This window comes from Neolamprologus multifasciatus, chromosome 20 (genome assembly GCF_963576455.1).
Source record: "Neolamprologus multifasciatus chromosome 20, fNeoMul1.2, whole genome shotgun sequence".
In the NCBI taxonomy this organism is placed as follows: domain Eukaryota; kingdom Metazoa; phylum Chordata; class Actinopteri; order Cichliformes; family Cichlidae; genus Neolamprologus; species Neolamprologus multifasciatus.
Genome location: NC_140458.1, coordinates 26,079,768 through 26,223,946, shown reverse-complemented (window position 1 = coordinate 26,223,946; position 144,179 = coordinate 26,079,768). Strand labels below are relative to the sequence as shown.

The following is a 144,179-nucleotide window of genomic DNA, read 5'->3' as shown; positions in this document are numbered from 1 at the left end:
TAAAAGTAGCAAGTAAGAGTGATTAATGATAACGTCTCCTATTCACTGACCTTCAAAGAAAATTTATGAATGTTCCAGTTCTACAGGAATAAATTAAAATACTGTGTTAGTCACTATATCATCACTTGGTGTTCATTTCTTGTCTTTTGTTAATATTTGTTGATTGGATGGTTTTGGCTAGGTACCATTATGTTGGCAACACATGGATCCTTTCACTTTTTGCATGATATTTCTGTCAATGAAACTCATAAAACACATTAATCAGGTTAAAAGAGCTCCTTATGGAACAGACTTTTGCAATTCAAAAGTAAATGCACACATTCAATCCAGAGTATGCTACCCTAAAGGGTTAGTTAGGGAGCAAGCACCATTAACTCCTGTGTGAGTGATGTTTGCTGGGAAATACTGTAGTTTATTTTAAAAAACGAAAGCTGTAGCTTTACTATCCTTTACTATGACATGGTGCACTGATTAGTTCCTGTTTGTGCTTTCTCCCCCTGTTTCTTCCTTGCAGCCATAATAGCAGTTGTTGAAGTTTCATAAAGTAAAGAATGAAGGCACAAATTAAGCTTAAAATAAAATGCTGTAGGTCAACTACTTTATTAGTCACATTACAATTACTGTTCCTGTGGTACAGTATTTGTCCAGCCACAGAAAAATACACATGCTGCCAAACACCTTCAGAGTTGTTTTTTTTTTTTTTAAAAAAAGTCTGATTCATATTCAGAGTGAAAAAAAGACTATTGATGTGATTCCTCATAACCCCACAAATCCTATCTGCAGTCTGTACCTCAGCACTGTGCTGTGAAGGCAGACCATTTTACTGACAGGATTTTGGAGCACAAGCCTAATCTGTGCTCCAGGAGCTGTCCAACAAACCACATATTGCATCTCAAAACAGAGGAGAGCAGCAACACAATTTGGCCTTCTTTCTCTACTTGTTTGGAAAGCTAAATTTTGGATCTTAGCCCATACTTAAAATAACAGTGTGCATACTGTACCTGCACCCTGTTGTCAGTATAAAGGAAAGCAGAGGTATGCAAGTCAACTAAAGTCATATGTCATACTGGTGAAAGCAGGTCAAGTCAGACGCCGCTATAGTTATCTGAAGCTGTTAAAATTGTATTAGAAAGTTCATTTAAAAAACATGTGCCATAAGTGTCCTCAATGGGATATTTAGTTCTGGGCCTGTAATATATGTGACTTATATATGACCAATTTCTGCTTCAAGATCATCTTCTTCTGCACCTCTGGACCATTTCAAGTACAGTTGTTACTTTGGATTCAAGTCATCAAAATGTGACTCTGTGATTTCTCCATGGACACACAGTAAACACCAACCCCAATGTCAAACTGACCTGTCTGATGATGAGGATCATTAGTAGAAATGACAACTGTCTCTACAGCTTGGATGAAGTTAAGCAGACGTTTTCAGATGACGAATCTAGTCATTGCAAAGAGTATACTATACAGTTACTATCACAAAAAAGGACAGCTGGGGAAACTGAATTAAAAATTAAATTTGTTTTCATATTTCCAAAGCAGTAGTTTATTAGTTAATGTCATGTTACAAAATTTAAAATTCTCTCTAATATTGTATCAAACACGTCTCTTCTAACATTTTTTTTTATTACTTGGTTTTTAATAAAGGTTTTACATATTTTTTACAACAGAAAAGGAAAACACAAACAACCAAAAACAACAATAACAAAACGAGCAGTCGACTGAAAAGCACAGCTTTTTCCCACAAAGCAATTCTGGCAGTGAGAACATGACTTTGTATTCATGAATTGACAGCACATCTACAGATGTAAGAGCAGCCTTGGAGAGGCATGCAGAAGTTTATATAGATGTGGGTAGGCACAAACAGGAGAAAGAAAAAAAAATTTAAAAAGAAAATTCTAATTTTGGATATATTTCAACCACTTGTCCCATCTTGTGGTATAAATATTAGCTTGCAACCTTAACAAAAAGGTAAGTTTTTCCATGTTATGAATCAAGAACGCTCAACCAGTCGTCCAGAACAAGGGGGTCAGTACAGAGCCACTTATGAGTAATTGCTTTTTTTGCTGCAGCAGTAAGAATTTTCAGGAGATATTTGTCATTGCTTGTTAATTCTTCGGGTAAGTCTCCAAAATAAAATGTTATGACAGGCCGTTGTTTTGATTTAAAGCCTATAGTCTGTTCTATCTTTGATATAACATCTTCCCAAAATTTAGAAAGTTTTCGACACGACCAGAATATGTGGTGTTGGTTTGCAACAGTTTCCCCACAGCTCCTCCAGCATGAAGAATTTCCCCGTGTTTGTTGTTTTGGTGTTATGAAAAATCGTACCAAGTTTTTCCAACAAAATTCTCGCCATTATGCAGTGGATGAGGTTGAAATAGCAGTCTCCCAATGAATTCTCATTTTAGCTGGGTATGGTGTCTGGAAACATATTTTTTGTTCTTTGAGGATCTTCTTAATGTCCTTGTATTCTTTGAGCTTGTTGTTAATCTCAGTCGGTAAATTGTGTGTAAATGTGATAGGTTTGCCCTCATAAGAAATTTTCTTAGCCCAAGCTGCTCTCAGGATTTTGTCTTTTATGTCTTACCTCTGGAAATTAACCACAATAGACCTTGCAATTGCTATGTCTTGCGGCTTTGGTCCCAGTGATCGGTGAGCGCGCTGAATCTGCAACTCCTCATCTTCGGGAAGGGCAAGTTCTTTCTTTATGAAGTTGTTAATGAATCCATCATATCATTCCCCTCAGCACCTTCTTTAATTCCGTATAAACGGAGGTTATTGCGGCGCGATCTTCCTTCCAGGTCTGTGACTTTGGTCTGGAGAGTTTTCTGCTGGTCCAGACAGTGAATTAGCGCATCTCTCAGGTCCACATTCACTGACTCAAGTTCGTTCACACGTTGTTCTGCTTCAGTTAGCCTTGTGGCGTGATTACGAATATCCACAATGGCATCTTGTAGCTTCTGGTTCATCTCAGCCTTTAGGTTATTCAGATCTTCTTTGATTTCTTTCCTCATCTCTCGGATGTTATCGCTCAAATTTTGTATTGCTTTAGCCATTGTTAGCTTGTTTTCCTCGCTTTGCTCCGTGCTCCTCTTCATGCTAGCTTCGTCACCGTCGTTGTCCTGTAAGGTGTCTTTTGCCTCTCCGTAACTTTTGGAACCCCCCTGTGTCTTTTTACATCTGCCTCCACGCATTGTATATCATTGTCAGTATGAATACGTTTATTGTATCAAGTTGTGGAGTTTTCCTCACTTATGATCAGGAGCAGTCAAAAAGTTAACCCGCCATCTTGGAGCGCTCACCGGAAGTCCAGCATGTTACTACATTTAAACTATTTTTAGATGTATGTTTACATCAGTATGGTTACTGAGCTTTATTATATTCTGCTTTTTACATGGTGTTCAGTTGTAGGCTGTTTTATTTAGTTTTTTAACATTTTTGTTCATTTTCTCATTGTTGAATTCTATATTTATTATATTTTAAGCTTTGTTACAGGGTGTATTTAATATTTTACCTGTTATGACAGAAATTTGCCTCTATGCAAAAGAGAGCTTTAAAAAAAATCTCTGAAGACGTTCAGACAGTGCGCTCTAGCATTTATAGTTATGGGAAAGAAAAATTGACATTTGTCAACATCAAAAGGTGTGCGCCTGTATCTCCTTAGCATGTAGCTAAGTGTGAATGCTTACATGCCTAAGTGAATTACAACTTCATATAACTACTAGCATGGCTGAAATTTCTGAGACAGCTGTAAAATGACCCCTCATAAGCTGTGCACGCTATAGATATCATTTAAGCTCACTGTTTACCAAAGGGACAACCACATAGTTTTACCCTTTTCTCAAAGATTAATCTTGATTAAGTCTGAAAGATTTATTACCAGGTGAAGTCTACTCTACAAGGGCTAGTACAAGTTTAATAAAATGATTTATCAGTTGATTAAACTAAGAATGTGAGAAACAGTCACTTATTTAAATGAGAATATTTTTCTTTCTAGCTTTCTGTGAGAATTAGTACACCCTGAAGGGATTACTGTGGCTAAAACTGACTTTGATGAACTTCTTAAAGGAAGTACTATTTTATGGATTAATATATAAAATTACCCCCAAGAAGTGTCATTTCTGATCATGAAGAAGAAAACAGTGAAATTGCTTTTTTTTTTCATTTAGTTTCAAAAGTCATCAATAGGGAAATAAAACTTTAATTGATGTCATTTCTTGCCTGGTGTGAAAATTAGAATTCATCCCAGGGGAGATGCATTTTGGGGCAAAACAAATTTTGTCAAAGCGCTGTGAAAGAGCTATTAGGCGCCAAGTGTTCAGCACGTGAAGTGTTGAAAGTTTTATTAACTATGTGTGTTGTTTGGGAGGTTGGACTTTTCTTAGTATGTGCCTGAATGGTCTCAGGAGAGGAATAAGAAAGCAAAGCAGCTGAGCATTAAAGCTGCAGGCGGTGAGAATGAACAGTACGCAGAGTAGGACGGCATCACGGCAGCCCTTTCAGGCCCACACAGTCTACACAGGAGGGATAGCACTTAAGCAAAAAGCCATTTATCTGTTAAACACACCCTCTGGATTATTTATCGCTGTCGTACAAGGCACCCATCCGCTGAAATCTCAATGTCCTCCCAGCTGCCGGCTCTGCTCAGGTAAATCAAAGTGACTGTTTCACTGAATGAGGTATGTAAAACCATTAGGACAAATTGCAGGAACCCATAGGACCTGCCGTTTTCCCCACATTCTGCTGAGAAGCAGTGGGCGTTGTGTATCACAAGAGACACATCAGCTTTGAAGGGGGAGTTCATGCTGTTGCGGTCGCTTGTCACATAGGCTGCTTTATATTTAAGTGAGAATTCTCAAGAGAGGCCTGACTAATGGCTCTATATCAATGCGCATCCACGTGCTTTGTCTCTCTGTGACCTTTCAGCATTATTGCTATATGCGTTGGCTGCTGGAGCATTATGCATACTTAACTGTGTTTTTTTTAAGAAGTGCCGGGGTTGTGGGTTTGACAGAAATGTTCATCATTGCCAGTGACTAAAGCTTTACCTGCCAACACGCTACTCAAGTTGATGTCCTTGAAGTTTTTTTTTTTTTTTCTGTACAGGCACAAAGATGCTGGGCAGATGCAAATCAGTAGGCTCTCTTAATTGACACAACATTACTCTAGGCTGGTACTGAGCGTGGGTCAGATGAATTAGAAAGAAGGAAGAGAGGTATACGAAGTGTGCACGTGTAGGAGCATATATGAATAGCAAAGGATAGCAAATTGATGTCTTCTGCTGTTTCTGTAAGAAAGTGAAACAAGAGTTTAATAAGAATATCCAAAAAACAATTGTTCAGCATGGGTACTTATTATTGAATGTAAAAGGTAGATGTCAGTTTGTGGACTGCTGTCTTGAAGACTCTAGTTGTGATATTAGCTACCAGCTAATGCTAGCACTGGCTAGCTTGTTTGGTTAGCAAGGGTCATCTGTGATTTACAATGATATTAGCTGTGTCCAAATTCAGGGGCCGTATCGTTCGGAAAACCTGGCATTCACGGTCTACGTGGGAGATTAATAAACTCAGCCATCTGCTCCTTGCTATCTAAAATATAAGACGACCATCTCACACTTCTGTTTAATCAGTTTTCTGTTTGACGTGTATTCAGCTGTGTGAAAACTATAACTTTAATCTCAGCCAAACAGAAAAAAGTCAAAGAATAAATTTTTTAAGTTATGTTAGTGACTTATATATCATGTTTAACTTGAGTAGCAAAAGACCACGGTAGGAGCACTTTTGCAAATATGTGATTTCATGATAAATCGAGCAGATATTTGAAGTTTACACAGCTACATTCTCGCCTGAAAATATCTTTGTGAAATGCACTACACACAGGCACACACAGGCACACACACGCCCAGGTCTTTGTTTTCAGACGCCAAGTTTATTTATTGTTGTTTGTGATGACCGACCACAGTCCGACAGCTGTCGGTCTCAGCTGATCTCCAGCACCCCTCCTCTCCCGTCTCACTATAAAGGGGAAGGAAAGCATCATCAGTCCAAAACGCCATCAGCTGTTCTCACCTGCGTTTCCAGCACCGCCCCGTTGAGCTCACCGCAACACTCCTCCCCTGCAGCCGCGCCCAGGACCACACCTCCGCCACAATCTTAAAACTTTATTTTGTGACCCAGAAAGAGTAATAAGAGTAATATTAAAACTACGTAGCTGCCGCCATTGTTGGAAACTGGAATTGGTTGGCCTGTGCTATGAATTCTGGGATAGGTTGGGCCACGAAGGATGCACCTGACCCATCCTTCAAATCTAGGGAGAAGGAGGATGCATTTGTCAGCCGCATTTGAAGGAGTCTACGAATTTGGACAGGCTTCGGCGCGTCGCTGTGACGTGATCGGCATATAAATGCAGCCTCCAAAGGATGGGGCCTGTGGATTTGGACACAGCTATTAACTGCGATACTGACTGACCAATTACTTTATAGTAGTCTACAACCTAATGCTGGAAAAGACCACTAGCACCTAGCTGTCACTCAAAAGGCCCACATCCCTGAGTATAATGTTAGGCCTTGGGTCAAATAAAAATTCCCTGTACTGAGCATCTTGGCCTTGGAAATTTGATGCTTCGGACGTGACAAGCGAGGAGCAGATCTGACTGAGGAATCAAGGTAACAAGGAAGGCCTGCCCCAAAGCATCCTCTTCTTTATCATCCTTTTTTGTTTTCATGTGGACCATCGTTTAGAAAATAAACATCATGTTTTATTCTAGCTGGTTGTCATTCCCAGGGTGTCAAATCTGCTTGGCTCATTATGCAAAAGGTATCCTTCAGCTGCTTATCTTGACTCACAGAGTTATGTTATTGGTGAGGCAACCCCCTAACAATTCCCACCTCGTTATTTTTCAATGAGTAGGGTTACTGTTGTGAAAGGATTTTTTTTATTTTATTTTTTTACACCACAATGTTTTCAACAGCGAGTGAAAATGCAGTGAACCAACACCAAACAACATATTGTATGTAACCAAACACACTTGCTTGCCATTAGAAATAAAGACATTGTCAAGCATTTCTGCATTTACTTTTATTTTCAAACTCAAAAGCCATGCCCATCTTTTATATACCGTCTACTTACAGAGCTAGCCTTCTGTGGCCATTTCAGGAACTTCAGTTTTTTGCATTTTTGCATATTAATGTGCTATTCCAATGCATTTTTTCTTTATTTCTTTTCTTTTCTTTATTGCTCTTCTATTTGGAAAAAAGGAGCTCTCCCAGTAGATACATACACTACATGCCCTGCTGATTCAGCCAAGCTACAATGCAAAATTATGCACCTTATTAAAATTAAATTTATGAAAGAAAGAATTCATGGCTTTATTCTGGAGCTGCATGTCTATAATAGTGCCCTATTCACCTCCATGGTTTTCAAGTCCTCAGAGCATAGAGTGTAGCTATTCCAAGGTCTGCTTGCTGAAAAACTACAGATGGATGGCAAATTAGAATAAAACATGAATTAATTAGTGGAGAAACACAGGCCTAATAAGTGCTACCATAGAGGAAACAAGGGTTCCCTGTAGAGTTTGATGAGTATGCAAGTGACGTGAATCATATCTGATGGCCTTCACAGTCACCAGATCTCAGCCAAACAGTCATGAACAAGTGGTTTAGAAGCATTTGTTAAAATAACCAAAGGATCTAATGTCAGAAATTTTTATTTCACCCTCCCCTTGATTTCTCTTTGTTTTCTTTGTACGTCTTGCTGCCTTTGTGTGCTCGTGGTCGACATGGCACTTCTTCTTCTCCTGCTCTATCAACGCTATTCCAACAAATGTGAGCATCTGTGGCTCATCAGCTCATCATCCTGCAGTGCATGTGGACTGGCCCTCCAGTTATCTCCGCCAGGTCATTCTGCTATCTATTGTCGTAGTTGAGCCAAGGCCTTGTGCTCAGCTTAGTTTTAATTTGCTCCTCGTGTCTATTGCTCTGAACTAATTTTTCTCTTTTCTGTTTAAACCGGCCAACTCATCACCTGCCTGCCCAGCCAAGCTTCTACTCTTCAGCACCTCTTCAGTAACATTTACCTGCCTGCCCCACCACACTCTCTCTGCCTCCACCATCAGCTGCATGCCAGCTCTGGTCATCCTGCTCTGGTTTTCCCTGACTTCTTATCCTGCATGCTCCATCTCAAAAGACTCGTCACATCCAAACCCAACTACTTGAGTGTTCACAATAACGCCCTTTCTGAATCATTGCCAGCCTGATTGTGCGTGCTCTGGCTTTGCCAGAAATTTTATTTATTTTCAACAGCCAACCCCAAATTGAGTGATTTTGTTTGTATCTTCTCAGTGAAATTACAGTTTGTTTTCTCTGGGAGCTGCTGTTATGTATTAATAACTTTCACTGGAAAGCCAATCAAAAACCACCACGCTGTCAGCGTCACAATGTTAGCAAGAAGCCAGAGCCAATCATTCACCTCACGGTTCATTAACGGACTGATGAGACTGGGAGCTATGACCTAGCGGGAAGTAAAGACTGAAAGTACAAAACAATGAGTGTAGCTGTGGCTGAGAGCAAGAAAGTGGGATCAGCCAATGGCCCAGTAGGAGCCTGCATGCTGTGACGTCATGGTGAGCAAATTGCTGGCAGTTAGTATTAAAGTGACAGAAAGAAAGAAAAGAATGTTTAAACTGAACCGAAATGCAGCGCTCCCTCTGTCAAGTGAACGATTACTACAAACAGAAAACCTGTATGAGATTTTTATATAAGTACTAGACTCTAAAAGCACCAGGGGGTTAGATTTTTTAGAAAACCATTATTCCATGTAGTATAAAAAAGTACAGAAGCTGATGATGACTAATGGCCAAGCCCTTACTACATGTTAACATTTTCCCCCAAAATGATATCTACAAAACAGCAACAACAGGAAATTGAGAAGGGAAAGATAAAGGAAGAAATGGCAGGCCTTAAAGAAGAAAAAATATCTACAATAGATGAACAGTATGTGAAGACATTTCCTTAAGAAATGGAAAAACAACTAGCGCAGATGTGACACAAGACCCAATTTGTACATGTGACCCATCTACTGTTCAAAGAAATCTCATCAGAAAAAGTCTCAGCATAAGGATGGCTGTCAAGAAGCCATTCTTAATAAAGGAATACAGGGAGAAAGGCTGAGATATTTACACAAGAACTGCACTTACATCAGTGGCAACGAGTCTCATGGAGCGATTAATCCAAATTTTACATTTTTGTATCAAATCATCTTCAGTATATACAGAGGACATTAAGACAGAAATACAGTAAGAGATACAGCCATCTGTAAAACACAGTGGAAGCCATGATTTGAGAGTGCATTTGAGCCAGTGGTGTTGGGAATATTGTCAAAACTGATGGAAGCATGAACGCAGATAACCATCATCAGATTTTGATCTGCCATCTGGAAAGCATTTCAGCAGTTTCACTTTTCAGCATGATGATTTCACAGACACTGCCAGTGCAGTAAAAGCATACCTGGATAGAAGAACATACAATGGGACACTATCAGTCATGGATTGGCCTGCCCAGAGCCCAGACCTCAACATTAATGAAGCAGCGTGGTATCATCTCGACAGAGAACAGAACAAAAGGCAGCCAACATCCAAAAAAGAGCTTTGAATGTCTTTCAAGAAGCTTGGAGAACTATTCCTGAAGACTACTGAAAGAAGTTAGAAGAAGAGAGTTCAGGCTGTATCAAAGAATAAAGGTGTTTGTACCTAATATCGACTTTCAAGCTTGTTAAAATTGTACAAACTCTGTGTATTTCCATGTATGCTTGAAAATGTTTCAGTTGCTTGCTATTCCACATTTTTCTAGCAAAATTTAAAGAACTGAAGTGCAGGTTTTGATGCATTAAAGGCCAGCCATTCTGGCGAGACTCCAGGAAGTCACAGGTCCTTGAGCAGAAATTAGGCACAGAATACCCTAATATGTCAAATTTTAACTCAGGTATGATCGATGTGCCCCGTTTTTTCCCCAGGTTTGTGCTAAGCTAAGCTAATTGGCTGCTCGCTTTAAGAGAGATAGATATGACAGTGCCGACAATGTTTTCATTTAAAGAAGTGAAAAATGGGGTCAGCATGAGTGTAAGAAACACTAATCATTTTTATCTTGTGAGTTCAGTCAAGAGTGATACATTCCCATTTCCAATATTTTTAAACATGGCCTGAAGGATGACACAATATGAAAGCAATCAATAGATACTGCACCAGGAAACCGGGTGAAAGGAGTCTCTAGGCACTTTGTGACATGCTATATTCTGGATCAATGTGTGATTACTGTCATTAAAAGACTTCAGTACAGGAAGCCTAACATGATTATAGTAGTTTATATTGATTCCAGATTCTATCAAAACACACCGTTGTGCCTTCATTCTGTCCTCCTTCGCTTTAGCCTCCATTCTGGCATCTTTGTGTCAGCTGACTCAATGTTCGATCTTAAAGAGATTCATTTTTGGCCTCTCTGTGACTCTGCATTCATCTTCTCAGTGTGCTCAGCGATGTAAATCTTGCCCTGAAAGACAGCGTGGCTCTGTCCTATAAATCACCCCTCTACTGAGAATTTCGTCGTCTTCTCGCAGTTGTACAAGTAAGAACCTGCCAGGCACGGCCACATTATTGTGTTATGTTGTAAACAGTATTATGTGATGTGGCGTCATATCAGTGACAGAGTTCATATTGTCTGTAATGCTATTGTTAGCCACCTGTCATAAGTAACGGATAAAATTTGAACACAATATGCTTATTTCAGTCGTGTCTCCAAGTGTCTGGCCCTAATTTCTTGCTTTATTCTTAGTTGTGGCTAATTTTGTCTAAACAGCAGAAGTAGGCTAATGACTAAATCGTCAATAATTTACCCCCAAGTTTCTTTCTGCTTCTTTGGAAAAAAAGCAGTGTCTATGATACTCTAAGGAAACATTATGCATTTTTCCAATATTTTGTTTTATGGATTGGCCACGTTTTATATAAATCGACTGCATATTTTCACTCTCACGTGGTTCTCCTGGTTGCTTGTGCTATAAATGCCTGGCATGTACATGTAATGCAGAGAGAGGCAGAGAGAAAAGCTAAGCTTTAAAACGCCAGGACAGTCAGAGGTTTTTATGTCAGTAATTTCATTGTTGTGTCTTTGTTGCAATCTTTTTGTTTTTTTCTTTTCATGACTACCTGTCACATCCACTTAGACGGAGGTGAGGTGGGGTGCTTTCTGAACCAAAGTGCCCTTCAGTCTGCTCGACCAAGTACTCCCTGGGAATAAAACCAAAACCACAGGCTTCCACTCCATGAAACAATTCTCGCTGCCACTCCTCAGAGATCTTCCACTACAATCTATTGAATTTCAAAACAGACTGGCAGAGAGACAAAAGCTGAGGCCCTGATGCAACGTGTTTATTCCGGGTAATGAAATCTAGATTGCGACGGGGTCTTTGGCCATTTAATCTATCCCCCTCCCCGTGTGATTGTCTGTGGGCTTGTCTGCACATTTAGGCTCACTTCAAAGGGGTTCATATCCTGAAAGACTGCTGACAGTTGAAGTTGCCTTTTGGGAATTTGGAGATTCCGGGCCTTCTCACACTGACCCGCCACTTGCATTGGCAAACTCAAAGCAAAGACTTACTGACAGGCTATTCTAATACCAGGACAACAGAATGGAATATGTAATGTAATCAGCACCGGTAGCAAAATTGAGTCTAATGATCTCTCATCTTGATTTCACTTGAAAGACCGGTGTGCAAGTGCTTTATCTTGTGACAAAGCACAAGTATGTAACACATGGCTGTCCGTGCAGCAGACATACAACTCCCATGTATCTCAGATCAGGCTAATGCACAAGTGCGAATGAGACGCGGAGCTCTCCAACGAACACGATGTGCGCCGACGGGCTGCAGAAGCCAAATCCAACAGGAGGAGATGATAGGGTAAATCCACACTGTGGTTCTTTTCTGCGCTGCAGTGTGTCTCCGACTGCCTAATGAGGCCTTATTAATTCAGATCAGGGTGAATGATTACCTCATCATTCCCATTCTCCAGAGAGCTTCCACTCCCTCTATACTCTGCCCAGTATTTACAGCATGGTAATACAAAAGGCCGTCTCTAACCACGAGACTTGCATTTGCCATTTTTGAGCCCGAGTCAAACAATATGGGCTACAACACACCTCTAATATGGTCAAGTTATACATGTTCCTGTGGGATGCTGCAATTACTTGGAACTATTTAAAGTCTTCATAAATCACCGGTATCTGCTTTATGTATTCTCTTTTGGAGAGGCTGAAACTCCCACTAGCAGCAGATCTCTGGCAGTAAACACAGAAAACCCTCCCCATCTCTGTGCAGAGACTAGTTGCCTAGCAATGAAGTCTCTGATTTTATGGTCTTTGAGGCTTACATACACAAGAAAATGGCAGGGGAAAAAAAGGATTAGGTTTAGAGTACTGTAACAGCCAGACTCTCACTCTGATTTGCAATGTTATGTGGACATTATCAGGCCAGTGGTCTTTAGATAATGACCAAAAAAAGGAGTACAGACAAAAATACTGCATGACCAAAATCATAATCCTCAGTGAGTGGCACGCTGTACATTGACACTGCTCTATGGGTGACAGAACCCTCGCAGCCTTTTGACAGAGTTAATGAAATATTACACAAAAGTTAATCTCTGAGGTCAACACAGAGTTTGTTGTTAATTACATTTGCAGTAATCAAATTTAAAGCTTCATGGAGAGGAAAAGGATGGAGGTAATAACACCAGCTCAAATCATTTCCCAGATTATCTCAGTGGATGTTAACATTTCCATGACAATAGGTGTAGATTGCTTGATTGATTGATTGGTTTCAGTGTGCTGAAGGATTGGCAGGAAGATTTCATGAGTCTGGCCAAGCACCAGTTTGTAGTTCAACCATCTCAAAGACCTCACATTTAAATGACCTCTTCTGGTGTGTTTAAAACAAGCTTAAAACTTTCAGCTAACGAGGTGCTGATTTTTAACTTAGTCTTAACTTGCTTGTTAAAGATGCCACAATTGGGTAATCATAATAATCTTCCAAATGAAATTGTAAAAAAAACAATGCAACCAGTCATGGTGACATAGAGAGGAATATTACTCAATCACTGTTATTACAGACAGTGACCAAAAAACTACATTTTCTAATGTTTTCTGTCAGAGCAGTAGTGGTTTTTCAAAATAAACAGGTTTAAGCTAATTAATTGGTTTATACTGGGAACAGATTATGATAAAATAAATTCTATTGTTATTCTATTAATAAATTTTCTATGCTAGCATATGTGTCTGTGTATATGAGCACCAAGGAACAGTTAAATTAAAAGTAACTTTTTTTTTTCCTTTTTTGTTTTGCTGCCCTTAAAGAAAAAGAGCTATTGATGTTGACTGCTGTGGATTAGCTGCATTTGAATGACCCGTGGTAACATGGTTATTGCTATATAGTTTAAATTTCAACCTTGAAAAGAAAGGCTGAGATTTTGGAAGATATTGAAATAAGTTAGTGATTCACTAACTTATTTTTTTCTGTCAATAATACAGAATGAATTTTTTAAGAATATTTTTTTTAGTTTAGGCAATGGGGAAAGCAAAAAGGGACATTTATAATAACAATAGCTATGACATGGTATCAGTATGCCACAACTGTAAATGCATGCTACTATTCCTTTTGGCTTTTCTGCTGCTCTATACACATAATACCTTTATTAGCTTAAAAAATGTATACCATCATAAATTACAGAGTTTAGGACCCACATCCAGACACAAGGGGACAGGCAATCTAAACAAAAAGCAAGCTTTTGATTTTGGCGGGTGAAAAGTCTATCAGAAAAGCAAATGGAAGCCACCACTGTCTCGAAACACAGAGAGGTGAGTGCAACAGACACTGGGGGAAAGGAAAATCAGGACTTAAATACACACAAGGTTGTTAGCGGAAGTGGACACAGAGAGGTAACGAGACACAGGTGACAATAATCAAAGACAATGAGAGAGGAAGGGAAATAAACTAAACATGAGACACTGGAGACAAAAAGAAAAGGGTTGACTCAGAAGGATAAGATGGGAGAAAAATAATGGTCTCATCTATCCAAAAGACACTGTTCCAGAAGTCTTGTGCTTTATTCAGACAAAACTTTGCAAAACTTTCCATCCTGCCATGTTGATTTTAGCAAGAAGAAACTTTCAGCTGGCAACACTTCCGAATACGTCTTGTTCAGTTTTGAACTTTAACATTTAACATGCCAACTGAGGCCTGTCGAGACTGAGATGTAGCTGTTGGCTTTTTTGCAGTTTCTGTGAGCGTTGCTCGGTCTGACCTTGGGGTTAGTGGGAAAATTGTGATATTGTGTACACCTGAATGCTCTAGTCCAGCAAACTGCCAAAACGTCAGCTTTTATAGAAGTGCTCACACTCGCCGATGATCCTTTGATCAAGTGCAGCTGACTAGCAGCACCTGTGAGCTTACGAGCAATAGGGGTGTACTTAGTTTTTCACAGGACTGCATATGTAAAAACATGCATCTTCACTCTGTATTCACACGTGAAGCTGATGATCATTGCAACAATATCGTGCTGATTCAATAATGAGTCAAAGTTATTTTTGGATTTTAAAAGGCGTTACAATGCCGTCAGCAAAGAGAGAGGTTTGAGAGGAAAACAGTTAACCTAGCATCAATCATATCTTTTGAGTTTTCCCTTCTTCTTGCTGATGATTAAGTAAGCGACACTAGAGCTTAATGCTCACTAAAAGACTATCCTACCACTAAGTTCCTTTGCAGTAACATAAAAAAAGCACGCCGAAGTATCGGAGATGCTTTATCTCATCCCAGCCTATCCAGCCTCTGACGGAACGGTGAGTTCGCAACGCCAAATGACTAGAGCAGTACTGTACAGCAGATGATTTGAAAATGCACTTTATGTGACACGTACCAGAAGAGAGCGTGAGAGTGCCTGCTTTGAGAAAAGAGTCTGCTGATGTTCTCCTGCATTTTTAATTAATTTCATCCTTACACTTCACCCCCACTGCATCTCCCACTTGCCAAAGCTCTTTAGCAAGCGAACCTCTGGGAGAGATGCTCCACATAGCATGGCTCCTAAAAAAGCTGGAAGATGACACAGCCCCTTTCAACTGGAACCATATATAATCAGAAGTGTGTGTGTGTGTGTGTGTGTGTGTGTGTGTGTGTGAGAGAGACTTGTACTTTTTGTTTTCTCTCTGAGCGCCTAAATGTCTTTACAAAAAGATCAGAAAATAACAGGATAATGTTCAAGTCCTACTTTAAATAGAAATCTTTTAAAATATAATTATCTCTGTATATACATGACCTCGTCTTTGGACAATCATTGGCTTTTGTATGCTTTAGTCCATTAGCTTAGCTACCACATCTGAATGCGTTCCATTTTTGCAGACTATTTTTTGAAGCGTCAAGAGGCACATTATTCCCTCAAGAAAAATATGTCTCTTTTGTTTACTAGTTAAGAGATTGAGACATGTTTCAGAGCAGATATTGTGCCTCCTTTTCTCCTCCTTATGGTCTATTTTTGTTGGCAGCATATCTCTGGCTCTTTGAGCACAGACTTTTTGGATAATCTTCCAAAGTGTACTGTAAAGTTTTTCAATTGATTTCCTTCCTTCCAGTTGGCCTCGTTTGAAACTTCAGCGGTGTGTATGTATGTTACTCTGTGATTTAGTCACATAGAATTACCAATGGCAACCTTAAGGGGGGGGAATCAAAGGGGTTATTTTTGCTTTTTTTAACCAGCAGTGAGGATTTCATCTTCAAAGGTATGTCCTTGCAGTCTAGCTGAAAAAGAAGGTGATGTTTACAGAAACGGATCAAATTTTTAAATTCAGTATTTTCACATTTTGAGTCAAGTTTGCCACCAGTATATCTAGAAGGTGTTTTCATCATACCAATGCGCTGGCTTAGGTTTCAGCTACCTCGAACATTTCATCTCTTTAGGTGGAGACAATGGTGAGAGAAAACAATAGATGAATATTAACTTACGATGTGTGGCAAGAGCAACACTATGCAATTTAGTAGCCATATTCCCAGGATCCCACCGACCTCCCAGGTAACAAATGGTTTCCTCTCACTTTAAAACATAGAGTTCTGCGCAAAAGTCTTGAGTCACCACTCATTTCTTTATATTTTCCTTCAAATGAGACAGAATATTTAAAGTGGTCTTGAACAAAAGTTCTTCCGTCTTTAAAAGTGTTTTGCTCTTTTTTCACTATTTTTCAGTCATCCTGTGACCATTTTCAGAGGAATATTGCTTTTATTTTTGTTAAACCACTAAATACTGTCCCGTGAATCATTAAAGTATAAAAAAGGCATCAAATTCAATGGAAGAAGCAGTGTTTTATCTACACTTAAAAGACACCTTACCAAAGAATAAAAACTTTTGCAAAAACAAACCATTTGTTCCAATTTCTTTAGTTGAATCAATGAAAAAATCCTAAAGTTAACACAGTGTGACAGGCATAAAAGCATAGCATCAACAAATCAATTCACAAAGACCTATTATTGAAAAGTGTATCTTTAAAATTTTGGAAACTGCTCAAGTGGAGGACAAAATAAGACGTGGAAGTGCTGAAAAACTATCTACAGCACATGAACAGTATATGAAAATCTTGTCCTTAAAGAACAATTAAGGACAAATCCAGCAAAGACCTGATACAGGATCTGTGAGATGCCTGTGGCATCGTAGTTTATCCATCTACTGTTCACTGAAGCCTCATTAACAGAGAAAGGGTCTCAGTTTAAGGGTGGCTGTCAAGACGTTAATTATATGTGTGCCAAAATTTATAACAGCTGGACTGAAAATCAGTGGCAACAGGTTTTGTGGAGTGTTGAATCCAAATTTTAAAGTTTTGGATGAAATCATCATCAGTATGTAGGAAGGACATCAGGAGAGCAGTACAACAGTGTCTGCAGCCTCCTGTAAAACACAGTGGAGGCTCTGTCATGGTTTGGAGCTGCGTTTCAACCAGTTGGAGATGTTGTTACAGCTGATGGCATTATGAACAAAGAAAAGCACAATGAGATTTTCAACAATTTTTCCACATGACAGTAATCCCAAACACATGTAATAAAAGCATATCTGTATAAAAAAACACACTGGAACATTATCAGTCATGGATTGGCCACAAATGCTCCATTAAAAATCATTGAAAATACCATTTTTGATCCCACATTTATCTTGACATCAAGTAACGCATCCCTTTATGTTAAGATTTTATTTCAGACTACTCGCCTTCAATTTTTAATTTTTATATTTGCCCACTAGGTGGAACTACTTTTTAACCATTCAAAGTATGCAGTTAAATATCACACTTTTTTCTGATTTCTCCAAGAATGCTACTGAAAGGATAAGTGTGTGCCGCTGTTGAGATTGGTCAATGGTGTGTGTGTGTGTGTGTGTGGACGTGTGTGTGTGTGTGTGTGATGTCCACTTTCAAGTCTTTTCTCTTAAGGCCACATCTCTGCATCATAAAAAACAAAATTGGACTTTATTTTGGCTCTCGCTCAGGTAGTTTATGCTGCTGCCCTGCAGCCATGGTTAGAAGTATGAGCAGTGCTGGAGCAGTCATTTTGGAGATAGCAAGACTTCACAGCACACAGGAGGCTCTGGAAATGATCGTGCATTCCGAGTGTGAAGATGCCGCCTCATCCTCCTCTAAGGACATGAAGGAGGCCTCTGAGGAAGAGCTAGAGCCTAAACTCTGACTCATTTGAAGGTGAGAGTGGAGGGAAGATGGTTGAAGCAGTGACAGGATAGACTTCTCCATCTCCATATTTTGGCCTCTGACAAAGACTGCAACGCTCTGCTATGTCCCAGCAGCCAGAGGTTTGAGCCCGGGACCTACACACCATGCCACCAGCTATGCACTGCTGCTGATGGATGAAATCCTGCAGCAAATTGTGGCCATGACAAACTTGCATGGGAAACACTGGGGTGCTCATTTTGGACGGTTTACAGTTCAAAAAATCAATCAATTCAAATCTGCAGGGTGCTGCTGCAAGCCCCTCTCATCAGCAAATGTAAGGGCAGTTTGACTTTTGCATGAACAGAATAAAAAGAGCTGGGCGCACCATGCGGGAATTTTATATGCAAAGGCCACAGTGTGTTCATTTGCAACTTCTGCTCCACCGCTGCTGGAGTCCCTCTTTTTTAAAGGGTTAAAATCCCAAAACTATAATATTTAATATATTTATTAATATTTTAATATTTGATATTTAGGTTTCAGGCTGACATAGTTTTAAAAGACTGTGATTTAAAATGGAAAAAATTATCACTCTATAATATTTTTACAGCAATTTTGGGAGGTGGCATTTTTAGGCTTTAGGGTAAAAAGAGTCAGGATTTTTAAGGATCAGCTAAGATATGTTTAGATGATTACTTTTCATTTGTGCTTCCCTGATCCTTGATTTATGACTAAGTTAGTCTGGTTGCCCTAAATCAAACATTGTCACAAGGAGAGCAGCTCCAGTGTCTTCTACAGTACAGTTCTCGTTACGTAATACCATTTCTGCTGAATAAAATGAATGTTCAAAATCCATGCCCATTTCACAAAATGGTATGAAACTTAATATTAGAATAAGTTGAGGAGGTTTGGTAGAGTAAGTGGGTACCGTAATGGACTGACTAAATTGGGACTGAGGCCTTCACAAGTATTGCAATACAAGGTCAGCTGCATGTTGTGTGTGTGTGTGTGTGTGTGTGTGTGTGTGTGTGTGTGTGTGTGTGTGTGTGTGTGTGTGTGTGTGTGTGCAGTGACTTTCCAAGACAAGAGCGTGTATCTGGTCTTCGCACTGCAGTAGATGCTCAAGTGAAGAAAGAATCTCATTTCCTCGTGGCTGAAAGGCTCGGGGTGAACTGATGCGCAGAGTTAGCAGCCCGTGTAAAATTGACCGTGAAAGTCGCTCATTTCAGATCAAAGTCAATACAGCCCCTCTTGCCTTGCCTGTTCAATGGCTTCAGTGCATTAGAGGTTGCCAGAAGGCTTAGAAGGGTTCTCTCTCAAAGCCATACCAGTGACCAGTGACACTGAGATAAGGGCTCCTCCTACGTAATGGAGAGGTTGCAGATGGACATATTTTGTACACATCAGCTTCAACCACGTCCCAACGTTGAATGACCGGATGGTTAACTAATGTTAGCTACCACTTAGAGCAAGTTAAGCAAGCAGGTAAATGAAGAGTTAATTTTAAATAACAAAACCAAAGATTGTGAGTTCAGGATGTCTCTCTCCAGTGGAATTTTACCTCCATTTCTCCATTTTGTTTTGTTTTAAATGAGAGAATAATGAATTATGGTTGAAGTGTGAAAATATTTATGCACAAAATGAGAATAAGATGAAACAAAATCATTCAATTATGTGGAAGGGAAATGATGCTTGTCCACCAAACTGTTTAGAGCAATATTGTGCTTCCAGAATAGATGCAGACACTGTTGGTGTATTTACTTTGCAGTGTTGTGAGAAATGATGCCGTGCAGAAAAGAACTTTTTTTAAACCTACTTTGATGCTTTCAGAGTACCGCACATGGTGGCCACAAATGACAACATCCAGTCCCTATGGCAAAAGCAAGCCAACGCTGAATGTAAAAGAAAAAAAAATCAAAATGAATAATTTGAAAGTGACAAATATTTATCTGCAAATCTACAAAGAAAACGGGCTTATCATTAAAACATAGGATGAGTTCTTTTTAGTCCAGTGGATTAAAAAGAAATTTTCTTTTTTTTTTCAATTTGGCAACTGACTAAAAGAATCACAAATATCCCGCAGGGTAACAAAATTGTTTTAGAAAATGACATGAGAGCTGTTAAAATGCATGAGGGTCTCAAAAGCTGCACAAAAGGAGTGCCATTTCGAAAACAGAAATGGCATGGGGAAATGAACGCATAGGGCTGTGCAAAATTGAAAGCATACAATGATCTTGACTAAGACTTCTGCTCTCTTTACGGAACTGGAATCTCTCCAGGTTCCCAGCAGCCGGCTGCATTTGCCTTCCCTCCATGTAAGTTGAGGCTTCTCACAGCTCTTCACAAGCCAAGCAATTAAAACATAGATACACTTAAAGTATGTCCCTTTAAATTGCCTGAAACACTTTGTAAGCTAATGTTCTAAATATCAGGAAATATTTAAATATTAACAACCAGCTGGCTAATTAACTTCAATTTAAAAAAAAAAAAAAACTCCTTTATACCAACGTTCTTGCAACAAACTACAAAGTACTCCTGACTTCAATGGACCTTGGAGAACCTTTACACCAAAGCATGTCTGTAATACCTCACTGCTTTCTTCTTTTTTTTTTTTTCTGTTCATCGAACTTCCTTCATTTCTGCATCACTGACTCGATCAGCATTTTGTTTGTTTCCACTGTCCAAAATGTTGAACAGGAAGCTAGATTGATTAATAGCATTTCATTTTTCCCAGCATGCAGTGTGAGAAACCCTAGAGTTTTCTGATATATGTCCTCTAATTAGAGCAAGCCAGCTAATGAGCCTCATTTGGGCTCGGTAAACTAATAAAGGAAATCTAACGCAGAGGTGATGCCCTGTGGCAATTAGATAATTTACCAGACAAGCAGTATTTTTGTTTTCAAGAGTGCTTCTTGGGGCGCTTCAATGCCAAAAAAAAACATTGTTAAGTGTCTTCATTACCTTGAAATGAATTTGTCCGTTATAGGCATCAATTGATCAAGATTGATCGGGCTAAGGAAACTGATGAAACTCCAGTCGGCGTGCCTGGCTGTAAGAATAGCCTTGTTAAAAAGTAAAATGATGACCGTAATAACCTGCTTCACTTATAGGACAGTTAATTTGCTGAATTTACACCAAATTACATGAACAGCTGTTGTCACGTAAATTACACACCGAGAGAAAAATCCATTCTACTTCCGTTGACTGATGGGTTAAGTAATCACCTGTCCACATTCATATGCCGTAGCCTCCAATAGGTAGGTATATGCATTCACCAGCCACCAGTTAATACAAGTATCTAATCAGCCAATCACATGGCAGCAACTGGGTGCATTTAGGAATGTAGGTCAATGTTCAAAAGTTCAAAACGAGCATCAGAATGGAGAAGAAAGATTTAAGTGACTTTGAACGCCACAATAAACGCTCTTTAAATATTTCAGAAACTACTCATCTCCTAGGATTTTCTCTCAAAACCACCTGTTGGGAGAAAATGAGCAGCAGTTCTCTAGGTAAAAAATGCCTTTTTGATGTCAGAGTCCAGAGTAGAATGAGCTGACTGCTTCAAGCTCATAGGAAGGCAACAATAACTTAAACATTACAACCAAGGCATGCAGAAGAGTAGTAGTAGTATCAGAAGACCACACTGTGTGCCACTTCTCTAAGCTAAGAACATGAAACTAAGGCTACAATTTGAACAGGGTCAACAAAACTGGACAAGAAAACATTGGAAACATGTCTGGTCTGATGAGTCCCAATTTCTGTGGCAACATTTGGATGGGAGGGTCTGAATTTGGTGGAAACAATTCAGTTCAATTCAATTCAGTTGTATTTATATAGCATCAAATCACAACATCAAACACATCACCTCACAGCAATAACACAAAGGGATGGATCCATGCTGCCTTCTTGGTGCTGGTGGTGTAATGGTGTGGGTGATGTTTTCTTGGCACAATTTGGAACTTACAGTACCAACTGAGCATTATTTAAATACCAAAGCCCACCTGAGTATTGTTGCTGACTGCATCCACTTTATCCCCGTAAGCCCACAATGTTGCTTCCAGCAGAATAATGTGCCAAGTAAAAAAACTCAAACTGATTTCTTAAAAACAACAAGGAGTTCACTATTTTGTCACTGGGTTTCAGTCTAATAGAGCAGGAGATTCACATCATGGATGTGGAGCCCACAGATCTGCAGCAGCTGTGTGATGCTGTCCCATCAATATGGACCAGAATTTGGGTCGAATGTTTCCAGCACCTTGCTGAGTCTGTGCCATGAAGAATTAACCCAATACTAAGAAACTGTAACTAATAAAGTGTTGAATGAGTGTATTTTTAAAAATGGTTATCTTAATGTCTTACATTTTGATTAACACCATGTGATTTAAGGCAGGGAAACATACTTTATCGAATTTAAGCCTCATAAGTGATGCACCCTAATACACCTGTCCTGTCAAACTGTTCAAGTTGTGGTGGTGTTCTTTGTGAATGCTTCATAAGTGCTATTTGAGTGCAGTAAAGGGTCAAATCATATGTAGTAAATATTAAAGTCAAACACTGATAATATTTTTCCTTGATTATTTGGTCACATCCATATTTTAGTCAATGTGTGCCCTAACCAAACAGCAGTGGGAGATTCTATCTTGTTTTTCAGACAACAGAAAGGTAGGTATGTGTGTCTGCTGCATGAACTGGTGAATCTATTGAACAGAATATATGAATATGCTAAATCTGAAGGCAGGGGACTTGTTTTTTTTGTACTTGAAGCTTTCTGGTTTAGCTTTGTAGTCCAGGTTTAACATGCCTATTACATGTGAGCAGGCTATGGCTGCTTGAAGGTAAGATTTCATGTTAAGAGCAATAGAGGAATGCAATGGCCTAAATGCGATCTTGAAGGTACCATAGTTTGAATTTGTTGAGCATGGTGTAAGACACTGACTTATTATCACTCTTGTCACTTAAAGAAGATTTAAGTGGGAACACAGTAAAAAAAACAAACAATAAAAACCAATTTATTTATTTTTTTGAATCACTGTGAAAAGCAGTTTATAGGTTTGGGATCAAATGCTGCTCTGTTACCACATTTCTTCATGAGTTGGTCATTGAGAAAGGTTTCTAACTGCTTGTTTCATTTATAACAATTTCAGTTGTCACTGGGCTTCAATTCAAAATTACAATTTTAAATATTTCCTTCATGCACTGTAAGGACACGTTTGAATTCACTGAACATATTCTGGAATTATCTTTTTCAAATAAAACAGTTGCTTTATTTTATTATATTAAAACAAAGCCACCCACGCAGGGCAACCAGGATTTTAAAAAAAGAAGAAGAATTAGAAGAAGAATAAAGTTTCTATGCTTGGTCCTAATTTGCTGCCAAGTACATTTCACACTGGTGGTGTTACAGATAATAGAACATAGATTAGAAAACTGATTAGTCTTCGGTATTTATTGCTGATGAAATTCAATTAAGAAAATTAGTTTCACTTTAATGGTTCACTTCATGTCTCCTTTATCATTGAACAGTCTGACCTAAATGTATCAAATTTCAAGTTTTGGGGCTTTAACGTTCTGCTTTTAAAAGGCAGCGTTTGTCTATTTTCCAAAAAGAAAAACAGATAAAATGAAACATGCCTCCTTGGCCTTTTATGCACCACAGTTGTTATACACGCTGTCACATCAGGTTGTTTTAAGTGTGTTACAAAACGACCAATTCTATCTTCTTCCTGTATAAAAAACGAGTTGTGCCAGTCGCAGACACTGAATAAAGCTGAAGGCCACAGGAAGTCTGTGGCAGGGCTGTTGTGGCTCTCCCACTATAAATCCTTGAAGGATTACCATCACAGTTCAGGCAGGTCTGATGTGTGTACACTGTGTGGCACCAGCAGAAAAAGTCCAGGACATCTTGAGTTTAGAGAAGGCTGATGCTAAAGCTTCCTGAACTGATTGCTGCAGGGCTCACTTTTGCTCAGCACCATGGTGGCGAGGGACAACATAATCCTCTCACTGTTGAATGACTCAGTACGTACTTCTAAATGCGTTTGCGTCATAAAAAATAATAGATCAAATGCACAGTCTTCCGTGGTGTTCGGTTTCTTTCGCTCTAGGGCACTATATGCCGGAGAAATGCTGACTTCTTCCAGCGCAGTTTTTTGTTTTGTTCATCTTCAGAGCAAACACAGCAGTTCCATCATTTTTCCACATCTGTTCCTCGCGTTTCAAAACAATATGAAAGCACAAGGGAGGTTGATCACTGGAGTGCGCCGTTATATTATAACAGATAAAGGATGTGAGAAGTCTTGGAAGCTTTTGCAATACAATGAGATATGACCATGAGAGGGCAGTCAGAGTCACACATTAGGATTTAGACTTTATGTTTGTCCAGAGGAATGAAAAAAGGTTTTTTTGGTCCCTTTGGGGCACATCTTGCCCCCAAGGCATAAGCTTTGTGAGATATGCAGGGACAAAATGATCAAAACCTCCACAGCTTAAAGGGAAACTCCACAGATTTTACACATCAAAGTTTATTTACAGCACACTGCATATATGCACGTTGTAGTATAAAGCCCCATGCGGTTCTAGAGAGAGCTACAGAAAACATGTCAAATCACATCAAGAGGCACTACAATTGCTTGAAGAGGTGTCACGTAAGTCCTAACTTGTAATGTTGGGGTGTGGATTTAGAACGAAGCAAGCATACCCGATGTCTGCTTGGGGCTAGGCTCATGCTACAATAGCCTGCTATTAGCACAAGATACACAAATCTACACGTGTAAATTAACACAAATTGCTTTATGAATAATGTAAGTGGGGGATTTTTGTTAGTTTTTTACATTTTACACTTACATTTTAAACTCGAATTGATCTTGAATTTGAAGCTTAAATTCCAAAAGAACCGAGGATACCCAATATCTTGCTTAGGGCTATGCTCAGGCTACATTAGCCTGCTATTAGCAGGAGATACTCAAATTGCTTTGTGAATAGTCCCTGGGGGGGGGGGTCATCTACATTTTACACTAAAGTCATAATTTATAATAATCTTGGGGCGTGGCTTCAGTAAAAAGCAAACACACCCAACATCAGGCTGGGCCTAGGCTCAAGCTACAATAGCCTGCTATTAGCATAACACACAAATATATATCTGTAAATTTGGTGAATTACGACAAAGCGCTTTGTGAATAATGTTGCTTTTTTTATTACATTATTATACAGCAGAAATAAATAACAACATCATTCATTTAATGACATGTTTCTGTCTAGGTATAAAATTGAACTTTCTATCTGGATCTTTAGCAATGTAAAAGTGTTAAACCCCATGAGCGCATCCTTAAAGCACAGATCAAATGAATTTTCTGCTTCAACAGTTTACATTTCAAAATCTGGCAACAGCTTTACAGCAAGCCTTTTAACTAACCAGCAGACTCTTGAATATGGCCCTCGTTTCTTGACAGATGTGGGACGATGATTCTTGCTGCCACTTCCCGCCCCACTTTCTTCAATGACAGTTTGTTGAGCAGCTTGAACAGAGTCATTACAATAGTCCACAATGAGACAAAGGCGTAAATGACTGATTCACAAACACAATAGACAGTAAAATGGAAATATTACTAAGCTGTCAGTTTTTAAGTCAGTTTTTTTAGATTTTCCTTGTCATAATAATCCCTGCTGTACAATACCTCCTGACACCATGTTTGTTTATTTTAGCTTCATTACAATAAGACTGAATGCACAATGCTGTGCAAAAGTATTGAGTCACCTTTTTGTTCTTCATATACTACTACGAAAGTGCAAAATGCGTCTAGTAATTTATTGCAACGTGCAAGCACACATGGAAATACAGAATATCAGGAAAAGACACAGTTTGTAAAATTCAAACAAGCTTAAAAGTCAATATTTGGCCACCACTTGCACACTTTTGGTATGTTTTGGAAGCGCGATGTAAAAGAAATGCAAGCTTATTTAATTAGATAGAATAGTAAATGTGCCATTTAATTCAGCAAAAACATGAAAAGCATGTATGCATTTATGTTAAAATAACAAACATTAAACAATAGTTTCTTTTTAATTTGTTTGTGCATTTATTTACCTTTCTGTGTAATTTTGTATTGGTGTCAGTTCATTCGATATTCTTTGTCTTTCCTGGTTTATTTTGAAAGCAATACTTGTGTGCTGTCATTGTGGATGTAGATTATGTTTTCACCCTTATAAACTGTGGGCCACACTGGGATCATGTTTCATTTAGAGCATACTGTGCTGATGACAGCAGATAAATGTAAATTAATCATTTGCTTTGTATCATAATGTAAATGAGTATAGGACTCTCAAGTCAAAGAGATTTATATTTTCTGTATATTAAAAGCTATTTGCCCTTAAAAATCAGTTAAATCTACATTTCCAAAAAAATAACGATTGTGAAAAAACAGCAACACTGTAACTGACTATCAAGGCCAGTGGGCAAAGCTAACACCACACTCGCAGGGTCTTACTTTTTAGCATTTTGTTGCACCATTACACACAAAGTACACAAACATTATGTCAATATTTACTGGCGAAAATGAGCTTTACAAAATCTGTTGATAACAGCTCCAACAGTTATATTTACAGGCAAAGCAAAGGCATCTAATTATAAACAACCACTTAGTTTATATATAATAGACCAGTGTGCATTTAGACCTGTTGAATGGTAGCAGAGCAATAAAAACTGGGCCCTGCACTATTAATCAATTCTAAGGTCACTTTCCGTTTTCTGGATTCTTTTACCCTAATGCTGACAATCAGGATAAGCTAGTTGAAGCTGGTTATCGCCTCACTATGTGGTTTCACCATAGTAAAGTACACATACAGTACAGTTAGAAATCAACACAGCTGCTGCAGACAAAATACCGATGTGAGTATAAGTGAGAGTGAGAGGAAAAGTGCCGTGCAGTAGTTTAGTATTAAAAGAACTGCATGAATGTGTGAGCGATTGTTTTGCTGCAAAACTGGAGAAGGCCTGATATATAATAGGCTATTTGAAGGCAGGAGGGAAAAAAAGCCAGCAAAATATTGACTCAGCTGTCCAGGTGACTTGCCTCACACAGCCTTGCAGATGATGAAGCTGGATGTGGTAAAGTCCCAGGCTGGCATAGTTATGTGTGGTATGTGGTCGCGAGGGCGGTTGAAAGTACTGCCAAATACTCAGACAGCGCTGCAGAAGGCTGACGATAGGGAAATGAAGCATTCAGTTCACAGGCAGCAGATCTGGTGGACAACTGCACACACACCCAAAACTCACAACATTTGTGGCATATGTCTGATAACTGAGTGGCCAGTACAGATAACACTTGTGCGACAGTCATGCTGTTTAATCGGCTAAGATGCACCTGTCAGGTGCATCTTAAAAAATACATTTTGTCCTCAAAATTTGAAAGAAATGGCATATTTCTTTCAAATTTTGTTTCACTGTTTCAATTGTTTCATCTTTTACTTCAACAGGAAAAATATGAGTGAAAACAAAAGCACCGTGCTTCTGCATTTCATTTCCATAAACCCAAACACTTGGAGACCTTAGCTTGCATGTCTGGAAGCAAATGGGGGAAAATCTGGAGTGTTGCATGCATGTAACAAGCTGTACAACAAATGTCCCCATTTCAGCTTCAACAAAAAAAATAAAAACAAACAACAACAACAACAAACAAAAGCTCTGTGGAGTAGAGTAAACTCGAGTCATGTCGGGTAATTTGTTTTGCAGGCAATACCCCAGCATCCATTTATGATTATTTTAAGGAAAATGAAACATTTGCTCTGATGAAAGCATGTGGAACAAAACACAAAGAAATGTCCAAAATGATGATTTGTGTCCCTGAAAAGACCCCCATTTCATACAGATGCAGAAGCTCATATAGGGTGGCATGAGTAATGTGACATCACAGCTTGACAGGTTGGTTCAGTTTGCGGTGTTGCTGCTGTTATTTAAAAAAAAAAAACACACAAAAAAAGCAAAGTGTTACTTTGTTTATTGCTACACTAATCGTCTCACACACGGATACAAACCGCTGTCCTAAAAAGGACATTCAGGATGTATATGACTTTTTTCTGACTCAATAAAAGAAGAGTTAAGACTTTCTTCAGTGTCATGTCTATTTTAAAACTAAAATACAACATGAAGTTAACACACAGGAGAATCTGATGAATGAATAATTCGTAATTATTCATTCATCATCTTCCAGGAATGGCGATGCTGTTTTCCAGTTAACTGCTTGGTCAGTAGGTGGTGATTTCATAACTGTTGATGTCTAATATAGGACATAACCTTCGGAGCAGACTAGTTCTGAAGCAATAGTTCCCATGTCAGTATACCTTAGTAAGACATGATTCACCTTCCTAGCACCCAGGGTTGACCCTGAAGTTACCTGGATAAGAAAAAAATCCTTCTTTGTAGTAAAGGCCTCTGATCATGCACCACACCAACAATAGAAATACGGCAACAGCTCGCCAGAGGAGAGACAAAAGGTTAAAGAAGAACAAGACAGTACAGAAGGCTAAAGGTATGTAAATCAGCTTTAATCTTGCTGTGGCTGTTTTGACCTTGTACATTTGTGTATAAATGCTCGAGAATTCATTTTATGATGAGTCATAAAAAACAAAGAGCACATTTATTATTTCAGTATAACAAATGGGTCAGGGTCAGGTCAGGTCCCCAGGGCTAAGCATCCGGGATTACCTGGAGAAACAAAGCAGGAGTTCTACAGAAGACAGGAAAATTACTATTTTTATTATTGAGTATATAATACAACAGAGAAAGTAATGAAAACCCATTTGTTCACAACAGACCGATATATTGTATATATTGCAAGATGTAGGAAATGCAGGACTCATTAATGGAGGAGCAAACTCAAAACAGAAGCTTTAATGCTGGAAAACTTCACATCCAAACACAAAGCAAAGCTGGGGCTAATGTGATATAATGAGACACCGGAAGCAAAACAAGATACACTGACATAGGGCACGGACAATCAAAGTAAAAAAGGAAACACGACACATACGCAAGCACAGACTCAGAAACAAGGGTTTCACACTGAGATATGACTGACTCTGGAACAGAGGGAACATAGAGACAAGGGTGGCCAGACATGAGACGTGGGACCAGGACAGGCACAGAGAAAACATGGGAACAGAGACTAAACACAGGCTAAGAAAAATACAAAGGAAGGAAGAACTAAGATCACTAAGCACAAACGAAAGATAACCAAAGCCAGAAATTACAATCATCAAAGAATATTAAATCAAGATCTGAAACACAAATACTGGGTTGCAGACTCAGTACTGTGACATGTATGTAGATAAGTAAAGCTATAACTTTAAAAATGTCAGTTTCCTAATATATATTTTAGTTTATTTTCTAAATATGTGCAAGCAAGGTTTCTCTCAAGAACACTGAACTTTGGAAATGTGAAGCAAAAATTAGATTTGTTTTTAAAATACCAATATTTGATATCTAAGGTAAATCTATGGGTGTGCTGTCACAGTTTATGTTTACCAGGACTATGACAAAACTTCCGGTTCATGTGGAATGACAATGCAATTGCAATGCCAGTGCATGAAATGTAAAAAAAAAAAAATGTAATTGTAATTTCTAAACAATTTATTTTACAGACCAATGAACTTGTGCCTATCTTTACTTCTGAGAAACACTGCCTCTGTAGGACGCTCTTTTATACCACACATATTACTGACCTGCTGCCAATTAACTTGCTTAGGGACAAAAAGTTCCTTTTAGTACCACTGACTTTCCAATCTTTTGTTGCTGGAATCAAATGTAAAAGCAGCTAATATTTTTCTTACAATTTTACACTTTTGCAGTTTAAACAGTATTTTTGTTTCCAATGTTATATTGTCAGTGTTTATCCACTTGCCAAATCATTGCAGACTGTTTTCATTCACATTTTAGAGACATTTCCAATTTTTTGAAATTGGGTTTGCTCGATCTCACTGCCTAGCCAGTCAATTCAAATCCTTACTTGCTTCCTCAGTGTCCAGGAGAAAAAGATTTGTATTGATTGGGTAAGCAGAGATATCTAGGTGTAAACAATATATATCAGGTCAGGGTAATTGGGGACAGAGATACTAATGAGTGAAGGGAGAAAGAAGAAAATGAGAGAGAAAGACAGAATTAGGAAATACAGGGGATTAGTAGGAGGGAAGTTAGTGCAGAGGGATGACTGGAAAGTTGGTTGATGCAGAGGTGTGGCGATGTCTGGGAGCAGTGGACTTTTTGACCAGACTGTTTATCACAAACTTGGAGAGTGAGGGGAAGAGAAGTTTACTGGTGCTGGTGTTCAAGAACAAGGGTGATGTACAGAGCTGTAGTAACAACAGAGGAATAAAGCTGATGAGCCACACCATGAAACTGTGTTAAAGGGTTGTTGAAGTTACGTTAAGAACAGAGGTGATGATCAGTGAGCATCGGTATGGCAGAGAAAGAAGAGCACTACAGATGCAATGTTGGATTTGAGAGTGCTGATGGAGAAGTGTAGAGAAGGTGAGGAGGAGTTGCACTTTGATGTTAATCTACAGAAAACAAATGAAGAGGGGAAGTGTGGTGCTGCATGAGGAAGTCAGGAGTGCCAGAGAAGTATGCGAGAGTGGTACAAAAATGTATGACAGCAAGAAAGCTGTGGGATGTCCCGTAGGAGTGACAGATGTGTTCAAGTGAAGGTGGGATTACATAAGGAACCAGCTCTGAGCTACTACTGTTTTTGCATTGGTAATGGACAGGCTGACAGACGAGGTCAGGCAGGAGTCTCTGTGGGCTGTGATGTTTGCAGACACTGATCTGTAGTAAAAGTAGGGTGCAGGTGGATGAGAGCCAGGAGATGTGGAGGTATGTACTGGAGAGAAGAGGAAAGAAAGTCAGTAGAAGCAAGACAGAATCCATGTGTGTGAATGAGAGGGAGACAGGTGGAAAGATTAAAAATAACAAAGGTTGATGAGTTTAAACACCTCGCGTCATTTTTCCAGAGCAAATAAGTGCACAACAGAGTTGAAGAAGAGAGTGCAGGAAGAGAGGAGTGGGTGTTACAGGTTATTTTTGATGGAAGGATACTAGCTAGGGTGAAAGAGAAGACCTGTAGCCAGACCTTTTAGGATGTATGGTTTGTTGACAGTGGCACTAAAAAAATACATTAGGCCAAGCTGGAGGTGGCAAAGCTGAAAATGTCACTGGGAGTAACCAGAATGGACAGAATTAGAAATGAGTGCATCAAAGGGGCAGCTCAGGTTGAGCAATGTGGTGACAAAGTTGGAGAGGCAAGGTTGAGATGGTTTTGACATATACATGGTTGTGAATATTTGGCTCTCACCAGGAAAAGAGGAAGGCCACAAAAAGAACTGATGAATGTGGCGAAGGAGGGAATACAGAGGGTTGGTGTGACATGTTAGGGATAGGGTGAGATGGAGCACGCCAGTCTAACACCTATGAAAGAATAATAACGATTTGATTGACTGCTCAAATGACACAATTAATTCAATCATGAGACATTTATGGCTCTAAGCTGGCTTAAGAACACATTAATGAATTAAACAAATAACAATGGCGTATTGTACAGCAGACAAAATTAATAATCACATGTAATGTATTCATGTATTCACTAATAGGGCATCTCATCATAATTTAGTTAAGATAGCATTACGGTGATTAAACCTTATTACCATAAAAAGTAATCACTAAAGGTCTGATGGATTCCTTTGTAATTAATTGTCCGTGATGTAGCCACTACTCGTGGTGACAGTTGCAGTGTAAACACAGCAGGAGCTCACAGATAAGGTGTTGGAAGACACAAAACACACACGGGACGAACTGAAGGTTGAACACCAGCACTGAGCTGCACTGACTTTTTGGAAATCCACAGAAATAAAACAGATTACTATTTTAAATCTCGGGAAGCAACCTACACACAGAAAAATCAAGCCTCATAGTGTGTTTTTCTTTCACTGTTGCCAGGCGACCGCAGAATTACTGACGATCTGCTGTCAGTCACATGGCCAGCTGTTATTTATTGTGTTGGGTTGGTGTGATTTGGCTAAGCGAGTATTATATAAAACAGGAGAACGGTTACAAAACAGCTCTCTTTTACGTCCAAGCTGCTGTAGATCCCCCTCAAGGCCCGTTTCAGCATTAATACAACTGGTGCACAGAGAAAAGGAATGACAAAACAAAAACAATGAGTTGAATTTGTTTCAACTCAGGGCGCTCAAGGCTCTCTTCCAAATAATGCAAGCTGCCTAAAGCAAAGAACGGCAAGATGCAGCACAGCCAAGAGCAAGCATAGTGTTTACAAGGCCCAAGGCCAATACACGAGCCACTAGGTGAAGTGAACGGCCTCTATCACTACCACTTCCTGCTACTTCACACCCTCTTTGATTGCAGGTTTACACCTGTGAGTTCAACAATATATCACCATCTCTCAGAAAGGGCATATTCTCCACTAACCATACTGCACCCCTGCACTATCACAAACCACAGGATTTACTGACCAATTCCAATAGCAAGGGACAGCAAAAATGATAAGGCAAAATCTCATGTGGGGTGTGCCATCTAAGCTCCATTCAAGACAGTTTTGCCATGTCTGCAAGCCCCTTTGCAAAACTCAGGTCCTTCCTTTTGAATGCCACTTATACATACATACACATATACATACATATATATATATATATATATATATATACACACATACATACATATATATATATATATATATATATATATATATATACACATACATACATATATACACATACATACATATATACACATACATACACATATATATATATATATATATATATATATATACACATACATACATATATATACATACATACATATATACATATATACACATACATACATACATATATACACATACATACATACATATATACACATACATACATATATATATACACATACATACATACATATATATATATATATATATATATATATATATATTAGGGGTGCAACAATACTCGTATCGATATTGAACCGTTGGATACAGTGCTTTCGGTTCGGTACGCATATGTATCGAACAATACAAAATTTTTAATTTATTTTATCAACTTTTCTTCTGACCATGCTGTCTGTGTTGAGCGCTCAGTGGATCTGCGTTTGACTTCTCCGCCTAGGCTGCACTGTCGAGCGCAGATCCACTGAGCAAGACAGAAGCTAAGCTCGTTGCAACATGGCAAATTGAACCTCCCCCACCGTCATTCAGATCTGGCCTTTGGAACTATTTTGGTTTTCATGTGAAACATGACCCTGAAGGTAAGCGCGTCATGGACAAAAGTAAAACAGTATGTCGGATGTGCTACACAATGCTCAATTACATGGGTGGGAACTACTGCGTTAGCGCAGTTAGCTCGTTAACGTGTTGACGCCCTCCAGCCCCACACACGGGGGGATCCGCGGTAGCTCGTTAACGGAGATTTGCCGTGTTGTGGTGTTAACGTCATTTCAGATTAACGCTGACAGCACTAGTGGGAACACAATGAATATGACTGCACATGTACTCCAACATCATCCTAGTGCAAAGACAAGTGGAAGCAGACAAAAACAACAAGCACGCATGCTACAAACTTTACCCGAGTCATTTAGACAGCCGTTAGCACATGATTCTCCTTATGGGGACCTGATATGTTTAATATGCTGCTGAGAGTATAGCCCAGAAGAAGCGTATAGTATAGCTTTTATTTTGGAAAGAGCCATTTCTCTGTAATAAACTCTCTTTTCCAAAGATGAGTGATTTCTCGATCAGATAGATTTATTTATTTTTATTACTTTGTTGGTTCAGCAACATTAAATTTAAAAACTGTACTTTTGAGTTAAAATATATATTTATAATTTTAATAAATGACAAATTAAAAAAGCATGAACATTTTTTTGTATCAAAAAAATATCAAACCGTGACACCAAAGTATCAAACTGAACCGTGAATTTTGTGTATCATTTCACCCCTAATATATATATATACATATATGTGTGTGTGTGTGTGTGTGTGTGGATGGAAGGATGTGGAATACCAAGAACAGAGCTATGCCTGCTATAGCACTGCAGATGGACTCACAAATCTCTTCTGCCTAAAATAATGCGATGGGAACATTTTAGCGGCGGTTGGACATATATGCTTCTAAGAAGTAGGTGGAGAGGAAGATGAAGCTAAGAGAAGAGTGTATGTAATGCAAGTACATCCATCATTTGGCCACGGACAGGACAAACAAATGCATATGTTTTCTTTCTGCTGTCAGCTCTGTAGTGTAATAATATATGAGTTTTGCATTTACAGCTAGTTCTACTGCCCCTAACTTGACTCAAATGACAAAGCAGCTTTAAAAATCCATTCTCTTAGAAGCCGTTGTTCTACTCTTCAGAGCTTTTTGTTTTTTCCTGATCTGATTCTTTAAAATAGTCAACTTGTTGATTACAACCTGGGGGAGCACAAAATTGTTGTTTTGGGTTTATTCTTTGTTTTTTCTTCCTTTTTTTATGAACACGTATTCCTGTGTTAGCCTCAGGCAGTTGTCCTCAAGTTTGCTTGTGTGTCACTCACATCTCTGTTGCTAAATGCGTTTCTTCGTAATCAGCTAATGCTGAAGAACTGCAGGCAAAACGCAAAGTAAAGTCTGCGAATTAGGGCGCCAGACCATTGACGTCCAAGGAGGCATTGAAATGTTACCCCACAATTGGCTGTATGTGACGCGGTTCAAAGAGATTTTGACCTCCTTTCCACAATTTAGCCAATCTGCAGCACGCTGCTTGTGTTCGCGGTGTCAAAATGCACGAAGAGGTAGCTCGTGATGTTCTGTAAGCCAAAGCGAGCGTTATCTAGGGGGTAAAGTGATTTATTCCATCGTGTCAAAGTGAGCTCAAAATCATGATGAAGAGTGAAGAGACAAGGGAGCTGAAATGATATTACTACCCCGTAGGAGCTGTTTGCACACTCAAACTATCCTCCGTTTTACTCTGCTTTAAGCCCAGGTTGTCAGCAGAAAAGTGCTGAAATATATCTGCTTTAAATATTGGCGAATGAATAATTAAAAACCTGAGCTTCACACGTCAAGAGGGGGTGATGTGTACATCGCTTTGAACATGCTGCAGAGAAAATGAATAAATACATTAATTGTGCCTTTGTGTGTGTATGCGCGTGTGTGTGTGTGTTTGCGTAGCATGCAGGCAAGGAAGCCACAGAATTGGAATTACACAGGGGGATGAAAGCCAGAGGTAATTTTAACATAAAGCATGAACTGTCAGAAAAGCTTTTTAAATCTTCAATAGGACGGCCTGTTTAGGCAGAGCATTTGCAAAAAAAAAAAAAAAAAAAAGATAGATCCAGCCTACCTAACAGAGAGAGCAGCACAAACAAAGTCTTCCACTTCGCTGGGTTTCTTTGATGACTTCACAGATTGCTTTAGATAGGGTGCTAAAGGTAACGTTCATGATGATGCACCGATACAGCGGCGTGAAAGTGTTAGCGGTTCATGGCAATGTGAGCTGTTAAATACAGTTTCATTTTATGGCTTTTAGAGCTTTTCACCATCGAGCTGTAACGGATTGTGTTCAGTGTCAGTAGTGTAAAGGATTTGCACCTCAGACTTTTAATGCAGCCTTATTCAGCAGTGGGTTTGAGCTGAGTTTAATAACACATTTGCTCACACATGCAAACATCGACAAAGATCAAGGTGCGGAGTCGCTCTCGTTCATACTTCCAACCAAGAAGCTGCCTTTTATGCCGTGTGTGTGTGTGTGTGTGTGTGTGTGTGAGAAAGAGAGAGAGAGAGAGAGTGAATGCACAGCGATGTCTGTCTCGCATCACTGCGATTTGTTGTAGTCATTTAGTTCTACAGCCGATAGCTCTGTGCTTGCTTCTCCGTCATGGCAACTTGCTCTCTCTAATTGGTCAACTTGGTTGTAGGAAGCTGTCTTTTCATCCTGTCTGCAGGTCAGAGTTTCCTATACAATCGCAAACTCAAAGTGAAGCTTTTATCCCACCTTCACAAAGGGAACAAATTGCATCGTGATGATTTCCCTTTTTTAATATCCGATCGCACGGAAATCAAACGAGATAAAGGAGAAGCATGAGCCACACGTGGAGCTGTGTTATTTAAAGAATCACACCTCAGAAATGTCTTCACTTCCAAAAATTGATTCCAGAATGGGCACTAAACACTTTTTTAACACTGTAGCGCACGTATTTAACAGCTCCCAGTGGATTTGTTTCATTTAACCTAGTCTTTGACCCACTTTCAAAGAGCTTAGTGCTGACAACAAAAGAAGGGCAACATGACACTTCATATAAAGTTACTCCACCCAACTAAGAAGCCGCTACTTCTAATTCTTTTTAATTCCTCCTTGTTTGAGCAGCCGTTTGGTGTGTGTGCAACAAAGTCAAGGCCAGGGGACTGTCTTTAACAATGTAACAGGCCTGTCACTCACTCTGTGCACCTGTGTGGTTCCCCTTCACCCAAGGGCCCACCTCCTTCCATTAGGCTGAATAAATGAGGTGCCAATCAGACAGTTCAGGTTTTGACTCCACACAGAGCACAATAAGTGCCTCTGTCTGCCAGCTGGTTATGGTGAAATGTTGTTGGAAGCAGCCAAGGGGATTCACTTCACACTTAATGCATTGTTGAGACAACAAAGAGGCACTCACAGTTGTTGCGAGCAGGGAGTTGGGTGTCTCTGGTTATTTTCAGGGTGAAAGGGCCACAAAACTGAGAGAGACACGCAAAAAGTTACGAGGATTGGGAGGAAGAATGTTCGAAAAAGCCTTGCAATAAGCACAGATCCCTCTGGAAGCATGCAATGCCCATAAGTGCACACTTGAAAAAGCTTCAAATTTGTCCCCCTCGAATGGCTTTTCAGAGCAGTCAGAGGTACTGGAAGTATTCAAGCCTGCTATAAAACACACACCAATAACAGCATATTGTTTCATGTCCTTTGATTAGTGGCAGCTGATGATGATCTTAACACAAGCCAGACACCTATGATGAAATGTCCTAGAAAGCGAATGTGATCAAATGGCAGCTTTTTTTCCCCATGTATCATGTGATCATCATAAACACAAAATATCACCAAGATTCACAACAAAGCAAGTTGTTTGTTGCTGCCTTACACTACCATCTACTCTCAGGTCCCGTACAATCTCTGAGAAGGATTTGCTTGATACTCACCTGCCTCCAACTCCAGCTACCTGTGGAATCCTAACATGCCACCTCCCATTTAACTGCTGTGCTTGCTATGACAGAAACAAGACAGTTTAGCTTACTCCCCTCATCCTTCCGTTTCTTCTGATTGGCTGCCCCTTTCAAACAGAAGATTTGAGAGAATGTGGGTAGGGCTTCTCCGCTTAAATCACTATGTTAATTATTGCAATCATTGCATTATTGGATGCACGAATTTACCCATGAAACTAACAGGCTTAGAGCATTTCTGTTTTATTCTTTATAGCTAATTTTCTTCTTCATAACAACCGTAAATGCTTGACTTTTTTCACCTGGATTCTGCTCAGGCTTCATTTTAAGGGCGTGGTCATTTCAGTTGACTGGTGTGCCAAAACTAAAACCTCTGCCTAATTCAAGACCCTAAGCTAGACATTTAAGCTGTGGTTAAGCTTACAGCTTGCTGTAAGGTCCAGCCAGTCTGAAAATTTAGCATTCCAGTTTTGGTTAAATTGCAGCGTTTTAGTAATGTATCACTCAGCTCCAAGAACAAAGTATCAGAGTATATTGACCAAGAACGTTAAGATAGATGGATGCAGTCCATTAACTTTTTGGTTTAAAGCCAGTGGTTGATATCATGGTGTCAGTTATGGCTTAAAGCAGTCTGAAACCTGAGATTTGGTCACACAGAGATCATTTTGTACATATGCTGGCCATTTAAATATAGCAAGGTTTTGGTGTAAACAAATTTCCGGAAAGAATGTACTATGAAAAGGAAGAAAAATGACTACCAACATTTTTTCATTATTATTTATTCATTTGTATTTATTTCAAGGTCTGTGGGTCCATCTGTGGGTGGTTGTATTTATTTTTCTTTTGTTGGGTGCAGCAGTTGCCCCATTCAGAATAGTTTTCTATGAATTTATTGTCTCCTATGGGAGACAATAAATTCATCTTATCTAATCACATGACACTGTTCCAGATCGGACTCACATCTGTCTGTCACATGGAGACACCGATATCTCACGCAAGGTTCTCTTATCTCTACACTTTCCTCAGGTAATATGAAATATGAAGTCTCTATGCAGAGCAAATAAAAATGTGCTTTTGCATCCATATTATGTCCTTGTTCTGTTATTTGAAAGTAAAGAAGAAGAAAGACACCAAAGATATCAAGTGCAAGCCAAGTAATAAAACGAAATAGAAATGGCAAGACAACCTCGGCATGCAACACAGAACTTTACAGCAAGGTGACAGAGAGAAATCATTTAAGGTACAGGGATGTGCCATTGGCTGCCCTCTGGTCTGCTTGAGTCTTAATTCATGAAAAGCCTCACAGAGTTCCTTCCCTTCCACAAGTGGCTGAGGTTGGCCGCAGAGCATGCGGGAGCAGCAGTGATTAATGTGGTTATAAAACCAGTCGGCTGACTTTTAAGTGTTACATTAGATCATCCACTGAGGGAGCTCCACCATGTGCACTGGAGCGACACAAATCTGGGAGCTATGAGAAGTGCATCAAAAACAAGGCTCTTGTCAAACTTTGATGTACCCCCGCTTAGCAAAATGAAGCGCCTCTGTCATCTGACCCAGCTCCGAAAATCCCTACTGCTTCCAAAGTGTTGTGTTATTGAGATATATTTGCTGTCCGTCATACGCTGAAACTGTATGCCTGCTCATTTTACATCAGAGGTTCAGCTAGTCTTTTCATTTTAAAGAAGCAATAAGTAAGGCTTTTATATTCCCATGACCCAAAGTGGCAGTGATGTATTTGTGATGACTCAATCTCCTAGCTTGGCAATCACTAGGAAAGAGACATCACTTTAAAACCTACTTCTTGCCAGATAGTAGAGTAAGAATCAATGTAGCAGCAACTTCAGAATCTTTAATGCATGGCAGCTAATTAGCAAACAAAACCCCAAACAAAGCAAATTCAGTGGACTGAAATGAAACACTTTGACTTGAACGCCTTGACTTCTCTATGCACGAGCCTGAAAGTGGTTTCAAGTGATTACATAGGTAACAGTCACATGGGCCTAGAGACTGCACCTGGCAACTACAACCATCTGGCAACCACAAAAACTGTATACTCCCTGATTGGCTGAGAGTGGTTGCTGACAGTCACTGTGAAACCAATTGCTAAAGCCTCATTCACACAGGCCTACAGACTGGTCAGTGCCCCCCTGATAATCACCACTCTCCAGGGAAAAGTTTGTTCTGCAACTGGTTGGTGAATGGTTGCTGGAGGTTGCTAGCATGCAACTGGTTGCAAAGAAGTATACAGTGCTGTACTGAAAACTTCCTTGCTATTGCTTTAGGTGGTTGCCACAGTCACAGGTAGTTTGTGTGGAAGATGCTGGCTTGTCGGTAAAGTAAATTAACTACAGCTTGTTTGCAGATGGTGGCACCACCCGTCAGCAGGCATTTTCTGACAACCTAAGCAATCGCGGGAGTTTTCTAGTGCCACCTAATGTCAGTCAGAAACCTCGAGCAACCACTCGCTAATCCATCAGGGAATATACATTTTTCTCTAGCAACTGGATGTCGCCAGAGGCTTACCAGTCTTAAAGGCTGTGTGACTGAAGCCTTGGTTGAATTCAGCTCATTTGAACTGACTGTCTTTAGGCTTGTGGGGGTGAAGAACAAATGAGGCAGGGAAGTAAATTCAACAGCTGCGATATGAAAGCATTAAAAACCCATAGAGTCTGTCCACTATTCCCAGTACAATAACCCGCAGTAAATTACCTCCTGAAGCCATTTGTGTACATGCACATATTGCTAAAACCAGGCATATTCCATAAGAGCAAAGGTCTAAATTGACATCTAAAAAGTGTAGGCAGTTTCATATTGGGGCCCAACCTGAGGCAAGGTTGCACACATGGGAGCAGAGTAGTGCAATGCTTAGCTTTGATGCCTTCCAGCAAGAAGGCTACTGCTTAAGTCCCACTGGATGGCTGGGGCCTTTCTATGCACCTGTGCGGGTCTTTTCCGTGTACTCTGTCTTCCTCCCACTGTGGTGATTTTAAATTGTTGCGGATATGAGACAAAGTGCAATGAATTTAAAAAATATTGGGTGGATGTGGTTTGCACTGTAAAACCCTTGAGTGGTCAGTAAGAGCTATATGTCTGTCCACTCTATACTTGTGTAAGACTCAGGAGATAGTTATCCGAGGCAGGTTCAGATTTCTTTTACTCTACAAGCCACGAACACATGAAGCCTCTCAAAGGCTGGATTTGTCACACACATGCATAGCTAAGTTAAATAAAGGGTATATCCTGTTGATTTAATTGTGGTATGAATTGTTTGTTATTCACACAAATGTTTAAAAAAATGATCATTTCTGCTTCGCTGTAACGACAGTTGGCAAACAATGGAGCCGAAACAACAGGGAACTGTTGCATCGGGTCATGCAATTAGGAGCAGGTGCACAGATTCCAATTAGGAGAAATGACACGAGAGTAAGCAAAAAAAAAAAATCAGACGTGGCAGAAAAATAATTTTCAGGCACTTATTGCACTGGGCTCTACTTAGCACACTGTGCAAAAACGTGCTTTATAAGGCAATCACATTGCACAAGGTTATAGTCAGATATATCTCAGATATAGTCAGAGACTTCAGGGTTCCTATCAGCCTTTGGGTTTTTCTCAGTACCAAAACTCAGGAAGCCTCATGACCACATCAGTTTATAATGACATGTTTGTGCCCTGAGAGAAGTATGAAAACACCATGTATGACAGACCCAACACACTGTCACAACTATGGGTTTTTGTCAGCACTTTCACAGGTAAGGTCTCTCTGTTCGCAGCCGGTCCCAGCACACACCTCGCTCTCCAGTCTCCAGCTTTACTATAAGAAAAGAGACGTCTCATTAAGCAGATCGTCACCACCTGTGGCCTCACCTGCCTCCCCCGCATTGGCCTCTTGAGCTCACTGCACCACCCCTCCCCTGCAGCTGAGCCAGCGACCACACCTCCACCACACACCTTAAAGTAAGTCTTGGGCTGCAGAAGAGCTGATGAGGATATCTTTCTTGATGCAGATGGGCACATTAAGAATGCTGAAAACATGATTCTACTCCCCTGGGAGCTGGGTTTGAAATGCAGATAAAAATGTCGCATATGTTGTATCTGCAAGTGTAACAGGAACAGTCTTGTATAGTCACTTTGCATATTTGGTTATGTGCAGCCTGGACAAGCATAATTAAATCTGAGACAATCATTACCAGGGCTATCATAAGAATTAGGGATAGTGACCCAGGGTACTGGGTCATACTGCACTGTAACAATAATAAAACTCAGCTGCTCTGGAAAAGTATGTTTTAATTCCTTTAAAAAAAAACTCTATGAAAATATTTTCAAAGGCCTGGGGGTTGTGTTTTTTCAATGTCCATCTAGTCCTTACACACTGTGACTCTTTTGTCTTGGCTCCATTCTGGTCAAAGAAAAGACTATGAGTTTAAAGTTCTAACTTTCAGCTTTGATTTAAGGGTTTTTGCATCCACGTCTAATGAACTGTGTCGAAGCTGCAGACCTTTTCTTCTGTACGAGCCCTAAACCTCTCCCGGATATGAGTTTGCTTAAAGCTGAAGGTCACTACTTTAACCTCATATTCACTGATTCATTTCAAATCCAGTGTGCTTGTGCCAAAACAATGAGAAACACACTGCATCACTGTCCTAAAGTTTTCTGGTTGTGCTGTAGATTTGGAAGTAGTTTGTGAGTTGCGCTTCATGTTACTTTGGGTTCAGTGGGGTTACTGATTAGACTGAGATTCAATTAATGAAAATGTTCATGCTAATCCCCCCCTCATTGCTTTTGTCTGCCAATTGAGCGTGCTGCTGATTATAAATCTGGCAAATCTATAGCAATGCTGATGATTTTGCTAGCATCAGGTTATAATGACATGGTTCCTAAACTTCACCACCTTCCTTTCTTCCTTCTTGTCCCCGAGGCGTTAAGTATACAAATTCAATTATTTGCTCAAAAACAAAAGATCAGGAAAAAGAAATAAATAAAGGAGCAATCTTTTAGCTTGCTGTGGGGCATATATCACGGCATGTCCTATAAGGAAACGATTCACTTTGAAAATAAAGCTTAGATTTTGGTTTGCCGTCTCTTGTTCGCTCAGGTCGTATATTCTTGTAAACAGATTGTACCGTGCAAGTTTATTCCCTGTGCAGAAGAGCAGTGACTCACTCATATACCAATGCACTTTGGGTTTCTTTGCTTGTTATCCAATACCAAATAATCTCTTTGAACAAAGTCTCTTATTGCTGTACATATTGGATTCAAGTAGGCCAGTATACTGACAGTGACATATGAGGCCTGGTCGCCTTCCCCAACCCTTCCTTTTTATAAGCTAGAGCCGCAGCAGGAGTAGATGCGAGACGAGCCACATTACTGAGTCTATTATGTGGCTTCCATTCCTTTTCCTCTGTGCCTCTGCTCTCCGTTGTTGGCAAGCACACTGGGAATGTTGGAGGATCTACCTTCTAGTGATGGGTCGTTCGCGAACGAAATGGCTCTTAGAGCCGGGTCTTTGAAGTGAACGACGCGAGCCGGCTCCTTATTGGGAGCCGTGAGGTTTTTTTTTTTTTTTTTCTCTCTTTCTCTCATCCTCTCTCTCGCCCTTTTTTCCGCTAAACTCCGCACGCGCGGCCTGTACCTTGCGCTGGGCAGAGGGGGGAGGGGCGTTAGTTACACTCGCAGTAGCACAGGAACAGAGCCAGAGAGAAAGAGAGCGAGGGACAACAACGTCACATTAGAAAGGTATAGTAATCATCCACTATTTTCAGTTGCAGATGATAAAGGATTCAGAAATCATGCAGGCCCATATGACAGAAAATGTGCATCTTCTTTTTGTTTTAATATTTTATTATATATATTAAATTGTGTTGTGGTTTGCAGTGTTTTGTGTTGTTTCACGTTAAATTTGTTTAAAAGGAAAAAGCTGAAAATTTAAATAGTTAAAAGTTTAAAATGTAAATAGTTGTTCTTTGTATTATATGATTTATTTATTACATTTTATGTGGAGTGAATAAATAAAGTATATTTATGGTGGCCCTTAGAGACAAAGCACGTACAAACTCCAAAACACGTAAAAACTCCAAAACGCGTAAAAACTCAGACGCACTTACAAACCCCGAAGCATGTACAAACTCCAAAACACGTAAAAACTCAGAAGCACGTACAAACTCCAAAACACGTAAAAACTCAGAAGCACGTACAAACTCCAAAACACGTAAAAACTAAGAAGCACGTACAAACTCAGAATCACGTACAAAAGACAACAGAAGTGCTCCAGGATGCTAGGGTGCAGTGTTGAGCTTTTGTTACCTAGTGGCTACACAAGCCAGGAAGTATCAACAACCGGATTTGGTGTGTGGTAATAACAGGTAAATGAATTTTATTTTTAAATTATTTGAATAAATATGAGTGCTTGTCTATAAATACACAAACAATACGCACATGCTTTCAATTGTGTAATTTAAGTGATCTGGGTAGCTCTGTTTTGGAAGTTCAGTTAACGCTAGAAATGTGTTTTGGAGTTTGTACGTGCTTTTTGGAGTTTGTATATGCTTTAGAGTTTGTACGTGCTTTGTCTCTAGGGGCCATATATAAACATATATAAATAAAACCACTTTTTTTTACTTTAGTAATTGCTTTTCTGCATAATTTTATATTATTGTCAATGATTAAATAATTAAAGCAACAAAACAACCTGAAGAGCCGGTTCGGAGCCGAAAGAGCCGGCTCTTTTTAGTGAGCCGAGCCGAAAGAGCCGGATCTCTAAAAAGAGCCGGAAATCCCATCACTACTACCTTCAAAGGATTCTGCATAGTGTGTACCTGCATCCCGGTGCATCAAAGTCAGCCCATCAATTATAATTGGAGTAACATATATTAATAAGCATTAACCAGTGCACACTACGGCAACGCCCAGATGATTACCGATGTTTTTTTCTGCAGCAACACGAGATGTCATGTTAAAGAAATCTGCACACAAAACATGAGTCTTGTCAGATTGTTTGAGATAGGCTTTGATTTTGCTTTTATCCTTGTCAGTCGCTTGTTAAGAGTGAGGCGAGGCTGTTATCATGCAATGGAAATGGAAATCAGGTCTTATGCCACTCTGCAATTGCATGGGAGGATGTTTGAGTGGGACATAAAAAGAATAGGCCTTATCAATTCACAGGAAGTGGGTTTCAAGGACAAATCCAATAATACTTTGGCGGCATATTAAGAATAGTATGACGGAATTAATGCAGCCAGATTATTTGGGTCTTACATGACAAGGACTTCAATCCCAATCCCAAGTTATTTTTATTTGTTTGGGGGTTTTTTTACTTTGACTTATGCAGGATCTATAAAAAATAGTTCCACATTTTGTGAAATATGTACCATGTTTGTTTCAGTCTTGAGGTTCAACAGCAATATAGACAGAAACCTTGAGGGACTAGTCTCGTGTCTTTTTCTACAAGGAGAGCAGCACCCCTGTGCAGCATCTCCAGGCCTCTGCACCTCTTACTGGACTGGCAACAAGGACAGACGCAGAACATCGTTCCTACCAAATACCACACTACCTGTATTTGTTTTGTTTAAAGTTAACATCCTTATTGTATTATAATCCACTTTTCACATAACACTCTATAATTGTATTTGTTGAGCTCCTTTATTTTCCTTCCAACCATTTTCTTCCACTTGCACAATTTCTATCTTTCTTGTTCTCTTTTTTCAGTTTCTTCTTCATTTGTCTGGATGTGTGTTGTGTGCGATGCTGAGCTTGCTCAGGTGTGTGTGTGGTTCACGGAGGACTCATGCAGTTGCACTTACCTGCTTGTCTTTTCGCTCCTCACTAAAATCCCATTGGTGTGCCTGTCTGGAACTTGACTGACCCACTCCCGCTCTGTCCCAGTCAGAGACATATGTGTCCTGGATGCTGTGGGAAACTGGATGCCTGTCCCTACAAGAAAAAATGGAAGTACTTACCTGAACCCTAATTTAAAGAGCACTTCCCTTAGTGAACTCTTGGTCTTTGAACTTTAGCACTACTTAGTGATAAGTGAGATATGTGGATAATTTCTAAAGAGGCTATATAAAGTGCTAGTGGTTGTGAGTGGTGGTTCAGTCCATGTTATTATTGTGTGTATGAGGGTGCAGTTGTCCATTGTGTGTGTGTGTGTGTGTAGGTGGTTGTATCTCCAGTCCATGTGTTAATGTGGATCAGATGTCAGGAGGCAGAGTTCAGGAGTCTGACAGCTGTGGGGAAGAAGCTGTTCCGGTACCTGGTGGTCTTAGTCCGGAGGCTCCTGTAGCGCCTCCCAGAGGGCAGGAGGGTGAAGAGTCCGTGTGATGGGTGACTGGGGTCTCTGATGATTTTCCCAGCCCTTTTCAGACACCGCTTCCTGTAGATGTCCTTTATGGCAGGAAGTGGTGCTCCGGCGATGCGTTGGGCAGTTTCACAACCCTCTGCAACGCCTTCCGGTCCGAGGCAGAGCAGTTCCCGTACCAGACTGTTATACAGTTGGTCAGAATGCTCTCGATGGTGCAGCAATAGAAGTTCACCAGGATGTCTGAGGACAGGTGGTTCTTCCTCAGAGTCCTCAAGAAGAAGAGGCGCTGGTACATCTTATCCTGTATAATCACTGATAGCTTTGTTTCCCCAGGTTTTCTGCTCCAGGCTTTATGCTCACACATAAAAAGTAGGAGTTTGACACGTCATTTAACTCTTCTTCCGCACAAAATAGACTAATCAAGTGCCTCCTACTTCATACAAGAGGAACAGGTTACTGAGAGTTACAAAGGATTTAAAAATATGCAAAATGCAGCACGTGCTGCTGACATGAAACGACATAACTGATTTAAGTTAATATGTTTACTTTACTGCTCAGTGCACTCTCAGTACTGCTATTTTTTTCGTAACAGTGGCACCACTGAACACTTAAACAATAAACCTGATGCATTTAAACACGATACACAGGAAGTGCACTTAGATCTGACACATTCACACAATGAAGTAAAGCTGTAAAATGTTAATAGTCACTGATAAACACTTTTTTTAAAAATTTTGATGAAACTCCAGCAGTATTAAACAGACTTAGCAGCAGTATTTGGACCAGTATATGTTTTTGCATGTTCTTCATCACCATGTAAATCCTGCTGTGACAGTGCAACTCGTGCAGTTTGTGATACTATAACTGCACGTTAGCTGTTAGCTATTCCCATACGGCTTAACAGGTTTGCAAATAAAGTGTAATCCCTCAGATGAGAATCTGTGTTGTACACAGAGAATATCTGTAGGAAAAGAATTAGTGCCAGTGTAAGGCTTTGTGGAGACACTTTTAAACTGAAACTCTTAACATGTGGCAGGCTGTGAGGCAACAATGCTAACCACCGCACCATTGTGTTGCTATATATTTTCAAATCAGCTCAGCTATATATGTATAACTGAATTCGATTTTAAGTAGTAATCACTTGCCTTGGTGCAGTATATTAAGTTCAACTCACTATAATATCGCATCTAACACACCAGTTTAAGTTTACATAGCTTGTTTATGCTAGTAAAGATTACAAATAATATTTTATTGTGCTATTTTTTACATTTTCACTAATAAGGACAAAACTACAAGAAATCAAAATCCTGCAGTTGTCTTCCTAATGGAGGCAAATGTGACGATGGGGAGTAGACTACATGAACCCACTATACAATATTTCAAACAGAAGCAATCGTCAGAGTAATCTCATTACTGTCATAGTTTCTTGTAATGTTACTTTAAAAAGATTTCACCTATTCAAATTAATTTCAATGTCTGGCATTGTAGACTTGCCAACAGGCAAAAGTCTGTTTCTGATTTTCAAGAAGACTTGGCAAATGTTCTTTCAATTCCTTGAGGGTACAATGAAATAAGAGAACATATTTATGTTTATTTGAGAGCAACAGAAGGAAATTGTGTACTTTTTGTGTGATATAATGCATGATGCAATGTTGTATTTAATCATTGATTGTATTTACAAATGTAAATTTAGTGTCAATTTTCTAACGGTAAAGGGTGACATTAAAAAAAGTGTTAGCTGTCAGTCTAAAACGTAATTTCCTTGTCTCAGATTTTTTTTTCTCCTTGAGTTTCTGTGGAATTGAAGTAACTCTGCTGAGAGACCTTTTAATGAGCATGTGCACAATAAGTGTAATTATTAGTTTGTTTCTAATTTGAGGAAGTGAGTGTGTTACATTTGCCTTCCCAACAAATATAACTGTGAGGCGCTATTACATAAATTAAATATTTCTTTCCATGTATTGTACTTTGAACTTGATCACATTTTTAATTGTTTAATTAAAAGTTATTTTACTTCATGTTTGATTTTTTTTTTGAAAACTGAATTTAATTTTAAAAAACTTCATAAATCCAATTTTTCATGGATCATTTCAGACATTTCCCTCTGATCTTTTCATATTTATATGACTTGCAACTTCAATCATGAGTAGTTTTGCTTTTGACAATTTTTCACATTTATTCTCGTAGGATATTAAATGCTTTACTTCTTCGTTTAGAGGTCTTTAAGTATAGTTAAGTAATCGCGTAAAGCCTACAGTGTATCACATGTAGATTACATCAGTAAACATAGAGTTTAGGCAATGCCAAACTTTTTTTATCCAAGTTGCGATTTGCCTGATACAGTTTATCTCACCATCTAAAGGCGCAGGGACACCAGGGGCTGCATGCTACAATAACAAATATCTTAATGAGTAAAATATGTGTTTATTCTCTGAATCAAACCTCTTCCCCTCACCACTAACCCACTTCCTGAAATAGATCGGCTCCATTCACTCTCTGAAGTGTTCCAAAGAGAAAAAGCGCTTCTGGCTGCTCATGTCCTACATAATGTAATTATGTAAACCAAACGAAGAGAAAGAACCCGCACGCCACGCAATCTACCATGCAATCAATGCTACATAATCACTGGGAGGGCTATAAATGTATACCACAGTACGTGTCATGCGCCCGTGTGAGTGTGCTCTTAATACCGATCAAAACGGTTCCTATATGGATAAAAGTATTTGTTTCACAGACGATTGCCTTCTTCAGACCAAAACAGCAATTTTCTGTCCGTTTAACGAGACCGGTGCATCACTCTTTGTGAAATGCCTCTTGAAATCCTTGCTCATCATTCTGTTGTAGGCAGTGGACTGTTGCCATAATATCTCAATCTCACACACACAGACATCCCACTAATGCTCTGTATATTGCAGGCCAGGCACTACAGTTTCTACATGCATGTTTCAGAGTGCGTTACTCATATTAAAATCCAGTTAAGATCTAAATGTGGGCGGAGAATGAAAGGGGCTGAGAGGAGCACGGCTTTCTTAGGGAAAAGAGAAACATAATAGTGGTTTTGGGTGGATGAACAGTTTTGCATGTCTTATCTGTATTCCAGCATGTCTGTAACACAGCTCATTGGCTGAGCCATTAAAAAGAGCAGGTTCCTCTCTCACACAGCTGTGATGCCTCCATTGATTATATTGACTCACTTGGGGACGACACTTGTGCCACTGCAGTGTGGTTTAATTTGTAAGTGGGTATAGTATAGTACTCGTTTCCCCCTGTTTTCAATTGTTGCATTTTTAAAAGGGTGTTAGATTGGATACACGTGCATACAAAACTCCAGCATCATAACCTATTGGTGCCCTTAAAGCCAGGGGCATTTTTTCCTCAGCTAAGCCTGTCAGGTCGATCAAGGCGCACATGAAGTGAAGTGAAAGCATTTTCTCACTGTTGAGCCCTCTTTTTGACACATTACATGTTCACATAACAGATCGTGCCAGAGCCTCACCTCCTTTACACGCACTCATTTTAGTTTTATGGTTTTTCCTTTTTTTAGATGACATGTGAGGAGGGTATCAAATTGATAATTCTGTATTGCATGATGATTCACTGCAGTTTCTCTAATTTCTGCTAATGCTGACTGGAAATATCTAATTTTTGCCTTTTTCCATAGCTAAATGTCATTTCTTCTGATGTGTTTTGTCAGTTTTATGACTTCAGTTTCATTTATAAGCTATTTAGCTCCGGCTTATTGATGCAGTATGAAAGAATGGGAAAATGGGAAGTGGTATGAATTTAAATAATTTAAAACATACTGGCTGATACAATTTGTTCGAGTCTAATACGTCCGGCGTGCAGCATTTTGTGGTTGTTTCGCACTCTAGTAATCGGAGGATTTTAGTTGCAACAACAATTTGAGACATCGTCTTCTCACCTTGCAAGATGTCTGGTGGTATTCATGAGAAATGGTGACAGAAAACTGTTGACAGCTGTGGCTGAGTTGAGGAAACTGTGAGAGTGTTGTTAACTGGTTTACAGAAATAAGAACTCAACTACCGCATCATCTGACAATGGCAGGACAGGAACGCACTGCTCATTAATAATGAAAGCTCCCAAGCAGAAATCAATAAACATGAGCACAATGGTAGGAAATAAAATGGCATTCTCTCTCTCACACACACACTCACACACAGACACACACACACACACACATTATTTCAGCACTTTATTCTACAGTGCGTCTGGAAAGTATTCACCACGCTTCACTTTTCACCCTTATTCCAAAATGGATTAAGTAATTTTTCGCCTCAAACATCTACACACAATACGCCATAATGACAAAGTGGGAAAATGTATTACAAATGAAGAAAATTAAACTGTAACATGTACGTTGGTATTGACAGCCTTTGCCATGACACTCAAAATTAAGCTCAGGTCCATCCTGTTTCCACTGATCATCTATCAAATGTTTCTACAACTGTAGTGGAGTCCACTTGTGGCAAATTCAGTTAATTGGACGTGATTTGGAAAGGCATACACATGTCTATATGAGGTCCCAGTGCATGTCAGAATACAAACCAAGCCATGAAGTCCTCAGAGACTTCAGGAAGGATAGGTAGAAAAGCATCCATCAAAGCATCCTTCAGAGTGACCATCAGGAAGAACCTGATGGTCACTCTGAAAGAGCTCCAGCATTCTGGTCTGGAGAGAGGAGAACTTTACAGAAGGGGAGCCATTTCTTCTCACTCCAGCAATCAGGTCTTTATCTCAGAGTGATCAGACAGAAGCCACTCCTCACTAAAAGGCACATGACATCCCACCTGGAGTTTGCCAAAAGGCACCTCTTTGGCCTGAATGCCAAGAATCATATCTGAAGGAAATTAGACAGCCCTCATCACCTGGTTAATACCATACCTACTTTGAAGCATGGTGGTGACAGCAGGAACTGGGAAACTAGTAAGAGTGAGGGAAAGATGAATGCAGCAATGCACAGAGACATCCCCCATGATAATCTGCTCCAGAGCACTCTAGACCTCCGTCTGGGGTGAAATTCCCTAAATAACCAACCCGCCAACTGGTAGGTTCCCACGCTACCGCCTCAGCCACCCTCTCCCAATCGGTCACAGTTTTCAGTCTCTTACCCCAGTGTGGAAAACCATGCATGTTTCAGCAAACTTAAATAAAATATAAAACACAGCTCACGGCTAAAGGCCTGCTTCTCTCGTGCGATTTCACTTGCAGATTGAACCTGTCACTGGTCACAAAGCATTTCGCAGGCACTGCTCTGTGTCTGTTGAAACGAATGCTCAGTTGCACCTAATTACTTCAAGAAAGCCAGTGACCTTGTGATGTTCACAGCATTGTCTCACCCAGCTCCAGATAAATTTCTTATCGCACCCAAATAATGCCTGTGGGATTGCATAGCACTTTTATCTACAACAGGAGATTTTCAAACAGGCAGCACACTGTTATTTTCTTTTCCCAGCACAGTTTGCTTCATGTAAACTAAAAAAAAAAAAGAAGAAATCCAAATACCAAGCCAAATGTTTGCTAGTTGAGGAAGAAAGAGATAACTTTTGACCCACTTAGGGTCTGTCAGTTTCATTTTTTTATGTTTTTGTGTGAATCTGCAATGCTCACCCCACATATGAAGAGATTTGCATTGTATTTGTACTTGGTCCAAATGGCAGAATGAAATCTTTCTGTTTAATATTTGCAGAAATTTCTTTTCAGCCTACAATCACTGCTTTATATTCTGCTCTCTGCAGTGGGCACCCACATCCAGGCGCAAGTCTTTAACCGAGAAGAAGTTGTAGGCTGCGTTGGTAAAATATAGTCCAAATGAGTCAGGAGTAGCAAGTCCCCCTTTCGTGGGGGACAGAATTAGGACATCAGCTTCACACTGTGGAGACAGCACGAGGCATATGGCTCACACAAAACTTGAGCTGAATTCAAAAAATGTGTTTGTTCATCGAGTCCTCTCAACTGTCCTAATTATGTCGTCCAGTCAGACAGTTGACTGTATTTCCTTATTAGAGCTGGTGTCCCGACGAGGCCCTGGCCTCTATGACCAGAGGCCATGTTGTAGATTGGAACTGGGTAAAATGGCAGCTCTCCCAACTCAGAGGAACTGGGGAATGGCAAAGGAGGAAGCCAATTAATATTTGAACAATACACCCTCTGTGGCCAGAGATTGACTGACTAAACTGCTAGCTGTCAGAGCAGTTATCTCCAATACCGCCATGTGGCTTGGAATTCACAATGCCCTGTTTAGAAAGGGATTTCACATCCGTTGCTCATTTTTGCATTCTGTACAAAAATGGGTACAGACACAATTAACACTGGGGATAAAAATGAAATGAATATAAATAAGGCTGAGGGACAACACGTCAAAGTTATCACACACCTGAGGAGCAAATGCTCTTTTCTAACTTTTATTTGTCTTTGGATCCGAAAGGCGCCGAAGAGAGCAAAGTCATTAGGAACCCAATGCCCTAACTTTCAATCGAAAGTGTTGCTGTAATAACCATTGCCAAAATGTTACTGTCTGAAATGATGCTCAAAACCTAGCATAAAAGTGTGCTTTACTTGTTTAACAAGGAGGCTTATGAGTACGTTTCAAAATTGTTTTTGCCAACCTGGCAAGAGTTGATTTCTGTATTTGAAGTCCTCACCTTCAAAGGTGGTTTTTGAGTACATTAAAGTAGATTATAAACCAGTGAGATCTGCAAAGTTAAACCATGGTCATCTCAAGAGGTTTTAGACATGATTGCACAGTGATTATAGAAATTTCAGAGTCCGACTTTTAATAGTTCAGCTGAACCAGATGTTTTCTGTTGTTAAACTAGCCATTCAGTTTTGCGGAGGACTGGAATAGACTCCAGTTCCCTTGGATAAGTGGAAGAGGGTGGATGGATGGATGGATGGATGGATGGATGGATGGATTTTATCGGATTTTACCAGCAATGGTACAAATAAACACTATGAGACAAAAATCAACCTTAGAATAAGCTTAGATTTTATTATACATCTGTCAACCTTTAGATGATTCATGATGAGAGATCACCAGCCCTGCAGCGAATCCCCAGTTTTCCTTGTAAAATCAGGTGGCTTTTCTACCTATCCAATTTCTGTCAGCCTTTGAAAATAATCAACTTCCTGTAATACAAAATGGACCAATTTAATTCCACATGGGCTTAATCACTACCTGCTTTTATACTGGTTAGAATATTGTAAGGTTAATAATGAATGACTGAGTTGAGTAGATATTCAAGCTTTAAGCAAAGAGATGTTAAATGATTGTCACACCATAGCCTAAAGCCATTTTTGTACATGCACTGCAGCCCATCATTTCTACATGGGTACCACATTACCCTCACATGCAGAGATGCGTGTGAGACCATAAACATCCAGTACAGTTAGAGCCTGCCAGCTCACTATTGCCAGTTCTGTGTTACGTCTGATTGTGCCAATCTGCGATGATATGAGAGCCGTCTGATAACAGTCAGATCTGTTCACAGCAACTGAATCCTACCTCCTGTGCACTGCCTAAACTTAACTAAAAACTACCAAAGTTGCAACATTTGACAATGAAAACTTTCAAATAATGTCTCGATCTGATTCTCCTGAAATATTGTGAACAAGCTTATATTAGCTGCACACATCCTTACCATCCACAGAGACAAGCTGACTGACCAGTCTGATATCGTGGCATGAAAGGGCAACTTCCGATTGGTTCACATTGATGTGCACTGCAGTAGACTAACAATTAGCTGTTCAAAAGATTTGCAAAGCCGTTTGCAAAGACAGGGGCCTTCCATTACTTACGATCACATTAGAATTAGATCTAAATCTTGATCTCTAGTCGGAACTCAGTTGTGTCACAAGGTAGAAAAGGAGTGTGATGCAATGCCATTTCGGTGTGATGTCAGACTAGCTAATCAGTAAACAACACTTATGAAGCTTTAATAGGGTTTTTTGACCTAGCTGTAGTCAGGAGCTGTTATAATGAAGTTATAGCACTGCAAAGCCTCTTAAGAAGGAGATCAGGGATGGTGCGTGATTCAAGAAGTAATTACTGTTTGCATAGTGTTGTTGGTCTCATTCTAATGTTAAAAAAAATAAGGTTAGATATGGAAAAATCACCAGACTTAAACCAGTGATGTAGCAAATCACAAAGTTTTCCATTTCTGGCTGTCATTGTTCTTTATCCAGCAGGTGTTAGTTGCCTTGTTTAGTGCCTTGTTAGCGTTTTAATTGTTATTTGTGTTTCAGGGTAAATGTAATCTTATTGGTGTCCAGTCAGTGTGGGCCCCACAGACCGCTGATCAATGGTGTGCACTCTCCACAGAAAGCCGCGGTGCTGTCAATTACGTTGTTTACCACAGCTTGATGACCAATTTCATTGAATCTAGTGTCTGTTTCTTTGCACTGGAGAAGTTAAATTGCTTTATTATTACTAGACCATCTGTTCTTAATAATTAACAGCATTAATATGTTAATCTCCACTGGATCAGGAAGGGATGATAAGGCAGAAATGGTGAAGTTACCGATTTGTCATAAATTAGACCTGCATGTTACCTCTGTGCCACACTGCTGATTCAACCTTAAAATCCTACACCATGTGGAAACAAGACAAACATCCCCGATCCACAAACAGCAAAGTAAAGCTCATTAGTTTCCATCGGCGGCGGTGCACGAGGCGGTGTCAGCCGACTCTTCAGCCACCTGTCAAAAAGTTGTGGGGAGTTCATTTGAAGTTTGCCTTTTGTTTTCACTCTTCCTTGTCTGGCTGTAACATTTCAGTGGCATTTTGACGGGTTTATCTGTAGGATTGGAGGCTGATGAGGCAAACCTTGGCGTGTTTGGACTTCCTGATTAGTTGACACAAAACAGGGAGATTGTGGCATGTGGTGAGAAAGCTCGGCGCTGTCATGGGAAATGCACCTGTTCAAGTTGAGTGAATTTCTCTCTGGCTTTGCCTCTGCCTCGCTTGTTCCTCGCTCTGTTTCTCCCTTTTCAGTGGAACTTGTGCAGCCTTCATGTTGTGGTAGACCTATCAATACCGTTTTTTAAGGAAAAATAGAGAAATCCTGATAAAAAGGGGTAAAAGGTGTTACCGCACTTACCACATTGTGCGCATTGAACTCTCTGCTCATCTTAATCTCGTCCCTGCCTCTGCAGAATAAATAAGTAAAAGCAGGTAGTTGCATTGATTACATGTAGTGTGACACATGCAGGCGCGTGAGCTGAGCTTATGAGAGCAACAATGCTTTAGTGCTCGAACGCTGGTTGAGTACCTTCGGTGTGAGTAATACGCCCATCACTCCACCAAATGATATGTTGTCAGCGATCAGTCATTTTGCTTTGTCCTCAGAAACATGATCATATAAGTAAGTTTAAAGGACTTAAAGGGAAAATATAAAGCATGCAAAGACCTGATGAAATGATGTAATCAAAGAATTCCACGTGCATCACCCATTTTTCCCATGTGAACAGGACACAGTTAAATGCTTGTAAGGGCTGAATTGAAAAAAAAATACATCCATGTGCAGTGGAGTCGCAGGCTTTGAGTTGCCACGCTCGCTTCCTCGCTCTCTATCTATGTAGGGCAGCCCGTGGATCAGCTGACATCCCCATCCTCCCACACACCCACACAATCTTGTTAAAGCATGCAGTTAATCTGAAGAGGAAAAGGACTCTCATCACAACCAAGCTTTCATCACCCTATTGTATTGCCCACATCAAGCTGTCACAGGAATATCGGATTCTCCCCAAACTCAGGTGCTTAGGACGAGCGGCATCCTCCCATTGGCTCTGTGTGATGTCATTTGCCTGGGAGTGACTTCGTAAACCTGGCATTATCTAGTACTAGAAAGCATAAATGGCAGAATTAACATCCCAGTGGGAACTTTCTATTATTTTTTTCTCTTCTTTTCTCTTAAAAGTCGACTCTGCCTTTGATATTTTGAACCGAATCACTGCCACAGAGGAAATACGGCAGCGCTCTACAGGAAGTCCTCCAGAGGTGGCCCACAGTCATCGTTTTAGGGAATCTTTTCTCGTAATCTATGCATTGGACAACAGAGGGAGGAAAACACTCAAATGCTCTCTTCCACTCTCCTCCAGCACTTCACGGTTCTGTCGCTCTTTCATCAAGAGCTCGTTGAAAACAAAGAGTCCCAACTCGTCCAGAGCCCCAGCAGCTCCTATCATCACCTTGGAGGCCAGGTGAAGTGCAGCAATTTGATGAAAAACAGATACGGGGCATGTGCTGGAAAGGCCTCTGATTGAATTGCCACTCTATGCCACAGCCGCTCTCCATTCACAACCTGCGCAACACAGTGTTGCAGGCGCAGAGTGAGAGGGTCATCACGGCCCTCGTTCCACAGGAGAGGCAATGTCTGAATGGGAGGTTGGGGGGTGAGAAGGGGAGGGGTGCAGCTGTTTATCCCCCCCTACCCCCACCGTCAACCCCCCACCTTGAAGTGGCTCGAAAACCTTGAGACTCCGGGCTTCAGCTCAAACATTTCACTGTCCTTTTAGGCTCTCAAAGAGCAGTCTCGCTTTTGTGGGCTGTGGAGCAATATCTCAAAAGCACCTTCCATCTCTCTGTATAGAGAGAAGGCGAGAGCAAATCATGTTGAACTCAAACAACTCCCACATAATCACGAGTGTGCTTTTTCAGACATAATAAAAATGCACCGAGCTCTCAAACAGACTTCCATGGTCTGATTGTGCTCAAGAGGAAAATGAAACCTTGAAAAGTGAAGCAAGCCTCTTCACTCTTTATGAAACGTCTCCACATCGACTGCATTTGACTATTAATTACAAGCCCGCTGCCCGAAGGTGCCTACATCTTTCTAATTCATTTATCACGTGCAGTCCTGCCACCATCGAGCCCTACAGAGAGACTCAAAGAAGACGATATTACACCAAAACCAGACAAATGCCTCCTGCCGCTGCTGCTGATGCTGCTGTCGTGTTGCTGTCTCACTGTTTTGGGTTTTTTCCCTCTGTGTAACTATAGCATGTATGTTACAGTCAAGTAAACAAAGCAGATGCTTCGCTGTGCCTTGGTTGACTTGGCAACACTGCCATCTCATGGCGAGCAGAACAAAACAAACAGCACTGTGCTTTCCTCATATATCTTTATTAGAAAATGCTCATCCACCAGCAAGAAAAGACACATCATCAAATTAAAAACAAATTTATTTCATAGAACATTGAATGCCATGATTACCAACTTTATTTGGTTAAAAACACAAGGACATATCATGATGCAGTCCTACTATTCCATATACTAAGCTCTTGTTTATTGAGACCAGTTTGTTGAAGTGTAAAGTTCCCCGATGTATTTATCATGTTTCAGCTACCTTGTTATTTGCTTCATACTATTAAAGAGATTGACAGTTCTGTGGAACTGATTTTCTCGAGGAGAGAAAGCTCCCGTGATGGAAAAACCACTTTTATCAAAGGGAGTTGCATAAATTCATCTCTGATCTTTTCAATGGGGACTTACTCTCTTTTCTTGTGCTCTGTTTCTAGTCGCTGAACCTCCAGAGAGCTTAGACTGTCTCCAAACGAGGCTGAGATGTAAGAGATGGCAGATGGGTTTAGACTTCATTCTTGGTGAAAGCTATTCCCTCCCTCCTGGGGGCCGGAGTCATGCCTCACGGCATTTTGAGCCTTTCTATACCTGGACACCTTTCTGATCTTCCTCCCTCTCGGTCCCCTTCTTCATGTCTATATGACAGCTCTGCTCTTCGCAACATTCGTCTTTACCCACTTCTTCTTCCACCTCCTCCTCCTCCCTGCTGCCCCCGTGGGCTTGACACTGGAGCACCAGAGCAGTGCATCTCTCCAGCCCAGATACCTGCTGCTCACACTGCACCACAAATATTCTGTAGAGCTCCAAAAGAACAATGAGGATATTCTTGCAGGTGAAGAAAATCATCAGCTGGTTGAGCACCTGCTCTTGCACCATGAGGTAGAACCGGTAGAGCAGGAACGGGCCATCTTGGAGTCCCACTGTGAGCAGCAAGCTCCAGACTTCGCTGGAGCAGCAGGAGGTGAATGAGGGTGGAGCCCCGGAGCAGCAGAAGGGACCACCCTTGCTGTCTTGAGAAGGCCCAGCCTTTGGGGGTCGTGTCTGAGTGAGAACCAGAGGAAACTGCATGAGCGCCCAAGAGAACAGGGCCAAGCCGATGATGACAACTGCCTGGTTGGTTTTGACTTCGGGCTCCTTGAAGGTGTCGAAGATGTCCAGGATGTCAGCACCCAGTCCCACATTCACCATGAGAAGCTGTGAGAGCTGGTCACGTGACATGTCCCCCTTGGGCATTAGCCAGCGACCCAGAACCAAGACTATCAGCATGGTTTGTTCCAGGCCAGCTACCCAGTTCTCTGGGTCCAGATCCTTAATCCCCTGGATAAATAAAACAGTGGAAGTCCAGTCATGTTGAAAGTGTATGCAAGGGTTCAATGTTAATGAATAATCAAATAAACCAGCCATCTCCTCTCTGTTTTTAATATAAGTCGACTGTTTTGTGTCAAGGTTCATTAAGTTCATCCTGAAAGCACCCACCCCTTGATATTCTACAATATTCCCAAAACGGGAATATCTTCACGTTTCTAAAGCTGCCACCCAGCCTTGAGTACAGCCATGGGGCAAAAAGCTCCCAAATCCCACATGAAAGAAATTTCACTAAGACCATCTCACAAGGGAAGAGATCTAAGAATTTTTCAAGCAGGAGCCTATCTGGACTTCATCTCTGTGTGTCTATTACACATTTCCTGCAACTAATAGTTTATCCACCCCCTTGCTAGATTTAAATCTTATCTGATATCAGGTGTTGCTTTAATGTGGCTGCATGGAGGGTTGAGGCAGGCAGGGCAGTTTTGTTGGTGGGACGCCTACCGCCGAGATCGGGATGTGAGCCAGCAAATGAAGCTCATGGCCCGAGGAATTGTTGAAAGGCAGCTTGGACTGTAGCAGGCTCAGCTCCAGAAACCAAATGGACGGGATGACAGTACTGAGGTACAGGAAAACCATGGGGGAGAACCTAAAAGAGGATCACCAAAGGAGAGGGAAAGAGGGGGTTAGGTTATTTATAGAAATTTGCTTCCTCTTTTTTTGCCACCCACTAAAGAAGAAAGAGTCCCTTTTTCCCCATAGGAAGCATCGAATTTCAGACAGGCAATTATTCTCATCATATATGCAAATCCCACTTGACAGTGCAAAGCCTTCTCCGTGAGGACAGAACTTCAAAGTAAGACTCAGTGAGAAAGAGAGAGGCCCGAAGAAAGCTGGCATCTGACGATGTTCAGTTGGTGAGCTTTTGAATAAGACATAGCTTGGTGTTGAATGAGGTGTGACACTAAATGCTCATATCCATTTGAAGTCAGTTTATGTTTTTTTTTCCTTTCTTTCTTTCTTTAAAAAAAAAAAAAAAAAAAAAGCTTGTTGGTCAAAAATGAGTTGAGCCAGAAGGAGACATTTACTCCGTGAGTGGATAGGAGAGGCTGTGACATTGATGTGATGGTAGGCTCATATTACAGTTCAGTGAAAGACAGCAGTAATACAGCGGAGGAATATGTTTGTCTTTGATGGACAGTGAAAGAGAGAAAGAGCTGCGGATGATAAGAGAGAATTTAGTGGCACAGAATATTGCAGGCCTTTACAAAAGCCACCTCGGGCAGATGGGTTGTAAAGAGTTTGCAGCTACAAGTTCAGGAGTTATTTACTCCCTAACACCAAACAGGTTTATAAAGTCTGCCTGCATCTCACTCCCCATCCTCCCAAACCTGTTCTGTGCTTTGTACAGTGACCTTGGGTTTTAGAAAGGTGCCCACAAATTAAAATGTATTATTATTATTATTATTATTATTTAGGAAGAAGCAGAGGGCTAACATCTGGCTTAAAATTGTCTGAGCCTCAGTGTGTTATGCAGAAAGGAAAATCATGTCAAATGTGTTTTACCATTTCCACTCTGCATTACGGGTGCATTTCAGAGTGATGGCCATTTCCACACCCAACAGAGCCACGCCTGTCAGCAGCAGCCAATAGAGCGGCTCCCCTTTAACAGCTACAACTCGCCACACCGTCACCACCCCGTGGACAGCAAATATGAAGCGGCTCAGCAAGGCCAGCAAGACATTTAGGAGGCGACACATGGTGCACCAGAGAGAACCTGCAGAGATCACTTTAGAAGCACAGAAGTGACTTTATTATCATATGTACATTTGAATATTACTAGACAATGAAAATTGTATTTTTTCCGCACTCCCTTCACACGTTGTTATTTATCACATTTATTATACATCATTAGGTTTTCTGAAGATCACTCTTTGTTATTATGATAATTAAGGGTTTAAATTATTAGCTTAGATTTAGTAACCTGGGGGAAAAAATACTGTAAAAATGATGTTATTAAATTGAGACATAAAATGAAATAAAATAAAAAGAATCACAAAATAAACAAAACAGCTGCAAGTGAAAAATCAAATCACTTTGATCGAAAGAAAATTTACATTTGTTTATTTACAAAAACCTAAAAGCTTACAAGTTTACAACAGTGAGTCTTTAATGTTGTTTCAAACCTTCTACGGTGTTGTGTTTGCATTATTATTGCATTTTTGAATGCAATTATAGTCCCACATGGTTCCCACAGAGTAAAGAATGGACTACTTTAAAACAATTTGATTTTTGCAATGAAAAATTTGCGAAATAAAAGCCACTTAACCACACTCATCATTAACCGCTGCTCATCATCACCCAGTTCGGGCTTCATTATCAGTAACTGTTGCACGATGTGCGCAAACAGCCCTCGCTGTCAGTTAGTTAGCCAGGAGGATGAAAGCCTCTGAGCTTTGGGGGAAATCAAAGCAAGCAGTGATTAGTAAAGAAGAGTTAGACAAACTGATCTGCAGTCAATATTAAAGCACTCCCAGAGGCTTTGCACAGGCTTGCTGGAATTTGATCCCTGAATCGCCATGGATTATCGTGATGACTTGAAAGTGGTACCAAAATGGGAGCACCCTAGTTTTGTAGTTATAAAGATGCATCATGCCATACCTGCAGGTTTAACTCCAACCCTCTCTCACACCCAGTACCTCCCTTTCACAGGCAAATTGCCAAAAAAAAACAAACCCTAATTTCCAAATGTTGGATCCATATATATATATATATATATATATATATATATATATATATATATATATATATATATATATATATATATATATATATATTATGTGTGTAGGCCTGTATATTATGTGACTTCTTAAACAATGTACAGAGTCTCTCACAAACTTTAGTCTTTATCTTGTGGATACAAGCAACACTTGTATGACTGCTTTTAACTTTTATATGCATTCGCCTCAGTCAGCGTGTTACTGTTGTGTGTGTCCAAAACCGAGCCGTGTGTGTTAGTGTTTTAGAGTTTGAAAAAGAATTCATGCACTATGTATTGTGCAGCTGCATGCAGTACAAACCTACAGGATAAGCCGGGAGTCCTTCTTGAGATCAGTCTCTTCAGTGTATTTTCCAAAAGTTTTAGATGCTGTGCAGTGGAAAGTGACAGTAACCCAACAGTCACCCACAGTGACCTGCCCTCTGTGTCTGATTTATGCCTTTTAACTGACAGCCACCTCCTAGACCCTGCGGAAGAGTGAACATGTCAGAGGTGTGTATTCCTGCACGTACGTATGTGTGTTCAGTGGGGAGTGACTACTGTTCGAGTCCACTGGAGTATCAGCGAGGAGCAGTGTGATCCGCAAGTGTTTATGTGCATGTGTGTGTCTCCATCCTCTCGGTGCCATCATGTGAGATAAAGCTTCCTGCTCCTTGCGCCCACATCTTCATTGCCATCCGTCATGATGTCATCTCTCCTGGCCCAGAACAAAGTTATCTCCTTGGGAGAAGCCAGCCTGTCGCACTCCCTGTTCGGAGTGCACGCAGCCCTGCCCTGCTCCCACCCATGCCTGCTCTGTAACTGCAGCGCTGGTCCTGATAACTGCCCCACTCCGTGGCCTCTGTGCACACAAAAACATGGAGCAACAAGAGGAAAAGGAGATGCTGATGGGCCTCTGAACAAGCAACTGCAGGAGTGTGTGGGTATGTTACTGCGGTTGCATCAGAATGAGGATGCTGCGTGGGTGGAAGCTGTCCAGGAACGTCAATCTACTAAACCAGTGAAGCGAAGCGAAGACAGATGACTGACAATCGTAACAGAGAGGAGATTGCTCTTCCCTGCCAATGAGGCATTTTTAAACCTGCAGCATTTGGTTGGTTTTGTTTGACTATTTGGGGACTGAGGAAGCTATTGTTTTAACATTAGCACCACTTGGAGTTTCATCATCATCATTAAATCTCACATTTGTTCTCTGTTCAAGCTCTACCATCTCTAACCAAAATATTTGCCTCTGAAGCTGCTGCCGCTGCAACAGCTCATCAGCTTTATCGGTTGGGTGGTCTGAGTAGGTGCCTTTATATGAGGCTATCACTTTTGACTGAACTTATTTTCCTGCGGCATCTCGGGTGGAAAAAATGAAAAATGCAAAGTTAGTGACTGTATGACCAAAATAATGAGCTGAAAAGAAAAAAAGACAGATCGATTGAGTCATTGGAGTGAATTTAATCATGTTATTTGATATTTATTAATGTAAAAAGACTACTGATGCTACGAGGTGTGTCCCTACTGATTACTACGCACAAAAACACAACTAGACCGCGTGCTCTTGTTCCAAAACTGAGACGAGATGAGTGATATTCACACTTCTCCTGAGGCTTTGCTTATTGCATTGTATGAACATCTATAGTGCTGGTGGTAAGCAGACTGATGGAGTATACAGTGGAGTTGAAAAGAGGAGGTGGCTGCTCAAATGTTTTATTTTCATTTATTTATTTATTTCAAGCATTTATTTTTATCTTTATTTATTTATTTTTATCAGTTATATCCGAGAGCCTCAACTGAGATCGTCATGGAGAAGAAAGTCAGATGAGCACAATGATGGGCACGACCGCTGTGACTTTTTCCAGTGGCCCTAATTCTCTTCCCTAGGCTGGAGCCTATCCTAGCTGCCATAGGGCCACACCCTGGACAGGTTGCCGGTCTGTTGCAGGGCTAACATTTAACACATGCCAATCAAAATTTTGCAGAAATATATAAATATAACCCAGAATCACGCAAAACGTGTAACAGACACGCCGGTCCATCGTATCAATTTCCCGCTTTGCCTCTCCAAAACGTCAAAGGGACACATGCAGACGTTGCATTACCAGCAGGGGGGAAGTATGTTCAAAGTCCTTAATCATCAGAAGCAATTAAGCTGGTGGCTTTACGTGTAAATGTGTTAATAATGTCTGTTTAAATGCTTTCCTGTGATTATTTTCATGTTGGCTTGAAATAAAATATTTGTACTGCCACTTACTGCATGTGAGTGTCGTTTTCACACTTTAGAAAGGCAACACGTGAAATGGATGTTGTGGACCATCGTGTCTATCACACACTTTGAAGTGATATCGGGTTGGTGTTTACACCACTCTTCAGACTAGGAAGCTACAGTAATGTGCAACAGTGTTGAGTCAACCCTCATTTCCTCTGCAAGGAAAATGGGAAATAGGTGCAGTGTTATTGAAACATGTACAAACATACATGGGAATACAGTATATATGGCAAAAATAGAGTTTGTACAATCCTAACAAGCCTTTATTCTCCAACTTAGTCTGAACTCTTGTCATTTCCTAAAGTATCTTCGGGAATAGTTCTCCAGGCTTCTTGAAGGACATTCAAAGCTCTTCTTTGTATGTTGGCTGCCTTTTGGTCTGTTCTCAGTCAATGCTTCAATAAGGTTGATGTCCTGCTGTGGGGAGGCCGATCCATGACTGACAGGCAGTGTGTTAGGGATCATTGTCATGCTGAAAAATGAAGTTGTTGTCAATCAGAAGCTTTCTAAATGGCATGGCAGATCACTGACTGTACTTTCCTGTGGTCATATTTCCATCAGTTTTGATTGCCAACACCACCGGCTGAAATACAGCCCCACATGCTGAATTCCTTCTGCTACGATCTCAGCTATTAGCTCTCTGGGAATCGCTTTGTTGGTTTTGTGTCTGTCAAACTGTGTTACTGTTGGTATTTTTTTGTTTTTGCCACAGGCTGCTAGTAATAAAGTCCCAAAAGATACAATTTAAAACTGCTATTTTGCTTGGTTGTCTCTTATCTGTATACACAACATTGGTTCATCCCTTGAGTCAGGTGCCATTTTTGTGCTTGAATGATTCCTAGGTTAGTGTTAAGTGGCTTAAGAAATCAAAAAACTTTCCTCTGACATGGTCAGGTACAGGTGATTGAAAAAGCAACCAATATCCAAAGAAAAACTTTGAAAGACCTTCAGAAAACTGAGAACTGTTGCTGTTAATTAAAAAAAATACTGGAAAGTCTGGCTCCTGGGAAGGAAAATATAAAGAAATGACGTGTGGCTTGAGACTTTTGCACAGTATTGTAAATCCACATGGTCTGTACTATCTGTGGACACCACACTTTGTTACAACTGATTACAACATTCAGAGTTACTGGCTGATGTGTCCACCTTGAACCTTTCATCAAAGAAGCAAAGCAAACTGATAATTTAATCAAAGAAGCAGTTTCATTCTGATTCAAGAAGCTGAAATGCTCAAACTGGAGGTCACATAATACACTGTATTTAATGTAGTGACTGAATAAGAAAACTAAAGAGCTGCGGTGCCTTCTAATCCACGAGTCTCCTGAAATCAATTTCCCAGTTCAGACAAAGGACAGGCACGAGTAGGAAATTATTAATAGAGCAAAGTATAATTGATAAGTTAATTATTCATAACCCCTTAAAATTTTGCATGTTCTGACCTGCCAGATGGGATTTCAAGCAGCTTCGTCTTCTTTTGAATATACCTAACCAACATGGATTTAGCTTTCAAGAGATCATTTGGCGCTTGGAGAGAGAAACACAAACACACACACACAGGTAGTGGAGGAAGTCCTTTAATGGCAAGGAAACAGGCAGAACTGGCAGAGGGAGATAAGACCCTCCAGTCGGTGTCCTAAACGTGAAAATAAACAGAAAAAAATGGGTGGGGGACCAAAGGAGAGGGAGAGAGAGAGGGGATAGCAGTGGCGGGACGGGAGAGGGGGTAATGAGTTCTCAGCCATGCAGAATAGCAGTACACCTCATCTCGTTATCCTCTAGTCTGGGTGGTGTTTTTGCTTTGTGAGATAACAAGTGGTTCACTGATTGTGGAGTAAGACAGGCTAAGTATGCTTATTTGTATTTGTTTAGAGGAGAGCTTGTGGTCAGTGCGGCTGTTTTGGTGGACGTGAGGTCTGGTGTCTCGTGTTAAGTCGGCTTATATAACAGGTCGATGTGGAAGTGTTTGTTGTTAGTTAAACTGTATTAAATGTGTGCTGTATGTCTTCCACAGGCAACATAGTCCTTCGCCTTTGCAGGACATTGTTTGTGTTTAAATATATTTTAATCCTCTTAAAACTTCTTAAACTTCTACTTACTTCCAGTAATTACCATATTTCCATATTCACAGGCCATTATACTTTATTTTGTCTTTTGTCTGACGAGTTCTCGCCTTTACTGAAGGCTGCAGTATATTTCTGCTGCACCAGTCTGCCAGCATTAAAGTGGCACAGCTCCAGCAGTTTCTTATATACAGCTCTGGATGGCAGCCATTCGCTCAGACCCACTGCCTCCTCTTCACATGGTGTACGCCACCCAGTAGATCACATTCACCACGGCGAAAGTGAAAGGAAACACGGCCCTGGCATAGATGTCGATGGTATCTGCATCAATGGGCTTGCAGACACACTTGGAACAGCACTTCTTCTTCTCTTCCTCGCGCTCCTCCGGTTGCCTGGATCTTCTCCGCCTCGGCTCCGTCTCCTCCGTTCCACCCTCCCCGGGAATTTCGCTGCTGGAACGCTGGGCTCGACCGTGGCGGTTGGAAATGACCACGCCCTGATTCATGCCGGTGACTGACAGGGAAAACAGAACCATTGCCTGTTTGCCGTTCTTTACAATAGACTGTGGAGAGGAGGAGACAGAGAAACATCTAAGCATTTACCTGACAGAGCTCTATTCTGGCAAATTTGGCAAAAGTGACAATTCAACCCCTTTGCATTCATGAGGTCTACTACTATAACTTATAACTACTTTATAAGCAAAAGCTCTTAAGTATTTGGTCCATCCTGGTACTTTATATTTTATAACGCTTCATTTTTCTAAAATAAACACACGACTAACCCTAACCCTGTCCGTGGTTAAGGTAAGGGTTAATTGTGTGGTATTAATGATTATCATCTCTTTTGGCAGTTTTGAGTACACCATACTCACAAGAGCATAAGCGATCAGACCAATGTTGTCAGCTCATTTGCAAAACTATTGTTTCTGCATTTGTAATAGACAATTAATATAAATGTAAGTAAAGAAGAGGCACTTCAATCGTTTTTTGAGTGTTGATGTTGCATAGTTTGTCCACCAGAGGGCGCTGAGCTGAGTTGAGCGGAAGGTAAACAAGTAAATAAATAACTAAATAAAACAAAGGTTTGAGAAATCTGTTTATGTTTTGTATGTTTGAAAGAAAATTACATCTGCCATTTTATTGTAATATTATATTTTAAAATACTTTGATATCTGCATCAGTATCAATGTAAAATACCCTATATCAGTCGTGCTCGAGTATTGTATGCTGTATTCAGGTTTGTCATTGCAGTTTCACATCAACTCTTTTTTGGGGTCCTTTTTTTCACAATCACACCGCTGCAACATTTAATTTTAATCGCTTCACTGCTCTGACAGGTAATCTGGTACGTTTGATATTTCTGTACTCATAGTTTTATAGCAGGTGGGGCCACTGTTATTCTGAAGGTTTACCTCAGTTATGATGGACACCAGCAACTTAAGAAGCTGACAGTATGATGAGAATCACTATTACTTCCTGTGGGGCGATCATCTATTTTCCCATTATGGTCTATAGAGATTCGTGTCCTGCTGAAGGTCAGTGGGATGGATGCTTGTCAGCACCAAGGCCTGATGTCCGGCCTAGGTCTATGTTTAAGAGGTGCACACAATTTAGTAGCAACACCCCCACCCTACCGCCCCGAAGCTCCATATTGAAAGGTCTGCTGACAGGTGTACATGACGGAAATGATCGAATGAGTGATCCTCACCTCGGAGCTGAGTTTGCTGGCCTTGACCTTGGCTTTCTCTTTGAGTCGGTAGTCAGCGTTGTAGTGAGCAAAGGCGTACTCGATGAGGGCCGCAAACACAAACACGTAACAGATCCAGAAGTAGACATCTAACGCCTTGATGGCTGATGCTCGGGGCAAGGACGAGCGAGCGCTTACCATCAGCGTGGTCATGGTTAGAACAGTTGTAATCCCTGTGGACAAGAACAAAAACAAAGGAAAAATTTGACTTCTGTGGATGTGGGGCTCTTGATTAGGTTGTAGTCTGTAGTCTAGACAACAATATCTCAACAGTATAAACTGTCAGTTAGGTGGTTAATCTTAGGTTTCCTAAGGGAACACTATCCCCTTTCTGTTAGTAGCTTTAAACAGAATGAGGAACAGGATTTTCAAAAATATTTAGTGTACATATTCATGTTTCTCTCAGAGTGAATGTTGCTCGTGTCCCATCATCTGGTCCAAATCTTTTCTTTTCTTTTTCTTTTCTTGCTTTAACTAAAATGTTTGCAGCTCATCAGTGATTCTGTTAGCACATTCTGCAGAATTTTAGTCTTGAGAGGACATGAACGTTTGACTTGTCTCATCCTCATGCGTCAAATTCAAGGCCGGAGGGCCCGATCCCCAAATTTTAACTTATTTAGCAAATTTAGCATTTTGATATATTTTGGCCCACCAAGTTGTCTAGCTGTTGTCTGCATAGCATGTCCCCCAGTGTGTGCAGCCAAACAGAGGGGCACAACTTCGTTGCACTTGCAAGTTAATAAGCTGCTTAACACTGACTGAAACAGACAGGACCATCGAGAGAGGTGGGACCTGAGAAGCTCTTTAGTTGTATCCATACTACATCAAGAAATATATATCTTCTTCTTCTTTGAGTAAAATCTCAACATGAGCAAGCAGAGGGGATGGTTGAGGCAGGTGGGCAATTTTCAGACGGGAAACTGCAAAGTTCGATTGCAAAATTAAGATGATTGATTTCATAGCAGAAGGTAAGGCTGCATGGCATATGTAAAATACTTCATCAAAAATCCTTTTTAATTAACAAGATAATAATAATAATAATAAATACATTTTACTTATAAAGCGCCTTTCAAGACACCCAAGGACGCTGTACAATAGGATAAAATACATAATGGAACAATGACACAATGAAGGACAATAAAACAAAAGCACAAGATAAAATTAACAAACAGTGGGTTTACAGTGAATATGCAGATTTGAACAGATGGGTTTTGAGTTGAGATTTAAACTGGGGGAGAGAACCAATGTTTCTTATATCTGGGGGTAGAGATAACATATTCAGGCCTGTGAGGACATCTGTGTGAGACCTGAAGAAATATGTGCAGGAACTGAATTAAAGATTTATTATTTTGCTTTAACATCAGCATGTATTGAGCTATGTTGTATCCTGTGATGGTCATCAATAGGCTGCTATGAGTTACTGTACTTGTAACCACAATGCATTAGTTTGAATGTAACCCCACACGCAGTAAGACTCTAAGAAAAGAAAACTGTCATTTATGTGGTTTAACCTTTCAGAGGACGAACGAGCATCAACCTTCACTGAAATAACCCCTTTCGAAATGTTCAATTATACTTCATCCAATTAATACTAACCTAAGGATACACGAGCAGGAACTGCTGATTGGCTGATCCAGAAGGACACCCAGGACATTGCAACCAGTAATATCGAAGGCATGTACGACTGGATGATGTAGACTCCTCGATTACGTCTCAGCTGGAAGCGAAGACTGAGCCTCGGAAAGCGTCCCGCTGTGAAGCAGACAACAAGTCACTTTGTTTCAAACCAAACATGCTAATTATTTATCATAAAGAGGCCATTGTTCTTCACAGGCTCTGACGCTAGGCAACATCTTTTGCCTCGCTTTTGCCTGTAGTGGCACAACTTCAAGATTTAACGCATAAAATGGTGTTGCAGCTGCATCTTCCCAGCAGCTACTGCTCTCATCTCCTAAATCTCCTGCCTGGCTCAGCGGCAAGTCTGCCTTGATGCATTTCGTCTACGAATAGAATACAACCACAGAAGTGCCTCTGGTTGAAAAAAAGAAGTCATGCTTCAAGAAGTATGTGTAGAGTTCTCCAACACAAGAGGGACCAAAGTCCAAAACCACCACATACGTGTAAAACATAATACAGGCATAAAACAAAAGAAAAGAGTGATGCTCACCTGATTTGAAATTCATCATCTCAGTGTCAAAGCGATAGTCCGTGATGGTGAACTGGGAAAGCTCTAATTTGTCCAAACCGTGAATGTGTCTCTGACTCTCCGACCAGTGATACACAATGTCCTCCGAGGAGTAACCATCTAGAAAAACAACAAAAACAACAAAGACATTTACCCATCCAGCCGACACAGATGTGCAGCGCGAGGTTCGCTCAACATTTAGCATTTTCATCCTGTCACAGACACTGTAACCTTTCACAAATGTCACCGTGCTCGCACAATGAAATGTTTCAGCAATAAACTGAAATAACATTTTTAACCCAAAAAGATGAATGTAGGAAGGAAGAAATGAACATTTAAGATCAATCCCAACTCACAGCTTTCCAAATCCAGCATGCATTCCTGTTCGTCCATGGGATACTTGGTAAGGTCCATGTCACACGCCACTGTCGAAGTGATTCTAGGAACAAAACGGCTCGCTTAATCAAACCCTGACATAGATGCTATTACAGTTTCTTCAATTTGTCATTTTTCCAAAAAAAACTAATTTTCTTTGATCTTCTTTTTGCATGTTCATCAATACATCCTTCATTATTTAACTCCTGGTATAAAAATCTGACTCTTTAACGAAAAGTCCATTTAGTTACTATTCATGCATTCTTATTTTTATTTTTTTGCTCAAAACAGCCTGCATCCAAACACAGCGCTAATGACAACTGTTATATTTAACCAAAACAGTGCAGTCTGATCAAAACAATGACGAAAGACAGTGAAAATTTCTGGTCTGCTAAGATGAAACTGCAGAATTATCTTATAATTTTCTGTAGGCAAAAGAAAGAGAAGACAATGATCTGTTTGTTTATACCGGCTACTATATAGAATCACTCCGTTAGGCTGCAGGCGGATCAGCTTGTTCTCTACGGTCACATCGTGAAACCAAGCAGATTTGGCGTTAACGATGAAGGTGTCGGGCAGCCACAGCTTGTCCACAAACCGACTGTCCAGTCCAAGAGTCTTGTTAGTGTGATTGTAGGACAGGCGGTCATCGTGCCAGCTCTGCCGCAGGAACACAGTCATGGTGTATTCCTGTCAGGAACACCACGGAATGTAAAACGGGAGACTGACTGTTAGGAATATTAGGTTCAATTATATTTACTTTGTATTTTTTAAAATATATTTAATTTTTTTCATTATTCTGGACGTTTTTGGAAATAACTTATTTATATAGGAAAAATCGTTTAAATTGTGTTAAAATATGAAATTATTTAGAAAAGAAAAGTAATTACTCAATAAGAATTTTTAGTAAGAAGAGATTTTGGCCCTTCAATTAATGATGAATGCAACATTTAATTAAAGGGTCCAAACACATTTCTTTTCAGACATAACCCTAAAACTGATATCACCGTTAAAATGCTATGCTGTTAATTATTGTTATAATTGCAAAATTTAAAAAGAATAATAACTCTTTTGTCACTATATTGTAGATTTGAATTAAATATTTCAGCAAAATGTGACACTGAACTTCCTACCAACCAGAAATATAGAAAGAAAAGAAAACACAAAAAGCCATCTTCAAACGCCTGGTGAGCCACACAAATGCAGAAAAACACAACCAAAGAGTGAAATACCGCAATTAGCATCAAACAGCATAAACCACCAGAGAGGAGGCTGAAAAAGAAGCAAACAATGCTGGAGCACACATGCCGCACTGGCTGGTGACGTGAGTAACTACTGTGGTGCTTTTTTACTATTCTGCTTGCATAATTCAGATATTACTGCAGCAGTTCAGTGTCCGGTTGTGTTTTATGTGTCCTCACAGCATAAAAGTAATAAAGCATTTGGCTTTATTGTCTTACTTTGCAGCCTTTGCCTGAATACTGTGCACTTTGTGTTTGTGCTTTAGTTTCATTGCTCTTTTAGCTACCACACTTTGGACTTTATTTCAGATGTTAAGCAAAAAAAAAAACATATTGAATTGAAGCGTTTTAAGATTAAACTCGTTCTTTCATGATAGACATGACGCCGCTCACGATTACAAGGTTATGCAAAATGATATTTGTGCAAAACATGAATTGCCCCATTGGATTTGATATTTCACTTTACAAAATCCATGAAAGTCTAAAATTATTCAACAACTCGCCCGATGTGTCACAAATGTTCACACTGAATGCGTTTAAACCTTCGAGTGGGATATGTCAGGATTATGCAAATAGTAAATCTTTGATCGTTGCGACAGTTGTGAAGTGATGATAGAGAATCTCGGTGCAGAAAGAAGGAGCGAGTGTCTGTTCTTTACCATGTTGGCTTCAGAGATGTGGTCAATGCTGGCTACTTCTATAGCCATGGCCACGTTCACAGGCGGACCTGCAGAGGAAATGGTGAGAAAAAAAAGGGGGAAACCTTTGCCCTCCCCATCTCAAACACCCATCCACGCCACTTCTCTGATTCCCATTCTGGTCCCTCCCATCCTAACTCCATAACCCATCTGTTTTTCTCCCATCCACCTTCCTCCCACGTCCAAACACTCCTACGGTGCATAGAGATTAAGCATTATCCAGTTTAGCCATGCGAAGTGGCACATCACACAATGGGCATTCATAAACAACACTGGTCTTTCATGGACTTGCACAGAGAGAGCTTCTGCCAACATTCACACGCGCACACACACATACGCTGTAGCGTTCACTCAACAGTTTGCCATATGATTAGCATGGAGCGTGCAGCAGTCATCGAATGCTAGAGGGCAGAAACTACGGGGGGGCTCAGTGATGCAGAACAGAAAGGCTATTTAAAATATATTAAACATTAAGGAATCATTTCCCATCATTCAACACCTCCCCATGCCATTTTGGGGTAATTTATATTTTCAACACCAAATGCAAGTGAATGGGGAGAGGTTTTCAGTTGTATGCTTATTGTATGTTGATGTAAATGGGAGAGTTTAGAGGGTGATGTGATTCTATTCTCCAGCGCAGGTACAAAGATGACTATAACATTTGTTAAACAGCTATTTTACCAACTCTGGTTAGTAAATATAATAGAAAATATTTCGCTGCATATTAGAATGAAGCACAATGTGTAGCATTACCATAGAAACGTTGCATTGATTTTGTTTGCTACCACTCTAATTATGCAAATACATTAAAATTCCAGAAAAATGTTTTACAGCATTATCAGTTCAGAAACTTTGCATTTGCAAATAGGCTTTGCACTCTGGAAACCTTGGCAGCACATATTGATGTTTACAGTGGGAAAAGTTGTTACTGTATATTAGTCTCTTGCATTATATAAAAAAAGACTCCACTTCCACTGCAGAACTAATCCTCCATTACTGTTAAAATGATGTGCAAAACACGATGGACAATGAGAGAGATTGGAAACATTCAGACACTTTGGTTCATAATATGGTTTTCAACTTTCAAATCAGGTTTTGTGTAGTTATCAATTTTTCTAATATTCAGTGTTCAAGTGAGGCGATAACAAGATCCATAAATTTTATGTAAAGAAAAAAAAATTGTGCTTTTTTTATGAAACAATCTGTCTGTCACGTCTTTTCTTTACATCTTGTGCATCACTATCCTTACAAATTATATTTATCTTGCAGAAGCATTTTTCATAATTATCATATATTTAAGGCCCTGTTATTGCTCCATATTAATAGCATGGGGTGGGATTTGAATGAAAGAAACTGCCCCGAAATAACAGACATGATTCCCCAGTGGTCACAACAGCCTTCCATTTAGCTTCCATTTTCAACACATTAAAATTGATACATAAATAGAAATGCAGTGACCACACGATGTTGCATTATGATTCTCTGCATCATGCACAGGGTGGCATGTGTGTGGCGATAGCGGCACTCTTGCCCCACATTTTCACCTTTCCTCAGCTGAGTTAAGCTGTGAGATTGAGAAATCTATTGCTGTGGTCGTTGAATGTTTCACATTTGGCAGCCATTCTTAGCAAATTCTCCACAGCAGCACACAATGTTTATGCCACCGCTCCGCTCTGGCGTGTCCTTGAAGGGCAACACCCTTCATAATCCCTCCTGCAAAGCCTCTCTTTAATAAATGTTTTTTGTGTGTGTCCTTAACAAACTGTTCACCTGTCAGCATATGTATTTGTATGAGGTAAACAGAGCCTTGTTTTAATGTCGTACAGGAAAAGCCAAACCAACGGCGCCTCTCAGGATAATGGAATTGAAAGATGAAGTGCAATCCATGCTCCTGTACTTAGGACTTCGGTTGGGTGATGCTAAGGATGGCTGTAAATGTGAGGCGGTGAAATGTAACCCAACGCCACAAGCAGTAGATCTCATACTCACCTCCTATCCCAGGGCGAAAATTTCTGGCATAGCCCTTCATTAAATCATCCAGATTAGGTAACCAGGATATTTCAATGTCTGTACCTACATAGTCCCCAACGTCACTCAGCATGGCCCTAAAGAAAACAAACACAGCAGCCTTCAGTGGTTGTCCTGTCACACGTCCACAGGAAAAGCCTGGCAGAACTTCAGATAGAGTTAGTAGCATACGTAAAAGTACATCTCAAAATTTGACACAATAACCACTTTTTCAAACATATATAAGATTCATTATTTAGATCGTTCATTTTTCCTATTACGGAGTTCCACAGCATTCTGTGCTAGGACCAAGTCTATTTGGATTACACAGGATTCCCTTAGGCAGTATTATAAGAAGGCATAGTATACATTTTCATCGCTATGCAGATGATACCCAGGTTTGTCTATCCATGAAGCTAGATGACACACCAATTAGCTAAACTGTGGAAATATCTTAAAGACATAAGAGCCTGGTCTACTTCTAAAAAGAAATTCAGTTATTGTACATGGTATCTAACCAGATACTCAATCTGAATGGCTTTACCTTGGCCTCCAGGAACACTGTGAGAAATTGTGGAGTCAATTTTGACCACGATACATATTGCACATATTACACAAATATGCTATTTATCTGGATGATCGTAATTCATTATTATTGTTTTTTCCTAAAAACAAATCCCTCAAAAGCCTTCAGTTGATCCAAAATGTTGAAGCAAGGGTACCGAAAGGGACTAGAAATATTGAGCAAATTTCTTCCAAATTGGCTTCTCTTCATTGGCTGCCTGTTAAATCCATAATTAAATTTAAAATCCTTCTTCTCACTTACCAGGTCTTAAATAATCAGTCTCCATCTTTTCTTAAAGACATGATACCATATCATCCCAAAAGAGCACTTCACTCTCAGACTGCGGACGTACTTGGATATTTCAAAGTAGAATGGGAGGCTTTCAGGCCCCTCTTCTGTAGAGCCAGCTCCCAGGTTGGATTCAGGAGAGACACACCATCTCTACTTTTAAGATTAGGCTTAATACTTTCCATCTTAAAAAAGCATATAGTTAGAGCTGGATCAGAAGACCCTTTTTCCTTCCCACTGTCACTAAGTACTTGCTCTTAAGGCGTCATCTGATTGTTGGGGTTGGCTCTCTGTTATTTTAGGGTATTTACCTTAGAATATCAAACACCTTGAGGCGACTGTTGTTATAAATTAGTTGAAGTGAATTTCATTTGATTAAAGTAATTTAGACTCAGGTCACACTTATATCAGTGTTGGTAACAGAGAACATTAGGGATCTTTGCGTCTAGTGAAGTGTACCCACACTTGACTATACTGTGGAAAAATCTCGAGCAACCTTTCATCTCTTTAAAGTTTGTTAGAAAAACATAACATAGGTGCACTTAAAATGTACATGGAAATATAGTATATAAGGTAAAAATTGAATTTGTGCAATTCTAATGCTTGAAAGTTAATACTTGGTATGACCACTTTTATTCTTCAACACAGCCTTGGACGGCGTTCTTATAATTTCTTTAGCTAGTATTCAGGAATAGTTCTCCAGGCTTCCTCAAGGGCGTTCTGAGCTCTTCTTTATATGTTGGCTGCCATTACCGTGGAAGTCTTTGTCAATCAGATCCTTTCCAGATGGTACTGGTGGTGGATCCCTAACACCACCGGTTGAAATGGAACCTTAGTCCACAACACAGTTTCCACCATGTTAGGTTTTTGCTAGATTTTTTCCTGTTTCTTAAGAAAATGGATTTCAGATAGTGGTATTCTACTGTATATAGATTTTAGATGTGCAACTTAACTTAACTTGTCTATTTGTGTAGTAAATTTTTAACAGCACACTGCACTCTATGCTGAAATATGCCAGGTTTTCATGTAATAGCTCTTTGGGAATCAGCTTTTTAGTGCAAAAATACAACTTCGTGCCTTTTGAACTGTGTTAGTTTATCAAAAAACTGGGAGCAAATTATATATTTTGCATAATCCTGCTACTAGCAAGAAAATTGCCTCTTTGCTAAATTTTATGCTCAAATGATTCATGGGTGAGTTTTAAGTGGCTTAACAAACAATAAGAAAGTTCCTCTGAAAATGCTCAGGTCAAGAACTGGACTGAAAATGAGTCAGAAAGCAGACAGTGCAAAAAAATGGGATTAAAAGACCTTCAGACTGAAGAAGAAGCCTGAAGAATTGTTTCTCAAGACCAGTTTAAAAATGACTAGAAAGTCTGGCTCTTTGACAGCAAATTATAAAGAAGTGAGGCATGATTCAAGAATTCTGCACAGTATTGTAAATGTCTAATTGTATCTGTGATCTATTGCCACTGTGATCTTTGTGTTTCTTTGTGCATCTCTGTGTGTGCCTGTAATATGTGAGAGACTTTCCCCTGCCATTCATACAAAGGCTCCTTGAGGAGGAGCCCTCTCTTCTGAATTGACGACAGTATAAAATGATGAAAGCCTCCCTGTTATGGCAAAACATAGATCAAATGTCACTCTCATAAACAATTATGCTGAGCAACTCATACAGAGCACGAGATTTATGTCCAGTCATAATCAGCAGTTCAGTTTTGTGTTTGTAAATGTCACCAGGTCCATCACAGCAGAAGCGACCAGGTTGTGCATCCAGACATGAAGACATGAAGCTGAAATGTTCAGAATCTGTAATCGAGGCCGGCCAGTATACAATTTGTAGTACCAGTACCTATATGGCGTGATTTATAAGCCAATATTCCAATATATAGCCCAATATTTTTTATTCTTTCAGACACACAAACCACAAAGAGTTTTCCGTAATATCACACTTGTAGTCATTTGTTTACTCGTTTACCTTCTGCCATATTCTGCTCTGATCAGCTGGTTGTTGTTTTTCTGGTGTTTCAAACACCGTGTTGCCAAAAGGGAAGCTCCAGAGCATCCTTTGGTGGACAAACTGTGCAACGCTCCTAAAATGGTTGAAGGGTGTCTCTCCGTACTCTTATTTACTTTTTCATTTTAATTTATCTCATCTTATCTTATTTAATTTAAGACTTTTGCAGCTGATCAAACACACACATCCGCACATGTGCAATAAGACTAAGTGCAATGCTCTTTTTCTGACAAAGTTGTATTTTTACTCAGTTGTATATAGCATTTGTATTCTATTTTTATCCTATTTTATATATATTATTTTATTTTATTCTATTGTATATAGTATTTTATTTTATTCTATTGTACATATTATTTTATTTTATTCTATTCTATTCTGTACAGTATCTTATTCTTATTGTATTCCAGTGTTCTCTCATTTTTGCTATATAACTTTTGCACTGTCCACTTTCTGCTCTGACAAAACAAATTTCCCACATGTGGGACTAATAAAGGTTATCTTATCTTATCTTATCTTATCAGCCGTTATAAATTGGCAAATACCAAATGTTGGCCGATAATGCTAATACATTAGTCAGGCTTTACTTTTCAATAGAGATGGCACAATACCACTTTTTTATGTCCGATACCGATATCATAAATTTGGATATCTGCCAATACCGATATAAATCCGATATAGCGTATTTTATAACGAATAAAACGTGTGTGTTTTTTAATATCTTGCTGCATTTTGTATAAGTTGATACTCAAGTTTTAAAAAAAACAAGCAAAACTAAAGCTATTCTGTTATACCTGTATGCAAAAAATACACTGCACCCAAAATATTTCATAGATCAGCAATACTGATCAATCTAATAAACTTAAACCTGAACATGCTTCCTATTCTGGTATTTTAAAGAGTACAACCTAACTAATAGGGTTGCGAACTCCCAGCCAAAACAAAAGGGGAACCACCCCCCACCCTCCACCTAATAATGCTTAATTAACGTAATCGACTTTAATTTAATGCACGTGTTAAAAAAGATTAAATGCACAGAAATCAATTATTTTTCTACAATAATTAGATTCAACATCTTTCTTCAACAGAATTGCAGACTGCACAGACGGTATCTTCCCATAGGAAAAAGTAGTATAGCTTACTAGGGTATATATTAGACTTAATAGTTACTATATACAATAATGGATTTCTATACATTTTACATCAGATGAAATCTTTGGTTGTAAGATTCAGATAATTATTTATTAAAAGCTAGACATGAGAATAAGAAAGAAAAGTATTTCTTTGTGGCCCCCTTTCCCTGTTAATGCCCTACCTGCCCCCCTGGCTAAACCTTGCTAGACTCGCCCCTGCACAGTTACCATTCTAACAACAGCTTATCAAGCTTAAAGGTGCTGCTGTTGTGTATCCGCTGGTTTCCTCTTTCTGGTGCAAAGTGGGCCAAAAACAAACAAGAGAGACGGGAGTCGCGACAGGAAAGCCGATCAGCTGATCATTGATCAGTTTCATGATTGAAGTAGCAACAGGAGAGGGAGGGGGAGAGAGAGGCAGTCGCTCCATATATCGGTTGTTGAGCTTAACATGGGAATGCTTTACAAACACTCAGAGATGAACTTACACACTTGCTTTACTTCTCTGGGATAACTTCCTCGGAGAGGAAATGCCGGTTTGGTAGCGAGGCTCCAAATGCTGAACCAGACCACCGACAGGTCTCGCACATCACAGCCGCTCTATCACGTGATGCATACTCCTCCGACGTGCTAAGGTTATGAGTTGAGTTACGGCATGTCGCAAGTTTTGTGAGGTGCTTTTGTGATATTTAATGGATCGGATTACATTTTTTATTTCTCTCCTATATCCAATCCAGTAATTTAGGTCAGTGTCGGACCGATACCGATATGTAATATCGGATCGGTCCATCTCTACTTTTCAACTGTATAAAATTGGAGAGAAAATATTTGATGTAACAAAAGGTCCCCAAAAAAAGAGCAACGTGAGCTCAAATTGTTAATTGTTTGCAGATGTTTACACATTTACATGACATAGAGTAACAGGGTAATAGTCAAGCTCCAGCAGCTACCACCAGCTAAAAAGAGAAATAGTTCTCTTTTTAGCTGACTAAAGCAAACAATACATTTGCATTCTAGAAAGGAAAAGAAAGAGGAAAAAGAGAGAAGGAAAAGGCTAAGGGAGTTGAAAATGAAGTCATCCATGCCGGCTACACCTTCTACTTTTAATTTAGTGCTTTTATAAAAGACTGATGCTGCTTTAAATACAGTGTTTATTTATGAAAATGAAGGAACCTTCACTTTAATTATCATTTTTAGTCCTATAACTTGTCAGCATGTGCTTTTAAAAAAGATGGAACGCAAAAACATGACATGTATTAATAACATGTTTTCCAAAACTCTCTTGCATCCTTGAATTATCCATCGCTGATTTAGGAAATCACATTTTCTTAAGATTCAAACATTAAGAAAAAATGTGTGCGTGCAATTTTTTGGTCATTTATTTTCACCCAAAGCAACTCGTCCTTCGTTTGTTTGTTTTCTTTGTTTCCTCTTTGCATGAAAATGATTAAATCCTGAATGTCAAAGATGCTGAATGTCAGCGCAAAATTACATCTCTCAGGGGCTTCCTGAGAGAGTTTTTTTAAAAAAAAGTCTGTGCTTGTTTCAGCATTCAAAAGCCACGCTGATTAAAGCCTGGCTGACATATTTTTCCTCAGTCGTGTTTCCACAGCGTGCTTTTGTCCACAAGGAGTCTGACAGCAGATCCAAATCTAACAGCGTAGCCTCAGATTCCACACAGCGCATAATAAACAACATGCTGTGCCTCACTCCACGAACCTCCAAATCGCTGTATTTCACTGAAAATAGGCTCTCATTACACTGTGGACTTTTATTCTGAACAACATACCTTTGTGCATGCATTGTTTTGCATTCAGTTCAAACTGCCCCCATGCACTGCCACCTCTGTGTATGTGCCAGGAGTGGAATAACAGCAACATTTAAAGCTATTGTCTGTTTTAAGGATCCGAAAATCATTGAGTGCTGCCTGAGGGCAGAAAGGTAACACTGTGAGCAGCAACAGCAGGAGCCTCTGTGAAGGATTTCACAAACGTAGCACAGCTGAGATACCACCAGGTGGCAGTTTTGTATTCTGAAACACTCATACACAGATCCATACACATATATTTAGAGGGGAGTTTAAAAATGAGAAGTCCGTGTTGAAACGAGGCATGGCTTGTTAGACATCACCATGAAAAAGATACATGGAGATGAATCAAATGTTAGAAGCAAAGCTATCGTGCAAAATTGAAGGTGCTGACTGTTTTTGCTCTTTCTGACATTCAAAGGCCGGCGGTGGTGGTATCGACAGGGAAATGGACCGCATGGGGGGGGTTCGTGGAAGGTGTTCAGATCGTTCGACAATGAAAAGCCGCGAGCTGACCTTTGAAATCGGGCTGACATTTGAAGAAAGTCGACGTGCCCGAGAGCACAGCATTATTCCACACTGCCATACGGAAACTATTCACCAAAATGTAACGGCTGGTTAACTGAATATGAAATAAAATAAATAAATAAAAGTGCAACATTTCTGTCATGCCATTAACATTTTCTCAGTGGATCTATTTTGCAGAGGCAGATGTATTTTTAGTCTGGCAATCACTGTCATGACTAAAAAAAATGGGAGCACTGAGTGAATTAATTAATCACTAAGTGACTCCTGGATTTCTGCGCTAATTGGGAGTTTCTAAATCTGGAAATAAAGAGCGTTTCTTTCAAGTCATTTGTTAACACACCAAGGTCAAACAGACCTCTGTCTGGAGAGGAGGAGAAAGCGGGTGGAAATGTATATCACACAAATCCTATAGTAGAACTCTATTTATTGCAATTTAACACTCATTTTACAGTTGTTAACTGTTTTAGGATTTAAAGATTTAAGGCCCTGGTGCCTTTATTCTCTGCAGTTCCCACACAGCTGTGAATATTTAGTGTGAAGGAGTTGTATGTAATAACTAAGACTCTTTTCTGTCATAGTGTAGTTGTTGCACAGCATCTTTTTTTAATTTTTCTCCCTCTTTATATGGTGGGGGCTGCTCGTGTGCAGCGCTGCTTCGATTTACTCTAAAACACATGCGAAGAAATGTTAATCCATGGGTCCAAAATCCCAACTAAAAGCTTTTATCGACTCAATTAATCTGGCTTTACTGACTTTCATATATAATTTTTCACATTTGCCACAGATTATTGCTTTTATTGCAAGCTGTTCTCTTAACACCAAATGTTCTCCTTCTCTACAAACATATCAGTTTGCTTAAGGAGGAAAAAAACAACTTCCCTTCTTCTCCAAAGAAAAATCAAATGTATTCTGTTGAAAGACGCACCGGTCTGAACATTTGATTGCTTTCTTGGATTTACGAAACATTTGCACCTCTTCATTTTCCCACCCCTCCATCCGTGACAAGCTGTTGAGAGGGTGTGCATTTGCAGACGCTCCTAATCCTTCTATATTTCGCTTTCATTAAACATCTCTCTCAGGGCTCGGATCTGCCGTCTGTTTGTGAGCTAACATTAAACAGTTGGGGAGAGGAAAAACAAAGAGAAGCGTCTTCACTCAAATTTATGGTGTCTTTTTGTGAATGTAAAGCACAGCACACACAACAACCCTAATCAGTATCGTATAATCGCTCAAATCGATACCTGGACTACCTATCAGCGCCCTGATCTAACTGTTTCTATTAGTTCTGTGGTGAAATGAATCAAACTGGGATAAATCTTAAATAAAACATGAATAAATAGATAGTTAAATCCCTGAACAGCTGCTTCACATTTATAGGTGAGGGTTTCTAACGGTGTTCGCACTGCATTAGCAATCATAATTAAGGGTTTGCGCTGCACCGCCATGCGGCAAACAGATGTTTTATTGACCAGATTTGCACTCAGATAATGTTTGTCAGTCTTAATTGTATTCCAGAGTGCTCCATTTCCTTCTGCACATCCATTTTTTTAATACAAGTATCAATAGATAATGTAGAATTCATTCAAAAGAAAGAGTCCCAAATTTAAAAACAAACTTGGATTTGCTTTCTCTTTTTTTTTTTTTTGTTAAAAGTATTCAAGTTTCTCCCAACATTTGTGTTTTTAAACATTAAAGTTTCTAATGTCTAAGAATATATATTTTTATACTAATAATAATTTGTGTTAGCGAGTGTGGATGTGTTAAATAGCTGCAGCAGTAATGGGTGGCATTGTTTATTTAATTGCTTATCACTGCGAGCATTTTGAAAGCTTAAAAATTATTCTATCATTAAAACTATTTCTTCATTATGATGGTAAAAAGCAACATTTATCCCCATTAGACTGAGTTGGGCTTGGTGGGGGGGGGCGGATTGTTGTGATAACTGGGGGCTAAATTAGGGTTTGGCAGGTGGAGGAAACCCTGAGATCAGGTGTAGTCATGCAGCACGGGGAAAAGAATTACGTAATTATAAGTCACAAAGCCGTCTTTCTGCAAGGCTGTGATTGGCTGACCTGTGCGGCTACGCCAGTGTCACTGCTTTTTGTGGAATTAGCCAACTGAAGCTTACAAGATGTAAACAGTTGTTCCGTGAGCTATATGGCTAAAGTGCCTGCTATGTTTATGCAACCTTTGAATAAAACAAAATAAAATTAGTATACTTGACAAAAAACATAATTCAGCAACACGTCGTGTATAGATCGTTCCTTTAACCCTCAATGATTAGGTAATGCATGGACAAATTACTGCTTTATCTTTCACTTTATCTCTTTCCTGTATGATGGTCTAGAACTGAAGTTTATCCAAACTAAAAAAACAGGGAAAGGAATAGAAAAAGAAGAAAAAGATCATTTATGGTAGACTAAATTTATGTCTGAAACAAAAAAAGATAAGGTGCTGTTTCTAAATCTGTGAGCCTTGCACCCTTTCCATTTCTTCTCATTGATACCAAGACATGTGTTGCTCTCCTCCCTCTGCAGGAAGCTCAAAGGTCAGCTGCAAAACAGCTGGGAGGGATTCGATGTCTTGCTCAAGGGCACTTCATATGTATGAATCCTGATACTCTAGTTACATAATGGTGTCTCTAAACACAGGGCTTCTGTCTCTGCCTCTGATAAAAAATAAAATAAAATAACTGTGATGGAGTCTGTGGGATGATCATGCTGTACAGTGCTGCTGTTAGAGAGGTCCTTATCTGAACGGAAAATGCTGCAGGACTCGCGTTCAGGTCAGTGAATATCCTGCGCTATTTTAACCTCTTAAGCCCCAAGCCTACCTGATCTCCTGCTTTTTGCCCCCGTATCAGGGGGCGTTGGGGCTTAAGAGGTTAAAGAGCCCGAAGACCTGGAACATCTCCAAACTCGGATAGTTTGTCACGGACTAGCTTTCGTCACACATCACGTTGCTGACACATCACACCTCCGCTGGATAAAATAAAGCAAATCATTTTGACATTTGCTTTGAATATAATGATCATAGAAGGAACTGCAGGAAATGCACAGGAAATTCTGTTATGCACTGGTTTCCAAAGCACTCACATTACAGTTTGAGTGTAACCAGTGCAAAATACCCAACGCAGAACTGCTGCATCACAGCCTTGTCTATTCTCATGGGGATTAGATACTGCTGATATTTATCATTAGGTTAATTTCATTGCGTTTAACATACTTATCAAAGTGACATGCAAACTGCAAAATAAATTCATGTGTAATTATCTAGAAATTAATGAAATCAGCAAAACTGTCCTAAACTGTTTCCTTTTCCCATTTACGTCAACATAAATTGAGTAGGCGGCTTCTAGCTGAGGCGCTGAGGTGTGCCTGCATCACCCTGTAGCCAGCTCACAGTCAGGCTTCGGAGCCAGCTCATGCAGCCAGGGGAACATGATCAAAACACAGCGTTACTGGAAAATGTAGTCTCCGGACGGTGGGGGGATTTATCCGCTGAGTCAGCCTCTCATGCGGATTAGTCAGGACAAGGGCTTCACCTGAGCGCAGGTTTAAGGACAAGTGTGACAAGCCAGAAAAGATGATAAAATGTGGAGTTTAAATCCTCCTGCATGAAGCAGGGGCAGCCACCTGCTCCTAAACTACACGTCCGCATGAAAACAAAGGTGGGGAGTGACCTCCTGTGCATGTCCTCCTGAAAATGGTAAATAATGACACTAAAATTCTCTTCCCGGGTGTGCTCTAAGCTAAACTGCTCGACTAGCAGTTAAAATACAATATGATTAGCTGCATCCTGGGGCCAAGTCAACCTGCAGCAAGACCCCGAGAATAGGATGGACCCACACTCCTTACAATCTGTGCATTTTAGTCCATAAATGCCACAATTGGGCTCTTAAAGAGTGCTTTAGACTCAGCTTTGCTCTGTCAGTAATCCAACACTTTTCCCCAGGGGGTTAGTCAGCCTGCAGGTGAGTCTCTTTTTCTATTTGTGTTCAGTTTTTAATGCATTTAGTTTACAACAAAGGCCCTATTTAAAGGAGGCCTTATATACTTAATAGACTGGAGCTCAGGAGGTAGAACAGGTCATCTGCTAATCACAAAGTTGTCGGTTTGATCCCTGGCTGCTCCAGTCTGGATGCCAAAGTATCCTCAGGCAAGATACCAAACCCCAAGTTTCTCTCTGATGCGTTCAGAGTGTGAATGTTAGACAGAAAAGCATTCAGATATAGAAAAAAGTGCATGCGTATGAATAAGTGAACAATGTGTGTTGTGTAAATCACTTTAAGTGCTTAAGTATAGTAGAAAAGCACTGCATGAAAACCAATCCATTTACCATTTGCTCATAACTTTGTATTTACAACTCAAACTAATCCTTACATCAAATCCTTATCAACTATTTTAACTCACTTCCCACTCTCTTTAAGCTAACTTTTATACAATTGGCTGCCCCTCGTGACGAGTAGGTTTGAACAGCATGTCAGCGGGTCTTCTGCGCTCACAGCCAGCCACACCGTATTAAGGATATCCCTCTATGAGGACATTAAACTCTGAGAAGTAGAAAATCTGAGAAGTATCAAGCCTAAACTTTGAGTTCACAGGGATTATGTGTGCATTACTTCATTATTTAATATGAGAATCCACCACAATTACCAGTATAAATAAGAGAGGAGAAAATGTAATGCATAATAGGACTGCTTAAATCTCTTTGGTCCTCATTTCTTTCAAAGATTAGCTTTGCTGGACTTAATCAGTATTTTTTTTTCTCCCCCGCACTCTTATTGTCACATTTCTTGGTCTTTGAGATATTGCTGTTGCAGCGCGCAATCTGTGAATCTCCTTTCAACCTCCAGTCAGCTGGTGATAACCACACACCGACATGCATGAAAGTATTATGTGTAATCTGGCTGTGCAGGCACCCGTGTCAGTATGTTCAGCTATCTTTAGTAGCACCTGCATGTCACGGGAGTCGGGTCTGGTTAGAGTTTTGATTTATGTTCCTGTCTTTGTGACCAGATAACAGCCTCGCTGTTGACTTATCTCCTGCAATCAGAGCTGAATGAAATCTAATTATAATAACACTGCAGACTCGACACTTTATATAGCTGCTGCGTCACAATAAATTCTTACAACTGGTAAACCACTGGAAGTCACGTTAATCATGTATATGGATTTTTTAATTGCTTTTTAAAAACATGACCTTTGGCCCTTGTGATGGAAATCCACTGTGGACTGTGACAGCAGCAAGAACACGGGTGGAATTAATGACTAGACATACATATAACAGAGCCACCATTATTATATTAGTCACACCTTTGCTGGTACAAAAAAGACTAAAACACATTAATCCTTTTTCATAGTGACAAAAGCTAATGAAAAGGCTTAGTCTGTGTTTGATTCAACTCAACCAGTGTAGTGCGGTAAAATAACTCCCTGCCATCTTGTATGAATGTCAGTTCTGTACCGTTCCCTTAAAGTTTCCCACACTGGAAGAAAGCAATGCATCGCCCATTATGACGGGTTCACTGCATTTTGCTAACAAGCCTGATCCAATCAAAAAATCAAAAATCTGCAATTTGTAGACATGAAAATTTAAACTGTCATGCAACACTTGCAGAAAATTATACAGTCGATCATTTGCAATATTTGTGCACTGAGGCAGAGGTGAATGAGGTGGGGATTAGCGTTAGTCGCTTTCTTAACTCACTCTGTATTCCAGGTGTCGTGCCAAAAAGTGATTCCTGATGTTTCGGTGTGGTTTTTATGTCTAATATATTTGCTTGTATTGGTAAATATCTGTAGACAAAATGACTGACAAAATGAGTTAAATATAAAATAAAGAAGGAAAGAAAAAAATGAGCTGTTTTGCAGCTTTGTGACTGTGTGTTATTCCAGCGCTTTTTGGTGCCTTAAAGTACGCTTATAGAACTGAAGTGTTGTGTTTCTTCCTATTTCTGCTGCCCTCTTTGTCAAATCTCTCTTGAAAACAACACTTTTAATATCAGTGACACTTTCACCTGCAGAAATAAAAGACATGTAAAAAAGACATGTCACTTTAGTGAAGTGCAGCTTCTACATTGTGACAGCAATGTTCTCCCTGGCTTAAAGTGACTTGATATTATTAATGAGAGATATGTGTGAGAGAGTACAGGCCAACAACTTATTTGCAATAGTTTAAATACTACCAGGCACTTTTTTTGAAATACCCGAAGACCTAAATCTTTAAAAACAAGTTGTACATTATAGTTTTACTTTTCTAAAACGACTAAGATCATCCCTGAAAAGCTTAAGCATGATAGATTTTAAAAGCATTTACTGGGCAGTACTTTCAGGGATGGATTAACACATATCTGGCACTCTATTTAACAGTTACCATTTCAAGACAATTTTTATCTCGGGCTACTGATGACCAAAGGATGATGCTTTTCTCTACTACGCAATAGCATGTTTTCTAGCCCACTCCTCTGTTACAGACATTATACAGTCCATTTAGATGCAGATTGTACTCTGTAAAGTGAAGGGTAAGTGACACTTCAGCTGTAAAGAAAAAACTGTGAAATTCATGCAACACCAAAGGCGGTGAGGTGCAACTTAGCTAAGCAACTTTTGTGAAATGGATAAACGAGGAGCTAAAAAAAGAGAATCAGGGTGATTCTGTGCAGAGCAGGAGTGAGGAAAGAAAGCGGCGTGCAGGTTTCCTCTGCAAAATGTGTGTGTGTGTGTGTGCATCAGTGTGTGTGTGTGTGAGAGAAAGAGAGAGAGATGACACATAATGAGGTGCAAGAAAAAGCCTACACTCTGCATTGTACTGAGAACAAAATAATAATAACAGCAGTGACTGGAGGCAAGAAAATCCAATTACAATAGCTATTACTCCCTCTACTGGTGAACAGCCAAGAGGGACAATAGAGGTGATTTTCCCCAATTTTCCTCAAAGCTTAGGGAGCTTCACCCTTTGCCCTTTTCAGTGTGAAAGCAAGTACTGAAACTGAAGCTCTGTAGTAGATGCTGATTATCCCACGAACTGAATGCCTATGAATGTAGGCCTCTGTCGAAAACAAAGCACTGTAAACTAGTTTAGACAGACCTGACCTGCTCCTGGGGGAGAAGGTAATTTATCCTCAGAGTCAGCACAATGGCCCTGATAAATCTTTTCAAATGGCTGAAATCTGAACCGCTGCTGAATAGGACTGGATCACTCTTAAGATTTTTTTTTTTTTTTACCTTATAATACACAACCTGGAATAATCCTACTTCAGAGACGCATTCGCGACTGAAGCTCCTAGCAGCACCTACACCTTTTTTTTTTTATTTAACCTCCCAAATTGAGCACCTTAGTGATATTCTATTTAAATGTACTGTGTTTACTACAGTATGAGGCCTGCGTCATGGGATCATCTGATGTATTTGATCCCTTACGTGGCAGATAATGTCACCCCCTGGAGGTTCGTGACATTATCTGACACACGCGCGCGCACGCAAACGCTTCCACTCAGCTGGTATTCATCACCAGGGGAGGGGGGATAGAAAACAATCACCTCTTACTATGCATATGCATTATGCAAATGGTGTCATCAGGTTCATGCAAGCGGGGAAGAAAGCAGACTTCAGATTGTGGGTGTCTATAAGTAGTTTTATGTAAGCCTGTAGAAGTCCGTTTATCCACGAGTGAACGTGAACGTGAGTTTTGCTAGCGCTGAGTCGTGGGAGGCGGTTGCACAACAAGCAGGACTTCAACTGACGCGAGACTTTAAATCAATAAGAAGAGCAGTTTATTGCTCCTAAATAGATGAATATCACAGTGCCTTACCTTGTTTTATCGTTCTAGTTTGTTGCTTTCTTATTATTATTAATACCGTTTATGATTTGACGGCTAACTTCTTCCGGAATATTCATAGCGCTCCGCAGTGGGAAGCACATAAGACACCTGCAAGAAGTTTAAAAAAACAAACAAAAGCACAGCTGATCTCACCTGGTGAAAATATCTCCTCCGACGAAGAGCAGAGCGAGACTCGAAAACAGGAAAGTTGGGATCTCCATTCCACACGCTGTTAGATTAATATATGCGTAATGCTAAGAGAAAAGTTCCCCCGCAATGTAATTCGACGACAAAGCCCACAAGAGGAATTTTTTTTGTTAGCTTTTTTTTGTTTGTTTTTTAGTTATTATTATTTTAGTGCGCTCTCCTCCAGATCCAGCGCCGCGGAGAAGAAAGTAAAGTGTGGTGCTGAAGGTGAAGGTGATGGTGACCCCATGGTCGTGAGCTCCCCGATTCCTCCGCGTCCAGGAGCGCACAAGAGAAGAGCGCGCTTATGAAAAAGATGAAGACAAAACTCCGGGTCCGACCGAAACAAGGAGCCGATCCACCGCCTGACATCCACCAACAGCGCAGAAAGCGAGTGAGAGAGAAAAGGATGGAGAGAGGCAGAGGGAGAGAAAGAGAGGGAGGGTGGGAGGGAGACTCGCTAATCTGTCGATCCCTCCGTCGCTTGGCCTCTAAACGTCAGATTGAATCTGGACACAGAAGGCGGGGGTGGGTGGGGGGTGGCAGGAATGGCATCATAAGCAAAGGACTTCAATATATTATGTAATGTTTGACACATTTGACTCATCTCCATTAGGTAATTAGTGGCTCACATAAAGTTGTGATCCTTTCTGTTGGAATAAGATCAAACTGGGAGGGGGGCTGCCCAAAGTGTGCGCAGAGGTCCTTTCTTTGGTGGGCAGGGTGGAGGTGGACAATAGTGTCGCTAGTATTGTTACCGAGTCGATACTAGCGCGATAGGACCGATACTTTGTTATTGTTTTTTCTTTTCTAAGTTCAGTATGAAGCCCACTCAACTGTCTTAAATAAATTATTTATTCTTTTTTAAATGTAATTAATGTTTTTCTTGGAAATGAACCTCAAACATGCACTATGAAAAATGTCTGAAACTTTTTGTGTTGACTGTCACGTCTATTTTAGCCTGTAGCACATAAGCTGAACTAACATGCTTTAGAGACAGATACTTTAACATTCCAGGTCTCCAAAAAAAAAAGAGTTTTAAAAAATGAGCTCACAAATCATGACCCATGCTCTCCTCCACACAAGCTGCCTTTATAGCTTAAATATATTGGTATAGGCAATAGACTCTGTATTTACTTGGTATCGGACCAACACCAAAATTTGGGGCCTTCCATCAATTTGCTCAGCATATTGAATTTATGGTGAGTATTGCCTCTCTAACTGGGAAATTTAAAAATAAAAGACATATTTTATGTATAGGAGTGACAAAAACAAAATGCATGTACTAATGCATAAAAGAACAACTGTTTAGTTTAAAGTGTAAATGTAATCACAGACTGTGTTTGTTGTGTTGCAAACCCAGCTGTTAAAAGCCTTATAGAGTGGATCTGGAATATGCCCTCCAAAACCTGGTTGCATGTGTTGCTAGGTTTTTGTGAAATAAGCCTACAGTATGTACACTTTTACATCCACGCCTCCACCCCAGACTGTTATATAATTCTTTTCTAAAGCACATGCAGATCAGACTGTTTCTCAGGGATCAAACATTTTCTGGTGTATGAGATCAAAGGCCACAGTTTCACGAGATTTAGCCTCTAAGGGAACTGAATAGAGATTAGATAAGACATCAGTACAGTAAGTTGACAGAAAAGTCATATTAGAGAATACATGGATGGGGGGGATGAGGATTCCTACACTGGCACTCCTCATGTCTTGCTCCTCCTCTACTTTTCTGTCATACCTACTTTTGAGTAACGAATTTCTAAAAATTCCTGGAAAACACTCATTATGTCTCATTAAGCAAAGCAGCAACTGCGAATATGGTCAGGCAATGCACATTCGAATCTGATGCAGTAATCCTCACCATGCAGACAAAACAGAGACAATGCTGTTTAAGAGGATAATATATACATCAAATACAAGTTAATGAAGTTGAACTAGTCATTAGTCTCTTTCTGAATCTGGTTGATACATTTTTCCTGAAGTGTGGTTGTTTTTGTTCTGTGAGTCCACTTTTCCAAAGTTTTGTAACTCAATTATTTTTCAAGCTCTTTCCATTAGGTGGGTGCTTATATTTATTGTCAACCGCACCATAAAGGTCAACATGGCCAGGGGCTGTAGATTCACTGCACCCTCCTGGCCACCCCTTCTCATCCACAAACTCCTTCTTTTTCCTGTTAGGCTCCTTTTTTCACCATCATGTATTCTCTCTCTTATCTTTCTGTTTTTCTCCAGCTGATTCCTCCTTAATATCGGCTGAGCTCCTTTTTCTACTGAAGTCACTTTTCTTCCCTTTATCTCAAAAAACAAAACAAAAAAAGTCTCCCTCCCATTCATCACAGTCACGCATCCTCACACTATTTATTTACCAGGCCTCCTATGGTAATACAACTTATTCCTCTAGGCCTGTCACATGACTTCAGTGTGATATACAGTAAGAACACACATTTCTCCCTCCTCTTGTGAATTCCACTTCAAAATTATGATGAGCTCGATGAAAGCTTAATAATGACAAAAAGAAAAAGAAGCCTTGTGATGGTGCAATAACCCACCAATCTACTAGAAAATGCACGCCTGTTTCCCGTGGGGTTGTGCATGCTTGACAAAAGACTTTGCATAACACAGACTTATCATTCTCTCTAAATCAGCTGAGATGTTTTGTGCTCTCTGGCTTCTTGACTGTTGTCAGGCCAGAGAAAAAAAGACGGTGAATGGCAATGTGCAATGTTGTAAGAAAGAAAGTCATTTTAGATATTAAAACCTTTACATTTTTACATTTCGTGTTGAATTAAAGTCTTATAATGTCTGTAACAGTTTGCCATGTCATTACCGTACAACGACAGACTTTTTTTGGGATCATTTCGACAGGTAAATCGATTTTTAATGCTGTCGGTACTATTTTGCCACCAACGGTTAATTTCTGTCGCACCTGGAAGGCTTCAGCGGGCAGTACGACTCCTCCCCTTGCGTCACGTTTCCTTGGAAACACCAGCAAACATGGCTGCTTTGAGAAAAAGTAATGTTGAGAAGCCGTTTTTATAAGAGGAGGAAAGACGAGCTACAAAAGGTAACCGTTTTTTTTATGTTTTGTTTTTATCTTAAGAGTGACACAGAGCAAACACTGTATTATTATTATTTGCTTTAGCTGGCCCCACTTTCTTGCTTTTCAAGCTAGCTCAACTCGAATAAAAGACACATCAGTTTTCTTTTAGGATTATTCTTATTGATGCTTGGGACAAATGTCACACTGGCACTACGGAAATATAACCTAACCCTACTAAACCGCCAAAAAGAGCCGCTTAAAACTACATTTAAATTTCAGCAATAGTGACCAGTTTTTAATATTAATTTATTTTTGCTGTTGCGTGAAAGAACTGGCTCTCAGTCATTGAATGACTTCACCTGGATTAAACAGATTTGCTATGTCTATTTCTGTATGCCGCTATCATTAAGGCTTGCTCGGTAATGTAGTCCTGTGCCCTTCATAAGTAAGGTGACATGGAGGTAGAAGACAGGAGAAGCCCCGCAGAGGTGGAGCCTGACAGGTGTGGACAGCTGGATGTCCACCTCAGTCCAGGTGAGGACAGTAAAGGTAAATACCAGATCCTGCTGCTTCATGTAGCTTTCAGGGAAAAAAAGCCTTTAAGTCTCATTAAGTCTCAGTTTACATTATTTTATCCATAACTACACCTATATAAAACAGTCCTTTTTTAGCTTGAGACTGAGATATACTGGTTTATTTCAGATGATCCAAATGATGAAACCTTTAAAGCCGAAGAGTCAGATGTGCCTGCTGATTTGGACTGGTTAGAAGAATTGTCTGAGTGGGTGTTTGCTATATTTTTTTTTTTTTTTTTGAGAACTATTGGGCAGTTAAATCCAAATGGCAGTGTGTCTTGTATTCAAAACCACGGTGCTTGTTTCGGTCAGATATTGTTATACAAAGCAATAAAGTTCAATTTCTGTTTTTTATTTCAGCATCTGTTGAAAGTCTGTTACATCATATACTTCCATACATGAAAGACAGTCTGTGAATAATAGTGTGTGTATCTAAGAGTTTGCATCACATAAGGAGCTTTTTCTAAATGTAATTCTGCATCTGCCCCAAGAGAGGATGATGGTGTTGACGATGGTGACCTTGCGGCTATGGCTGACGGTTGTAAGAAGAGGAGTTATGCCGAGACAGCACGGATGTTCAAGCTGAGACGAAACCTCGACCAGCTGGACTGCTTTCACCGACAGAAGGAGCATGACGTGCTGAAAGCCAGGTCTGAACCTGGCACCGACAGACCTCTAGAGCTACAGAAGCTCCTTACCTACATTTTGTGAGCCTTTCTAGACTCCACACAAACCAGTACCAGTAGAAAAGCTTTTTTTATGAGAATTAAAAAAAATACTCAGGCTTTTGCCCAGTCTTTTCAAAAATGTTCCCCTGTTTTATTCCATTTTTTTCTGCTCCTGCCCTTTTCACACAAGGCCAATCATATCTGTTCCAACTGATTCGGCAATTTGTAGGAAATGATTTCAGCCGAGGACAGAACATTTCTTATAATGTCCTTTCTCCCCACTTTCCTTCCGTCTTTTTATTTGTCTGGACCATGAGCCATTGATCACCTGATGAACTGTGATGCAGTTCCATGGAAAATGTCTGTCATCTTCCTTTAGCACGGAGCATCAGCGGTCAGCGTGGAGTTATACTTCAGCCACAGTAAACGTGTGTTTAATGGGAACCTAAATGCACCCATCTTTCAACCTGTCTGCAGGCCTTGTCATACCACGTGCCACAATTTTCTTTTTATGACAGTCTTTTGCCACAGCCGCAGATTGTTGTGTTGCACACCATTAGACTGCAAAAGGAACATTGGGCAATTCAAAGCTGTTACAGTGTGTGTCCACTCTCAGCTTTCTAATATCTTCATTTGATTACCTTGTTAGGACACAGAATTACCTCCCTGTTGTTGCAGTGGCCTCAAGGAAATCCATTAGCCAGTGCTCTGAACGCATCCTATTTTAAGTGCCTTGAAAATGTTCACGTTTTTGGTGTTTCTCTATGTCAGCACTGCAGCTTGTCTTCTTTATCCTGTGTTTTTTTTTCTCCAGAGAAAAGCTAAAACTCTGTCAACAGAATATTCAAAGTTTGTTGGAGCAGAGGGATAACTTGGAGAGAGAGATAGAACAACAGAAAGTAACAGACAACAGGTGAGTTTAAAATAAACCAACTGGTCTTTGGTACTGTTATTTTGACTCATTTTTTTTGTCTTTCTGTTTAAAATTGTCAGCGTGGCTTTGTTTCGACTGCGAGCCCGGCATAAGCACCTATGTCAAAAGCTGCACAGTGAGGAGGAGCTCGAGGGCCACATCAACATTGAGCTGAAGCAACTAGAGTGAGTCCAAGAAGAAAACAGGTCTTGATCTAAGAGGCATTAGTACTGCTAGAAAAGGCCAGCAGCCTTATTTGCCGCAATTATACCACTGCTTTGACACTGAGAGCAAACACAGAGAGTGGGAGATAATTTTGTTGCAAGAACAGTGTATTTCTGTTTTGGGTCTTTTTTGCAGTTGTCAGCATGTAACCAAACTAATTTGCTGTGTTTGGGTGTCTGATAAAGCTTCAAACTCAAAAATGTATTTTTCTAACTGGTCTTCATGGATTGTATTTCAGCACTTCAGTGGTATCCTAGAAAAAACACCCACAGCTCTGCAGTCCCTTGTGTTTTTTTTAGTGCACTTTTTAGTCATAAAGCCTGGTTACTCAATGCAGTAATAAAGGCTGTAATCAATTTTGCTGTGTAAAAAATCTGTAAGGAATCCTTTCTCATTCTGCTGTTAGGAAGTGTGGGTTTTTCTAGAGGGAAATAACATACTGTAATGGTTTCAGTGCAGGTTTAGAAGCTTTTTAAACAATCATACAACCAGGTTTAAGCTGGCCTCTTATTTGAACGACATTTATAAGATAAATAAAAATAACAGTTTAGAAATAGGATAGAATAGGAATAATTTGGGTGTTTCACAGTGCAGTGCAAATCTCTGAGTGGTCAAGCTGACTATAAGCTTACAGCTTGTAATGAGAGTATTTCAGTCAGTTAAAAAAATGTCAGTATGAAATGTCTCAGAACAGTGTGAAACTGTTAAAGTCAAAACTTTGTATGGAAAGTGTCACCTCTTGGTAAAACTGCCATTGAAAGAAAAGGGCGTGTTTATAGTTTAAAGTAGAAGGATCTGGGATTTTTAATTGCATGTGTTTTCAGGGCTGACAGCTGGCTGATATTGAGGTGGTAATATTCATCGTATTGACTCTACAGATACTTAGTGTTTTTAGAGTTCTCCCATTCATTTTATTCCATCTGCATGCATTTGTCCTTGCTCCTCAGACTGGAGCTGAGTGAGGTGGAAGTTGAGCTTGGCAGATGCTCCTTGCTCCGGCAGGAGGTGCAGGAAGAGGAGCAGCTCTTCCAGGTTCTTAAAGCCCAGAAGGCAGCAACGAGGCTGCAGCAGGAGAGGGAAGCCAGCCAAAACCTGCAACTCAAGATGAAGAATCTGAGGGAGTATGGAAAACAGCCATATTTACCCTTCTAAAAGCTTTGCTTTTTCCCCTGATTTGTTGTCCTTATTATGCATAGAAAATTCAAAACGATTTGTCATTATGTGAATAACTAAGAGTGATGTGTTGCACATAACCTGAGTGAAATGACTCTTGTAGGCACATTTTGTTCCTGTATATTTAAAGCATGTGATTATTTTCATCCCATGGCTATTTTTCAGCCTCTATCACAAGCCAAAAATAGCCATGTAATGATAACACTCTGTGTGTAAGTGTCTGTGATTCTCTTCTGATAGTAAACAGGCAGCCATGCTAAAGAAAGAGAAGACTGAATGTCAGAGGAAAATCGAAGAGGGCCGAGAGAGCCGCAAAATAGCTGCCAAGTACTTGAAACAGACTGTAAAAAGGTAATCAGCTTTCAAACCAATAAACAGTGTCAGAGGGGTAAAACAAAGATGTGAATTATCTCAGAGGACTCATTGGAGAGCTGGCACGTCCTATTGATCATTCGCACATCCTGGCAAATTGCATTACAAGCAGAGTAGACATGACACTTGAAAGAGCTCAGATTCATACATCATTGATCTAGCTGAAAGTGATCTGAGAAGATAAAAAATCTATTCAAATCTTGATTTTTCTAAAAATCACTAATTACTCAAGCCATTAGAGTCTGTTCTGGTGTATAATAATCTTGCATGATATTTCACAAATGTAAATTTTAGCACAATCTACACTTCAATTGAACCCATTGTGGAAATGTAGTGAGACCATCATAGGTCCTATTGTATATTAGCTGGTGCCTAGAAAGCCAAAAACTATAAAAACTCCAATAAGCCAATAGTTGACCTTGTGGAAATGCCACTTATACATTATGAACACACAATTTTATTAAAGGTTGTAAAAACTACACACACAATTGTATGTACGCTTACCAAATATGTATTTGTCTGTGGCTGAAGATAATCTGAAAATATTTGCTGTTACTTCCAAGTTTATTCCACCTATAAGTTGACTTGAATTCTGTCCTTTTGTACTACTTACGATGTCACCAGTGTAAATTTGGCTCAACCTCGGGTTTTTAATGCCAGGCAATAATAGCACATTTGCTGTTTTCTCTCTGTGCTGTATTTGACATTTTGCGTGCTTAGTTGGTGTCCCCATTTCATTCAGGATGAATCAGCAGGAGGCTGAAAGGGAGCGGCAGAACCAGGAGTTACTGGAAAAGAGGTTACAGGCTGTAAAGTCATTGAAAACTAACATAGAAGCAACCCAAGTAAGCAAAAGAACAGCATAACATGGTGGTTGTTTTATTAATGATGAGATAAAAAAAAGCCTATGTCTTATTATTTTTTATATCACTACTGTGCTTTTTGGTTACTATAACATCATTTTAAGTGCCTAAATTAACATTTGCATTATGAATTATTTAGCAATGATGCTATGAAGTCATAGTGATCCAACTAGGCTCACTTTGAGTTGTGTGTGGATATATGCTTTGTTTTTGTTTATTGCTGTATTTTCTGATTAAACATATGATTCAAGGCAAATTGTGTGTCTAAAGAGAAAATGTCTCTATGTCTGATGTCTCTGCCTTCAAACAGTCAGTTCAGTCCTAAAGCTGCATGTGGTTAAGTATAGCTTTATTAGTCTGCCGTTGTTTCCTTAGGAGAATTTACAGGTCCAGCAAAGCAGAGCCAGAGCTAATGCCCAGAAGAAGGAGCAGCTGCAAAGACAACTGAGAGAATCCCTGCAGGCCCAAGGAATCAACAGTATCAAACATATGTACCAGCAGAAACAACAGCAGGAAACAAAACGTAAAGAAGGGTATGTCCTCTCCTCTACTTTCCTCTCCTATCCTCTCCTCTCCCACACGCATGTCCTCCACTCCCACTCCATGCAGCAACGTGTGGGTGTTTTCTCTCACTGTGTGCTGAGGAATGCATGACCTCATTTCAGGATAATGCAGTGTTGTCGATTTACCCTTCTCAGGGAATTTCAGGAGAGCCAGAAGTCAAAAAGAGTGGAGATTGTTTCAAAAATCCTTCAGGAAGAACAGCTGACGAATAGGAGGCAGAGGAAGCCGGCACTGCTACTGCCCAAACCCTTAGCCACTGAGAAGTTCCTATCTCTGAGGAGGGCAAGTGAGAAGCTCCCGTACTACCTGGATTCTGTTCCCCCATCAGCTGCTGAGGAGAAAGCCACAATCGTGAGGGGGAATCTAAGATCTGAGATGCCTACTATGAAATGATTGCTTGGAGGGCATTTTGAGCAATTTATAATGAATTGTTTGTGTGTGTTTGTATTTGTCCAACAGCTCAGAGATTTCAGTGACACCAGCAGCTCCTCGTCATCGTCAGCTTGCTCCGATGTTGAGGACCTGGAGGGGACTGAGGAAAACGAGGAGAAAGTGAATCACCAGATCCCTACTGACAGCCTGGCTGAGCCTGAATTCTCCGGGCTGTGGGACCAACACATCAAGGTTGACTAAAACAACAGGCGACCGAAAGCAAACCTATGCAACCTGCTAAATTTAAATGGCCATAAATCACGTACCATTCAGCAGGCACATTAATATCCTAAAGATTGCACTCGAGACTCCTGCTGGTTGGAGCATGTGCATTAGACTGGGATGGGAATAACTCAGCATGGTCACAGTGAAGCTTGTTTCAGGCAGGTGAAAAGAGATGCCATACACATACACATAAACTCTGTACAAAGAGTCAGCAGTCAGGCCTCAGTGCTGAGGGAACAAGGTAGAGCTCTGTTTTTGAAAACTTGTATTATTTATTTGGCAATAAATAGCAGATAGCACTAATGGCATTAATAATGATTCTGAAAGCATTAATGTGATTAGTCACATCAGAGAGAGCATTGTTTACATTTTAGAAATCGACAGCTAGCCAATTTTTTCCCATTTCTACATAAGCAATTGCAAGGCTTTCCATCCATTATACTCTAGGTCCATGTGTTTAGACAACAACTACAGCTTAGCTAATATTTTAATATAGAGATCATTTATTTCAATATATATATATAAAATAAGTCAAATTGAGTTGTGTTGATCATATCAGCATTGGCCTACAGTGACAATTTTGAGATCGTTCCATGGGAGTTGACGTTAAAGGTGAAAGTTTCTACACTAGCTCACTGACATGAAGATGAGAAGCCTCTGCGTCTAATCTGGCGCCCCAGTGCTCTCGAAATGTGGGGCGACGGACATCACTTCTAATTGTGCCGGTCCCTGTGAGCCCAGAGCGAGCGTAGCATTGCAGCTCAGAGGTCTGAGCGAGTGACAAGCCAAGTGGAAGTGATCTCTCCTCCTAAAATACAGATCAGACTGACACCCTCATCAAAGGGTACTTTTCAACACAGCCAGCACAACAGCAGAGCAGAGAGATACAATAAAGCTAATGAGATGATTCATGAGGGGGAGAACAATGATTAAATGTCAACACGTCACTTTGTAACAAAGTTATAAAAGCGCTCTACAGTGCAGAATAAAGCATGGACGGAATAAAAATACAAAACGCTGAATAAGGCAGCCTCGTAAACCACACCAATACCACTAGTATCAAATCCACTATCTTGATCCATAATGATATCTATCCGTTTTCTACCAATTATCTTGGGGGGGGGACGTGTATTATTTATGACATAAAGCTCACACACTATTTTTAGACAACTGTGATAACATGTAGTAAGTATGATTCTTGAAAATCAAGTTTTGGTCAGATATCCTTTATTAATCCTGACAGAGCAACTCATTCCCTCCATTTAATCCATCCTTACTAGGAGCAGTGGGCAGTGTCTCTGCAGCCAGTGCTCCAGCTGTAAGCATATGGTCAAGGGCACAGTGACAGGAGAATTAACTTAGCATGTTTTTGATGGCGAGAGAAACTGGAGCCAGAGTGCTGTGTACATGCCTGTGCCCTAAGGTGAAGGTATTTTAAAATAACCTCGTGCCCAAGTTAATTTCTGACACTAGAAAAACATGTTTGCTATACAGTATGTTGGATGTGTTAGACCAAGCCTAAAAATGATTTAAACTTCCAACTATTGAATAACAAAAACACCGTAAGAAAACTTTTTGGATGATGAATTTACCTGTTGTTTTATCACCATACAAATTCCTACGTGTTCTATTCCAGGAATGTCAAACTCATTTTACATATTACAAGTGAACGGGACCATGAAACTCCTCTATCTGTTGGTGTAAATGAGTTTAACTCCACATTTAATCCTTCAGATAATTTAAAATAAGAAAAAGAAGAGCAATTTCAACAGTAGTTTCCCAGTTTTTCTACGTGGCAGAGAAATGAAAGAAAATCTGTCAAGACGACTCTGGGTTTAAATTATAAGAAATTATGATCCAGAAAAATGATCTCACTTTTTTTTATTTTTTTTTACTGTGGATCCATTTGGCTGCAATCTTTGAGTATCTTGTAGTAGATTATTACAAATTAGCAGTTGTTGCTTTGCTTGTGTGGTTACAGAAAATGCCCAATGAGAATACTACACTGGTGCAAACACAACTGAGGCAAGAAAAACCTCCAATAGCGAGTGGAAAGCTCAATATGACTGCTAAAAGAAATCGTGGAAAAGAGTTAAAAGGGCCTCCATTCATTAGTAAACCAGAGGTCATCCTCTTCAAGGTATGAGGGTTTTTTTTCAGTCCCAAAACACAAAAATGTATGTCTTTATTTTATTGTAGAATCTTTACCTTAAAATATAAAGTGCTATAAGGTAACTGCTGTTGTGATTTGGCACTATATAAGTAAAACTGAACTTATTGTATTAAATGTATTAAATGTTTTGGTCTATTTTAGGACTTTGATGTGGGAAAAATGTACAAGAAGAAAATTGTCCTGACTAATATCAGCTACGCAGTTATTAACTGCAAGTTTCTCGGGGTCTCCCCTCACTTGAAGAACTTTTTCACCATCAAGTAAGTTTTGTGTTTTATGTTTTTGTTGTTGCCAAAGTATTAATTATAACAGCTATAACAATAAACAAAGAAAGACCTAAAGTATTTGTTTTAGGCAACAATTTTAGGAAAATCTTTCTAAAATTCTCAATAGGCAATATTACCATATTGAGGTTGATTCAGGAAGAGCCAATTACTCCAGTTCTACGAATCATGACAGACAAAGTAAATGTCTCTGAAGGGAAAACCAACATAGCATAACATCAAGCAGCCCACTAGAACCCCTACTGAATCCCAGCTGAGGACAAAATAGATATATTTATCTCATAGAGATAAGAGAGACACCAGGAGGGAAAAAACTGCATTAACGCAGCGGTGTTGCTTCATGGTTGTGCTCGTTTGCGGGTTAAAGTATTGAAGTGGTCGGGAAATCTGGTTTCAGACATACATCTGATAGTGTGGCACCAGAAACGGATAAAATTCCAGAAATCAAACATTAAAGGTCTGTTGTGATAAACTCCCATATGTATTAAACCGCTTCAGTTGTCACATTGAAACATCTGGTCGTGCATCACCATTTAGCAACCACTTCTTGTCATTTTTTTAAAATATGATGTGGAGTGGTCGTGAAAGAAAAGCCTATCCTCCCACATATGGATGCCAGCTTGGATCACCACGCTCACAGCTCCTCTTATGAGGCTCAGCTACATGAGTCAGTCCATGTCTCTTCTATCTCCTCTCTATCAGCATGCCAGCAGCCCACAGGCCGAGCAGAGATGCATTGTTCTCCAGGTCACTCACTGTGTATCACTTTCCCATCAGCTCTCCCATGGCTTGATTTGGTTTCTTCATCTCTTTTCTTTCTGCCTGACTGAGTTGAAGAGTCTCACAGGCTACAGCAGGGTCAGCTTGAACACTACTGATGCCGTTCTTGAGCTTTAGTGCAGGACCACTTGTCTGAACGTATCACCTTCTACATGCGAGTTCTCAATTGCAAACTCACATGTGCAAAATGCACTTAAAGACCAAATGGGTAAATGCACGCAGACTGTATACAACGCATAACACCCACTTCTTTTCTAGTATCTTCGTTTTATTTGAGAGAAGTAAAGTTGGTCGTCCCTTTGATTTTATTGATTTTACTTGTAGGTGCACATATTATAGTTTCACATTAGCTTCACATTTGCAGACATCAGATTAGTTCTACACCACTAAAATAATAAATGCTGCGCCTGCTTTTCGTTCATTTTAATCACAACAAAATAAAAATAAAAATGTGTGAAAATTTTGAATTCACAAATTGTAACACAAAGCTCTAGTCAATTCAGTACATTCAGGCTTTCTGTTAATACAGCCTTACAAGGTCTGATATGCTCTATTACTCATTGTGGCTAACCTCCCATTAACCATCATGATACTACATGTCATGCTGTTGGATGACCATCCCCCAAATCCTGGACATTTTAATCACTTGATGGCTCATTAAATTTGTTACAGGAAGACAGCTGAAAATCTGAAATAACCAGATGGTAGGCAATCCGCATAGCAACCTATTGTATAAAGTGAGGAAAATGTATTCAGGCATATGCAGAGCAATAATAATATGAGCTCTCAAGGTTTAAAAAATAGCAGTTACTTCACAGCTGTTTGGTGTTGTTTTTGTGGTTTTACAAATAGAAGAATGCTATGTAGTTATTGTTACATACTCGGAAAGCCTTGGATCAGGAGTTGATGGTTGGTGTTAGCAAAATAATCTTTGAATTAGAAAAATGTAAATGCTCTTTACATTTTTCTAATTCCAAAACTATATTTAAAAAATTCAACTAAATAAAATAAGTTTACATTATATTTGGGATTTGTAGGCAACGGGGTAGAAAGTGAGTAGAAGTATATCATGGCCAGAGTTTCAGCAAAACAATAAAAATACTTGGAGTGAGGCTCTGTATGAATTAATTCATTCAAATGTTAACCCTAAACCTACAATTCAGGAATAAAATACGTTATTATTATTAGATTACTTTCTCTCTGGCAATTTAATGATACATGCTCAAAAGGTACCTTACCTGTGAAGACATAAATGTTATCATACACTGATCATCCGTAACATTATCACCACTGACAGGTAACGTGAGTAACACTGGTCATCTCTTCATCATGGCACCTATTATTTGGTGAAATATATTTTGTCCAGCAAATGAACACTTTGTCCTCAAAGTTGATGTGTTAGAAGCAGGAAAAATGGACCAGTTTAAGGATTTGACAAGGGCCAAATTGTGCTGGATAAATGACTGGGTCAGAGCATCTCTAAAACTACTCTTGTGGGGTGTTTCTGCACTGCAGTGGTCAGTATCTAACAAAAGTGGTCCAAGGAAGAAACAGTGGTGAGTCAGTGACAGGGTCATGAGAGGCCCAGGCTCACTGATGTAAATGGGGAGTGGGCTCGTGTGATCCGATCTAACAGACAAGCTGCAGAAGTTCACGGTGGTTCTGATAGAGAAGTGTCAGAATAGATAGTGCATCACAATTTGTTGTCTATAGGCTGTATAGCTACAGAGCAGTCAGGGTGTCCGTGCTGACCCCCGTCTACTGCTTAAAGCACCACCAACAAAAAAATGTTCTTGTCTTAGTTTTTATGACGTTATAATAAAAATTTTACTACAGCACTGTTGGTTACATCATACTGCAGTCACAGTAGTGATATCAAATGGTTGGAATGATCGTTAAATTCAATATCAAGTTTACATGGTACTACTGTAAATTGTAAGCACCCTGTCACTGTATTTATCAGAATCACAAACTGCACCAGGATCATAAGCAAAACAGCCTAGAAAAAAAATGCTAAGTGGTGTCAGAAATCCTCGGTTTTACAAACTGAGTCACGCTCAAACATCCTGACGAATGAATGCACCTGTTATACACCCTCCCTGTATTTTTCAGTGCCTGTTGTGTGTAATTATTCACACATGAAACCACACAGTATTGAGATCAGTCGTGACAACTGAAAAATCATCATGGCTCGCCCAGCTAAAAACATTAGCACAGCTAGAGAGAGAACCAGGAACCAGGAACACACTAGACTTTTTCACACCAGCCCATGGTTCCCTGTACGCCCCCTGAATTTCTAAAATTGGCTTCGTTTCCCCCGACACCCCCTGCCCAGCGTAGGTGCATTTGTGCCACAATGGGCTGTGCTGTATCTTTTCACTACTGGTGCAAAAACCACAACAGCCTGGGCTTGCCACATTTGGTGAAAAGCCAGTGCATAGAAGTTGTGTTTTTGCAGTTAGTGCCACATCCTAGCATGTTACTGCAAATGACTGGCTTAGAGGAAGACACCCCTCTGTGGTGTGTATGTTCCTGAGATCAGTTGTGAGAGAAAGCCGTGGACTGTAGTAGAAATGGTGGTACTCGGCAGATACTGAGGGTGTGATCACACCTACGGTTTGTTTCATTTGGTTCAGTCGTTTGGAAGTTTGTTACTGACAAAACTATTCACAGTGGCGACAAAGTAAAAGAGGACCCTTTAAGCCCAACTGCAATTACATTTAATGTCGAGATTTCCTCAATCCTGATAAACCCAGTCTGATGAAAACACTGAAAACCATATCAAACCTAAACTGAAATTTGGTCTATTTAAACCAAAAACTGCCATAAATACAGAGACAACATTATCACTTGCACTGCTAATTAATAACCAGATCAAAAAGTACTGCTTTATATGTCATTTGACCTTTTTTTCCCCAATTTAGACTCAAACTATTTTTAAAAACCTGGAGTCTCATTTACACTGCATTGTAATGGATTTAACTGTACTATTGTTTAACTGTATATTATGCTTTTGTCTTGTTTGCTTGTTGTCTTGTTCTCTCCTTTTTTCTGAAGCAAAGTTTGAGCCAAGATGAGCCAAATTGGGCTTTCCCATGCATTAAAACATTAGCCTTAATTTTTCTCTTGTGCCTATTATCATACAGCAGCATACAATCAGAGCTGTCATTCAGAATGAGAGGGAAAGTTATTACACAGGAAAAATAGGATCCTACCGCAGTAAGATCAAATTCAGCGCAGTCCTGGTCCAACCAGGTTTAAATTTTATTCACATTTTCGAAGGAACAAAAAAAAGATGATCCAAGAAAAAAAATCCTGGCTGTCTGAGAAAAGCCCTTAATAAATGAACTTTACTTAATATATGTGATATGTTCTCTAGAGGTGGGAATCACCATACATCCCACGATACGATATTATCACAATACTTAACGCACGATACGATATTATTGCAATTTTTAAAAATATTTTGCGATATTCAGATTCTGTACATAAAGGTAAACTTTATCAATATTCATCTAATATCAAAGTCTCACACTCAGTCTCTCATTTCAGTCAGTTTTATTGTTGACAAACTGAACGGTTTGTATTACAGTCTAGTCCAACTTAACTGAATGCAACCATCTGGTACAATTATAGCTATGACTGACATTACCCATATGGAAAAGAAATAATAAAAACTTATAAAAGACTTGCATAAGATGTGGCCTACTTCATATAGTGAATCATGTAAGGCTTATATGATTTACTCATGAAAGTGGCCACTTTCTCATTACTTTCATATATTGTTTTAGTAAGTATCCAAAACATACAAGTCTCATTTATATAATTTTTCAAGGGATCTTATATCTGTTTTCACTCTTGTATGCTTTTCATACAAGTTTCACACAAGACAGATGCAAACTTTATAAGATTTATATATATCTTTTCCATATGGGTAACACTCGCTAACAGGCTGCAGCCTGAGACACAACACAGCAAGACTAACATAGAATCCTGTTAACGAGTAATTAATCAGTCCTGCTGTCAACGCAGGCTACCGAAAGCATATTTTTACTTTAGCCTAGTTTTCTGTCTTTTACACGCACAGTATATACATGTATAGGAGCAGCTGCGGTTCTAAGACCTGTGCATACTCAGCAGTACTTACTTTTGAGCAAATACTAATAAGGTCTAAACTAACCTGCTGATGGTAAGCAAGCAAGTAGTAGAAATATCTAATTTGCAGAAGTTAAGGTTTGTTTTGGTCATAGTATTTAATTGTGGCCTGGGGATGGCACTGGAAAAGTTACTGAATCGGAGAGCCAACTCATTAGAGACATCCTGCTGTGACAAAAAATGTCTGTGGACTTAATGGAAAATCATCCAATGGTTCTGGGGACAGTTTAACCAGACTCGGAAGCAAAAACTAGTCCTACACCCACTGTCACCCATGAATGCCAAAGGTATGGTGACAATTGGTGTGAAAAGTCACAAAAGTCAGTAGGTTTTATCTTCCAAGGACGCTTAAACGTTTGTATGCCAGAACAACGTTTATAGAATGCCATCAGTGTCAGTCGAACATTAACGTGGAGTCTTTCTTATATTTAAACTCAAACTTCGAGTTTCACCTGCTCTTCTAAAGGGCTCTATCACCCGTTTGATTTCTGTAAAAGATTTTTTCACACTGTATAATTGAAGATCCTTTGACAGCCTTATGTATTATGCTTGTATCCAACTGAAACCATCAAGTTGACAAAGTTAGTTTCGTCTTCTCAACTACCTGAAAACTGTCAAAGTTCATTTCAGTGACTGACATGAGAAAACCACACTGCACTTAACTGAGTCTGTTGTTTTATTAATCGCCCTCTTGGTAGTCTGTCTGTGTCTGTCCATTTAAAAACATCCAAATATGAGCATCAGTCAGCGCTGCAGTTAGACTTAAGTTCTGTGACAGCCCCATGTTTATTTCAGCCATCTGCCTGAGTGTCTTTTCAAGCAGCTTCACTTTGGTTTTTGATAGATTAAAAAAGTATAACCTGCCTAAAGATTTAGATAGTCAGCCTTAAAAAGTTGCTGCTTTTATATGTTGTCTAAAACTGTGAAAAGATTTGTGCATTATTGTACTTTGTAGCCACCTGATGTAAAGAGAACCAGATCTCACTTCAGAACAATTAGCACGAGAGAAAGATTATTCAAGTACTATTGACACACAGTTTTCATGCTTCTCAGTAAATTGCTTTCAGAAGTGGTTGAGTGTGACTATGAGGGTGTTTTAGCTATGCTGAACTGAATTATGGACAGAGAGTCCTTATTGATTTACTATAGTAGACGCCAATGAGGACAAGAATGTATAATTTAACTGAGAGTATAGTCAGTACTACTGTATAACAAAGCTTCACCACCTCAGTCCTCTTCAGTAGATATTAAAGGATAAAAACTGTACAGTATGGCCTCATTTGAAGCGATTTATATAGGGCTGTAGCAGGCTTTTTCAAAGACCGCCTCATTCAGAATTTAATCCCAAGTGAACTGTTCTATTTTCCTTCATATCCCTTCATACCAGCTGTCTTGAAGCTAGGAAGAATAGCACCAATAAAGTAGGAAATCTGACGAGGGAAAAAAAGATGAATGTGCAATGTGACATTTACTACTAGATTTACTCAGGTGGAGTTCTTTCATAGATTTCCAGATCACAGTGGTGAGCTGGATGGCAGCTTCAGCCAGGCTGCTCCAAGTTTTTTACCTGGCAACTGGACCAACAACTTCAAACAACTGCCTTAAGCTAAACTGAATGTCCCTTTGCTCACTGGAGTTGATGATAGTGCATATTATTATACTGTGGTTATAGGTTGTTTGCCATTTAACTGTTTTTTTGTGTGTAGTATTTTCGATGTGTGTGTGTGAGACAGTCAATCCTACAAACGAAAAACACAGATGTTCTCTTTTTAGTTCATCAAAAAGAAGCTGAAGGGCTTGAATGCTTATGTTTCTTATTCACGAAGCAATGCAACAACCAAAACAACATGAACATATTTTACAAAAACAAAACATCAAAACAGTAACGGCACATGAAACTTGCTATAAAAACTAGAAGCTCAACATAAGATTATTTCCATATTCTTTTCTTATTGTTTTGGGTCTGTATTCCTCGCATCAACAGAAAGAAAGCTGTAATATTCATTCTGCTTTTTAACAGAGCTTAAAAAAATGGATGTGAGGCAGAGCGAGAAAAACTCTTCAGAGACTCAGCTCTTCTCTTTTCAGACAAAGACGTTAACTTGGCACCAAGGTGCTCTCATCTACAAACAAAAATCCAGCAACGTCTTTAAATGTAGATTAAAGTTTACTATCACAGCAACAGGATCATAGTATTTTTCAAGCCCAACAACAATTCGTTTAGGATCTGGTATATATTCTGTAACTCTAGCTGACTCCTAATTATGCTCATAGTTGCGCGGTTCCAACTTCTTGTTTATTTATTGAATTTTGAGAATTCGCCTTGCTTCCCTGGCCGCCTGCCTGCTATATTTATATTGATCGTGCCTCTTCTCGTGTCTCTCAAAGGGCAGCAAGTTATCAAGCTCCTCGGGGCAGCATTAGGGTTTGTGCGAACATGTGCTGTGAGATACACATGTTGGTTTGAAATAGCTCACAGTCCTCATGTTTGTTTCTTATTTGGAAATAGAATTTTTACTTATTTGTATGACTTCCCCTGCAATATAATAAAGATTAACTGCTATACATTATTTTGTCTAACTATGGATTCCACTTTACATGACTTTCATATAGAATAGTAGATTTTTGTTTCACTTTGTTTTCTTTGGCTTGTCAAGTGAGCATCAGGTTTACTTTTGACATTAGCTTATTCATTATAGTTTAGTATTTTATTTAGAGCTGCTAATCGTTTGTTGAAAACAGCAAATTTGCTGTACTTGTCACGGCTGGCGGGGTGAGCCGTGTGGTGTGGAGGAAACGGAGGACCCAAAATGCAGACAGCCGATATGATGATAAGAGTGAGGGTTTAATTTACAGTGTACAAATAACAGAACTGAGGGCAGGACAGAACATAAACCTAAACTGGGTGAGCTAAATAACAAACCGGATCATACAAATGGGGTGGGAGGCAGAGAGACACAGACACCATGAAACACAGACGAGCCGACAACGAACACAGACCGACACCCACTATATATACACACACGGTAATCGGGTAATGGCAGACAGGCGGGGACACAGCTGGAACTAATGGACATAATGAGACACAACCCTACAAAGTAAAACAGGAAACACACAGACTGTTTTACATAACACGGGGACATGAACAGAGCACCGAGGGAGATGCAGGTAGGGAAAATAAACACAACCAAACCCCAACCACCAATACAAAAACAGAATAAACTAGAAAATACTTATAACAAACTCAAAGTGCTGGGTCACCGACCCAGGACCATGACAGTACTATATTATTGCTGTCATACTCAGCCAGTCACAACAGATGGCTGCCCCTACCTGAGCCTTGTTCTGCTGGAGGTTTCTTCCTGTTAAAAGGGAGTTTTTCTCTCTCACTGTTGCCAAGTCCTTGCTCAAAGGGAGTCATTTGATTGTTGGGGTATCCTCTGTATCATTGTAGGGTTTTTACCTTCAAGGCAAATGCTGTTATACTTTAAATTTTGTTGCTAATCATACACTTCTTTATACCCCTACCAGAGCTTTGCATTAAACAGTAATATCCAATATCATGTTGTAATGTGATTCACTATTTAAGCTGTGATCAAGAAATGAAAATAATCTTTAACTTTCTGGCATTTGTGTTTCAGCTTCCAGCCTCCTACTTTGTTATCCACCGGGATGTCATTTGACATGCAGGCTATTTTCCAGCCAATGGTTTGTAGCATCACCACTGCCTTTAAACATCTATACTTATTTTTTTTCTTTAATCTTTATTTTCATCAAAAACTATTTCAGTGGTTATCACCTGTTGTTTGTTTTTAACTTTTTAAATCATACTTACTATACAAATACTCAATAGTAGGGATGAAATGAAGTATTTCTCTGAAGATTAATTGTGTAGTATCTTCCCTGTTTTATCACATGGAATAACTTAAACACAACATGTTAAATAATGAGCCTTTTACAGCAGGTGGATATTTTTTGCTGGTCAAAGTAGCTTCTTCCCGATTTGCCATACACGTAATAGCGTGAGGTTGTTAATTATCCTTTCATCTTTCCTGCAAAAGTGTTCTCTGTAAGTGTCTTTCTTAAAATGTTGTGTTCTTCCTTCAAGATGAGTCATCTTATTTAAGATTTGGTTCCACATCCTTTGCAGCAAACAACTCATACAACTCCTCCACTGCCCCACTCTTTGTTTTAGCATCAAGTTTTCTGCCGCTTGATCAAACATGAAGCCTTTGTTTTTGCTTACCACAAAATCATTATCTAATCTCTGCAGATCAACGAGGACTTGGAAGGAGAGCTCCAGTTTGCATCAGTTCTGGGTCCCTTCTTTGTGCCCATCAGATGCACTGTAAAGAAATGTATTGTGAGTAGTGAGCTATAGCCAAAGTTTTTGGTAATTACAGATAACTGCTAATTCTGATTTTATAAGCTTGTGTCTTGTGTGTATTTTGTGATGTGAATTTCTTGTCCAGTCTTGCTGTAGCTTTTTACCCTTATAAATTTAGCTCTAATAATTATTTAGGGAAATGAATTTGTGGCTAAACGAATCACACTGCATGGTCACACCACAGAAAAAAACACTGACTGCCTTTTTATTTTTGCTCACTGTCTTATTTAATCAGCTTTCTGTGAAATAATGTATGTAAAACTATGTACTTTGCCTGGCAGCTGTTCACTGACATTGCTAATTACAGGATGTGACTATACTCTTTCTCTAGCTGAAGGTTGACAGCCAGTTCATTGACTTTGGTTCGCACGTTGTGGGCCAGACTATTTCACGGACCATCACACTGACCAACAAGGGTGCACTGGCCACGCATTTCAGCCTGGACAGCTCCACATGTCTCAGTCCAGAAACGAGCTACGTCCAGATGCCACCACAGGTCTCTACCAACACATATGAGGTCAGCTGTTTATGTGGACTGTAAGAGCTAATGTTTCTTGGATACATTAAAGGAGAAACTCCAATACAGCTAATAAAAAAGTACATTATTCTTGCTTTTTTTCCATATATATTATACTGCTATTTTGTCTGTAGATTGAACAAACAAAAGATTTTGAAACCACTGAAAAAAATGGCATTCATTATTTTCACATGAGAGAATTCCAAATCTTCTGTCTCAGGATGTCCATACCAATTATTATGGGTAAAAATAAATGAATATATTTGCCTGTTTGTTTGTCTGAAAAAAGGCATCCAGTCAAAACACAGCAACTAACAACCAGAACAGCCCTGAATCCATTGATGCTGAAGATGTCCAATCAAAGCTACAGAGTCAGGAGCTCTCTGCAGGAGAACAGCAAGAACAATCAGGTAAAATATGGACACACACATGACATGATTATCCATCACAGTTTGTGTCCTGAACTAGAAAAACTGAAATCTAAACTACAATACATAATAGCATGAATTCAAAACTGGGCACTCTGTCTTTCTTTTCCCAAATGATTGTCAGTGTGTTTTCCTCATGACAAGCACAGGACATGCTAAAATACCAGAATAGCAGTTTTTGATTCTTTGAGTAAAAAGTGCCCCAACGTTGACTGGAGAGACTATAATGATTTTAGTTAATTTGGTTAATTTGTGCTCTAGTCCTGCTTTTTGGTGATAAAACTTCCCTTAGTGTTATAATCAGCTCATTTCTTTTGTCTAATGCATTTGTTTATGATCTTATTATTATTATTATGTCCTTACATACAAAGTATTCTGACTCTGATTATTAGCCACAGCGTTAGGCTAATTTGTGTTTAGTACTGTTTTCGCCAGGTATTTGCATGCTAACGCGCTAAACTAAGATGGTGAACAAGGTTAAATCAGTATATTGTATTCTGTCATTAGCATGCTGTGCAAACACAGCACCACCTTGGTGAGTGATTATAATATGTGGGAGACAGAGAGACAGTGTTACCCTGAAACAGTCTCTGGAAGGAAAATGAGGACTGACAACATCTCCTCGTGGTAGATGATTTCTTTTTTTCCTCTGTCTCTCTATTCCTGTTAGGACATTGAGTCCTTGTAAGAACGAAAATAAAAGAACACACACACACAAAGCGGAGGGTTCACCTTGCTCTTACAGCTGGTGGCAACAAGGCATCTTCTCTTTCGTGTTCTCGCGGATCTGAAGTCTACATCACTGCACTCAGCACTTCCTGCTGCTGATGCTTTGATAAGCTGCTCAGTCTTTTGCCTCTGCTTTGCTGGCTTTGGAAATTCTGTGTTGAAGTGGCTCCGACTCTGTTTCTTTATTTTATCTCTATTGTCGAGAAAGGCTCTTGGATGTTGGACCAATTTTGAGGCTGTTGATGTTCCTTTCTGAAGCTGACTGTAGTACATTTTGTCCAATATGTTTTCTGTGTCACAGATTAGTAAATAAAGGTCAGATTGCAGATTGGCATAAAAATGTTCCACACGTGTCCAAGAGGAAAAACAGTGTTATTTGTCAGAGGGCCTATTTGTCTGGATTTAAATGATATTTCTAATTTTCCTCCAGCATACACTAAAAATACTGCTACAATGAGGCCAAGTATTACTTCTTCTTACTTATCACTTATTACTCTGCTCTTTCATCAACCAATTACAGGTTCACCATTATTGTTTTAGTGTTAGTCCATACAAGGTGCCCACTTAGAGTAACTGCTCAACAATAAAACTTTGAGATGACTTGCCTTTGTGACTTTTATCTGTGTGTATGGCAGTGTCAGAGGGTGTGAAAACTGTTCCTGGAGCTTGTCTTTCATCAGATTTGGACACTCAGACAGACCAGACCCCCTCAGACTCCAGTGACATAAAACTAAAAGATGTAAGTATTCGGTCCTACTTCAAAAACTTGCTCATTTCCTATGTTAATGCTACTGTTTTTAGATTGATGAGTAATGTTTAATGGTAAGATTAAAACAAAAACCAAGTTGTAGCCCTAGCTGCTCTTGTTTATACATCTGATGTAACACAGTAGTAATGTTAGACAGTATGAACATCAAAGAGCTTTTAACCTTTATAAATCATCAGGACCCATTATTCTGAAGCAGGGGTCCCCAATCCCAGTCCACGAGGGCCGGTGTCCCTGCAGGTTTTAGATGTGTCCTTGATCCATCACAGCTGATTTAAATGGATAAATTACCTTCTCAACATGTCTTGAAGTTCTCCAGAGGCCTGGTAATGAACTAATCATGTGATTCAGGTGTGTTGACCCAGGGTGAGATCTAAAACCTGCAGGGACACCGGCCCTCGTGGACTGGGATTGGGGACCCCTGTTAAAGTATCCTTTTATCTATTAAATATCCAGAAATAGCATAGACTGGAAAATGCATAGACTTCTGTTAAGTAAGGTAACTATACAGAGTTTTGCAAAGTCATACCCCAAAAGCTCATTACGAGGTCGCAAGAAGCCCAGTCTTTTGTGCTGAAACACATTTTGCCTGGGCTAGTTACAGCTATACATTAATATTTATAGTCTGGTATACAAGTGTTGCTAGTATTAGTACTGTTATGTAATCTAGCTTTGGTGTTTCTGTGGTTTCATAGAAAAAACCCTCAGCTATTCTATGATATAGTTTTTCAATATGTTGTTTTTTGAGATTCAGTAAACAACATATTGAATATTTGACTGCTCTTAGGAAGATAGAACAAGACTTGAGGATAGTCTTGTAGGAAGAAAGTCAGCATGTCTGTTCTAATAGCGACAGGCTGAATTAAATTAACGTATTGAGTCAAGGGCGAGGGCTGTGAGTCAGTCAAAAATGGTCCATCTTCTTTGGAGCATGAACCTTCTTCTTGTCAAATCATAAAGGGACTGCATTTTTATAGCTGAGGTGCCAGAAATCTGCCCAGATTCTGAAAAAATTTGAGTGGAAAGTCGACATTTTGTCACTATTGTGTGTCGTTGAAAGACTCTGCTTCTCTGTTTTGTTTTTAGCAATGATGCTGTGTGTGCCTTGTGGCCCATGTGAAATTCTAGACTTTTTCAGGGTTCATTACGTCTCTCTGGTGGGGGGTTAATGGTGCATCACCTCTCCCTCTGCTATTATTGCGACTGTGTGTGTTGCATGCGCCTGCATGCCCTCGGCTCGATCGTTGTCATTTTGACTGATATTTTCACATTGTGTGGTTGAAGGCTGGTGTCTTAAATGGCAGATTATCCATCAAACTATCATGATGCCACAGTACCGAGGCACTTGCTGCATCAGTGGTTTATTACTCCTTTTCGTTTATTACGCTCTCACCACCTTGACAGTTTGCCTTCACTGTATGTACACGAGTGTATGCCTGCATACCTTTTAATGTTACATAACTGCATGTCAATGGAAAATTGTACTTAGTAGTCAGTATAATCTTTTAATGATATAAGTTTGAATATGGTAGAATACTGCATGTAATCATTTGTGTTTAGAAGTATGTAGTTGGTCTCATCCTAGGAAGTCTGTAACATTCCAGGGTGTTCTGGCCTTCACCCCCACATCCTAGGAGCATGGGAAAGTTCGTACCTTGTTTTATTGTTTTACGGTAGGATTAACGTAGTTATATCTGTTTCCAGTCTAAGTGCTTTTGTTTAGGTGAACTGCTGGACTTTCCAGACCAGCAGTTTTAGGGAAGTCATTTATGGGGTCACGCTCTGACCACACACACACACACACACACACACACACATTTCAATGTATGGAACAAACGCCCACTGAAGTGTATAAATAAAGGACCAGGGCAAGTCCTCAGGGCCACTCTCTGAGACTCACTCTTGGGGTGTGAGTTCTGAGAGATGCCCTTGCTAGCAAGAAATTCTGTGTGTTTCTCCTCTCTGATTCTCTACTGAAGAAGTGTTTTAGAATATATCTCTTAACACTGCACCACAGCTTTCACTTTCTCTTTCATGTATAGGAATACCTTTGTGTCATCAGGTAAAACTAAACTTTTGTCAGTATAAAGATGTGTAACTACACATTTCATGTAAAAGAAGTGCAGTATCAACAGTATGTCTGTCCATGTTCAGGTACGTGGGGGAGAGATCGAGCCATTTGAAAGTGTCAAACTGGAAATTATTTTCACTCCAACCATTCCAGGAGAGACCAGACTGGACTTCTCCTTTAAATTCTCTGATAAAACCAGCAAACCAGTAAGAAACAGCTTGTTTTTAGTCTTGTGAATTACTAAGGAAGCAGACACATTTTTAGTTTACAAAGCCATAGAGTAAATGAATCAAATGATATGTCTAGTGCATGTGACTGAGGACTCATTCAAACAGATACCCATTCATGTGAGAGGTGTGGCAGTCAGCATGCCTGTATGGGTACTTCAGCCCAACATTGACCTAAAGATCTGCATGTTTGACCGCCTTTATCAAGACACCATCATGGTCCAAAGCAGGTAAGTCCCAGAGCCTGAGATGGTTGTAAACCTTCTCATCTGGTCAAGCTGATGTCTAGCTGTTTTACATTTAGAAGGAGCTCATTATTTGTTTCAGAAGGTCTACACATTAACCTCTTATGCACAAGTGACAGTTTATTACAATTTGTTGAATGCTTACAGAATGTAGTGGTCTTTAACACTAAGTATTGGAACAAAGTGTATAAAACCATTCGTTATCACTAGTTTCCAAGGTGATTTGCATCTGAAGTTAAAACAGTGACCAATTCAGAATTCATTAGATTTACATTACATCTTAGTTCTACGTATATTTAAAAAAAAAAAAAAAAAGCACAAAAAAACCAACACATTTTTTGTTTTTTGTTTGCAAAAAAAAATAACTTAGCTACAACTTGTCCCCACTCTCTTTAGGGTTTGTAAGAATTAACAAGGAAATGTTATAGAGTAGTTTCATAACTGAATACAATTTTTTAAAGGATAATAATATTCAGTTAAGTATAGGACATCTCAAATAGTTTTGTATCTGAGACATTTAATATTTATAGAAAACGAAAGCACCCTTGTATCTATATCTTTGTAATAATCATCAGCGTTATGTGTTGTATTGCTAACAAGGCATGCTATTCTGCATGACCAATGACAGCTAGAGTCTCAAGAAAAGTTAAGTGTAACAGAGTTGTGAAGCTGACCTCAGCGTGGGATAAACAATGGCTTTTACCCTTCAGTCATAAAAGGCTAGTGTGTGTGTGTGTGTGTAATACTAGTTTAAGTCATTTTAATTACATGAGACTAAAGCCTAAACACTGTGTGAACAGTGTATAACAATAATATGACATATTTAGACATGCAATGGTAATATGACAATATAAGGTACCTGTCTCTGGGTAAAGTGCAATATGAAACAACTTAGTACCATGTTTATATGCATGTCAGTTAAGGGTGTTATTATAATAGCCACTTTTGTAGACATTTAACCAACGCAACATTATGCAACAGGTGGCCTGTTAAAGCGTCTTCATCACAATAAAATGTCTAATTTGGTAGAAAGACTATATAGATAGCCATGACAGCATATGGCAGATAAACAGATTATGCTCTGTTCCAGTATGTGATGCAAGAATACTGCCTAAGGCTTGTTTAACATTACGGTGGCATTTAATACATAGAGGGAAAGATCTGTATTTCTTTCTTTAGACGTTTTTCAAATATATGCCCAGACTGATAAAAAAAAAAAAGCAAGTGGAATTTATCTTTTTGAAAGTCAGTGGATGCACTAAAAGCATATGAGAACATATAACCACATAGCTGTCTTTGTAAGAGCTGTGCAAAGTCAGTGTGATGTGAACCAATGCTTTTCTCTGTACTGCAGCGTATTACTGTGAAAATTGCCTAATGCACAGCCGGTAGACATGTGTTTCTAGGAAACAAGTCATGCAAAAAGAAGTACACTGCTCGGGTTTACAAAAACAACATAACTTCAGTAAATTCATGAACACCAAACCCTAAAAAGTGGTTGTCCCCTTGGTGTTTTACAAAATACATACAAGAGTGAGGCCAGCAGGGTAATTATTTTTTTACTAAATAACCCTTTCATCCACCCAGCCCATATAAGTCTCTTAACTGTTGCCTATATTGTTAGAATATTATTTTAACTGAAGGAATGAAATGCATCTTAAAGTTTTTATTTTTAACAAGATATATGAAACCCTCAACCTAGAAATGAGTGGTGCATGTCATATTCCCATTTTATTTGTTGCTATGCTCAGAAACATCCTTGAAATAGAGTTTGGAAAGTGGCGTGGACTGCTGATGTAGCATGCTGGCTTATCTGCTGAATGCACTACTAAAACTCTCTCATATACTCAGTCTCTGCCAAAACAGACATTTTCACAGCAAAACGGCTCAAGGAAATCCCTTAAAATTGACAGGGCCCGCTTACTTTTCAGTCCAACATCAAACTCTCCGCCTAACTACGCTTACAGCCAAGTAGCGTTTTGAGACATTTAACAATTCAACGCGTGGATGAAATATAATAGAGATGAATTAACAGATAAATGTTCCTAAACAAAGCATGGCATCACCACAGTCCTCTTTGACCGATACTGTAGCACAGAACAGAAGTAAATCCTCTTTGATTATGGATGTGATGCATTATGATGAGGTTAGGCACACGAGGTTAGGAATACACCAGGGGCAGTAACATTTGCAGCAGTGAGGTCCATCACCTAGCCAGTCATTGTGTCACATCATGTGGGGGAGGTAGTGCATGTGTGGGGGTAGGGGATTTGTGACAACTGCCATCTGGTGCACTGGCACACCAGCACATGTGACAACATGACGATGACAGTGTCAGTGTGAAGTGCAGCTTTTAAAGTTAAAAAAAAAATGCTAATGCTTGCACCAGCAAACCATGCAATATGTCACTCTGCCTCCAAGACAATAATTTGAACACAAAATAGCTTGGCAGGCTTTTGGGGGGAAAACAATAGGAGAGCTGCTGCTTTCATCATGGAATTTGTCACTTTTTTTTTCTTTAAGTAGTTAGTAGATATCCCACAAGTCCTCCCAAGTTTGTGACAGATTTTTTAAGAGAAAAGCACAAAGCATAATTGAATATGTCCATCTTGTCTGTGAGCCAGTGATTGGAATATCACTCCTACTAATTGAAAGTATTTTTTTTAGGAAGCTTTAAAATGTGCAGTGTTTGACTTTGGCTTGTGAGCCGGTGATTGGAATACTCTGAACACAGTTGGCAGGGTGTTTTCTTTTTTAATATTTCAAACACTCAGCCCGGACTTTCAAATACTCCTTTGCTGGCACCAGATGGGGAGTTGAGCGTTCCTGCCCAAACCCAGCCACAAAAACACAACCACCCTGCTTCTTTATTTCACAAAGCCTTCTGTCCTTGATTTTTCTCCCTTTTCTATATTTCTAATGCGCCAACTGTACCTTATCTTAGTCTCAGTCTGAGACCTGTTTAGTTTGGCCTGAGGAATGAGATCAAATTAACCTTTTTTCTTTACTTTTTATGTGAAAATAGCAACATACAGTAAATACTTATAAAAAAAAAAACAGTTCTTCTGGCAGGTTAGTTTTATATATATGTGGGATAAAAGGAGACAGTGCTGCATTATGGGGACAGTTGCCTAGAGCGCTTGCCATGAAGGCTTAGTCTCCCATGGGGCTTTGGAGTACATGTGGAGTATGCAAGCACAGCCACCTGTCTCTTTTAAGAAAAGGCAGAGCCACTGCTGCAGCCGTGGGCACTCAGAGTCCAGGCACTTGGTTATTCAGCACTCTATGTAGACTCAGCATGAGTAACCTTTATGCAACATGACCTGATATCATTCCCACTAAACCTTGTTGATTGTAATGAGTAGCATTATTATGTGGCTCTAATAAAAGAAAGTTTAACTTTTTAGGACTATTTTTACGGAGCCCCCAAAGGGTCACAGTGGGAGTTTTTTACAGGCGTTTCATAGCCTGCTGGAGCTTCTGTGAATCACTCAGGCAGTAAAAGGTTGTGTTTTTATGTTGCCTTTCTTTGCTGCATTATTGATAAGAGACATGAGCTCTTTTGTCCATTTGCCTAACCTAGCATTTACTTAAAGTTTTTGGCACTGAAGAGTAGAAACTGATGTTAAATATAGTGAAAGAACGTGAAAAAAGTTACTAGCTAGATTCATTTATATAATAACTGCCTAAAACTAGCCCAGGCAGGCATCCAACTGCAAGTAGTTCCAGTGATTTTTATTTAATTTGTTATAAAGAATGGGTTATTGTTAAACCCACAGCACATGCATGAGACCACCTGCATAAACTAAACCAAACCCAGAGGAAATATCATATCTATAGTTATATATTCAACACTATTTTCACTTTGTCTTCACTCTGGTGATGTTGTTTGATAGTGTGGAGGTTAGGTCTGTGCGTCAAGTTCTTTCACGCAAAATGGGAATGCCGTTTTGTTATGGACCTTCCTTCACTTCTTCAAACTGTTGTACATATTTAAAATTGATCATGTGCATCTTAAAGTTGGTGTTATGTAATTGTTTTGAGGATTTACTTGAAGCCAAATAACCTTTACTTCTTTTTTGCCTAAAATATCACTGCATTACACAGTATTAATACTTCTGTGGACTTCCACTAAGCATTGCTTCAAAAATGAACTGGTCACTGCCTGCCAGTAAAATCAAGACAGGTTGAGTTAAATGCCCATGTTAATTAAAATGCCTAATTACCCTAAATTGTTATGTATCCATGATTATGCCTCTGCCAGCAATTTGAAGGCTGTCATTTAGCTGGCATAAAGATAGCAACTTAATATCCCCCAAGTGTCCCTGTGAGTCCTTGCCTCGGGGAAACAACCATCTGGCTGACCTCCCTGTTCAAAGTGGGCCAGTTCTTTTGAGAGGAGAATCAAATAATGACGGGTCCCTCAGTCTATTTGGCCACAGCTCGCTAAAGGCTCACCTTTGTGTCTTTTGAAGATGAAAGCAAGCACAACAAAATATTATGTATACATGTGTCACCTCCAGCAAACTGTGTTTTCAGCTTGACTGTACTGTCATTGTTTTTTGAAGGTGTGGGCTGTATTGGATGTGTTGGAGAAATTCCCAAGGTGACGAGCCATTTATATCACAAGCCTCAGCTATAACTGAGGCTTGCAGCCACGGGCACAACCATCTGTTGAAGCTTGTGGAAATTAGGTCACTTAAATTATACTGATTTGGGGTAGATTTCTCCATAAAAGACATTTTCTGTGGGTGTCACTGAGACCAAATTCTTTCAGTAGCTACCTGCTGAGTCCTCGAAGGATAGCAGGTTTAAACAGGGTTTCATCATACTTTTGGTTATTACACTTGAAAGAGCTAAAAAAAAAAAAAAAAAAAAAGGGACTCATTTTGGAGGCATGTTTGTCTGAGGAATCCAAAAACTAGAAGTTATAAAATTACCTGACAAACTTTACTTTAACAGACTATACAATACAATCTGGATTCCTTATTATGATCAGCCCAGCCTAGTCTTTAACTTCAGTTTTAATTCATCTGACACCAAATCATACAGGATATCTCAGTGCAATTCACTCCATTTTTTAGAGAGAAACCCAACAATTCCCCTTTGAGCAACCACTTGGTGACAGTGTGAAAACAAAAAGAATCTAGCTTTTAACTAAAAAATGAATTAACCTCAAACAGAAGAAGTTTTAGGGCGAAATGTATAATATATGTATATTTCATTGCCATACAATAAGTAAGCTACCCTTCATTTAACAATTAACTTAAGAAAGTTAATGAGAAACAGGGAGTGTTGGGGAGGACTGAACCAATAAGCTCAACTCACTTCTGCTCATTATTAATTTTACTTCTTTATGAGCTTTTTAATGTGGTCCTCCACAACAGCCCCTGCTTCTTATGTGGACGCTCAGACAGTTAATTGTCCGTTCTGAGTATTTAACATCTGAGATCCGCTTCAGATAATGTGGAACGGCCATCTTTACCTTTATGTCAGTAAAATAAAGTATTCTTGTATATTGTTGCCTGTGTTTTATATATCATGGATTATGTATTTATATGTATATTTTTTTGCATGGCAGAGCCAGCACAGCTTTGAAACTGACCTTTGAGGTATGTCAGGACATGAGGAAGCACATGGAGATCCTACCAAAGACCGGCTTCATCCAGGCTCAATCAAGCTTTAGTGCCCAACTGAAGTTCATCCCGAGGTAAGGAAGGACACACAGAGGATGCAATGATAATGGAACCACTGGAGCAGTGATAATCTTATTTTAGAATAACCTTGTTAAGATTCTATCAGCCTTCTATGAAAGTGCAAACTGTTTCACCCCAAAGAGAAGTTGTAATATATTTTGATCCTGGCTTACAGTTTTGTGTAATCTGCTTCTTAAAAAGGGTAAACGTTTTTTCTGTGGAAAAACTGCTGTAGATTATGTACACTCCACACTTAATGTTTTAAAAAAGCAGGTGATTATAGTAAAGAAGAAATCGATACACTGTTATGACAGGACAGTTCATGTTAATTTTAAAAGCTTCTAAGAACAAAAACTACAACTGTTAACTTAGCTAACTTATCATATTAGCCTACTGTTGGTGTTAGCTATTTTGCACATACAAAAACAGTTCAACAAAACTCAACATGCATATCAATTTCTGTGAACCAGATAAATCTTATTACTTAATACTACTTTACCTGTTTAGCTGATATCCTTCCACTTATGCCCACTGACTAGGGATTATAGAAAGCTAGATCAGTGCTCAACAGTGCTCTCCTGCTCTCCAGGCTGCAAAGTGGGAAATAAACTACCTGTTTTCTCTCACTCTGTTTTATCAACTACTATCCATGTACCTTGGGCAACTTAGCTTCCATCTGTGCCTCACAGTCAGTGCTATAGTGGATTAATGTGTACTACAATTATTAAGTATAACACAGCCCACCATCTCAACCCTCATTTGCCAGTTTAAGCTGCCTGGGTTAATAGCTTTTGTGGCGGAAAACAATGAGCAAAATAGTTAAAGAAGCTGTGATGAGCACTCACTGCGTCAATTTTACACAAAAATTTATGCTAGCCTACTTTTTGTCTATAAATCGTGTTTCCCTGTGTTGTGACTGGCTACAGAAATCTGTTGTGATATCGTTACTAGTTTACTACAATGCTTTTATGACACAATTCCCTTTTCCAAAGCAAGTAAGCGGAGGAGTCTTACAGAGTTACAAAAGGCAACAATCTGAAGCCTGTCAGCAGCCAGCAGGTATAAAAGAGTTTCTACAACACACCTGCCCTCTAATCGCAGGGGCATGAAGGCTTGTGATAATGGTTTCTAATGACTTTGAAGGATGTGGTAATTCTTTCAAGAACAATACAGGCTCTATATTTAGATGGAGAGGCAGGAGCTGAACTGTGGTTTGAATGCCAGGAGAGCGGACAAGGGGACCCCCAGGGCAAATATGAGAGGCGTGCGGTAAAAACTCTGTGTGGGTGTCAGTATTCTTCTGCCCATACTCACACACTCTGCCCCCACACTCCTTTTTTTTCTCGTTTCACAGTTCAACAGCCTTGCGTATTGATAACTGAAAAGACATTTGTGTATGCATAAATAAATAAATAAATAACAGGAGGTCATTTTCGTTGCAAATGACAAAAGTTAAGGGCATGCAGTGCTCATCGTACAGTAGGGTGGCAGTAGAGGAAAGTGGGAAAATGTCAGTAATCTGGCTTAGCGAATCAGCAGAGGTTTTTAATGCGAGGATTAGAGTCCAGCTTTACTTGTGCTGCTGCTGAGATGGTGCATCCTTCATGAGCACTAACACAACTACAGCTTCACCCCCTCCCTACTCTCTCTGTATCACACTTCATCACTCCATCTCTCTCTCTCTCTGTCTCTCTCTCCTGCTTCTGTGGCGTCTTCTCCCACTCACTCACACATACTTCTCTTTTTCCTGGCCTATCACCTCTGTGCTTAATTATACTTCTTTCTCTTTGGGTTTTTCTCTCTCTCTGCAGTCCTCTGTGTTTCTGTGCTCTTTCACTTCTCCAGCTCTAACTCCGCATTTATTCTGCCTCTTTTTGTTAGTATCAAGCTCCTCTCATCCCTCAATGCATTCACGATTCACCACTGCTTATATGATGGTCCTGAATCTGCTTATATAACCTAAGACACCAGACATAGATCCCTGTGCTCTGAGTGGACAACACTGTTTTCACTGTTCTCATAGTGGTAAATCTTGTTTGTTTGTAGATTGTAGATCTATTATTAGAACATTAAGCTCAGCATGGTAAATTCTGAGAACAGAATATCACTAAGTGTAAGTCTGGCATTAAATTGTTTTGCTGCGTTGCTTAATTTTTCAATCTAACATCGTGTGTTTATTATCCTTATTTTCTCTCAGGTAATTATGTCACAGTCTGATACACAGACTGTATATTAACAAGATAATATCCTGTTTAGAATCAGTTCTAAATGTGTTTATTTATTATTTTTGTCAAGAAAAAATGTATATGATCACAGATCAAGACAAAATGAATACACCTTTTACTGAATGTACACTTGTATTATGTCATTGATAGGTAGCAGATAGCTAATGGTATGTGCATGTTTTAAGATTTTGCTGCATGGCCAAAACCTGACTGTCAGCTGTATACAAGGCATGTTGTATTGTTTTTTGTAGCAAGAGTGTGGTGCAATTGGAAACGGCAGTTTCAACCAAGTGGCCTCAATTAGTTGTTTTTTTACAGATCTAACAAGGACATGTTAGGTATAATGTGCAAGTAGATTGCAAGTTGAGTGAAGTACAAAAACAATTTGTGGCTCTAACCCTAAGTGTCACGGTCTGGCTAGCAGACCGTGGGGATATGGGGAAAAAGGACCCAGACACAGAGCTCTGTGTGCAAACAGTGCATTTATTTACATTGAGAGCTGTAAACACAATAAATCCCAGTTGCTCCCTTGACTCCCGTGTGTGTGCTCGTGCTTCCTGCTGTTGTGTTCTCGCACACCCCGTGCGTGCTGCCGTTCTGGTCCACTCTTCCACCTGCGGGAAAACCACAGAAACAGCCGTCAACACCAACCCTGGCGGGCATACACAAACTGCACCGTCATACACTGACACACACTAACTTGGGAAGACAACTCAATGATCCCACACCGGTGGGAGCTCCAACACTCTCCTAAGTAGCTCCCCCGACGAGCCCTGATCACCAACAGGTGTGTGGCAGGTGTGGCCAGTCCTCCTGCAGGGCCACACCCATCAGGCCTGCATGTGGCTGTCCTCCATCCTCCAGCCACACCCGCAGACACACATGTACACACCCACACCCTGCCTATACATATAATGAGTGGAACACAGAATAACACAGCATAGTGCAGAAAAACACACATCCCCAAATAATAACAATAATAATAATAATAACAACAACAACAGTCAAAACTGCTCACGTACCCCCAAGTCCTCCAGAGCTGGGTCCGTGAGTTTCATTCCAAGTAGCAAAGAAAGCACCTTAAGAAGTCTTAAATCTAATATGTAGGAACCCTACTTATGATCAGATCAATCAAAAAACTTAATGAGGTGTTGTGAGACATATTTGGACACATCTCTTTTTGTAGTGTGAACTGTACTGTGCCATGATGTATTGCCAACAAGGACATATCAGGAAAATATCTTGTTATTTTGTTTTGGCATGTGTCACAAAAAGACCTTGTCCTGACAATCTCAGCAGTTGGAATATATGTTTATTAGTGCTTAGCCCTTACTAAACAAATCTGGAGCTTGACCAGTGACAGATGGACGAAGGGCTGTGCGTGGAGGCCCTTTGAACTTTCACTGGAAGTGACATAGACAGACTGAACACGAGTAGTCAGTTGGACACACGTGGTAGACGCAGGTGGAAACAGAGATATGTCTCACTTCCACTTGTGAGCTAAATGCATGAAATACAATTTTAAACTGAGTGTTTAAGGGTTTTGTATGTATCTTCAAAACACCAGTGAGTTTTATTAAACGATGATCTGGGTTTTTAAAAGATTATCAGGGGTTTATGTCTCTCAAAGACATAAACCTGTAGGTAAGTATGGTCTCAAAAGGTGGATTTTAATTCTCCTTTAAGATACCCCAAGGACCCAAACAGTGTCCTTCATCCACAGCAGAAACTCACATGATTGGATGGAAAACAAGTATGTTTCCAGCATGTCATCAAGCTGTGTCCCTGTATGTGTCATCTCTGTCATGGTTGGATCTCGCCTCCCAATCTGTTGATTTTTGGTAGGTTTGCTTTTGTGTTATGCAGTGGCAGTGTGTCATTTAAGATGGCATTGCCAATTCCTTCAGCCAGGGATTATCATTGGATTTCCAAGTCCTCATTAGAAGCACTGCTTTCACTCACTGTCTAATCCGCGCACACACTCACACACTGTTAAATCTGGATTCACAAATGACTCATAGCTTTCATTCTTTATACAGGTGTTTCCTTCTTGCCTCCCCTCCTCAGGCTTTTGGGAGAGGGTGAGCACATTCTTGCTTCCTGCTCCGAGGGATTGTGCTTAGCCTGCCCACATCATTCAGCATCTCTTCTTGCTTCAGCCCTCGCTGCCTGTCTTCCTCCACCTTTATTTGTCACATCTAGCCCACTCACTCTTTTGCCTCACATTCTTCCATGTGCAGCATAATCCCCTCTGTACTGTACTAAATCTAATGGTTCACATGTTTGTGATCCCGCTCGATGAAGAGGAATGCTGCTCGTTTGAATTCAGATGGACGCTGACGGAATCAGAGTGATTGCCATTTTGTTTCGTGACATTTGTGCCTCCCGATATGCGGTTCGTGTTAGCTCATTTCTGTTCGGCGGAGGGTTGTTTAGTCTTTTTACTTTGTCATTTACTGTCAGCACAAAAGCTACAATCACAATTGCTTTGCATTTGAGAGTTTCCCTGTTTTTTACATATTGTACTTTATTGTAACATACTACATTTGTCTTGAAACCTTACACGCCGCACCATTATAAGATGCATTACCATGCCATGTGAGCTGGCTCTTTTGGTCCTAAATTTTGGCTTCTTCTAAACTCTGTCCCACAGAAAAGGAAAGCACATTCTTAGGTTGTGCCTGTGGAGAATTTCAATCTAACCCATGGAAATTTGTTTCCCTGTTTTTGCTGATGACGGGATCATTTGAACAGGACTACTCGAATTAGTGGTTTTAGGTGTAATCTCTGAAGAGCAGGCAATGTCTCCAACCCTGGCAGTTCCAGCTGATAAAAGGGAGATTACAAGGATAAATTACTGCAGATTAGACTGAATGGTTCTGCCAGCACTTTAACTGCTAACGCACAACTCTCATCAGAAACGTTCACACTGCAGTGGGTTTCAAGATAACAAGCAAACAAAATAACTTCCGTAACTTATTTCTTTCCCATCATTATGTTTTTTTACTTAATGGTCATTTACTGTAATTCTCGTCCGCCCGTTTTTGCACAGTGAAAAATCCTTAAGCCTCTTAATCTGTAATCCCTTTCATAATCACTTTTTTTAATGGTGAAGAGAAGTCTAAATACGAGTGCAGACTGAAGAGGAATGTATATATTTTCTATGTGAATACATTATTTTTACTCAAGCGAAAGGAAACGCTGTGTTGTAAGCTCATAAAATCCCCTGAAAAACAGGCTTCCTTCTTGTTTTTTCCTCCTCACTGTTATAGATTAAAGCTGGTCATTAGAAAAAACACCTGCTGGATTGAACAGGTTATTTCAGTAGTTTCACTTGAAATACTCTGGTTATTTGCATTGCGGCTCGGTAGTTAGAACAACCATTTGAGTTTTACTGCATCTACTAATCTCTGAAGTACCATAAAGGCTATAGAGGAGAATTACTTTTGGACTGTGGATAATCTGGCTGCAGAGAGGAAGAGCACACAAGTAAATCTGTTTAGGACACTGACAAATCTGAAAGCCTATCCATCGACAAAATTCTCCCGAGCATATGGGCCTGGCGACGCCCCACCAGGCTTTTCCACTCTGCCCTGCCAAGCTAATTCAAGAGTGACTCTCCAGCAGCGATTCTATTAGCAGGCAGAACAAGAGTGCTTCCTTAAATACTCCCTCTGCACTCATTGGTCAACCTATGCAGGGGGAAAAAAGGACTTTGTAATTGCAGAGATTTAATTTTGATGGGTGAGGAGGTGACCTTTGTGGGTTTTGAGTCATGAATGGGGTTGTCGTAGAGCAGTTTCTGGGACGTACGAAATACAAACCTTTCCTCGAACTTGAAGCTGACAGATTTGCTGAAGGCGAGGGCGGTTGTAGTGCTTTGAAAAGACACACTAGCATCTGGGGAGCCTTAAAACCAATGACATTTACAGCATTAGCTCTCAAGCCTTCAACCGGCATTAAGAGTGTAAAGAGGAAAAGACAGAGGGAGGCAGTTGAAAGGAGAGAAAAGGAGGGAAAGCGAGGAATAGCAGAGAAGAAAATTGAAGGATGTTAGGAGAAGGAGAGAGGAGGTGGTGGGTGGATCTAAGACACAAACAGCATTTGACATTTGACCACTTTTCTTTTTTTTTACATGCTAATGAATTCTGCATACGTGCATATATGCAGTTTTTTACTGGTGCTAGCACGAGAGCAGCTCTTGACACTGAGGGATATTGAGGGACTGGAGTTTTACATAAGCCTGTGCATGACTACTGGTCCTCTTTGAATCATACTTACGTCTCCCATCACCATGGCTACAACCTACAGTAGTGTGGAGGCGCGCTCTGCATCTCTCTCCTGCTTTCCCCGGCGTGCCGATCCTACAGTCGTGGGTTAAAGTAAAGTAATGGGTCTTCAGGGTCTGAATCTTTCTCTTTCTTTCTTCACCGGCTTGTGGCTTTCGACAGATGGCATTTTTTGTATTTTAACAAAACAAATAAAAACGCATCAAAATCACTGTTGCGATTACCTGTTTGTTTTCAGCCTCTACTTGATGTCTTTGCTCTTTTCTGCTTGTGAACATGAAGATAAAGCTGTTTTTATGACAAATGGCGACTTCCTCACACCTTCCTTTTTGCTTTCTCACAGACGCTCCCTGTCCAAAGATGCAAAGTTTTTTGACAGTGACACAGGAGTCCTGGAGGTTCCAATGACAGTGCAAGTAGCAGGCCAGGTTTGTGTCATGTTACGCACTATACACGTAAACTGCAGATAAGAGCAATGTGATCCTGAAAGCAGTGGGCTTGAACGTGTAGTGCAGTGCTAGTGTCCTACTTTGTCCTAAACAGAAGCGCAGCTAGCGAAGGTTGTAACCTATTTTGCTTGTAACAAGCTAAAATTATCTCCCGCCCCCAAGGCCCAGTTATTCCATGGACACTAATAAGCCAAGCATAAAGGTTATCCCATATAGTTTTGCTGAAACTGTCTGCAGTAGCACAAAAATGGTAAAGTAGGTTTCAGATGTATTTGTTATCCCCTTCTTTTATTATGGAGTACCTTTTGTGCGCAAAATTTGACTACCTTAAAACCTCTTGCCCAGCAGCCAAGGCAGTTGTCATCTTTCTTGATTTCATCACATACATATAGAGCAGTACACATGTTGATGTAGTACTCTGATACTTTAGGTCAGGGGTGTCAAACATAAGGCCCGGCAGCTAGAACTGGCCCAGCAAAGAATCCAATCCAGCCCATTGCAGTGCTTTGGGAAATGTGAAGGAGGGGAGACCTCCCATATGGTAATTGATACAGAAACATTGTAATTAAGTAAAAGTAAATAAGTAAATGACATAAAACTTTTTTCATTATCTAAAAGAGAAATTTCTGTATATATTTACAGTGATTTCAGAGTAAAATAAAAAAGAAAGCTTTTTGTTAATTAACTTAGGCAAAAACATGCCAGTGCTTTTTCTGTCATTTTAAACATTTATTTCTTACAGTTTAAGTCATGCTGACAGATTTCTTATACTGACTACATCATCTACAAAAACTGAGACATACCATTGAAATTACACTTCTTTTTCTTATATTAAATATCTCACTGATTAAACACGTAGTTAAACATCTTTCAACTTACAGAAAAAAAGTTGGTCCAACCCACTTAAGACCAAAGCAAGCTGTATGTGGCCCACAGTGTAAAATGAGTTTAACATTTCTGCTTTAGGTTCTGCTCTGGCAGCGTGTTTGAATAAATTAATGTTGTTTGCTGGGAAATATAGTTGGTTTAGTACATGATTCTACATACTAAGACGGGGATCTCAAACTTAAATGAGCTGTGGGCCACTGCTGGCCCTGTCATCTCACTGAAGGGCCACTTTAGGGTCCAAGTAGTACAAAACAAGGAAACACCCACAAATATTTCCGAACGTATAGTGTTTTGTTTGTTTGTTTTGTGAACACATTTTTTTTCTCACTCTTAACCAACTGAAGCCTTTCATTGAACTACCAAATAAGCACATTGGTACTCTCTTTCTGGCCAGACACGTGGCAGCACTTCTGCTAGAACTTTGCTCGTATTTAACAAAATAAAAACGCTAACACAGCCAATCCCTCAACATGTTTGTACTCTCTGCTCATATTTCCTTCATGTTAAATAAGTTTTTGCTTTTTAAAGAACTTATTTCTAAGAACTTCAACAACAAACAAATCCACCCTAACAAAAAAAGTAACTTCATGGGGCAAATTGAATTCGATTTTTTTACATCAATATATGGGCCTCAAGTAGGGGTGACGTGGGATGCAAGTGGCCCAGTTTGAGACTCCTGTACTAAGATATTAATGAGCCTCAGTGATGCTCACTACAGACAAGATGCCAGCATCTTATCTATTGCTTGTTTTTTGTAACTTAGTGTGATGCATAAGTGAGACTCAGGTGTCTGTGATTTTGATTTTAAAATCACTTATCTGGCTTTCCTGTGTCTGGTATTTGACTGGATCTCTTGGCCTGTTTTGTCACTCTTTTGGGGGATTGTACTAAGACATTAGTTCATAAATGTATCATTATATATTTACATTAATGCAGCTACTGTTTACAAGGATATAAGTGGAAATTCTGGACCATTCCTCTCAAGAGGAAATGAAACTGCAGCTGAATTCCTTCATATCATCAGACAGTGTTTATTAAAAACACAGAGCAGCTGCTTAGACATTCGTGCTGTGCTTTTGCCAGCTTTTTTTTCAGTAAATCTAAATCTGGACAGTCTTCTTGCCAAATTGTCACCTTCCTCTACCTCCCGAGCCAGCGACTATTCACTGACTTTACTGGGACGTGGAGAAGAGAGGGCTGGGGCATGGAAGGGGTGTAGCTCTGACGAGAAGCCAAAGAGCGGGCCAGGATGTTCCTGTGATGCACCAAAGCTGTTGCCCCCAGCCCCTAGTCATGAGCTCCTGGCATTACACCATGAAAACACACACACATTCATACATACACCAACTGGTCACCAGACATCACAGCAGCCTGGAAATCAATGGTGCAGTAAACAAGCTCATCTGCTTTATACTGCTGGGGGGAAAAATCCACAAAACCTGACAAAATTTAACAAAATTGCCTCTTGTCTAGTACAATTCACATGAAGTGAACTTAAATGCTGTCAGAGAATAAGGCTAACGAGGCTAATGAGCTCCAGAACTTAGTTTTCTGCATTGAGGAGCTCCAAACTCATACACATTAATTTGTTCACAAAAACGTGACACCAAATTTTATTTTGAGTGGATCTCAAACACATCACCCTGCCTCCATGAATACTCATTGGAGCATGAAATGTGTATTAATCCACTGCTTAAAATAGTCTCGAACAAATGTTCTGTTTTACTGCTGCCTGAGAAATATTTCCTGTAAAAGCTACAGAGCTCAGCTGTTCATGAAAGAGAAATAAAGACATGACCAGACCTCAAAAATTATAGACTAGGACTTACTAATTGTAAAAATTGTACTTAGGTCGGTGCTTTGTAAAGCCGACTCTGAGCCACAGCCCTGTTTTGGATTGCACACACACACACACACGCACACAAACATAGACGCAGTTCTATCAGTGCTGGGTAATGAAAAATGACCGAATGCACAAAAATTGCTCGATTCTAGCCATGACTGATGTTAAACATCAATTTGATTCTTTCGATAATTCAACTGCATCTGTCTGTTAATTCACAGACTTGAGAAGTCTTTGTAAATTAAAGCAACATCAGTCTGTAATACGCCCATGTTTATTACTCAGAATATGATAATGTATAATTAAGATTTAAAATGTGATACCAGAACAGTTTTCAGGACAGCCCGTGGAGTTGTATTATATAAGCCAAATTTTTCTGGGGCAGGTTAGCGTTATTATGATAAAGTGAAATTAAAAGAAATTTCATGTTGTACTTAAAAAAGAAAGACAGATTTACCTTCACTAATATAAAGATGTTTGTCTGGAGAACAAAGATGTAAAGATGCTTCATGTTTGTGCAGGTGCAGCCTGCCCATTTCACCGTCCACGCCATTGTGACCTCCTCAGACCTGCAGTTTGACCACAGCGAGGTGGACTTTGGCTACTGTTCCATTTACCAGTCAATCAAGAGCAGCATTCGCCTCACCAATCTGTCCCTCTTACCCCAAGACTTTGGCTTCTTGGGTGTGCCTGAGGTACTGCATGAATGATGTGAAAACCTTTTCTTCTATTAAGTGTTAATGTGTTAGTGAGGTAGAGTTGCGTGGATCCAGATACAAGCATTGCTAAATTTGCAGATAATGTTATGTTTATGGAAGAATCATATTTAGTCCACATCCCACTTTCACTGTTTGTTCCATTCCACAGGGTTCCTCCTATTATTAAAATTTGTTAGGTTTGCATAAACAGTAACTTTATATAGCTCTTATAGTGTAAAGAGAGTGAACAGTAAACAGAGAGGCTGTTATCCTACATTGTTTCCTCGTAATCCCCCGTGCTTAAGTAGACAATGTGCATCCTGTGCTTGGATTGGCAGATTCTGCTGCCACCAATAAAAGCAACAACAGACAGAGGGATAATTACTTAATGTAAATGCTTTAAATGGCTACAGCAACCATAACCAGCATCAGAGTCTAAGTTAGATTTCATGAAAACATCCTGAGTTATAACTTTAAAGCTTTTGTTTTTTTCTCTAAATCAAGTTTATTGAGGTTCAGCCCAATGATGGATTTGGTACTCTGCTCCCACAAGAAACCCTGGAGGTTGATCTGATTTTTAGTGCCCAAACTGCCAAAGAGTACGTCTTTCAGCTCAGCTGCAAGTCTGGAATTAACAGGTTAGTTTTAAATCCTACACTGTGTGTAAATGAAGAACATTTACTCTTTATGGCATCATTGTGTCTGCTTAAACATTCAGTCTTTTGCACTTATCTGTTGATAGGACATTTTAATCAGTGCCTTTACTGAATGTTGTGATCCCATTTATTCAATTAAATCCAATACCTACTGATCCGTAGCAAAAACATTCATTTTGTCATCAGAGATTTTCTGCTGTCTTGCCGAGCAGTGGGTGTCCACCCACCACTGGAGCTCTCCCATTTTCTGGTTCAGTTTGGAGCCACAGCAGTAGGTGACCAGTCCACTGCCATGCTGTTCCTGAGCAACTGTCAAACGGGCCGTGACCAAAATAGACAACCAGTCTCTCCAGGGGTCAAGGCGCCTGTAATGCCCCGTTTGTTCTCCTTCGCCCTGCCAGAGGACTCAGACATCGGCATCAGTCCGTCTGCAGGACGCCTTCTTCCTGGAGAGGTGCGGTATAACACGTCTTATTAAGTTTACACTTATGTTAAAGGAACACACCACCGGTTTTATACATAGAAGGTTGCTAGTGTGAAGAAGACTTCAGATTTATAACAGTTAGACAGTCTATTTAAATCTACATAGTAGCTTATTCTAGAGTTAGCTGAAACTAATTATTAACTGAATAATTTCATGTTGTAATATCTGTAAAATAATACAATGTGGGCCATTTGTTTTTTTTGTCCTTACCACTTAAGAGTACACATCTTCCAACTGTTCTTTTTCTTTTTTGGGGGGGTGGTTATATTTGCACACCAAAATCTCTCATCAGCTCCAAAAACAGATTAATCTCCTTCTGAATGCATTTATAAAGCTGAATGGACAAAATAGTGTGACCTTTTGTTTCTATAAAGAAATTAAACATTAGAGAAAGTGGTTAGTTTTTATTTACTACATCTTGGTTAAAAATGATCTTAATAAGCACAGAGCTAAGGAACCAAACCATCTGTGCTCAGAGGGAATTATAAGTGTAATGATGCTCTCTGCTGGACACCTGATGAAAGTGAACAAGCACTATTTATAGATATAAATGGGGGAAAAAAGCTCAATGAAAATCACTTCTATTGGTTCTGACAGTCTAATTTTAAGTCTTATTTTCCAGATGACCACTTACCTCCAGACTCCAGTATTTTTTATTTAAACTTTATTTTCCAAGCAAGATATTAAGAATAATATATTTACAGTGACAACTTCACAAGTGCTAGAAGGCACAGAGATCCAGGGTAATATATCAGTCCGCTTGAATTGTTACAAACCAGTAACCCCAAAACAGGACACTGCTGAAAGCTAATTTCAACCTTAATATGAAGCAGAGGTTTGAAGTTAAAAAGTGATATGGTGTAGGAACACTGTAGCGTGAAAGAAACACACAGAAATATCCTGTGTTATCGTCTAAATCTGAGCAATTTCAGACATATTACCATCTATCCTCTACCCCAGAGATGTCTTGTCCAGGTAACGTTCAAACCCAGACTGTTGGACCAGGAGATCAAAGAAGAGGCGCTCCGTCGTCTTCATCGAGCCAAGTTGCTCTATGAGAGTGAGCTCGAGGGAAACAGACTCGCTGAACAGGAGGTAGAGCTTCACACCCACCTTCCCACTCCAGCCACTGTCTGCTAGTGCCAGTGTTTTTAAATGTGAACACATCTTAAGTGACTAAATGTTTTTTTTTACTTTCTTAATCACACAGAACATTTTTTTTACAAGATGTAGTCCCTTCAGTCACCTACCTTAGTATGAACCCATCACTCATGTTCATGTGCATTGTAAGGCAAAACTGGAGATCCCACTGGAACCTAGTAAGGGGAAAAAGGCGTCGGTGAATCCAAAAAACAGCAAGGTGTCCAATGAAGCAAAGCAAAGTGAATCACCAGATCCTGGCAACATAGTACCAGGGTAGGTTTCTACAGATTATTTACTCAATCTAATCAAACAGATCCAGTTTGCTGGACTGCGAATAAAAAATGTTTCTCTAATTGCACTTCCTTTTAAAAGGCTAAATCTAATGAATACCTTCTGAGATCCAACAACACTAGAATATCAACTACTTCCAAAGCTTTTCTTTTTCTTTTTGTTGTTGTTGGTTTTTTCTTCTTATTCCAGTGACTAATTGATTTCAGCAGCATTCCCATTTCTTTTCATTCACGGTGATCACAAAATATATTAATTTACAAAATTCATGAACCACCCATCATTTCCTTACAAGGAGTCAGAATTTCTTGTAATTTTTTAAAGTGGACTTGAGCAGTAGTTCTCCAGGCTTTATAAAGGTCTTTCAAAGGTTGTCTTCAGACTTTGGTTGGTTATTCACTCATTTTCTATCCAGTCCAAGTGAATGCACTTGTGTTTGTTAAGCCACTTAACACTGACTTATGAATCATTCAAGGATAAAAAAAGCCACTGAACCATTGTTGTGTCTACACAAAGGACTAGTTTTAAATTCTATCTTTAGGCACTTTGTTACTAGCAGCAAAACACGTAATTTTTTCCCGTTTCTGTTGCTGAAGCTGTAAAAAAAAAAAAGCCAAAGATAACACAGTTTGACAGACATAAAAGTCTGTTCTTGCACCAACAAGGTCTGAAAAATCTGCATATCTCTACTTCATTTGTGTTGAATATTTTTAAAAATGAGGGAATTGGACAACTGGAGGAAAAAAACTGTCTAAATCAGACCAAGGAAGCATCTGTAAGTCATGTTCTTAAGAAACAGGGAGAAAAATCCATCAAAGACCTGACACAGGACTTGAGAGATGCATCTGGCCCTTCAGCTGATTCGTCTACTGTTCACCCAAACCTCATCAAAAATGGTCTCAGTGGAAGGTCAGCTGTCAAGATGTAATTCTTAAGGGAGGGAAACAGGGGGAATAGGTTGCACAAGAACTGCACTGAGAATCAGGGGCAACAGATCATATGGAGTGATAAATCCAAATTTTACATTTTTAGTCCAAATATTTATCAGTATAAATGAAGGACAACAAGAGAGCAGTACAACAGTAAGAGTCTACAGCCATCTGTAAAACATGGTGGAGGCTCCGTCATTGTTTGGGGCTGCATTTCAGTCTGTGATGTTTGAGCTCTTGTCAAAAACACGCTGCCAATGGAGTAAAAGGATACACAGATAGAAAAACACACAATATAACATTATCAGTCATGGATTGGTCTCCCCAGAGCCCAGACCTCAACATTATTGAAGCAGTGTGAAATGATCTTGACAGAGAACAGAACAAAAAGCAGCCAACATCCAAAGAGGAGCTTTGAATAATAATAATAATAACAATAATAATGTCATGAATTGCTGTGCGGCAGGCAGGAGTTGGACCCAAAATGCAGGCACTCAGGCACGAGGTTTAAACACAAAGAACTCAGCTTTATTTGCTGGCAGGAGAAAGTCATACAAAGCAAACTAAACTAAACTAAACTAAACTAAACTAAACTAAAAACTCACAAACTAAACTCACAGGGAGATCCACACAGCATGAGGGACGACACGACTCTGACTCAGAGAAACACAGGGTTTAAATACACTGGGAAGTAACGAGGGGAATGAGACACAGAAGGAGAGCACAGCTGGGAGAAATCAGAACTGACGAGACAAGGGAGCAAAGTAGGATACGCTCACATGAGACACAGACCTTCAAAGTAAAACAGGAAGACGCAAACTAGACTAGGGGAGACAGAGCAACTAAGAAACACAGACAATGCCAACAACAAAGAGACACAGAGGGCAGCTACTAAATACTCAGAACTAAACAGAATACAAGAAAACCAAACTAAGACACTACACTAAAGAATAAGCTGGGACAACAAAGAGAACTAAGAACATAATACAAAAACCTCAGAGGCACAAGAAACTCAAAACACTGGGTCACTGACCCAGGACCGTGACAAATAATGCATTTTATTTGAGGGCGCCTTTCAGAGGGGTTGAGGTGCTGTGGATAGATGGAAGGTCATGGACGGCAGATTACTAATTACTAATTTTCCTAAAAGTGATATTACAAGAGATACAGGTTTTGGAAGCGGTTATGTTTGCATCAAAAGAAAATATTGAGTTAGTGTCACTGATGGTGAATCGCCTTCAAGCCTGGAGAACTATTCCTGAAGATACTTAAATAAACTACAAGGTTTCCTAAGAGAGTTCAAGCTGTGTTCAAGAATAAACGAAGGCATACCAACTATTGACTTTAAGGTTTGTTGGAATTGTACAAAAAAAGTGCTAGCAACAAGGAGTCTTTTTATATGTTTAATTGTTACTCTTTTCCTTTTAAGGTCAAGTTGGTACGAGGAGGCCAAGGCCTCTCTACTATACTCCTTCAGGAAACGTTATAGAGAGTACACCATTCCCTGCTTTGTGTCAGATGGAGACCCTCCAGAGGACGACAAACTAGTCCACCCAGCATGGAGGTCAATAATCAGCTTCCATATACACGTGTGCAGCACACTGTAGGCCCCGTCATGTTAGGTTTTTGTCATGTAGAAGTGGGCAGATCCATCCAAATATAGATATCAGATTGATACTAGAGCAACAGGATTGATTCTTTGTTTTTATCCTGTAAGTTCAGTATGTAGCCCACTGAAATGTGTTATGTGTTGTTTTTTTTTTCTAATTAAATGGCATACCACCTCTTCAAAAACCTAGTTTCAAAATGCATGAAAATGTTTAAAGTTGTGTTTATTTGTATTAGCCATTTATTGTGGAAAGAAAAAAATATTTAGTGGTCATTAAAAAATTTGCAGATTGATGATGATTGGTCTCATAAATCATCACACACTGGTCTCCACTATATAATTTGCCTTTATAGGTTAAAAGTATCAGTATCTGTGTTGGTATCAGCAATCCTGACCCCGGTATTTTACTTGGGTTTGATTCTTCTCCCCCCACCTGTAATGACAACCATAACAACAGTTAGGCTCCCAGTTTACCTCTGTTTCTTCCTATTTCTGTGACGGTGACATTACCTTGAGATAACTGTGTTTTCATGTGGAGTTTTTGATAAGTTGAATAACCAAAATTATTTGACATCTGACTTCAAGCACAAGCCCTGACAAAATGTGGTTGTTGACCTGTGGAGCATTTACCACTTTTCTTTTTATACAAATAAGTGTGCGTAACTTAATGCCTCTAGAGTTTTAATAGTCTATTAAGGGAGCATGTATGTCCAAGAAATAGAAGATTTCTTCAGCTGGTATAAATCTCAGAAATAGTTCAAAAAAGGTGCATTTCAAAAAAGTTAATACTCCAATCAAAAAAACTTTGCTAATGGCCCCAGCTCAGTTTTCTAGGTTGGTTTTGTGTTAGAATAATTATATTACAAGAAGGTATTCAGCTTCTATGGTGAAGATCATATTACACTTCTACATCTCTTAAGTCGTTTAAGCTTCACTTTAATTTAAAAAAACAAAACAAAAACAACAACATATATGGATCTGCATTCATCAGATGTCCTTTACCTCCTCAGTCCCTTCAATACGCTCTACTTGAAGCTTCAGTGTGCTGCTGTACAACCCCCTCTAGTGGTGATATCCAACAATGGCTGCAATATCATAAACTTCCATCAGGTGACAGTGGGTGAGTCATTTATAAAAAATGTATAGTTACATTAAAAACGCTTAAATAATGCTGGATTTTTATTCTTATCTACCTTGTTGTATTTGTGTCTTCCATTTGTAGGAGAAAGAGTGATTAAAAGGTTTACAGTTCAGAACATTTCACAGGAATCTTTGGATGTATCCTTTGTTTTTGTTTTTTACAAAACTATTGATTACCTTGCTGACAGCTTTAAACATTTGTGATACTCGCGATATTCATAATACATATGTCATATGTATGTGGTTTTTTCCCTTTTCTGAATTTATCTGTGTGAAGGATTTTTCAGTAATGTGTATTATGTGCACACTGTGTTGCTTTATACACAGCAGAATTCAGATATTTGGTGTTTAAGTTCCATTTTGACTTTGAGAACTAAATAATTGTGCATGAAAGAGTCAGGTCACCCAAATTAGACAAACAAAGAAAATGTGCTTTATTTGTCTATCTCCAGAAGAATTTATCATCACAGACAGGTGGTGATTTGAGGATATCAAAATCTGGAGAAAGGTGCATTTCATGGCCCATCTCTCAATCTCTCAGACACCATGGTATCGCACTGATTACAAGGTTTATAGACTGTGGTTTGGAGAAAACTATTTATAGTGCGCACTGTGACATTTGCCAGCAGCATCATAAATGAAATTCTGTTCACCATCATTGCATTAGGATGGAAGCAGGCTGTTGGTGTGTCTCTGGCGTTGAAGATGCTAACTATTAATCTCAACATCCACATTTCTAGTCTGGCTTTGGGGCTTTTGTTTCACTTCATTTCCTTAGTTTCACCATAATTTCTGTTTGTCTCTACTTTCTGCTAGAGACAAACAGATCCTATTTAGCTCATGCTAAATTAAAAAAGAAATTGCAAAAATCTGGAAAAGTCCTATCAGGGATGACATGTGAACAACAACAAGTTGAAGAAAAAGATGTTATGTGTTCAAATGGATCACCACCGATAGCACAGATTATGCGAATACTTCACCACCAACACTCTACAGTGAAACCTGAGATTATTCCATCATTTCAGATGTACCTGGACATTTAATCCAGTTCACCTCATGAATGGCATCTCTTTACATGTTTTACTTTCATGTCCACAAATCAAAGATTACAAAAAACAAAATCAATGCACTGCTTCTACTACTATAATATTCACCGTAGCTTTTCTTTAACCCTTTATAAGCTGAGCTCGTCGGTGTTGGACGTGTACAGTCCCTTTTCCCTGCTCAATGCTCTTAGATCCATAAGACCTGGAGAAAAACACACTCTGATTCTCGCCTTCAGTCCAACTTTGGGAAAAAAGGTGGGTTAACTATGTAAATATTATAATTTAGCTTTGTTTTTTGTTACGAGTGACAAGCCGACCATCTGTGTTAATACACTGAGTCTTCTTTGTACCTGTTTATGTAAAATTAATCAAGTATAATGATGAACACACTCATCTAACCTGTACTGTTCCAGTGCTGTGACATGCTGGAGGTGCGGTGCCAGAAAATGACCCTGGAAATGACTCTTCTCGGGGAGGGAGTAGTCCCTGCTGTCACCTCCTCCCACAATGGAGATGTTCTTGACTTTGGCTATGTGCTGGAGAAGGAGACTGCCTCACAAGTCGTGAAGGTGTGTGAAAGTTAATACGAAAAAAATAAATAAACTGTCGCTAGTTACTTTTGAATACTAATTTCTTAGTGGACTGAAAAAAACTCACTTGGTTAACTTTGATGTAATTTTATTTAAGTACATTAACGTAAACATATTTTATGATTCATGTAAACACTAAGTGGAACGAGTAAAAATGGTAAAAGGGGCCATTTTCATGTGTTAGTCATAGTCAGGAGACTCACAGGTTTTATGGTTATAGTCATGGATGCGTTAGTATAACTCTGAGCCATATGAAAACACTCACAGCTAAAGATGATGCTAAAAACGTGTTGGGTGTTTTCTATTTCTCTTTCAAATGGGTCGTTCCATATAGATCTCTCCTTAACCCTCCTCTACCTCCTTTTTCTCCTGGTCTCCCATCCCTTCTTTGCACTTCCTCTCAGATTGTTCCCGTATTTGTTGGACTATTTTATTTTCATCATCACGTCACCATTAAGAAAAACAAAGGCAGCACCATGCAAGATATTTTTAGACTACAGAGTAATGAGGGGAAAACAGCCTCGGTCACTGGCATTAAATCTCATTCTCCCTGCAGTTGCAGAACAGCTCAGCGGTGCCAGTGAGCTTCAGGGTGATGCTCGCTAGTCTCTCTCCCTTCAGACCTCAGGGTGGAGCTGACCGGGTGGCCTTTCTGCTAGACAGATATGCAAACTCCCATGTCCACCCTGCTGTGGGTAAGATTTGTTTGGAGCTCCAGAAGTGAAAACAGATTGCAGCTTGTATTTTTAACACTTTGTCCGTATTTCACTGCTCACGTAGATGTGAATTTATTTGACTACACTTGACCTGAACTTTAATACAGTATTACCTACTAGAAGTATTGTATAAGAGAGCACAAGTTTGCACCAAATAGCCCAATAGTTTAAATTTCCACAGTTTCATAAATTAAACCTAGCAGTTTTTGCATAATCCCACTGACAGACAAACACATATAAAACTGTAATAATGCTGTAAATGTCAGAATATTTGCTTAAAGAAACAGGAGGGTAATGTGCTCCAACAGTTCAATTCTTTCATACTGACCAAGCAACGTGTTTTCTGACTTGTGCAGGGACTCAGAACTACAGTGGGTTGAGTGTGTTCAGTGTGGTGCCAGTAGAGGGCAGCATTTCTCCAGGGCAGAGCCAAGAATTCACGGTCACCTTTCAGCCTGACCACCCGTCTGTCAACTACTCTGACAAACTCACCATAGAGCTCATGAATAAGGTCAGAGGGGCGCACACGTGTACAGATTTACACGCGCTTTCAGCTGTGAATGCATGCGTGCTCTCACCCTGTCCTTGTCCTCAATCACTGCTTATAAAAACTGATCGCTTGGCCAAGGCTAAAACACTGTTCCTAATGCATTCATGTTATTTAGATGTCCTTACTGCAGACTGGACGTCCTCTCTGGTCTTGATGATATAACAACCATAACCCTGTACCATTTCTGTCTCTCAGAGTAAAGTGTGTGTGATGGAGCTGAAGGGTGCAGCCTCTTCACATAGCATGTATCTGTGTGGCGGAGACCCGCTGACAGCGCCTGTTGAATCCCTGCTCCCCCCAGTCATAACCAGTGAACCTCAGCTCACAGGTGGCACGATTCAATTTCACTGTTTTCTCTCCAATATGCTCTTAAATACTGGGAAAATCTTACACTGACACTGTAAAGATGACTAATATCTTGCATACACTTTTCGTGATTTATGCGAGCAAGGCCAGCGTATGTGATGAAGTAATTCATGCTAATCATAGCTTGCTGACAGCCCGTGCGCTTGTCACCAGCAGTCAGATCATATTTTACCACCGAATCCACGTGTGAAATAGTTGCACCTCCTCAGTGAGGTAGTAGTAAACTGTACTGAATCCAAGAGGTGTTGGTGCATTCAAATGCTGCTCCGAACGCCTCTCACTGACACTGAGCAAAAATTGACTTGATGAAATGTGCATATTCTAAATGTCTTGAATAAGGAAGTAGTACTTTTTAAAGAGTGCAAGAGGTTTTATATTTTAAATTTTGTCATCTTTCTGTGCAGCAGAAATACAGTATGTGCCAAAAGTGTGTGAACTTGCACTGTGGTTTCTTCGCTTTTTGCATATTTGTCACACTTAAATGTCACAGATTGATTTCAGCATCAGTCAAAGATAACCTGAGTAAATACAAAATGCAGTTTTTAAACAATGATTTAGGGAAACATTTTATCCAATCATACCTGGCCTTGTGTAAAAAAAGGTAATTGCCCCCTAAACCTAATAATTGGTTGTGCCACCTTTAGCAGCAAGAACTCCAATCAAGTGTTTGTGACAACTGATAGTGTATCTTTTACATCGCTGTGGAGGAACCTTTATTGGAGGGTTTTTCAGCATGAGCGGCTTGTTTAAGTTCATAACAAAGGATCTCAACCTCAACCTGATTTAAGTCCAGATATGCGTAGGCCACTCCAAAAGTTTAATTTTGTTTAGTTTTTTTTAACCACACAGAGGTGATTCAAGACAGAAAAGTTTATGAGTTAATTCTCCCTGATGGTTGTGTGATCATTAAAGAGATGTAAGAAAATCCATGACTTGTAGTTAAAGAACTAAAGCCTCCAAAATGCCTCTCTTTAGCAGAGTCAGAGGTGACGGAGAGCCCCACCATTCCTGTGTTGGTGACCCTGAAGGCCAGGTGTAGCTCAGGTGCCATCACACCTGCAGTCAGGGAGCTGCAAGTGGGCTGTATCCGCTCCGCACAAACCAGTAAGAAGGTAACGTGCTGATGTTCAAGCATCCTGAAGCTTTCAGAAACAAAACCGACTGCTGCCACAGGTTTCATTGTTTAACACGGGGATTGAATTTACATTAGCACAGCATTCACTATCATGGTTTAAAGAGACATTTCTCTGTTTTTACCAGGGTGGTGAGTTTTACTGGGATAATGTGGCAACCCTGCAGCAGCGGGGCTTTAATGTGGAGCCGAGCAAAGGCAACGTGGACACAGGCCAGCGACGCGCCATCAGGATCACATGGACACCCCACACTGGATACAAAGTAAGTTGTCTTTGGTAATCTCTGTTGCTGTTGATCACAAAAAAGTCATAAAAGTTCACTTCCAAGGAACTCAATATGTAGTTGAATAGTACAGCAAAGTTAAAGCATGGTTGTGAAAAATGGGTTCCAAAATGTGGAGGGAATATTGTTGATTTCAGCACGAGAAAAAAGTGTTATTTAAGACTTTCAGCAGAATTAGGTTTAAAATGTCTTCCTGTGTGAAACACAATGTGTATATACTTGTATGTATATACTGTCTGACAACATGTTTACGCCTGTGTGTTTCAGCCTTATGAGGTGGTGCAGATGTGCGTGCCTCTCACTTTAAAGGGCGATGGGATGAATGTGTACAGAGTCACCCTGATGGCTTTGGTCTCCACGACCGCCGATTGACCTCTAAAGGACTTGGATGATGGCCAGCAGGAATTTTGCTCACACATACTCTGACAAACCACAAATACACATATTCTGTGTGTGTGCAGAGCCAGCATTAACAAATAATGAGATCATTTGTTTGAACATTGTGGTTTTGTTTGAACATTAACTTGAGCGATTTCATTTTGCGTTGAAATGGATATAGAGGACTGAACCAGTATTGACTAGATTATTGCAATTTCCACTTTCAAATGTTGTCATATTAGAAAATAAAAACACAGTTCTCGGTTTTTTGTTGAGTTTTTGTGTTAAGAATCTCATATAACTTCCAAAAATAGAAAGTCTAATAAAATATAGACATAAAAAAGAAAGTACACCGCCCTCTTCCAAGGTTTTACATATTAGAGCATATTAATAATAATCTGTTTCTTAGTAGGTCTTAAAATGGGGTAAATACAAACAGCAGATGACACATTGAACTTCACACATATTCATTATTTATTAGCACAGCTTAGTTTTGCAAAACTACATCTGAACAACCACAAGACTTGTGACCCTTGGCACCTTTCAGTCGTAAACTCCTGTCTATACCAGGTCATACAGAAAATTATAACTTCATGTTGTTGTGTTGTTGTTGATCTGAAGTTGTACTTAATTCATTTTAGACCCTGAAAAGGAACAGATTATTTTTTTATTCTGTCCCGATACATAAAACCTTAGAATGAATTAAAGTGTGTAGGTAATGCTTCAATAAGCATGGATGTGTACTTATCATTAATTTTTTTAAAGGAATTTTATTAGATTTTCATTTTCAAACGATGGTGTTGCGTAAACAATATATAATATAATATTTAAGGTTGTATTTTTTACTCACATTTCATGACTAATTTTGACAGACAAGCTAACAATCAAAAAAGGAACAAAACGGAAGAAGTTGTTTTGAAAACTTTAACTGTTTCTTCTGATTATGTACAGATGTACAGTATATATTTGAGAGAATGATATCTGTATGAGGGAAGGTTTTTTTGTCCACTTGCTTTTGCTTTTTTCTGTTATTTGTATATTTTCTTGTGTAGAGTACCACAGCAACAACATTACATGTTACAGCCCCGTGTATCTTTGTCCTGGACAGCTACAACTGAAATTCTCCTTAATATAACATGGAAGCAAACCTATCAAAAACAAAGTGCAATAGAGCATAAAATGTTGCAGAGATATACTGTATCTAAACTATTGCTTTACACCTGAGTGTACACCTGTTTTCACCACTAGGGGGTGTATGTAACACCAAGTAAGCAGCTGTGTTAAAACAACACGGTAAAGGGTGTGTCAGCAGATGTAAGCCAGCAGATGTTCAGTAACACTGCTGGTATTACACCCATGAAGTGAAAGGAGGCCAAGTTCACACCGAGGTCACACAAGGAGCATATTAGGGAAAGTGGATCTAAATGGGCACACATTAATACATACGAATGATGAAATAGGATGAAAATGATACTAAGAACTGGGCATGTGAACTGTACTTGAAGAGTTAACTGATTAACAGTGGTTGTAACAATAAAAGTGAATGTAGCATTGCTATTATTTGCCAAGTGTATATAGAGGCATCAATCCAACACGATATGATGAAAAGTGTTCTCTCAATCATCAATCACTGAATTCAGGTGCTCTATGGTCACAGGTGTATAAAATCAAGCACCCAGGCATGCAGACTGCTTCTACAAACGTCTGTGAAAGAATCAGTCACTCTCAGGAGCTCAGTGAACTCCAGCACACTGATAGGATGCTGCCTGTGCTGCATCTTATCCAGTCATGAAATTTCCTCGATACTAAATATTCCACAATCAACTTTTAGTGGTATCATAACAACGTGGAAGTGATTGAGAACACCACCTCAGCCATGAAATGGTAGTGGGGTCAGTGGATACCGAGGCTCATAGTGTGCAAAGATCGTCAGCTTTCTGCAGTCAGTCACTACATACCTCCAAACTTAACGTGGCCTTCAGAGTAGCTCAAAAGCAGCGCACACAGAATGTGATTTCATGACTGATCAGCTCCTGCCTTACATCACCACACCAAGACATTTGTTGTTACTGTTACTGCACAACTTTGCGGTAACAGTTTGGGGATGGCCCTTCCTGTTCCAACATGGCTGCGCACCAGTGCACAAAAGCAAGGTCCATGAAGACATGGATGAGCGAGTTTGGTGTGGAAGTACTTGACTGGCCTTCACCCAACCCCACAGATCACCTTTAGGATCAATTAAACCTTGTGGAAAGCCTTCCCAAAAGAATTGAAGCTGTAATAGCTGCAAAGGGTGCAGATATTTATATATGCAACAGAATATCAAATATGAATATATATTAGATGGTGGGCTTTGTCAATTTTGAGGCACAAAATGAAAACATGTCATGATAAAAAAGAATGTAGACCGAAGAAAACCTGAATCTTCGACCAACTTTAAACTTAATGACAGGCGGTTCTATTTTCTGGAAGAGGAGGAGCAAGTAAACTCATTTTGCATCTCCTTTATCAGGATGGCTGGTCAGTCAAAGACGATCAGATTACAGGTTTGATTTACTGCAGAGCACCAACTCCCACCAGCTCTTCTAATACAATAACATCTTCATGCAGTTAAATTGTCAATGTTTAAGTCGGCTCTTTGACAATGTGTTTTAAACATTTATCCACCAACAGTTTGTCAAGTACTTGCAGCCAAATATTTTAACCGTTCATTCATTATTTTGGGGAAATTGTCCAAGTAATTATCCATCTTAATAGTAATATGTGTCTTTGTGCAGGTGAATGCCGTGCCTGAGCACACAAGTAATAATATCAGTGTTGATATTAGTGCACTAGCTGTGATTTGCTCACCGATTCTTTAATTATTAAATGCTGTGTATATTTCAGACTTAATCCATAGCAGGTGCCTGGTTTGTCCTGCGGCTAGGCTAGTAGATCGCACAAACCCTGCAAACATTTTCTCCACTTTAGACTTCACAGACTTCATTTGTGAAATATACACAAACACTTACTGTATGCATTTATGGGATTTCAAAATCAGTGCTAGTTGAGACACAGGTAAACGGGCTCAGTGCAGTATGAATAATCAGCACTCACATCGGTCAGTTGCTCTGTTACAGTCAAGTCAAGCTCTCTCTTTACAAACTACACAAGATGTTGTACAGTGTGAAGTGCAGGCCCTTTGTATGTGAACAGCAGATGTCAGTAATGCCTCACAGTGGACCAATAGGATTTGCCCTCTCTGAGAGATACATGCTGTAAGCATTTATCAGAGATTGTAAGAGATTATGCTAAATCAGATTACTGTACCCCAACCTGCCTATAAAAAGCAAGGTCATTATGAGCTTAGCCTCATGTAATGTCACCCGTTTTATGAAATGCATGAGATCATATTAGGCAATATTTGTGTTGTTATTTTGCCTCTTTTTCTAATCTGATTTCTCCTATGATCTCTTGTTGATACTGTGGGATAGTGCTACTTACAGTCCCTGCTCTGTTAACGGTTGGAGTTCATGTGTCCCTCTTTGTCTGTTAATGAATGTGACTTTTTGTTTTTAATCAAATCAGAAGCAGGACAGATCACTCTGTCCTTAATTACAAATTAGACTACATTAAAACACCA

General features: G+C 39.7%; 2 protein-coding genes across 10 annotated transcripts; one reads left to right on the top strand and one right to left on the bottom strand.

Moving 5' to 3' along the window:
- Positions 1-64,251: 64,251 nt before the first annotated feature.
- Positions 64,252-87,767, bottom strand: gabrd (gamma-aminobutyric acid type A receptor subunit delta). Of its 3 annotated transcripts, XM_085144561.1 has the most exons (9): positions 87,311-87,764; positions 72,988-73,103; positions 70,960-71,027; positions 69,529-69,749; positions 69,041-69,123; positions 68,667-68,804; positions 68,096-68,251; positions 66,461-66,672; positions 64,252-65,315 (listed from the first exon to the last, which is right to left on the bottom strand). In XM_085144561.1, exons 1-9 carry the CDS (start codon positions 87,376-87,378, stop codon positions 64,989-64,991), a joined length of 1,389 nt encoding a protein of 462 aa, XP_085000687.1. In that variant the 5' UTR covers positions 87,379-87,764; the 3' UTR covers positions 64,252-64,988. The 3 variants fall into 3 exon arrangements, with proteins under 3 accessions (XP_085000687.1, XP_085000686.1, XP_085000688.1); XM_085144560.1 differs by having other exon boundaries at positions 72,988-87,767; XM_085144562.1 differs by lacking the exons at positions 70,960-71,027; positions 72,988-73,103.
- A 2,508-nt stretch (positions 87,768-90,275) lies between these two features.
- Positions 90,276-140,822, top strand: cfap74 (cilia and flagella associated protein 74). Of its 7 annotated transcripts, XM_085144559.1 has the most exons (40): positions 90,276-90,410; positions 90,833-90,920; positions 91,089-91,167; positions 91,453-91,611; positions 92,444-92,542; positions 92,623-92,727; positions 93,715-93,888; positions 94,181-94,291; positions 95,055-95,157; positions 95,551-95,708; positions 95,874-96,090; positions 96,199-96,363; positions 98,378-98,536; positions 98,711-98,829; positions 107,430-107,496; positions 108,062-108,151; positions 108,507-108,692; positions 108,982-109,102; positions 110,485-110,588; positions 112,770-112,892; positions 113,022-113,143; positions 118,740-118,868; positions 125,712-125,796; positions 126,248-126,358; positions 129,070-129,243; positions 129,751-129,884; positions 130,089-130,356; positions 131,347-131,481; positions 131,678-131,802; positions 134,176-134,310; positions 135,366-135,475; positions 135,578-135,633; positions 136,677-136,796; positions 136,955-137,110; positions 137,688-137,826; positions 138,204-138,358; positions 138,593-138,725; positions 139,739-139,875; positions 140,024-140,158; positions 140,447-140,822. In XM_085144559.1, exons 2-40 carry the CDS (start codon positions 90,842-90,844, stop codon positions 140,549-140,551), a joined length of 5,082 nt encoding a protein of 1,693 aa, XP_085000685.1. In that variant the 5' UTR covers positions 90,276-90,410; positions 90,833-90,841; the 3' UTR covers positions 140,552-140,822. The 7 variants fall into 7 exon arrangements, with proteins under 7 accessions (XP_085000685.1, XP_085000682.1, XP_085000684.1 ...); XM_085144556.1 differs by lacking the exon at positions 126,248-126,358; XM_085144558.1 differs by lacking the exon at positions 126,248-126,358 and having other exon boundaries at positions 90,833-90,935; positions 108,507-108,671.
- The last annotated feature ends 3,357 nt before the right edge of the window (positions 140,823-144,179 follow it).

Coding starts and splice junctions, on each gene's coding strand:
- cfap74 (XM_085144559.1), top strand. CDS start 90,842: ATGGAGGTAGAAGACAGGAGAAGCCCCGCAGAGGTGGAGCCTGACAGG. Junction 137,111..137,687: donor CTGCCTCACAAGTCGTGAAG/GTGTGTGAAAGT, acceptor TTCTCCCTGCAG/TTGCAGAACAGCTCAGCGGT. Junction 137,827..138,203: donor CCATGTCCACCCTGCTGTGG/GTAAGATTTGTT, acceptor TGACTTGTGCAG/GGACTCAGAACTACAGTGGG.
- gabrd (XM_085144560.1), bottom strand. CDS start 73,195: ATGCTACTAACTCTATCTGAAGTTCTGCCAGGCTTTTCCTGTGGACGT. Junction 71,028..72,987: donor TTTTCGCCCTGGGATAGGAG/GTGAGTATGAGA, acceptor TTTCCTCTGCAG/GTCCGCCTGTGAACGTGGCC. Junction 69,750..70,959: donor ACATCTCTGAAGCCAACATG/GTAAAGAACAGA, acceptor TGTTCCTGACAG/GAATACACCATGACTGTGTT.